The 112025-nt window shown below is 46.1% G+C and overlaps 1 protein-coding gene and 1 long non-coding RNA gene across 10 annotated transcripts; both read right to left on the bottom strand.

Annotated features, from left to right (window-relative positions):
* Positions 1-35693: 35693 nt before the first annotated feature.
* Positions 35694-102029, bottom strand: KLHL13 (kelch like family member 13). 9 transcript variants are annotated; one of them, XM_030498717.1, is made up of 12 exons: positions 101958-101984; positions 91040-91104; positions 85035-85093; positions 66338-66452; positions 65648-65692; positions 65045-65157; positions 52494-52635; positions 51593-51725; positions 51166-51362; positions 44447-45242; positions 37943-38056; positions 35694-37234 (listed from the first exon to the last, which is right to left on the bottom strand). In XM_030498717.1, the coding sequence occupies exons 6-12, from the start codon at positions 65140-65142 to the stop codon at positions 36747-36749; spliced, it is 1968 nt and encodes a 655-aa protein (XP_030354577.1). In that variant the 5' UTR covers positions 65143-65157; positions 65648-65692; positions 66338-66452; positions 85035-85093; positions 91040-91104; positions 101958-101984; the 3' UTR covers positions 35694-36746. The 9 variants fall into 9 exon arrangements, with proteins under 9 accessions (XP_030354577.1, XP_030354584.1, XP_030354578.1 ...); XM_030498724.1 differs by lacking the exons at positions 65045-65157; positions 65648-65692; positions 66338-66452 and having other exon boundaries at positions 101958-102029; XM_030498723.1 differs by lacking the exons at positions 65045-65157; positions 65648-65692; positions 66338-66452; positions 101958-101984 and adding an exon at positions 90402-90508 and having other exon boundaries at positions 36182-37234; positions 91040-91106.
* Positions 53431-57579, bottom strand: LOC115613357. Its single transcript, XR_003993367.1, has 3 exons — positions 57568-57579; positions 54772-54778; positions 53431-54561 (listed from the first exon to the last, which is right to left on the bottom strand). It is a non-coding gene; the product is annotated as an uncharacterized LOC115613357 (long non-coding RNA).
* Positions 102030-112025: the final 9996 nt, after the last annotated feature.

Here is a 112025-nt window from a genome sequence, read left to right as displayed (position 1 = left end):
CCCAGGCGTCTGCAAATAATCTGGAGTCTGTGCCTGCAATTCCAACTAGTTCTTCCTATGCAGCACCTTGGTATTGTCAGCATTGACTTTCAAAGCTTGCAGTGCAGCGTTAACCAGGAGCTGCTCTTTCCAAGGGATTTCTGCTGGCTGTTTTCCTTCTCCTCTTTATTTCTCGCCTCAGACAGACCTTTGGGAGAGAATGCCTCTGCACAGAAATACTTTGTTTGGGTGCCAAATCCTCATCACAGCAGCGTGTAGCCAGAAGGCTCGCATCCCTCTGCCAGAAAAACTCTTTGCTTTTCAGTAGCTCTCAAGCTCCAACATCCCTCTGGCAGCAAAAGGCAGGAAAGAGCAACCTCGCTCCCACCCCAAAGCACTTCATTTTCCCCCTCCACTGCAGGCTTCAATTCCACAAGACACATCTCAGCTCAGAGGCATTACTCTGGTCCAGGTCTCTCCCCACAGTGTCTCCGCACAACCTGCCTCCAATTTGCTGCTCTGGCTCCAAATGTAGCTTTTAAAATCAAGAGGAAAGCCAAGGCACAGGGGGAGAACGAGCAACCCAGCTCCTGCAGCACAGCCAGCGTGCCCGGCCCTCAGCATCCACCGGGGGACAGACTCCCCCATGCCTGCTGGCTCACTGCCCCTTCAGAGCAGATCTGGTATCCAGAAGCAGAAGAGACTTTCTATTTGCACCTCCTCTGGAGAGCTCTCGAGCTGCTCTCGAAGCAGCACTCATTTAAGAGCTGGCAGGGCAGCCATGCCATAGTTTTTTAAGCAATCAGCAGTGGAGGTGATGCTAGAACAGGAATATAACTGTTGTAAGAACAGTTTCTGCCTGGGCAAATGCTGCTGTCAGCAGTGGCACAGAGAAAACCAGGACAAGAAACTTCTGCCTCCTGGGAGGGGTGGGAAGAGCAGGGCCTGCACCCGCACACTGTGCCCCATGGGCATCCCTGAGACGTGGAGCTGGCATCTCACCCAGCAAACCCCCCCGAACATCCCGCAGGTTCTTCCCCTCTCAGACAGAAAGCAGACTATTTGCCTTTCTTTTCTGCTTTTTTTCATTGCTGTTTCTTTCCTGGTTTGCTTTCCCCAGAGAGGAAGCTAAACCTTCACAGCACTGCGTCAGGTGGGAGGGTAAAACCTGATTGCACCATGGACCATTTTCAATCATGCCCCTCTCCAGGTTTCTTGTCAGCCCCTTTAGGCTCTGGGAGCTGCTCTAAGGTCTCTTGCCAAACAAGCCCAGCTCTATAGTTATCCATTTTACTCATTCTTTCACATTATTTTTAATGAACACCTACACACATGTTGAAAGACAAGGAAAGTAGAGGAAAAAACCAAGTTAAAGCTGCAGGAAAAGCCGGGTGTGGTGTTGATGAGCCAAGAAGGGACCAAGGGGAGAACCTGAACCCCAGCAGTCTCCTCTACTGGGGTCTCACGGCCCCCCCATGCCAAAAGCCACCACAGCAACTACCTGCCGAGCTGGAGCCAGCGCTGTAGCCTCCTGAGAGATTGTAATCAAACTGATGCAGCTATTTTCTCCTAGAAACAATGCAAAGAGGCTTTTAACGAACACATCCTCCCTGGGAAGGGGCAGGGCAGGAAGGAGAAATTGCCCCTGCAGAATAGACATGAATCCCCCACGGGCATGGGGACTGGCCAGGCCTTCTTGCACTTGCCAGACACTCACTAAGTAACCTCGTGCCATTTTTCTTTGCTTTCCTTGGTTTCTGCTTTCATGACAAAAATCCCTAAAGGAAGAATGGAGGGGAGTTTGGAGCTGGCAGAATACTGATGTGCAGCAGCTTCATCATGTTCCTTCCTCAAGTTTGTTCCTATCCTTTCCTCACTTGACAGCTTCTAGCTATTATTCATTTCATCAGATCCAAGAGGACAGAGCATCCCTCCCCCTGTCCAAAAGCCTCACTTCTGAAAATCTGCCTAGCAAGCTGAGAAAATAAACGTCAACACATCACACACAACCCTGATCTGGGCTATGCTGGAAGAGAGCTCTGCAAATGGCAGTGTTTCTCCTAATAAAGTTTTGCAGTGATGCATTTGCAGCAAAAATATATCAGGCCCCAGGAAAGCACTAAAACTGCTTCAGTCACTGAGGCTCAAACATCCACATTTTCAGGGCTAATAGCGCTGAGAAATGGAGCATGCTACACCATATTGCAGGCAAAAATGCCCAGCTCTGAAGCCCAGCAATGAAAACCAGATTGCAATTTGACTTTCTAAAGAGATCTGGAAATCGCACTCAGCAGAAAAACCAGTGGGCAGAAATCACCTGAAGACCCTTTATTTCCTCTTGCAACACATGGCACTGGGGAGTCTGATGGCACCGGATCTGTGCAGCAACACGTGTTGCCACTTGGGGGTTTGTGAACCTGATGGAGACACAAGCATTGCCCAGCTGCAGCCCACCAAGCTCTGGACCCCGTTTGGCATGTTTTGGTTCTGGAGATCTGCCTCCCATTCCCAGGACCCCCACATTTAGCAGATATACCCTAAAACCTCAATGGGGAATTAGGGTTTGCACAGTGTTTCTTCTCTCAAATGCCTCTGGAAACCAGGAATCCCTTGGCAGGGAGTTTAAGAGGGGCTTTGCCTCTGCTTAATGCCCACTTTGAGCTTATCAGCGAGTCCAGGAAAGATCTGGTGCTTGCTTCAGTCCTTTCCTTAGCACTCTGCAGGCTGAGGGAACCTCATGCCAGGTTTGCACCAGGCTCTGCCAGCAGCTACTAGTGGTGGACATTGTAAAAAACACACTTTCTTCTCTCAGCCCCATTTCTCTGCTGGCAAAATACGAAGCAGGGATGTGCAGCACCAGCAGGAACTGCATTTGCAAACAGAGCTTATTTTGCTCCCTAAACCAGCTTTGAAACTGTGCTTGTGTTTTGCTGCAGTGTCCAAATTCCTGAGCACAGCCCAAGGTGAATTCCCAGGCCCTGGCTCTGCAGACTCCAGAGGTCCCGGCCCTGCAGACCCCGGAGGCCCCCCTGCACCACCCCTTGCATGGTTCCTCCGTGCTTCCTTACTCGTGCTGATGGGGAGAACTGGCCTCAGGTGGCTGATTTTTCACAACACCCACTCCACCTGACAGCCTGTGCCAGCTAAAAGCTGCACTCCCTGTAGGTTTGAGAGTGACAGGATTACTCAGCAAACCCCAAACAGGACACTGTTAATACAATCCCAAACACATTATCTTTTCTAAGGAAAGCTCCAACATAGAGATGTATTTTAGTTATAGTAGCAAGGACAATTTTAATCAGTGTTGAACAATTCGGTTTCTCCCCTAACCCTTGATTAATGAGCATGAAATACCATCTACCTTATAACTACTCCCACACACCTAAGTATGTTAAACAGCCTTTTGATTCTCTCCAGCTTTTTGAGTGTGTGTCAAGCTTCAGTTGAATCCAATTTGTGCCATCAGCAACTGGATTTATCCTGCATTTGTCACTGTTGGCATTACATTTCTCTTAACCGTAATGAGGTGACACTGAATTATAGAGCTCTTGATACTGTTTTAACGCTGTGATTGTCCTGGTGTTATGGCTCTGCAGGAATGTTAAGGCAGTGAAGCTGTACATCTGCCCAGATGAAAAGGCAGTCCTGCTTCCAAGGAATTTCTGACCAGGTAAATTTCATCACAATTTAAGCCAGAAATGGCTCTCTTGCACTTCCCCTGCAGGCAGGCAGGTGTCTTCTGAGGGACTTGCTAAAACCCAAATAAATCTCAGCTATCAGCAGGGGCAAGACAGGTCTATGGGAAACAGCTTTTGTCCAGAGACACTCAGGTCTAGTGAAGCCATGCACTCTGAAGGTGGCTACAGACACCTCCCCAACAAACTGAGGGTCCAGTGGCTTGCTGAAGGTGTAGGGTGAAGCCTTGCTAAACCCCATAGATGGATAACCCTAACCCCAATGGGAACTGATTCCTCCCACCCACCTCTTCCCACCTTGTAGCAGCCTTGGCATGCTCATCCCTTCTCCGGTCTTCAGCTTGTGCCCCTCCTTTTCCTGGCACACATGAAGGGCCAGGCACCTGGCTTGGACCATGCAGCCAAAACATCCTATCTACCAAAACAAATGCAAGATGTCTCCAGTGTGATTACAGTCTGGGCTTACCATGGTGTGCCCACAAAAGGGCTCTGGGCAAATTCCCATCCTCTCCTGTGCTGTCCTGCAGAGGTGGTAACGTGCAGCACACCACGTGCACGTGAGCCAAGAAGATCATGAGCACCGTATTTTGGCATCCACATGTAGACATGTTCCAGGGTAGAGGCAGAATGGAACATTCTGGGGGCACCTCTGGCCACAAGCACAGCACGTGCTGCACACCAAACATGCATGCAGATTGGTGGGGCTGTTATTAAACTTTGTGCCAAGAAGGAAACCTGTTCTGTCTTCTTACCTAGAGGAGAAGGCAAATATTCATGATAGAGCATGAGCAAAACCCCTACTAAATATTTTAATCAACTCAGTCATCATATGAAACAGAAGTAATTTTCCCCTCTCAGGGCCGCATGGATGGGTGCACACCGGCTGCTTGATGTAGCAGTGATCATCTGTTTAGGCTGCTTTAGCTTAACAGCTAAAATTCAGCACTTAGACTTCCTGTGCTTAGGAAAGAAATTGATATACATTTTTTAAACCTTGAAATAGAGAGAAGCTGGTAATAGCCACAAAGAAGGGGAAAAAAAAAAAAAAGAGCATTTAGTGGAAAACACAGCCTAGGGTAATCCAGAGTAAGTTTGTTTCCCCTCATATTGCCCATTTCCTTCATTCATTTAAAATCTCTCTTTGAAAATCCTCACAGTCCTTCCTAAACCTTTGTATTGTCTACATGATGGCTGTATTATTCCCTATCCAGATCATTAAAGCAGGCGCTGAGCAGTGTGGTACCTAGGGCAGTAGGTCCTGACTGCCAACCTTTGCCATGAAGAAAACCAGCTATTTCACCCCAACCTTTGCTCCTTTGCTTGCCATTGCCTTCTGAATTTTTGATGTGCATCTCTTACCCTGTGGGATCCTCATTTCTCCAGCGCTCCCTTGGCCAAAACAACAACCTCTGCCAAGGGCCTTATCCAACAGCAAAGCAGGGAATGCTGGTCGCTATCACCCCAGATAGATTCCTTTATAAATAAACACACTTAAGCATTTTTACTGCTCTCATCTATTTTTGTTTAAACTGTGTATGTATTTTTTAACATATACCATGTGCTCAAGAACAGTGTCAACTCTTCCTTAAAAGCTTTAATCTTTCTGTTAATGTAACTCGAGGGGGGTTTGTTCTCATCTGCCGTCCTACTTCCCTTCCATTGCCAAGCGAACAAAAAGAGTGAGCAGGAACCTGCCACCCATTAAATGATTTCGACAGCAGAGAGCCTGGAAACAGACAGTCAATCTAAATACAACCTACAGGACGCTTCATTTTCATCATCTTTCAGGTAAATCCCATTTGATTCTTCCTGGTAAATTTTGACTATTCAATCCGTGAAACCAGTTGAGCAATAGTGATAAACAAGAGAGGGAATGAAGAAATAACAGGGAAAATGTATTTTCACATAGGATACAAAGAAGACATGAAATATCCCATAGCTCCAGGCTGCTTTCAGAGGTGCTGGGAACAGTGAACCCATCTCAGCCTGATCCCTGTCTGTATCAGAGCTGAGACTCCTGAAATGCTGCAGAAATAGTTGGTATCCCTATTCCCCAGTGCAGGGCACCAACTTGTGCATTTATCTTGGCTGTTCCCAGTGGAAAGGCCAACATGGAAAATGAGCTACTTACCTAAGGAGAGGGTTTCCCTTTCATCTGAAAGAAACACGTCAGCCTTTATGTTTTACTTACCAGGATGGTGAAAAATTCCCCTGCAAAATCACAGCTGCCGACAGCTTGAAATGAGCTTTGACAGCCACGGGCAATTAGCAATCTTCATGTTCATTACCAGGTTCATCATTTGTCACTTGACCTGGGTTTTAATTCTCTCTTTATTAGTGAATTCAAGTACAGATAAAAAATGCAATGAAAACTAAAAGGAAACCCAAACACAACAACAACAGGACGCTATAGGCCGCATTGAGAATAACCAGAAACTGGATTTTTAGACCTCCATTTCTTTGTCTACAAAGAGCTCACCAACTTTCATCATCTTGCTTTGCTGAGGTTAGGAAGAATGAGGATGTCACAGGGTATATTCCAACTACATTCACCCAGAGCTCATGTTTGTCTTACCATTAATACTAATTCAAATTTGCACTATTATAAAATATATATTGTAATAATAACTTACCCTGGAAAGGATTTCTAGAGTTCTCTAGTCCATCCCCTGCTCAAAGCAGGGCAAAATTCAGAGCTGGATAAAGTTTCTCAGGGTTGCAAATGCAGAAAGAACATTCCCATTAGAAACTCTGTTCTGGGCTATATTCGGACAACCATGGACAGGTTTCAGGTCTGCACATGTATTACCAGTCCAAGCAGATCTTACACCTCACTGCTATGATCTTAGCAAATTTCAGTACAGGTTGGCTAATAGATCAGGGAGAAATACATGACTGTCACCAGCTGAGATGCTTTTGGCAGAGATGGGAAAAATACACACCTGAAATGCGTCTTGACACAGAGCCTTTGCAAAGCAGTCCAAAAGAGCCTTAGATCCCAGCTGGGGCTCAGGCCTAATGCCCATCCTCATGATGGTCAGGTATAGGTAATAAACTTCCATGTAAATGAGACATAACTGGGGCAAATCTTGGCTCAATCTGCCTATGCCTGAGATCAGTCAGCGCTTTGCCATCAGCTTCACTGGCAACAGGACCCAGTTCTTGGTTCAATGTGAAGCTCAGTTTAATCCCCCAAACCAGGCTGGGTCAAAGACAGGGTGCCCTGTAACAGCCCCACACACCCGGGCTCTAATGCTGTGCCCAGGGTAGGCTGAAGATGGTGCCACAGGTAAATGTGGGTGTCACAGCCATTGGTCCTTGGTGCTCACCATTGCCTGGACCAGTTCAGCTCCCTCCCTGGGATCTCCTAGGGATGGAGACATAGAATCATAGAATCATAAAATGGTTTGTGTTGAAGGGGCCTTAAGGCTCATCCAGCTCCAACCCCTGCCATGGGCAGGGACACCTTCCACTAGAGCAGGTTGCTCCAAGCCCCTGTGTCCAACCTGGCCTTGAACACTGCCAGGGATGGGGCAGCCACAGCTTCTCTGGGCACCCTGTGCCAGCGCCTCAGCACCCTCACAGGGAAGAGCTTCTGCCTCAGAGCTCATCTCAATCTCTTCTGTTTAAGTTTTAACTCATGACCCCTTATCCTATCACTAAAGTCCCTAACGAAGAGTCCCTGCAATCCCCTACCTGGAAAAGCACCATTTTTGACACCTGCATGGCAAATCCCAAAATGTACAAATACCAAAATACCCAAAGCAAAACCAAGGCCTCAGTTTCCTTCAGATGGAAAAAAAGCCAAAAAAAAAATATTTTTTTTTCCTTATTTCTTTCCCATTTCCTTTGTACGTTTCATCTCCACCGATGTCCCCAAAGTCAGTTTTCCTCTTGGATTTTGCAGCAGTCCCAATCCCCACCACCAGCAGCCAGCCTGGCAATCCATGAGGGAGGTGAGACTGAGCAAACTGAGCAAAAAAGCACATTTAGGGCTGTGCCTAAATCTGGATGTTTCCCTGGCAACATGGAGAACTTGGTACATCTCATGACTTGTGCACAGATTTCCTTGCTGCAGCATCAGCCCAGGGACCTGCAGGGAACTGGCTGGAAACAGTAATTCCTCCAGGCACTGGACAGCATTTGGGGGGACACAGCCCCCTGCAATGGCTTGTGTCCTACAGAAGGACAACACAAAACCCATTACGCTTGTCATGCTCCTCATCCCAGCACACATCCCAGCAATGCCATAAAGTGAAGAAAACAAAGCAGCAAAGCACAGCTTAAATTCATTTCCACTTGAAAGAAAATAACACATCGTTTTCTTTCAAGGACTTGGAAAGCACCGAGAAATTGGGCTTTTAGCAGAGCAGAGCCTATGAGAAACACGAACCCCAAATCCTAAAATTACACAAATGGAAAACTCCAGCATGTCCTCAGTAGGAAATTTTCCCAAATTCCCACAGCACAGCTGGAAGTGCAACAACATCTCCTGACCCCTGCATCTCTGTGTAAGACAAATTACACAGAGGCCTCGACCTTTAGTAGTGAGTCCTGGCTTCCCAAGCTATAGTGTCACAGGCAGTGGCAGTAAATGGGTATTTGGAGTCAGTGTTTGCAAGGGAAAATGCATGCACTGAAACCAAATTAATTAGAAAACAGAAGAATTGACATGATGATGTACAAGAAATTAACAAAAAGGAATCCAAAATAATCTCCTTGGCTGCTTCTCACCGAAGATGTTTTAACATATTGTTCTTCAATACAATTCACATTATCAGCTGGTAGAACAATTATCTAACTAAAAGACTTAACCATGATTAAAGCCTAAACAATCTGCTGAACAAACACCTCCTCAGCCTTGCTTGAACAGAATTTCAATTCCCCACATGCTTAGTGCTTCACTCATGGATTTTTCTGGTGCTCAGGGTAGCAGGGTACACAGCAGCACCTCTTACCCTCTCACACATTCCATTTTCAGATGAAGCAAGAGCAGAGGCAGAGGGAAAACTGGCAAAAGCTGTGTTCACTGTGCTGGGAGAGGCAGCGCTCTGGGCACCCTGTGCCAGCGCCTCAGCACCCTCACACGGAAGAGCTTCTGCCTCAGAGCTCATCTCAATCTCCCCTCTGGCAGGTTAAAGCCATTCCCCTTGGCCTGTCCCTACAGGCCCTTGTCCAAAGCCCCTCTCCAGGTTTCTTGTAGGCCCCCTTCAGGTACAGGGAGACTGGCCATTCCACAAGCCTTTCATCAAATGTCTCTTTGCAGAACCATCATGAGAACTTTAGATGGAAACTTACTCAGAGAGCAACAGAACTTGAATCTGACAGTGCCAGAACAGCCTCGTGCCCCAGAAAACCCTGTCAGTGCCATGCAGGGCACCCAGCTTGGTCGTCACAGCTGAAACAATGCAAGGATGTCACCGCAGCCGAGGTGACATTATTCTTCCCATGGAGAGGCTGCAACATCCCCTGTGCCCCAGTGAAAAGCCTGCACAGCAGCCGTCTCTGGAGCTCTGCGGATCGGCTTGGAAAGGACTGACGCATTTGAATGGGAGACGTTTTCCTGCCCAGCCAACCCCTGGAGCAGAAGAGAGTTTTATAACCCTGTGTAATAAAAAGCATGCTAACGAGTGATGGCAGAAGGAGACGAGAGCCAGTGCTCCTCCTCGCCACACACCAGCCTTCCCTGGTGAGGCAAATGCGGCTGACCTTTGGGTGGACAACGGAAGAATGAACCCATCCATTTGTCTGCCATAGATGATAGAATGCATGAAATGAAGAGTTTTATAGCAGTGAAATGTCAATATGCCAATAGGCACTGGTGGCTTTCATACTACTAAACACCACTTTTACAGCCAGAAAATACCACTGTCTTGTGGCAAGAGCCGCAGGCGTTCAAATTATGTTCATTAAGGGACCCGTGCAGCCACCCATCACCATGCTCATCGTCACCTTACCTGGTGCCACACACGGATCAGAAAAAAGCAAGGATAATCCATTGCTGAGGGCAATGAGAACTACAAACACAACCTGGACTTACTACAGCTAACTTGGAAACAGCTTAAAAAATGCTAAAATCTTCATTACTGACCCAATGTTGTGCCATGGGTGCAGCAGCTGAAAACAGAGAAGATTAAACTGACAATCTGTATTCTGATTTATGACATAAAAATGGCAGGATCTTTGCTCATTGGGCTTGATAAATAGTTATGCCGCTTGACTTTGTAATTAAATTGTGAAGACTATTTATTATATGACTATAAATTGTTTGTGTAACCAGTTATGGTATTGAGGGATCTGAGAGCAAAGGCCAAGCAAAATAAAAACTAATAAAAATGTGGGGGCTTTTACCAGAAAATCAATAGTAATTTCGGCATGCCAGGGGTCACAATTCTATCTGGGAAGGATTGATCATCTCACGGGAACATTTGGCTGGTTTCTTCCATTTTCCTGGAATCACCTTCTTTTGGAGAACTGACAGCAAAACGTTAATACATGTTGATTTTTAAACGTCGGGCTTGGAAAATCCCCCATATTTGTGCAGATCAGGCAAGTGATGGGGAATATACATCTAAACAAACCTGTCCATAAGCTTGCTGGGAGAGGTGAAACACCCCACCACGACATACCACATATCCACATGCGGCAATCAAACCAACCTGTAATACCTGTTTCCCCACGTGGGAATTCAATCCCAGGTAATAAAAATCAATACATCATAGAGGAGGATCTGCAGGGCAACTATAGACCTGGTTTTGTACCACTGGTATAAGAAATAATCTGTTAATTTACAGTAATATGAGGAGATTTTGATGCCCATTGGATGACAGAAAACTGCAAAGAAAAACTACAGCTGAACGAAGCTAATTATGGAAAATCCTGTATAACGTAATGTTGGATGCAGAATTGAGGATAGCTCCCACACTTTTCTGCATTACAGAAGTACATATTCATTTAGCTAGATATCCCAGAACAGCAAAGAGAAATCTGAGCATAAAAAGATTACATTTCCATAAAGAAAAGAAGAAACAGGTTAGGAATTCCTCTGGTTCCTTCAGCACAACTGCACACATACGCAGGGATCTTCCCCATGAGGACTATGTCTTGACAGATACAACAGGTTCAGTGTAATCTCTTATTTATGTCCAAAAGTAAAGAGAAAGCTGGGAAAACATTACCTCTTACACAATATTAGATATGCAAGTCTAGGGAGTGAAGTTTACATGGTCTCAGCTCGTTTAGTGTTTGCCAGGAACGCCGAAATCATCGCCACACCTAGAGCCTGGAAGCTGTTATTTATGGGAAGTCTTTTGAAAGCAAACCAGCTCAGAGCACTCACCTTTCCCTGGAATCCACTTCTTGAGTTTTTCTGATATTTTTCTATTAGAAATGCTGCCTGCCACCTGCTTGAGAAGTCTCACACCTCTGCCCTTTGTTGCCAGCCACTGAAATTCAGCAGAGAGGAGCCCCCAGCTAGACGAGGGCTTTTTCTGGGGTTCATTCTGTCTGGAGCTGCTCATGTTCCTTCTGCTTCTGGTGCCAATAGCAATATCTTTTTGAGGCTTGACAAAACAGTGATTAAATCCAAGACTGCAATCTGAAGTCAGCCCTCAGCAGCCCCAGCCAGGGCCTGCCTGCACCAAGGGTTTCAGCAGGCAGCACGCATGGGGAGGGAGGGGGAGGATGCAGGCACCAAGCCCAGCAACACATCCCACCCCCCTGGTGGGATTAATGTGCTCCTGTACCAAACCCATCAGAGGGCCTCACTCCCCATGGGCACTGAACCAGCAACACTTTGCACCACAGCCTCACCTGGATGGCCCAACATGTTGCATTGCTTTTGACAGAGTCCTGCCTGGTCTGTATTGCAGCAGAGGGGCTCCGGCCATGCCCAAGCCGTTTTTCCAGCTCACCCTCGGCAGGGAGGTGTTGAAGATTTGAAGGGGTTGGCAACAAGGCAGCATCCCCTATAGGGTGTGAAGGAAGGAATACTTTTGCCAGCTGAACCTTTTCAGAGATGGGTAGAGGATGCGGCACAAGACGACAGATGCAGAGATAGAAGTACTCAGAGGAATGTTAATTTACTAGCAGGCAGAGGCAAAACCTGCTACTGTGGAGACAGCGATTATCTCTGCATGAAAAGGAAGGTCTGGAGCTTGCGAATGTCTCGAACACACCTTAGCAGCCTCTCCAGACATGCCACCCATGGCAAATGATCTGCCAAGAACCCCAGTGCATGTCGTCGCCCAGCCCTGGGTGCTGAGCACGCCCTGACCCCTCAGGTGCTCTCTGCACCACTACTGGTCTTTCACCGAGATGTACATGAAAGCAAATCCATCTGGAGCAAATACCTTTCCCAGGCCACAACGCTCAAAACCCCAGACCTGCTGCTCACCATCTCTCCGAAGTGTTATTGCAATAACAAAATTAAGCAGTAATTTGCTTTTGAGGGAGTAGGGAGCTGTATTTTATTGCACCATCAGAAAGCATTGATTTGTGCAAAGATGAAAAAGCACCAGCAAAACAGAACGTGATGCTGTAACTTCTCTAATGGTTGTGATTCCTCTGGCAGAACCTTGAGAGACAGCAAAGATTTTGCGTTATGCAGGCCAGATTCTTTCACTAATATGTCACATTCAAAGGCAGGTTTATGTACTTCTAAATATTTTGAAGAGATTTCTACATCCACACTTGCAGTATTGTGTATCCTTCCCCTCCTTACAAACTTAATAGTGCGAATTAAGTTTAAAAAGCTGGATCCGTGAGGCTTCAAAGTGTTTTGTGTGGTCAGGTTTGGAAAGATGCCTTGCTTTAAACATATTTTCCTTGTCCCTGTGCACAGAGCTGAAGGTGGCTCCGTTTTGCAGCATATTCCGGCTGCTGATACAAAAGGAGCTCCTGGAGAAGATGTGCATGCAGGTACTGCAGAGCTTGCTTTCCTCCCAGCCCGTTTCACACTGCTGACACATGCCAAGTCACGTTTGTACATGCCTGAAGTCCCACGGAGGGACTTTTCAGCACAAGGTTTGCAAGATTTGCCCTTCACCGCTGGCTGCAGGGGTTTGAAAGGATACCTGCAGCCAGGATTCCAAGGAAAGTGGGTGCAGAAACCCAGGGCTCTCAGCATGCCAACTGGCAAAGCAATGAGGAAGGGTCATACATCTTGGCAAGAGTTCTGTGAAACACTTCATTTTCGATGAATTGGCATTTTCAGAGGAGAGAGTGCTTCATCAGAACATCCCCTTTAGCTCTAATGTGAAGATACCAACAACAGCCCCGTTTGCAACAAATTCCTCACTGAAACGTGCTCAGCTAGCAGAACTGTCTGCCTGAAAGGTTATAGGAGGATCTGTATAAACACCAGCAAAGATGAAATGACATGTCAACCTCTGGATTAGAACTAATCCTCTGGAAATAATAATTTATTCAATCAACAAAACAAGATCAGTTACATTAACCTCAAAAGATCTACTAACAGCTACTCGCCAAGCTTCACATACACACACGATGAGGTTTAGCACCAGCAGTTCCGAGAATCTGTTTCCTCACTCTATTTTTACCATGAATCAGTGAAAAATATCCTCAGGCCTTTTTACTGTTTGGCTTCCTTGGAATGAAATAAATGGAAGCTAATTTTCATCTCATGCTCAACTTCAGCAAAGTGGCTATACTTTATGTCAACACAAGTGGGACAGCACTAGGGATTGAGATACGTATATCCCAGGTTTTCAGGTATCCAGGAGACCTTCCAAAACTTAGGAACCACCAGGTATCTCTGCGCAGAAACCAGCACAGGTTTTGAACACCTTATGCCCCCAAAAACACCCTGGACACCGGACTCACTGTGTTTTCAACATGTGCTTTTCCACACTGCACCAAATGCCTGCAAGACGACAGGCTTTGCAGCAACCCCAAGCTCAGCAAGGCCATTCCTGGAGTGTGGCCATTCCTGGCACTGGAGGTCTCCATGACCACCAAATGGATAAGCGCTGAGATCTTGGATATAATCCATCTTCATGTGAGCAGGATACACAGGGCAGGAATCTGCCAGTGGGAAAGGCCAGGACATTCCGTCAGACATCTGCTTCTGAGGCCCTGTTTTTTCTCAGAGGGGAGATTTAGAAAAAATAAAAAAGAAAAGGTGATTCAGATCCTCTGGCAGGTAAAAACTGCAGGAACAGTGTAGAATCCCAGGGTGGTTTGTGTTGGAAGGGACCTTAAAGTTCATCCAGTTCCAACCCCCTGCCACGGGCAGGGACACCTTCCACTAGAGCAGGTTGCTCCAAGCCCCTGTGTCCAACCTGGCCTTGAACACTGCCAGGGATGGGGCAGCCACAGCTTCTCTGGGCACCCTGTGCCAGCGCCTCAGCACCCTCACAGGGAAGAGCTTCTGCCTCAGAGCTCATCTCAATCTCCCCTCTGGCAGGTTAAAGCCATTCCCCTTGTCCTGTCCCTACAGGCCCTTGTCCAAAGCCCCTCTCCAGGTTTCCTGGAGCCCCTTTAGTCACTGGAGCTGCTCTAAGGTCTCCCCTTCAGGAGCCTTCTCTTCTCCAGGCTGCCCCAGCCCAGCTCTCTCAGCCTGGCTCCAGAGCAGAGCTGCTCCAGCCCTCAGAGGAATACACTGACAACAGAAATTGGCAAGAAAGAATGGTTCGCGCAGAGCCAGCGACCAAGTGGAAGGCAGCACCAGCTGTGGTGTGCTGCAGCCACCCTTCAGCCACACTCACAAAACTGGAAGAAGTCACCTTTGCTCAGTATTCCTGTAAGGCAATGGCAGTTAGCTACCACCTATGAAGAGGCACTGGAATGATAAGGTTTCCTGTAGAGCTGGAATTACTTGGGAAATAGTCATCAAAGTCCAGATGCAGAAATGTGTTTGAGTGCTGTACCTGGTACCTGCGGAGAGCAGGTTCCCAAACGGTGGTTTCCACAACTGCTGCATGCTTATACACAGGAGCTGCCTGCAATGACATGGAAGAAAAGCAGATACGTTGGCCAACACTTGGCCATGGTGCTCACATGTCCAGGTGCAAACTGAATACTAAGACATGTTTCCACAGAGTGGCAGGAGCTGAGCAGAGCTGAATTTCAGAACTGAAGTCCAAGTCCAGAGGCTCAGCTCTTGGATGCTCAATCCAGCTCTGGCTGAAGTAAAAAGGAAGGTTCATTCTGATGTGCTAAGGAGCAAAGGCTCCTGCTGTTTGTATTTATAAATATATCACTAATATTTCTGAAAGATTCATTCTGGGAGCTCCGGAGAACATCAACAGCAGAAGAAAGAAGAGCTGAGAAGAGAAAGGAGAGATTGAGTCAATATCAGAATGTCTTTATCATCCACGTATTTAACAACTGCATCTTTCTGTGCCATTTCTAAAAGAAATCATCCTGATTTGCTATCTCTGCAGTTGTGAAACACCTTTACTCTGAAATCCTCTAGGAAAATAATTAAACTTAATAGAATCCACCCACGTTCTAAAGCTGAAATGGAAAGTGCTTATATTTAATAGAAACTACAGCTTCTAAATGATTATGGTGTTTAATTTGCACTCTCTTTGCTATTTCAACTGGGGCTTTATTAGAACAGCATTGTTGGCTGCGGTGTTTATCTTTTACCACCATTGTCATGATAAGAAAAACATGGAAAGCAGATGAAAACCAGGGAAAATATAAAAAGACAGAGCACAGGCAGAGTAGGCTGAACATTTGTGTTTAGGGAAAAAACACCTCAGATCTCTGCAAAGGTCAAATCCCCATTCACCCTCCCTGTGAGCTTCCAGGAAGAGACAAGAAGATGTAAGGATGTTGCTGGCTCATTTCCATACCAATTAAACATCCTTTTGCTTCATCAAAGAGGAGCAGGCAGCCAGCAGGTGAAACCTCAGCCCTCCAGTGAGCTGTGCCCATTGGCACTGGTGGAAGAAGCTGCTCTCAGCCCGCCTGTTTCCTCCATCCTCAGACAGAGGGACCAAAGATTCCCATTTCTTCCTCTGCTCTCTCCCTCTCAGGACTCGCTGAGCTCTGTGGTTTGGACCCGGTGCCAGATGTCTGTGTTTCTCCAGTTCAAATCCCCAGCCAGCAGATTACACACATCTGCACCCAGAGCATCATCCTGGATCTGCGTTAATGAAATCATCACAGACGTCTAGAGGTTGTAACGCTGCACCCAGCGCACCCAGAGCATCTGCAGAGGTGGATTGGAGCGGGTGACAGGAGACGTGCTCAATGGGGTGGGTGAGCCAGGCCCAGGCGTGTGCCCAGAGCCCCCCCTGAACCCACAGCCCTACTCCAGCCCCTCCAGGCTCAGCCATGGGGAGCCAGAGGATAAACTGCAGCGGCGGGGAAAGGTGAACAGAAAAGGCAACTTGGTCACAACCCCAGTAACCACTCTGAGCTGGCACCAAAAGGGGTGAATACTTACACAGGGTGACAATGATGTTCTGCAAACTGAGCTGCAGCCTCAGCATCCACATTCCCCTTTGCTACCAGCTCAGTACCATTCCCCAGATGTTTCTGGAGAAGCTCCCCAGCATGTTCCTCCTCCCTGCCCCAGGGCAGAGGCACCTCTGCCTGCTTTTGGCAGTGCAGCAGCAGCCCTGTGCAATGCCTGTGGAGCTGATCTGTGAGGGATATGGAGGAGGCAACTTGCCTAGAAATCAGCACAATTTCAGTGCTACAGTGAACTCTGTTTCTGATGAATAACAGACTTACCGGGAGAATAACATGTCTGCTGATGAGATTTTAGGAAAAGGGAGATGTTTGGTTTGGTGAACTGATGCTTTTGAAAACATCAACCTTTTGTTCACTGCAGTCATGAGTTCAGACAGATCCTACCAAAGAGCAAACTTTGATCCAGCAGAACACTCACCAGACCTGGAGCAGAGCCAAGGATGCCTGCAGCTACGAGAGAGCCAAATGCCTCTGTCCTGTGGTTCCTGCACTGCAACACACACAAACCATTGCAGACAGCATAATTCAGATAATAATTCAGATAGCATCATGAATAGCAATTGCTTTAATTAACCCTTGTGAAACAACACTGAAGAAAGCACTGTAATAACCACACACCAAGGTTCATGCAGGTGTTTTTAAGATTTGCTCAAGCAGGTTGCCATCATCCTGGCAGGTCATTCAGAGAGAAGAGGGTAACTGGAACATTTACGCAGACACACATGAGCTTGCAACTATTAAATGCAAACCTAGCAAAGAGCTTACTAGAAGGGAAAAGAGGTTCAAACCAGAATTACTGCCAACTGAGAACAGCTCCTCAATGGTTTCTCTGTGCCTTCCAAATGTCAGACTTCAGCCCTTCTCGAAATATATTCCATGTCATCTCAGCAGAAATAGTAGAAAGAAGAAATGAGCTTCAGTACTTGTACTCTTCCTTGTGCAGGAGCTGCTCCTCCACCCCCTTTTAGATCTGCTACAAAAAGCGGGTCTGCTGAGGGGCTTTGCAAAGCAAAACTTCTTCAGATGCTGATGCACACCCCAGCCTGTACCTGGTACCAAGGGGAAACAAGGTGACTTCCCCCTTTGAAGTCTTCCTTTAAGCAGGGCGGTTCATCTGACCGGAGGCAGGCTGGCTACTTGGGCGCATGTTTTGTAGGAGATTATAATGGCAGAGAAAATTCAAGTACCCCATCTCAATGTGTTTAATTGACTTGCAATTATCCAGTGTAATTCATCCCCAGGATGGGAAGGAGCATAGAGACACGTGTGGAGTGCCCACACTGGCCCCAGCAACTGAACTGGGACCCCACTGCTGTCAGAACACAAACCTTGGAGAAATGCAAAAGGGTTCAGCTCCTCATTGTGGCTCCTTTCCAGCATTCCAGCATGCAATTGGAACACCACAGGCAGTCCACAGGGTGTGCATGGCCAGGTCAGGTCCTGCAGCCCATCTCTGACCTCTGGCAAAGCACCAAATCACTGGCATGGATGAATGAGTTGAGCCAGGGGTTGCCACATGTGAAGATGATGTCTGGTAGGTACCTTTGATGCAGAGAAGGTGTTACAATGCAAAAAGACCATGTCCCATTGCACACCATTGCCCCAGTCCCTCACCAAGTCCTTGGATCATGGTTGCATCTACCAGGCTTCAGCTGTACTTTGCTCAGTAGTTCGTGTTCCCTTCAAGGTGAGCTCTTCCTTCAGTTTTAATGTGACCACGTGGGCCTGTTTTTGTGCTCAGAGTCAAGTGAAGCTGATTTCCCGTGGCAGTGTGCCAGCCCAGGAAACCAGTACGCAAGCTCATCATTATTCATGCATAATGCAGAAATTATTTGCATACAGTAAACAGGCCATCACCCTGATGAAGTGTCAAATGAGATAAAGTGCTAATGAAGGGAGAATAGGCAAGAAGAGATCATGAGACCAAGAGAAAGTGGGGGTGGAAAAAACATATCCTCTAATGAACTTTCCAAAGTCTCTCCAGACTCTTGTGCGTGGCAAGACACACCCAAAGCACCTTTAAGCGCAGCCCAAGGAGCCATCCCCTCTCCCACACTGGTGTCCAGGACAGTATGAATATTCCCAGGAGCAAAGATCTATTTCCAGTCCAGTCCAGGGTTCACCTGGGTATAAATCAGCTCTTTCCAATCAAACCAGAAATTATGTCTTCCAAGAGCTGGTAATTCAAGAGACCCATCACTGTTAGAGGTGAAGGGTTTCGTTATGAAAGGGTTCCCCACTGTCTCGGGGAGTGCTGAACCTCTTATTATGTATTATGTATGGTGAGATTATTTTAATCATTTCACTTCACCCACATCATTTCACTTCCCAGCTTCGTTCAAGTCTCTCTTTTGCTCTTATCCTCTGTCTGTGAGAGAGACAGAGTCCCCACCTCCAGCAACTGCAGAAATAATACCCTGTATTACCAAGAGTGCTTGTTAGCAACATGCTATTCACTGCGGAATAAAGGGAGAAAAGGATTCACACACTGATACCCCAGCACTGGATTCATTCATGTTGCTTTACAGGGAGTGTCACATCCAGTGGAGAAATGCTGCTCTTGCTGAAAGCACTCTATTGGCAAGCAGAAACAATCGAAGGTTTTCAGTGACAGGAAATTCTTCCTTTTTCAGTGCACGGGTTCATCATTATTACCTTAAAATGTAAATAGTTCAAAAAAGGGCTTTTAGCTTTCAAGATTCAGAAGAAATGTGCCTCATTTTTAATGTGGTTTTATGTAGATGAATATTTCTACCAAAGCCTAGGTCTAAGTAGTTTCAGTATTCATGTTAAGATAAGCCTCAGGGAAAAACATTGACAATTTTTGTGAGAATGATGCTTTTTAAAGCAATTTTTCAATGTTTCCTTTTAAAACCTTATTTTTTTAATCATTATTGCTAACGAACCATTTGACACAGCAAAGAACAACGCAAAACCAAATTAGACAGCACAACTCCTGTCCTGATTCACAGTGTATGACCCTATTGCTCTGTACACATTACAACTGGCATAAAATTAAATACGAGTGAGAAGGTATTACACCTAGTAGCAACTCCTGCTAGACTGAACAAAGTCCGAGCAGACTGTTCCAGGCTCACAGGGTCTATTGGAGTGGTTTATTATTGATTAGGTGTCATAAAAGGCCTGACTTTGCTATCTGCTTCCATTGAAGTGGAAATCAGTGGTATCTGCCCGGACTTGCAATAGATTTATGATACTCCCACTGAACTGAAAACACAGCTATTAGTAACGGCAGGGCGGACGACATCGTCACTAAATACAGGTACCAAAACATTCATTATCTTTTGATTATATTAGGGTTTGCTCATTTCTACTCTCACATCAAGAGCAGCAAGGCTGCATTCAGACGACAAAGAGAGCGCCAGGCTCTTGCTTTGTGTGCATTCCTGTCCCTTTGCTTGCTTTTTAAGCAGATAATATTGCCTCACCACAAAACCTGTTTACAGTCAAGGCTTCAGCCTCGCTTTCTCCTTGGTTTGGTTTTGGGGGGGGTATTCTTTCCCCATGAATGGACTGCCAGGGGGAGCTGAGGTTGGGAGATAAATGCCTCGACTGCAGTAGCATCGGCTGTAACAGAGGAGAGCTGGCGATCGGCACGGCTCGCTCCTTCCCGCTGCTTTATGCATGATAAAAAGGATCCTTTCTGCTGAAGATGGTCTAGGAGAAAACATTCCCAGTGTGGTGCACAGCAGAGAGAGGAGGAGGGAGACAAAGTCTGGAGAAGAAGGCAGGAGCACTTTGTGCCATAAGAAAAGATGTAAGCGTGTCAGAATGAAAGACAGGCGTTTTCCAAGTGCATAATTTCCAGAGAATTACATGGGATGTGGGTGGCTTCAAGGCTACAGCTCCCGCTCTGCCACAGACAGGTTTCAAGGTCAGAGTCTAATTTTATCCTGTGATATAACTGTGTGTGTTGCGAAGCTGCTGAGGCATGCCTGAACGCCTGCTTCCCAGAGGGATTCATGCCTCCCTTTCCTTCTTTCCTTGTTTCTCTGAAGCTGCTGGTAGTACGGGAACGTGGCAATTTGGGATCACACCAGGACCGTCACACATCATCCTTGTGAAATGTATGTGGAACATGGTCACAGCCACAACCACCACTGCTGGCTGTTGAGATGGGGTGAAGGGGGAGGAATGAAAGCAGAAATCCCTGTGGTGGACACAAGCTATGGAAGATGCCATTTCTTATTCACAGTTGCCCCACAGAAGCCTCGGCTTGAAACTTAACCACTTCAGTGCAGGAACTAGAAGTGCAAGGCAAGGAGATAGCATTAGCAGTGATTTTGTGCTCACAAATTCAAGAGTTAATCTCCAACAAGATTGGCATCACCTCGGGAGAAGCACTGAGATGAAATCTGATTTCAAGCAAACTTAACCAAAAAAAAGAAAGCAAAGAAAAAGCAAATTAAACGCCAACAAGACAGACCTTGAGGAAGCTGACACAGATGAAAGCTGTTTGATGTCTGTTCCTCATATTGGAAAATGGGGTTTGACAGGACCACAGGGCTGGGTGGTTGTGACCTCTGAAAACTCATCCATCAGGGTTACTGGGGTGAGCTCCCCGAGAGCAGGGCAGGCAGAGATCTTCACATACGGGGTTCCTGCCTTGGAGCAGGCACATGAGAAAACAACTTTCTGCATTCCCTGCCAGCCCTGCTATTCAATCATTTCTTAATATTCACCCATTCCCTCTAATTTCCCGACTGGCATCTGCAAAGCATCCCAAAGAGACGCAAGGAGCCCTGTGAAAGAAACTCAGGTAATGTTTTGTGGTGCTTAGAAGGCTTTGTCTGATTCTCTGGAGCATCTCCTGAAATAAATCCTGTTGTTGTTAGCGTGGTTTCTAACAATGCTTTGACAATTCCTTGGGAGATACTGGTCCTGTCAGCCCTCAGAACTAGAACAAACAAAAAAACCCCAACCAAACACAGCGATATCTTGATTCTGGGAGACTTAGTGAAGAGCAGCAGAGAGATCAGCAAGGGGCTTGTGTTCACACACATTATGGATAGACCTAGCTGAAAAGAAACAATCGATAATCCCCTTTGCTCACACAGGAATGACTGCTATCAGCTGGGAGAGCTGTGTGGAGCAATTAGAAAACGAAAAAGGAAGAAAAGGAAATAACTTCTCCCTTTGTTACTTCTCCTATAAATAACAGAGACACATGCCAATAATGAACACAGTTCGGTTTTCCTTCTTCCCCAAAACAAACCTACAGATCAGAGCTGTGCAGAAGATGCTGAAGAGCTGAACACATCCCTACAGCCCAGGGCCGCTGCTCTGTGAGCATCAGACAGACCATGTCAGGGTTTGCTGTCACCACCACGATCCAAGGCCAGCTCAGAATAAGGGCTTAACAGAGAGATGAACTCTGGAAGGCTGGTCCCTCCCCAGTGAAAGGCAATGAGCATCCTCTGAGCTCCCACAGCTCCCCGTGCTCAGAGCCTGCAGACAGGTGGGTTTTTCCATACACTGCCAGCCCTGTCCCTCCTGTGAGCTTATGCACAGCAATATTCAAGTGATCTCCTAATGACAAGCTCAGAGACAGGTTTTTTCCCTGCCTAAGCAAGATCAGTGCCAGTTCCACCCACCACAAGTATCGACCAGCACTGTGATGGGGTCGCGCCTGGAGCGGGGAGGCAACAGAGAGCTGCAAATTGTAAAAGACAAATTAAGTCTCCATCGACAGCTCTGAGCACAGGCACAAAGGGAGCTTTTCCTCCTGCACAGGGCTTTGTGAGGCTTTGCTGGATTGAAAAGAAAAACAACACATGGCAACAAGGACCTCTGGGCAAAGGCAGAGCCAGGGATGAAGCTGTTGCCTCTGCAGTGGGCTGGAGGAGGAGCAGGGTTTGCTGTGGGAGCAGCCACCTCTCCCTTCAGCAGCATGGACCACACTGATCAGCTCAGGGTTTCGGCTCTAATGAAGCCACCAGCCCCCCAAGTCAGAGACCCACTGAGAACACTAAAGCATCTTGGCAACTAGAAACCATAAATTTTCCTCTGAAACATTCTGTTAAAGCAAACCCTTCACTATCTTTCCATCTTTCTATTTATCTGTACCTAATCTTGTATTTAGCTGCATGAAAATCAGCTTACACCACACCAGTCCAATGCTGACTATAAATTATGCTGCTGATGATTATAAATTCTTCAGGAAAGATTCACAGAGGAGTCTGTGGGAGAGTCTCTCCTACAAATCCTTTCACCTTAATCAACCAATCTTGTAAACTTACTATACAGACAACAATCAGAAAACCAGTATCAGGTTTGTCTGACAAGGTTGTCTTGTCCTCCTTTAGTATTTTACTGATTATGAAGTAGGATTTAAACTAAAGATGCCTTCCAGGTCCCTTCACCCTTAGCAGATGGCAGAAGGCAAGAGCTGTAACTGAAAAATCGATAACAGGCTCATCATTTACTGCCTCAGTGCTGCAAGGAAAAAGCAGGGTGTCTGTGTCTGACGCTGAGGCTGCCTGTTTTCCAGGGGGACATTCCTTGCCCATGGATGGCCACATCCCACCTTGCATTGCTCAGGAGATCTCCAAACTGCTCAGCTGTTTCCAGGAGCAAAGCCAGCGGATATATGTCAGATATATGTCACTTTGCCTGCTAATAAGTCCCCAATCACGTTTCTTTAATGCCTTTGGAGCTGATTCATGAGGATTAGCAGGGGAAGGGCACTTACACTGAGATGGTGCCTTTTGCATCCCCCTGGCAAGTGATCAGGCTCAGACCAGGATTTCCCTAACACCAAAGTGAGCGCATGCAGAAAACCTGTGCTCCCAGAAGCGCTCCATGTGGATATGGGTTAGATCCATTTAAATTACATTCTTTCACACTCTTTTCCTCCCCTAGATTCCCAGACTCATGCAGGACCAGCAGGACATGCTGCAGGGCAGGCTTATGATCCATGTGTTTAGAAGGAGCTGTATTTGTAAACCATAAGCATAAGGTCAGACCTGCATCCTCCAGCATCAAGTCCTCAGCAGCAACATGGAAAGCTAAAGAATGAGTAGCACCTTGCCAAGCCTTACGAGAGACCCGCTGGCCTGGCTTAGAAGGGACACAGAAGCACCCGAAGCAGAGGCTGGGCTTTGGCTGCAGCGCTGCTCCCAGCCACAGGCTCCTGCATCTCTGCTTTTTGCAACCAAATCCGACCCACACACTGCACAGCAGGAGGGAGGGTGGGAAGCCAGCCCCAGCAAAGGGGCACCATGTGGAAGGTAACGGGGGACAGGCAGTATTCACCCAGGAGCAATTCCAGAAACATCCCACAGAGTAGATAAATGCCAGGGGAGAGCATTTCCATTTAATGGCCCCTTCATTTCTCCTTTATTGCATCTGAAGTATGCAATAAAAGGAAAAACATTTGAAGCCATAAACATCCACAAAGAAACAGCTTGGCATCTCGTGAAGCGCTGTGCAGGGCTGGACCCATGCAACTTCAGGAGGGAACAGAGTGTTGGTAAAAAGGAATAGTATTGATGGGCCTGTGCTAGGGGAAACCTCATCATCCCTCAGGATGAATGAAAACCCCGCAATGGCTACTCCTCATCACTTGTTCTGCTCCAGAACACTTGCCTACATGATCCATGGTCATCAGCAGGGACCACAACACTACCTGGGGAAGTGGAGCTGGTGGAGAGGCACAGGGGTGCCTGCAGTGGGACGGCTCCCAGGGATGTGCCAAGAGGAGATGATCCATGAGGAATCAAACCAGTGAAATTCCACCTCCATGAACAGTTATAATGCAATTATGTCAGAGCATCCCTAACTGAGCTGCACCTCACTGGCAGAATCTTGGCCTTATATCTGAAATAGCAAGGAATCCAGCACTGTGTGGGATGCTACAGAGCCCATTGAGGGCGTTAGGATACCTGCCCCAAGCAGTGCCTGGAGCAGAGCTGCAGGATGGGAGCGCTCTGTGCTGCAGATACCACAACACAGCACTGCTAAAGCTCAGTGGGACCAGAAAACTCCACAAGGGAAAGGTTTCAGACGAGGTTCTCACTTTCAGACGGGGCCCATGCTGAGCTCACTGGCTACTTGCAAGAACCTCATTTATAGGAAAGACGTAATAAGCAATTTCTCTGCCTGTACATGTGGGACACGGCTGTGTGTAGGGCATACCTGTTCTCTCCAGCTCAAGCAGATACACCTTCTGCACAGATCATACACGCTGCAGAGCTATAAAAGACTTTTGATTTGGGGGAAAAAAACATCCTGGCTGTGCTGTGCTAATGAGCAGTCACTATTTGAAGATGCTGGCATCAAAGTCAAGAGAGAGAGATCCTGGAGCAGGGTGAAAACACAAAGGGGTGTCAGAGAGAAGCATGATTGACTTCCCTTTGGAAGGATCGTGCTCTCACAGTATGTGCTGAAAAGCAGATAAAATGAAAGACGTTACCAGATAAGGTAATGAGCTGGAGATGGAGCAGCTCCAACCCAGCGGTTCTGATCCCTTGGCTCAGCTCTGCCTCCAGCACAGAAGGTGTTCACCACCTGCATCCAGCTTCACTGAGGACAGGGCTTGGATCGGGGTAGCTCTGGTGTGGTCAGGTTTGATCTTCTCCCTGCTTTTAGCTCCTCATCTGGTCTGTGCAGGCTCTTGCTGTCACGTCTTCCTCTTCCAGCAACAGGCAGGTATCTGTTACCCAAAGCTCCTTCTCCCTCCTACCCTTTACAGCAGCAGCCAGGGAAACCTGCAGCAAGCCAAAGTGGAGCTGCAATCCCTGGTGAGGGGCAGGGGCTCTGCTCAGGTGCTCGGGTGGGATAAGCTCCAGCTCCCACCCAAGCGAAGCAGGCAAGGAGGGAAGGCAGGAGCAGGAGAGCCCTGCCTGGGGTCATGGAGGCAGCAGAAGCAGTGGGAAGGGGCTGGGGAGGAGGTGGGCACCTCCAGCAGGATGCCCACGGAGAGGGCAGGTTACAAACAGGGCTTTCTGGGAGAGCACATCCACCCAGGTTAGCCAGTCCTACTGAGTTTTGTTGTTAAGAGAGCTGCAAAAACCAAGAAGGGAGCAAACAACATAATTAGCAAGAAAATTCCCCACTGCAACAAGGAGAGTGAATAGGGGAGAGGTAACTCATTGAGATGCATCTGCAGGGAAGTCTCCTGTTGGAGAAGGCAACATGAACAGTTTCTCAGCAACTTATTACGTCTGCATGAGTCAGAGTGGGCTTGAAAGCAGGGAAAAAAGGTAAAAGTTCACTAAATCCTAATTGGCAACAAACATCTGATCAGCCTCGGGACTAGTGTCATGACTACAGTGACATAAACAACGCTGGCTTTCCTGTGAAGTGTATAGAAAGATGTTAAATACCATCTACTGCTGGTTTTATTTAGCTGGATGCTGAAAAATAATGCCAAAGTAGAGAAAAAAGAAACAAAACAAAACCCAAAACAACCCAAAAGACCCATTTCCAGTCTCCAAGTGTCAGTAACCAAGGACACGACGGAGTTTAACAATGCTATTTAGTGTAGATGTGCATTGTGCTATTGGTTGTCCAGGCAGCAACACCTAATTGAACCAAAACGATTCACTCTACATATCTAATTAGGAGGCACAATCTCAAGGCTGTGATATAACCACTCACTTGATGTCAGGCTTTTATATGACACAGCGCTGATGACACTCACTTGTGCATGGCAAGAGGAAATGCCAGGGCTGGAATTGCAGCTTTCCTTTCCAGCAGATATTAGTATTTACGACAGCCTTGATCTTTCCGTCATAAATTCACAGATCCCACTGCTGCACACAGATATCCCACACTAAACCTATCTGAAAACATTACCTAGGATAGCTCTTGGCAGCACCAACTCAGCGATGCCGACCAGCCAAAACAGAACAACTTGGATCATATGTTTTGCTAATTATACCCCAGAAGAAGATGTAAACAGGCTCTATTAGGATTATTATGCATGAGTTCATGTTTTTGCACAATTCACAGATTACCTGTAACTGTTCTTCTCAGATAAATAATGTTGGAACTATAAAGCTGACATATTGTGCCGAAGACTATGACTTCATTGTGGCTTTCAGAGAAATTACCCTTAGATTTATGGTCTTATTAACCCATGACCCTGAAAAATGGCTGATGAGACTTGATTATCATCCTGATCTGGTGGCTGAAAACAGTCCTTGATCCAGATGACTCAGTGCAGAAGCAGTATGGCTCTGAACTGAATCCTTAACAAAGTGGTCTGGAAAAACCAGCCCCAACTGTTACATATAAGCACGAATGTCCCTATTTTGCACAGGAGAAAAGCTGTCTCCAGAAGATGAACATGTAGGATATCTTTCCTTTTCTGATTCAAATCAATCTTAGGCAAAATGGGAATGCTGAAAGAGACAGAACTTCCAGAAGGTGTTTGTCCAGCAGTATTCCCAGCTCACCCCGAGCTCACGATGTTCCTGCGGAGCCATGCAGGGAGGACAAAGAAACAGGGCTCCTGCAAGCAGCATCTCCATGTCCTGGACAAACCCAGCTCTGAATGCATAAAGCTGTGCCCTCTCCCTGGGGCTTCACCCATGGTGAGCATGTTGCTTTGCAATGTCATTCCCTTTCCAAAGCCCTCCATCCCCAGCATTCCTGGCTTCCTGCATGCTTGTTTGGCCTTTTGTGTTGCAAAATGTCAGGAAGTGACTGCACTCAATTTCCCAGTGTCTTTGTATTTCTTTAACAGTGCATAATCAGATCAGGACAGACTTCTGGCTTTGTTAATTAACCATATTATTATTTGGCTACTATTTTCTTCTGGGTTGTTAGATAACAGGAACGCCTTTCTAACCCCATGTTACACTGCAAATTGCTTTAATTTGTACCTACCAAGCACCAGCCCACTGTTTGACACTAGAAAGACTAAATCTGCTCTGAAGGGGTTGCTGGTTTTCTGCAGTCTCTTCTGGCAGAGCTAGAAGGAAGCAAGAACCTCCCTGAGATGAGAGTAACACAGCACAAGTTCGCCACTTCAGCTCACACTGCAGAGGGCTTTGTTGGAGCAGAGCAGTGGTCACCAGGCTCCTTCCCTCAACTGGCTTTGAACATGTGCAGAAAGCCTTAACTGACAGTCATTAGATTTGTAAATCCCTAAATAACCTCTACATGTCTCCTTACAACAGTTCTGAAGCACTGCCAGGTTCACCAACCTTGTGGCATTTCCTAATGATTCTGAGAGTCTTTGCTCAGTGGTGGGGTAAGAGCACCTTGTCCCAGCTTCTCCCTTCACACCTGAATGGCTTTAAAGAGACAATTGGACGATTTCTTCTGCAGATACCTCATCTATCTTCCAAAAGTGGCCATCACAAGTGGCCAAACAAGACCTGGGTGTTCACCCAAACCTAACCCACACCTCCATGAGCTGCCGCTGCCACCGGCTCAGAACAAGCACGTGCTCTCCTACAGATGGGGTCAGCTTTCAAATCCAGCTGCTGAGGGGCTCCTGCTCTGCACAAAACTGCACCCAGACCCTAAACATGATGTTTGCTAATGGCAATGGCATCCATGGTCTCCTTGACTGTGACATTCACAGCCTTTAACTACAGGTAGTTTAGAATTAAATTAATGTCTCCTATATTATGTAAGGCAAATTAGAGTTCATTTAATCTTGCTCATCCATCATTTATTTAACTTTGCACATTGTCATTCAAAGCAAGTATTTGAAAATCAAAGCTCCATTAAACCTATTCAATTACCTGTTGTTCTGGGTAACTGTTATCACTGGGTGCATTAGCTTTTAATAACTGAAATAGAAGACTATGAAAATAAAAATGATTGTTAACCTTGGAGCGTCCCCAGATCCTCATTTTTAAGCAGCTCAAGCCTTAATCCTACAACTTATAAATAAATGATTATTAAAAAAGACTAGGAAAACCTGTAGAAACAGGCAACTAAGCAATGTCTTCCATCACTCACTTGGCTTTTTTAAGCAGGTAGGTCTTTCTTCCATGCAGCACACAGAATGGCTTTGATGTTTTATGTAATGCTGTCACTCACCGAAAGGCAGCTTGGAGTTCAGCACAACATTCAGCCCGCATGGAGGGTCCAACCTCACAGCTTCTGCACTCCCAGTTAGGAAATGTTTTATAGTTAAGAGTATTAATCCAGCTTGAAAAGTATGTTCAGAAGAGACGCAACTGCGGTGACTCCGTCTTAATCACTTTGTAATTAGATGTGGGTTTAGTAACTTCAAAGTAAGGGGAAATATTGATCTATTTCCGTACTATTGTTACTCTATGTCATGCTTGTAAAAACTTCAAAGTGTTTAAAAAACCAGTCTGATTTCATACATAATTAGTTATGGAACTGATATTTCCAAACAGGAGCCTAAGACAATAGAACCCACTGCCTAGCATTTGGCAAGGAACAAAACAAGGCAAAGACAACAGCAAGAATCAGCTGATAACCAGAAATCACCTCCCTGCTTTCCAGAGTGGGAAAAAACCTTGGGATGAGACAAACCACATGGGCTGCACATCTTTAGACTTCTTGTTTGTGCCAGGAAGTTAGAAAGGAAATCTGATGGACTGAAACATATGAAATGGTCAGAGATAGGTGGTGAGATTCGGAAACACATTTGAAACGTGGAGGTGTTCCTCTTCTAAGAGGGGATGCTCTCAGCCCAGGTCTCTGGAGGCCAAGGGTGCCTGGTACAGCATCGCACAAAGTGAGTAATAACAAGGCAAAATTGTAAGACTGTGAAATTTTATGGTGCTTAAACAGAGTCATCAGCTTAATCCAGGCAGAAGTGTTAACCCAGGCCTCCTCCTTAACATAGAATGATAGAGTCACAGACTGGTTTGCGTTGGAAGGGAGCTTAAAGCTCATCCATTTCCAACCCCCCTTCCACTAGAGCAGCTTGCTCCAAGCCCTGTCCAACCTGGCTAGTTAGGAATTATCCTTCCTTTTCCTACCACTGGCCGACACCGCAACACCCAAATAGCCCCAACCACTCTCCCATGGTCAGCAGTGGCTGCACAGCACAGCCGGCCACCACCTCAGCAGGTCTCTGGCGCAAAATCAATGCAAACTCCTATTAAGGTCTATTTTTTTCTATTGCTCCTCCATCACAATGCAGTGAACGAAAAAATACCTTGAAAAAATGCACGGGTGGGATCAGATGAATTACAGGCAATATGAACAAGAGATAGGTGCATATTGACTAACCTTCTTGCTCAAAGTAATTACTGCAGGCCGCAGCAAGGAGCTGCAGTGTCCCAAATTCCTTCAGTCATATCTCATTGGCCTCCAGCCTGCAAGAACCCTTTCAATCACACGATCCAATAAAGGACTATTTGGTTTCATGATGGTGATGAATCTGTCCTCTGACAAACGTTATTTGCTTGCTTGCTATGAGAAGACCCAGCTCAGACAGCTCCAGCTTTATCCATACATTTTTCAGTGGTGTGTTAATCACTCTATTGCTTTATCGATGTTCCCATATTAGACAATTACCTCCATCTGAAAAACACTTGCTAATTGTCACTGCTTGGGAGGCTGGGCATTTGTGATAAATCTCATTAGGAGAACAGCATTTCAGTGGTTCTATCAGAATGTAATAATCAGCTGTAAGACAACAGGAGAAAACCAGAATAAAATGCTGTGTTCTCAAGCGTGGGAAATCATGTCAGGCCAACAGCACATCATTCCTTGTAAGAAAACTACCTGTTGAATGGGAGAAACACGCTTGCCCTCAATTATCCAGAGTGCAGCAGTCGGTGAAACCTCCCTGCTCGGAGGTGGAGCCGCTGGGAATTAGCCGCAGGAAGCAGCTCCCTGGGGATTGCCAGCAGGCCGTGCTGAAATGGGGCTTCTCAGAGCAAGGATGTCTGTAATGACAATGCTTTTCATGGAGGCCATTAAGGATCCTGGTCCAGAAAGCAGCTGTGATGTTCACAAAACATGTCAGGCTCCCGATCAAGGCAATAGCTGTCTTACAGAGGAGACATAACATCAAACCTGTGTGAAACTGCACTAGGCTTTTATTCTTTTTATTTTCCTTTCCTTTTCTCTTTTATTTTCCTTCCCTTTCCTTCCCCTTCCTCTTTCCCTTTCCTTCCCTTTCCTTCCCTTTCTTCTCCTTTCTTTTCCCTTTCCTTTCCTCTCTTTTCCTTTTCCCCTTCCCTTTCCTTCCCTCTCCTCTCCTCTTCATTTCCTTCCCCTTTCCCTTCCTCTCCTCTCTGTTTTATAACCTCACCACACTTAGCCTGGCAGTCAGACAGGGGTGGTGATACCCGAGGTCCTCGTCCAGCTGAGAAGCAGAGAGCTCTGCAAAGGGACATGTCTTGCTCTGCTCTGCCCCAGGCCTCTGGGGGGGGGAAGCCAGGAAGAACGTGCTTCATCTCCTGAAGAGTCGAGACCTGGGGAAAACGAATGTAATCAACAGTGCAATTTGCTTCTAATTCAGAAACTTTTGAGCTCTGCTGCTGTGAAATTGGTTATAATGAAGCAATTTCTACCCCTGCGCTGAAGAGGACGGACGTGTGGGCCAGGAGCAAATCGAAAGCCACTCCAACAGAATCAACCCCTTGAAGAGCCATCAGCACCGCTGCTCAAGTGTCTTCAGGGCATGTGAGGTATCATCCATCCATCCCTGCTGTGCTGAGCCAGGAGACCCAGATGGCATTTGAGCTCCTCTCATGCAGGACACAGAGCGTGAGACGCTCCCGTTTGCCTCCCAGGAAAAAAAATCACATCTCAGTGATTAAGCAGTGGAGGGAAAAGGGGGTTTATAAACCTTTAAGAGGCTGAAGCTCTGCCTGCGAGGCCTCTGCCCCACAGGGAGCACCAGCAAGGGCTCAGCTGGTGCAAAGGGTTTAGTCCACACAGGGGCAACAGCAACTCCCGCACCAAGCTCAGCACTCACCTAATGAGCTACCAATTACATCAACAAACTGCATTCATTTTCATGCTCTCTCATTTATGCCACAGTCATTATGCTTTCACACTCCATTTACCTGACGGTAGCCACTGAGACAAACAGTGGCTTAGTATTAAAGCAGTAGTACCTCTGCACCCCCATGAACCCCAGACTGGAGGAGCAAAGCTCAAACTGGAGCTCACTGAGGCCCAGGTGCAGCACAGGGGATGCAGGGGAGGGTGGACGGGCTCCTTGCTCACTGCTGGGTTTCCCCAAGAAAGGACCAGTGCTTGGTTTTGCATCTGAAAACATAGACCCACAGACTGGTTTGGGTTGGAAGGGACCTTAAAGCTCATCCAGTGGTGAGGCACTGGCACAGGGTGCCCAGAGAAGCTGTGGCTGCCCCATCCCTGGCAGTGTTCAAGGCCAGGTTGGACACAGGGGCTTGGAGCAACCTGCTCTAGTGGAAGGTGTCCCTGCCCGTGGCAGGGGGTTGGGACTGGATGAGCTTTAAGCTCCCTCCAACACAAACCAGGCTGGGATTCTGATGCTCAGTCCAGGACATGCCTTGAACCCACCTATTCCTGCCAGCAGCTTCAGCTGCTCCCAGCCCGAGTCGTTCTGGGAATATCAAGGAGGAGGCAAAGTAAAATCTTCACATTTATAATAACACTAATTATACTATATAATATTAATTATAATAAAACAAATATGAAATAATACTAATAATGACATTATAAGGACCAGCACACTTCTGTCCCACTGGGTGGGGGCAGTGCCTCAGCACTTTGCCAGACACTTTGACACCATTTTGTTTTATTACTGCAGAGAATTACTGAGGAGGCCGGCTGGAGCACTCAGAAAGCCTTTCTATGGGTTGATATTTAATTTAAGAATCTAATCTAATTCCTTCGTAGCCTTTCCCTTCTGTTAAATTAACACTTAATTCCTTCCTTGCCATTTGAATGAATCCATATCTGTGGTCAGTCAGAGAAGATGAAATTGGAAATTACCATTCTGGGGGTGTCATCCTGGATACCAGTAATGAGCACTACGGGGTTTTACATGCATTTTGAACTTATTAATTTCCTTTAATACCACTTCTTGTTGTGTATGACAACCTCATTGCAACCTAGGGGTCGAGATTCACAATCACAGCATGTGCAGAGACAAGAGGCAACCAGAGTGCTCAGCTCCGCTCGCAGTTCCACCCTGGGAGCCGCAGCCTGTCCGCTGTGTGCCCTCCTGAGCATCACCAGCACATGGAGTGCTATCCCAGGCCATCCACACCCTCCAAAACGTGATCTGGGAGCTGGTGCCATGCCAGAGGGGCAGCATCCGAAGGCAGATGTGCCCTAGGAATGATACAAAAGAACCTTTTCTTCTGCACATCTTCCCCTCTTGCTGAGTGCTCCCTCACTCCTCTCACTAGATTCCTTGTTCCTTTCTCTTCTTTAGAGCTCTCACACATTCTGTATTTCCAGCCAGACCCGACTTTCCCCACCAGTGCTGAGCCGGGTCCTCTCCCCACCACAGGCAGTGCTGCCCCTGCTCGCACCATCCCTCACCAGCTCCAGTCTCCCCACCTTCCAAGCCAAACCCTACGAGGTGATGGATGACTGACCACTGCGCTGCTCCCCTGGAGACCCCAGAGGCATCGTCTGAGCTGGTGGCTTGCTGGGATGTACTTGTTTTAATGTGCACCCATTCCAACCCAAACCCATCCTATGAACTCTCTTGCTCACTCATAGGTGTTATTCCCTGAGTGATGACAGTTGGAAAGCCCCCCTGCTCTGTGCACCAGCTTTCATTGCAGCACCTTCCCCAGGACAGGGGCCTCAGAGGGTAAAGCTTTTCCCCCCCAGGCTCCAGCTGTGATCCTGAGCTCTCACCCTCTGGGTACCGTGCTCCAGGGCTCCAGTGGTCCTTCTGCCGCAGGTGGGTGGCACTTGTCACTGCTCCACATTTGCAAGCAGCCCTCAGGGACCATCCCGATGAAGGAGGGTGAGATGTGATCAGTTTGCTCACCAAGCCAGTGAGCTCTGCTCCTGCACTCCCTAAATGAAAAAGGCAGCTTTAATTTGGGGAAGGCAGCTTTAATCCTGCTGGAGGAGAAAACCCATCAGGAGTTCATTTAGCGCAGTTGGGCAGAGCCCTGTATGTCAGCTCCCACGCCATCAGATACTTAGTGAGAGGCGACTCCAACTGGGAATTAACCCATTTCGCAGTTACTGCTAAACCTCTGGGTGTAATTATTTTAAAGCAAGTATTTGAATCCTCATTCCTGGTCTTGCTGAGAGATCTCTCGGCCTCAAAACAGGTTCCTTTCTACAATGGCAACTTCAGACCTTCTCTAAGGTAGGATGGATCTAGAGCTCCAGGGGACCCAGGCCATCAGCCTCATCCAGGTATCCCAGGACCATCAGCCTCAAGGGCTTTTCTACACATAGAAACATGCTTTCTGTTCTATTTCCCTCCCTCCACTGGTACAGCTAAAGCTCATTTTCCCTTATTGCAAGCCTTTATTCCTGAACAACACTGTCCTGAGAGAGCATGGAGAAGGACTGTGGAGAGATTTGTGTATCGTAAAGTCACAGCAGGCTTTCCCTGACATAAGCCACCAGTAGCGTGGCCAGACACAGTAAAGGACATGAAAGTCTAGAGTGGTCCATTAAATATCATTTCAAAGTGATACTCACCCTGCTTGGGAAGAGGACTGGATTTACAATGGCTAATCCTTTGCAAAATGCCTGCATATTAAACAGCAATATTTAATGCAACCACATATCCTCTTGGTGACCTCGTTAGTCTATCCCCTTGCTAAAAATACTCTCGGCTTGTCTCTGGGAATACAGTAACTCTCATTAGCAAATCGTGGTTAGTCATATCTAATACAACAGCACAGACTAATAGACATGGAAAATACATCAAAGAAACTAAACGGTGGCTTTGTGCCTTTCTGAGTAGTAAAAATAGTCAAAGCAATGAGATGTTTTCTGGTGAGAATATAACAGGAAAACCTCAAACCACCGCATGCAAAAGGTACCAGTTGGACGGGGCTTGGAGCAACCTGCTCCAGTGGAAGGTGTCCCTGCTTGTGGCAGGGGTTGGAGCTGGATGAGCTTTAAGCTCCCTTCCAGCCCAAACTAGTCTGGGATTCTATGATTCTACGCAGCTTTCTAAGGGAAGGGGAACCACAGAACACCAGACATCTGCAGCTGACCAGCTCTTCAGTAGGAACAAGGAACTTCATGTCACCTGGGTTTTCCCAGGCTTTCTTCCCCGTCGTTCCTATCCTGCTTCAAAACACAGCAAAGGGGAAATGTTGTCGCAGGTGTCTCGAGTCACTCAGTGCTGGTTTCTTTGCACGGATACTGGCCTGGCCCTTGAATGGGTGGTTTATGGAAACGAGCACTTTTGGCAACTGCTGCTTTTTATCCAGATGCTTTTCTCATCCAGGTGCCATCACTGCAAAATGAAAGAATTCAGGAAAAAGAGGCGGCTGCTTTTCATCCTGACACTGCTGGCTCCAGGTACTACGATGGGTTTACTCTTCAGAGAACAGCCTCAAAATGGAGATGGAATATCTGCTATAGCATATCTATGGCTGTGGATGCAGAGATGGAAAGGGTTTCTTACGCTGTGGTTAAGAAAGATGTTAATGAGCATCAAGTCACTTTACATTGCATCACAGGAGAGAACAGTTTGCAGGTTTTGGACACTCTCTGATGTTTTCTTTTCAGTCCTGGTGGGGAGGTGTTAACTAATGAGACTATGAACACTTCAATCCAGGGGAAGACAAAACCTCAAAGATTAATTTGATTGAAGCACTATATTTAATCCACTCTGCTGTGTCCAACACTAATGACAAAAAGGCATTCCAAAATCATTCTTCCACTTTTAAGTATAACACTTAACCACTAACAGGAATCTGCATTGTGGCCATATGCCACCTCCTGGGCTATTCTCAAAGCTCAGACACAGAACTCTGACATAGAATCATAGAACGGTTTGGGTTGGAAGGGACACCTTAAAACTCATCCAGTTCCAACCTTCCACTAGAGCAGATTGCTCCAAGCCCCTGTGTCCAACCTGGCCTTGAACACTGCCAGGGATGGGGCATCCATAACTTCCTTGGGCAACATCCTGACTTCTAACCATCTCATATTGGTTAGAACCACCCCAAGCTGCTTCTCAATGGAGAACACCAGTGAAGGCACCCACTATTCCATAGGGAACAGGGGAGCTCCTCTTCCCCAGCACACAAACAGCAGGTTATATTTACATTATCCAACAGGAGTTGCAACTACTTCAACTACTTTTTGGTGTAATTAATACACCAGGAATGGCATATGGATTTCAGGGGATTTAAACTCAAGCAGGCTCCAAAATCTTACCTCTGAGCTGGAAAAAAAGTATTAGTAGCACATGCCGCTTAAATGACTGAGACATTGTGAAACGACAGAGCAACATCTTCCCATCTGGGGCTTTGCTCAGCATCAGAAGAGCATTCTTAAGGTGACGATTCATAGCGCCTGGCTGCTTTCCAGGACTATCCCTGTGACCACCTCTGCAGTGGATCCCCAGCAAACCAACCTCCCCACCCAGACACACAATGCACATCCTGGGGACAGAGAGGCAGAGGAATCGAACCCAGTGCATTAATGATGTGGCTCAGACTGAATAGCTGCAGTTAAAAGTTTTATTGAACAAAAGAAGGTAAAACGTGGTAGTCCAAGTCCACTGAGCAAAAGCAGCTCCTGCTGAAGCTGCACCTTGTGCTAAATAACCTTATTAACGGAGACTATACAGAGGACACGTTATGCAAGTTACCTCAACAGCAAAGGAGAAAAGGTAGATTCAATTCAATCGAATGGAAAGATTTGGTCAAATTCAGTGGCTTAAGTTAATGTTTCTAGCCCTTATCTACCTGAATTCAGTACAGGCATACAGCAGAATATACAACTGCACTGAATTCCCATTAGTTAATAGTGTGCTCCCATGCAAGAGGAAGCCAAGTCCTGAAGAAAAATCCAAATTAAGAACCCCAAACGTTTTAAATCTTTTGTTTGAAGCATCATTCAACCAACTCAGGAAAAACACTTGATATATGCTACAAAAAACTCCTGGCCTCTGCAAGATCTGCCTCCTGTGTAGTGCTGATAGTTTAAAATCACTTTATTTCTCCCCTCTGCCTAAGAAACTTCATACGCTGAAAGCACCCACAGCTCATGTGGGCAAACAGATATGTCAAGATGACTCCGTGAAGAAAGGGAGGTAGCTCAGGCCCCTTGGCAACCCCCTGTCATAGTTCACATTGATGTGGGTCTACCTCCCCTTACCACCTGCGGTCAAAACGGGAAGGAAAAAGGATTTCAACTCTGAAATTTGGTGAAAGAACGTGGTCAGAACAAATTTCACTCGTTGGGCTTCCAAATGTCAGCTAGAAGGTACCTCACACCCAATACACAACATTAATAACGTACCTAGTTCATACATTTTATAGACAATATCTTCTCATTTGTTAAACATTTGGCTCGGGTAAGTACATGGGGGTTTGGAACCACTTGACAAACATTCTAGGCCAAACAAACAGCACAAATAATCTCAAAGTCTTTTTGTTTTCCAGTAATCGTACGAAACGCTGTAGGCTAAGCCTAACAGAAACTACTGAAGAAAAAGAACAGACTCCATGATGCAGTGCAGAGGTGTTACTACAACATCGTAAGTCAAGGGATGTTCTAAGGTGCTGAAAGAGGAGACTCTCTGGATGGTGACCCTGTATTGTCCTCCGGGGGGAAAACGGTGAGCGTGCAGGCTCGGATGCCACCGAGTGATTCCGGAAGGTCAAACACTTTATGCCACTCATCTTTTTCTGGATCATATTTCTGAACTATTTCCACCATACACCGATTATTCCAAGAATATCCTCCAACAACATAGATTTTATTTTCAAAGACAGCAACCCCAACATCACTTTGCCCACGCAACATGGCAGCAATTGGAGTCCACTGGTCTAGAGTTGGTGAGTAATATTCACAGCTTAGAACATCATCATAATCACTGGTGCCTCGAAAGTGATTCCCACCAATAACGTACAGCTTGTCTCCTACAGTACACATGCAGTGCAGACCTCTGACTGTGGTCATCGGCGCTTTCTGAGTCCATTTGTCTGTGTCAGGGTCAAAACACATAAGTTCCTTTTGGAAAGTATCGTGGGTAATTCCCCCTGGAGAAATAAAACACATGTTAGAGCAGAGCTCACCCTAATAAGCTCAGTTCTTAGAGGACATCCCTTAACATGGGATGAACACACACAGTTCTGGATCTCTGCAGAGATCACTGACAGACAGGTTGCACCTTCGTTCAAAATTGAGCAGACACCAGCTTTTCAGAACACCTACTGCTCCAGTCTGGGAAAGACTGGAAGGAAACTATAACCCCAGTGACACTGGGACTGAGCCTATTACAAATGCAAGACCAGTGCAAGTACAGACATCATTCATATATTGAGACTAACACGAGAACTCATCCCTTTCCATTAGCTCAATGAGAGCAGATTTTCTTCTTTAAAGTATTAATATTTCCAATGCTTCCCAAAACATATCAAAGCGGATGTGTTTAATGGTTATCACTACATGAATGTACATGTGCGGTGTTGCCACACAAAAATGTATTCTGACAGTTAAAGGGAATAACTGCTTTGTAATCCAGAGCTGTCATTTACTATGTAAATGCATAATATTATCTAAAATAACTTCCTCTGACTCTGCAGTCTATCCGCTGGTGGACTGGCTTCACATGAAATTGCAGCACTGCTTGTACCACAGCAAACCTACTGCAACCAGAATCTAATTTTCAGTGTCTCCCACTGAAATAGGAGGAGTCAGGTAAGTACTTGTTCCAGAGAGATAATGTGATGATAGGAATTATTTACCTGAAATATACATTAATCCCCCATACACGGTTCCAGCATGTCCGTAGTGGGGTTCGTTCATCTTCGCGACGTAGCTCCATTCATTCATTCTGGGATTGTAACATTCCACAGTGGCTGTTTAAAACAGATGAGAATAGAATGCTGTTGAAGCTAGCCTGGCAGTTTGGATTCGAGTGCAGTGGCACTAATATATTCATAGACACAGGAAGCATCAATGAGAAACACTGTTCAGCGCCAAGGGAATTATTGAGCGTAATGTCAAGACATGATACAGAGAAAGCTCGAGCTTCGTCCCAGAGGAGCAAAAAGGAAGACAAAACCCTCTTGCATCCTTGCCTTCCACTTGTCTCATTCCCATTCCCACTTGGCACAGGACCTGCCCTGTGAGACAGCAGCGGGAACGTCAGCGGAGCCAGGGGAGTTCAGCTTTTGAACCCTTCCCTCGGGTACAAGCAGCGTCTGCTGCAGAGAGAGGGAACAAATGTCAAACCTATTGCCAAGAGGATCAGTTCATCTGGTAACCAGAACAAACCCGGGTCCTCAGCAACATCGCACCCATGCCAGGTTTCCTCCTTGGTATCTCACACTAGAATGCCCTCAAAGGGGGCAGCCACCATCGACCAATTCTCTCTTATCCTGCACTCCCACAGCAACATACAGCTCAGCATATGCAAGTCACCAATTCGAGCACTTCATAAAAGCCAGGCTTTAACAAAATACAAAATGAAACATCCCGGAATCTTGCATGGAGAGCAGTAGTGCCTGTGTCCATACACAACTCCCTTTGTGAACCGGAAAGTTAAAACGATTAAAGGAGTTCTCAAATTAGGACTACGTTGAAAAAGAAACCCAGAGCCCAGGTGCCCCTGCAGAAAGCATTTCTGAGAAGGAATCCTCTCTTCAAAGTGGGACGGAAGAGATGCAGGGCTGCAGGAAAAGGGCTATGCAAAAAGCACAGAGTAACCAGATTTAACAATGGATCAGAGTAAGCTGTAGAGATTGACACCTTGAGCAGTACAGTATGACCAGAGGGGTGAGACACCCTGAAAACCCTGTAATATGGTGACCTTATGATGCAGAAACCAATTACCAATAATTGTGTTATTTTAAAGACAAATTAAGTCTCATTTTAAATAATTAAGAATCAGGTTCTAATGCCTGTTATACAATACTTGATCTTCAAAGAGAGATATTTATGAGGTACACAGACAAAACTGAATCCCTCTTTGAAAGAGGCATTTTACCTGCTCTAGAACAAGCTTTTTATTCAACCAAGGGTAGAAAATCTGAGCCAGCTCTACAGATTCAGTGATGGCAACTTACAGTCCAGGATCACCCATCAACAGAGACAAAAAAAGAATTAGAAGCTGAGAAACTTGCCATTTGAAAGGCAGAACCTAGTTAGTGTTGGTCTCAGCCTGCAGAATGAGGAGTGCTGGCCAGGCCAGTGAAGTCCCTCAGTCAGTAACACTCATACAGTGACTATAAGGTACCTCACTCTAATGCCAAAGCTGTCTTTCAGAATACTGTTTGATGACAGTTCAGCATCAATGGTTAAAATAGATTAAAAAATAACCTATATTTCAGAGAACAGCTAAATTCTTACAGCACCCTGGACTGCATTCAGCTTTTACTCACCCAGGAGCTGAAATTTAAATGTAAGAAACACAGAGGAGTGCTGGTCCAGACCACTGAGTTCATGATATAAGGCAAAAGATACAAAATTCTTGTTTCTTTCAAAACAAATGACATACATTGATTAGCAGGTAGGAAACAGTAACTTCCTATTCTTGAAACTTTTTTAAAATAGTATTGAATCATAGAACCCAGCCTGGTTTGTGTTGGAAAGGAGCTTAAAGCTCATCCAGTTCCAACCCCTGCCACGGGCAGGGACACCTTCCACTAGAGCAGGTTGCTCCAAGCCCCTGTGTCCAACCTGGCCTTGAACACTGCCAGGGATGGGGAATGGAAGCCTGAGGCACGCCTGGTTTTGTGCAAGTGTTTGCCCGTGGACCCTGGCCATGCTTGGCACCGCAGGGCTTCGGAAGATGGACACATCACAAAGCCTGGGTACAGATGGAGTCCAGGGTGTCCACACGCTGTCGACAGGCCTGATTTGTGATCATTAAAACCTGCCCAAGAGGGGCAACTTCTCACATTTACTTGAGGAGATCAGTCCTTCACCAAACACTTCTCCTGGAATCCAGCCTCCTTGTCACTGCGTTCCCCACCTCAGCTATTCGAAATGAGCCTGGAGCTGGCCTTTGCCTTACACACACCTACAGGGAGATGCAAGTCTGCACAAGGGAAGGTATGAAAAGGCATTCAAGCATTCGTCTAGAATGAAGATTTTTAAAGTAAGGCTTGACTTGGAATATTTCAGTGGTTTCTCACTGGATAACCTGCAGACTTTGTATGTCCACCAAGGACTTGCACAGCCACAAAGCCAGAGAATGCTGGGGACGGCCTCTTGCCCAAATAAAGGTATAGGCACAAAGAACTGATTCCATAAATGACACCTAAAACTAAATCCACGAGCTGTATTTCTGTGTGCTGCCATTCCGACACTACATCTGCCCAAAATAAACCTTTTTCTTGTACAAATTACTCACCCATTGCAATATTATTTTCTGGAAAGGAAAGCTCCTTTCTACTCTGCTCTATTTAGCAAGCAGAAGAAAACAAAGGTGGGCAGAAATTTCAAGGACAGAGAAAAACAGATTTGATGTGCAAGTAATCATAGGTGTCCCAGCTCTCCCCTGGGAGCACACCCTGCCAACCTGCTGCTTGCTGCACCAAAATCATCATTCTGCTTGCTTACACCAAAACAAAGGCATCCTCTTGCCCACAGTGCTTCCACTCGGTGCTGAAGCGAGGAGCTTCCATGTCTAATACACTGTAAGTACGGGAAGAGCAGATTATACGCACAGCAATGTCAAAGACAGCCACAACCAGATCAACGGGACGTTAATACTGGACAACCACTCTGCACTACAGATTGCATTTAAGAGAGAAACCCCAGCCAAAGATCACTTTAGCAAGAGAAGATTAACACATGCAGGCATTGGTACACACTGCTGCCATCACTATCACCACATCATAAAGATTTCAGTTGTCTGAGAGAGGATGACGTTGAGTCCAAGATCCCTCACTTTCTGATATGGCTTCAAAACTCTCTTGAACATTGCCAGTACACCTGAAGCACAGTTTGACACGATACTGTTTGACAGTATTTCAGACAAACCACCCCAACTCCAATCTCCAATCTACGCCACAACACAACACTGGTCACTCAAGCTGATAAAAACCTCCTGTTCCCTTTGGTTCCATGGAGTCATTTCCCTGTTCCCTTGCAAGGTCATTCCATTGCTTTTTTAACAAGATCTCCCTCTGCACTGAAAAGGAAACAAACATTTCAAATTCCAGCTGTTAAAGGTGCCCATCAACTGAAGAGAGGCATAAGGAAGGTCTATACATCATCTGCAGACAGAGCACAGCCCACAGGCACAAAGGAACTGCCACTTGACTGAACCTAAGTGTACATCCTGTATGGCATGAGACTGCTGGATTCATCCTCTCAACAAGCATGAATGACTCAAATCAGCTTTACTTATGTTTGACAGTGGAATACCTCATTTGTTCATTACCATAAGCCAGGGAGGACAGGCCTCATCTTAACAGGATAAAGCAACCTCAAAAAGACACAAAGCTTTGGCAGTCCCAAGGGATGCTCAGCCTGCACTCATTTTATAGTACCAGCTGTGATGCTATTCGAGGAGAACAAAGATATTTAGCACTTCTCTGTCAGTAGTTTCTAATGTGTCTTGAGGTTTCTTACAGCAGCACTTAGCAACTATGTGTGACATCCCAAACCCGGGGTCTTCATTTTGGTCTATTCTTTCTATAATACAGCTTGCTTCTGTAGAACTCAAAGCTGACTTGGTTAAATTAGAGTCCTGAGTAATTCTGTTCCTAGCATAGCAAGGAGCCACTTCAAAATAATGGATAATCTAGTTCCAACCCCCTGCCCCAGGCAGGGACACCTTCCACTAGACCAGGTTGCTCCAAGCCCCACCACAACTCAGTTCGTCTCCAAGATCCATGCACCACACGTGTGCATGTTCACTCCTCTTTACCTACGAGCCCAAAGCTCCCCAGTGGCAAATGCTGTCCAAACAGCAGCCGTTACTGCCACCAAAGCACATCCTACTGAGGTGGAAAGGGGTATTTACAAAGTTCTCAGAAGTTTAAAGATATGAACACTCTTTTGGGAAGGATTTAGAGAGAGTCTCAAAAAACTATAACTGTCATTCCAGAAAATGTCAGGAGAAGAAAAAAAAAAAACCCCAAGGAATTCATTTTAGTAACTTTAACCCTTTGTCCCTTTTCCATAACAGCTGATCTTCCGGAAAGCTGAATTCAGGTTTGGGGAATTTTTTCTTCTCTAACAAGAGATTGAAATTAGTTTGAACCCAAGGTCAACTTCTTTAATACCTGTCCAACACATATTTGACCTTCTCTTCTCTGCAAAGCTTGAGTTTTTCTCACCTGAAAAGAATGGGAAGTTGAAGCTGGATTTCATCCTTCGGCTGTCAAGCTTTATGAAAGAAACATGAAAATGCAAAGTGACTTGCTTCACAATTAACAGGAAAACAGAAGCAGCCCCAAATCAAAGCATCAGACAGCTACAACATACAGCATTTATAGAGTGCTCTTCCTGCAGAATGATCCACTGACGTTTCTCAGGGCTGTGGAAAGCACTGCAGCACTTTAATGGTATCTTTACAGCAGAGTTTTAGACAGGTGATAGATTTTGTATGTTAATTAAAGCTGCAGAAGAGCTGAGGTCAGCAGAATGACACTGCTTCATCTAATTTAAGAAGAGCACTGCACGTAGAGCCTGCTGCACACACAGCACTGCCCCAGGGACACTGTTATTTCATAGTGATTTGGTCAGACTTGAAACTTTCTCACAGACATTCTAATAACCCTGCTCTAATTTGATGGTACAGGACACGAGGGCAGCAATCTGGTTATCTGCTATCAATTCATACCATTAGGAAATAGCTCGATGAAGGGCAGGTTTTCTGATACTCAAGATAAAGATCAAGACACATCGGTTTGTACATTTGGTATCCCGCTTCCAGTGAGAACATGTTTTCAGGTAGATAAAGTGACATGTAAGAAAACCTCAGGATCTGCATCAGAACACGGCTGTGTAGAGAAAACAAGTTGCTGCAACAGTTTCCCTTGGTTTTTGGAAACAGGAGGCATTTTTAAACATCCCATTTCATCTAACATTAGAATGGATTTTCAACTCCTAGCAAACCCAGCCCAGTTTGTGTAGTGGAAGCAATGCACTATGTTTCCTAAGACAGACTGCAACATGATCGTGAAACAAAGTGCATGTGTGAATGACTGAGATGGATTAATTAAAAAAGCCACAGATGCTGCAGCACAAATTAGGTTCTGTGTCGTTTCCATTAAACACGTTTCTCACTGCACTTGAAGATCTCTGTGTTTCTAACAAGTACATCTCGGCAGCAAGAGCTGCTGCCACAAAGACTTGATAAGACACAGTGAAGTATTGGGCTGAAAGCAGCAAACAAAATAAGGAAATGTTACGTCTGCTTTAGATATAATATTATGCTAAAATTCAAAGCAGGATGACTGTAACATTTCCATTTTAAAGCACAAATTTACAACTGAGTGTACACTCCCAGAGCTGACTGCAAATGCTGCCCACTATGGCTCTGGAAAATGCAGCGCATTAATATAGGCCATCCTCCACAGAAATCTGTTATATTACAAGTTACCATCTATTTATTCTTTGTTTCCAACCATCTTATTTCCCTGAAATCAATGTTTTGGGGGTATTTTTGGTCAAGTAAAACGAATCATCATTTGCAAGGGGGGAGAGGAGACAGCAGGACAGGTTCAGTCCCATCAACAACTACATAACCTCAAAATCACAGGGAAGATATTTTTAGTAATTAAAAAGTGCAGAATCTCAGGAGAGCTGAATCTCAGGGATCTGTGAGTGAAACAAATCACCCAGTCACCAGCAATCCGAAATGACTACCCCAGAAAAGCTGCGTCTTTCCAAACACACCCTTCACCCAACAGTGAGTTTCAGTCAGGAAAGTCAGGATTCACTCAGGACTGAAACGAGTGGGTTTGGTTTCTTAGCTGAAGTCATGATGGGGTTTGTATGCATTTGCTCTACACACACTTACACAGGCAGACACAGAAGATGCTAAAGGTGAAGACACTGGATATTATGCATCAAGGTACATGTATTTGGAATTTTTGTTGTGGAAGCTCTTCTGAAATTAACTGCTAATAGGATCCAGACACATTTCTCTCTGCATTTGCAGTGTTTCCAGAAGGAAGCTGCTCGCCAACACCTTTCACTCGTGTCCTCTCCACCCATTCTCAGGGCAGCATGGTATTGCCATGCAGAAGAAGCAAGGCCAGAAGCCACGCTTCAGAAGCAGCACTCACCTAGCTCACCCGCTGCGTTTCGACCACCGACTGCATACAAATGTCCTTTGAGGGCACTTAGGTGGAAGAAGGTGCGCTTCTCATTTAAAGATGCAACTTGCATCCACTTGTTGTAGCGAGGATCAAACCTGAAGACCGTGTCGACCGCCGTCTTCCCTTTCGTGTCGTAATTGCTCTGTCCCCCAACCACGTAAAGGAAGTTTCCGATCACGGCGATGCCGTGCTGGTACCTTGGTGCATCCATGGGAGCCAAGGATTTCCACTCGTGGGCCTTCTCGTCATACATCCGGAGCTCCTTGCTGACAACCAGCTGCTGCCTCAGCACCCCCCCCAAGGTCACCAGGTGAGTGCTGTCTGACCGAATGGCAGTTCTTTCTGACTGCATCACCGGCTGCATGTACGGCATCATTTGGTAATTGCTGGCTTCCAAAAGCAAGTTTACACAGGTATTGTCAGTCCTCATGAAGTCCACTGTCTGAACATAGTTAATAAGATCCTGGGGAGTCATCAGAGGAAACCTGATGTTCTTCATCAGCTTCGCAGCATACTCCATCCGGGGCTCCTCGTACCGCAGCCAGCGACAAGCTGCCTTGAAGAGCTCGAGTTCAGTGCAGTGCTTAAGGCTATTACTTGAAAGCACAAAGGCAAGACGTTCAAAGGGGAGTTTCACAAATTCACCAGTACTTAATAACGCAGGGAAGTTCTTCAGGATGAAGTTATTAACGTATTTATCCACTTCTGTGAGATTGTATGTGTTGGCAATGCGCCCAACCTCCACACAGTTTTCCAAGGAAACCTATCAAGTAAACAGACAGAGGAATCAAAACACTTCCTTAATTTGGTGTCTAAATGACAATGTAGAATGTAATGAATACGATAGAATTAGCAGTATTTCATCACTTCCCAGCGCTCAAGGTGACTTACACATGAGCAAATAAATATTCAATGTGATGTATATTCATGGCTGCAAGGGGAGACCCAACCTACTCCTTCTTTTGAAGGAAGAAATGAGGCAAGTAAAAAGTAGCTGATACATATTGTGTCAAATACATTATACAATGCTGATATAAAGCAATTATACAGCACTTCATCTTTGAAAAGCTCTGCAAACATCTTTGAGACAGACATGTGGAAAATACAGTTAAGGGGAGGTGATCAGCCCAAGGTTACACAGAATAAGGCAAAAGTAGGTCTTGCCATGAGGCATTTTCTAACATTATTAAAAATGTATTATCATAATGCAGCCAAAGACGTATTTCAGACAACCTATTTACAGCGTTTAATCCCATGAATACATTCCTTAGAAATGAACAAAACTGGATCTTTAGTAAATCAAGCTAGTGCTCTCACAGAATATATTCTAAATTCAATATATGTCAAAGTTAAGACAAAGGCAGTGATTTTATAGAGCAGTTTTAAATAGCATTGTTATTTTTAAATACTGAACCTAGGAAGATTTTCCTCTAGAAACACCCAGCACATGGAACACTTCAGCTGTATGGCTCACCCCTAATCTAATTCAATACTTGGGTGACCATGTCTTGGTGACCATCTCTCTCACACTGTTGCTGCATCTACCTTTCTTACGTCTTCGGCTCCTAAACTTCTAAGGTCACTTGGGACCCAAGGCAGAGGGAGGAAATAGATGGCAGGGATGGGACATAACTTTAAGCAGGTCTCCAGAGAACCCAGCCAAGCAATCTCAGCCAGCTTGATGGTACATACGCAGGGCAAGTCCACTTTCAAACGCTTCTTGCTGATTATTGCAGCCTTTTGGCATTCAATCCTTATTCTAATCCAAGCCCCATTTATAGATGTGCTTTCTAGCCTCTGTGCATGTCAATCCTCCTCAAGGTCAATGACTTCCACAACTTTGTGATTCTCATTACATTTGCAATGCCCAAAGAATTTAAGCTTCCAAATCTCATGGTTATTTTTAAAAAGATTATAATGATTGAGGACTATGACCTGATTGCAGCCTAAGAATGCACAAACCTTCAAATGACCTTCTGGGCATGACAGAGATTACAAGATTTGAATACTGTATAACTCAATCTGATCATTGCCCTTTAATACTACATAACTCCAAGGTCTAAGGAGTATGGAAACAGGAGATTTTCTTTAATTCAGTAGAAACTGATCTGCCTTGCCTTAGAGTTTACATCTGCATTAAGCCATCCAAAGTCTTCATTCACACATCCTGAAATGCCTTCATACAGTCTAAGGTTCCAAACCTTATTCTTCATTTTCAGGAACAGCAATCCTGTAATCAGGTCCTATCTATAATGAACGTGTGGCAGACTGTCAGGAGCTCTTACTATAAAAATATCTGTGCAAGATACAGATGGAAATAATTTTTGTATTGCAAGACAGACCATATTGTTTATATCAAAATATAATCACATCAGCCAGCAATGACCTACAAAACATTCGCTGATGCTGGAGAAGCTTTTTTTCTTTAACTGTTTGAGTCTGTATCAAACTCATTTCTGTACATTTCATTTTAAGATTTTTAATTTAGAGTCATAGAATGGTCCGGGTTGGAAGGGACCTTAAAGCTCATCCAGCTCCAACCCCCTGCCACGGGCAGGGACACCTTCCACTAGAGCAGGTTGCTCCAAGCCCCGTTCAACCTGGCCTTGGTCCATGGGGTATTCAGGTTGAAGTGAGGCATTTAGATCTACTGCAGGACACATGCCAGTTATCAAGAGCCCAACACTCACCTAGCTGATGTATTATCCTCATTATGCTACACTGTAAATCTATGCAATGGAATGTATTCCTGGAATGCTTACATTTGAGAAATGTATTGACACTTTACACACTGTCAATGACTGAAGAACACAGTATCAGCAGTTTCCAGTCACCCCCTAATTCTTAGAAAATTCACTTTGTATTGCCTTAATTAAGCCACTGGAATTGTACCACACTCAGGGTTGTTATTTCCACACTATGACTGCAAGTACTCCCCAAGATGCTTATGAAATTGTACACTTTGGCTCAGTAACAAACGCCAGCACTCACCTCCAATCAAGGTACCATATTAAGTATCTTCTTAAATGTTACTTTCCTTGGCAAAAGTACTAATACTAATTTCACTGTGCTTTAACATAACAATCAACGTACCAGGCTAAATTATATTGCAAAGATTTCACAGTCATAACAACATATACTCTAGAGATTCGAGTCCTCAGCCAAGAAATCATCTTTCAGAATGAAATGCGATAGTTACTTCGCCTTAAATATTCAAAATTGAGCAGCATTCAAGTACAATAACGCTATTTAAACACTTAAATAGTTCAGTTACTCAAGTGTCAATTTAAAAACCAATAAACAAAAAACCCAACAGTTTGACTTATGCTTTGGTACTTGTGAGAGGCACAGAATGGTTCTCTATGGAAATAAGTCAATCCAGAGCCCATCGACAACCAGAAGGAACTGCTGCTTCTGGAAATCCCACTGAAGTAAACGGGAGGAGTGGAAATGTAAGACTGGCTGTAGAGTGAATCCAGGAACTACAGATCCTCACACAGATCCTCTATAAAAGCTGTAACTGGTCAAACAGCTCAGCAGCTTCAGCAGAAACGAAGAGTTTTACATGAACTTGATTTGATTTGGGCTTTGTTGAGCAGAGCTGCTCAGTCACACTGCTCATGGGAACTGCTCACTGGAACTGCTCAATAGAAAGCAAAGGTTAAAGTTCCAGATAACACTAAGAAGCTTTTCAAAAGGAAAGGTCAAGCCCGGCACAGCGTTACTACAGCTTGAGAAACCAAGTGCAAAACCCAAAGGATTTCCTTGAGAAAGCAGTTGACTTCATTCTTTGCAATTCGAAGCAATCAATTCCCAAGCTCTGGTAAAACTTAACTGACTACAACATACTACATACTACAAAACTGGCCACAGAGCAAAATGACTGTAACATTCAAGTTCTCCAAGGTTCTCATAAATGACAGGCACAGAAAATCAAGCCCTCAGGAACACTGAGGTGTCTAACCTTCTTCTGTTTCAATGACTGTTAGACACTGAAGCACTTCAGATGGTGTTTCAAAGGGTCTAAGTTTAAAAAAACTCGCATTCCCTTGAAATCCTCAATTCTTCTGTGGGCTCCCATAAAGGAAGTCCAGGAATAACACCACAGAAACTTGACCAGCTCCAGAAACAGACTCAATCGTACCCTCACATCAGAAAAGGTGAGTTGCTGGTGGCTGGCAGAGCCCTGGTGCTGCATCCCACACTCCCACAAAACCAAGACCATCTTGCTCCATCCTCATTCAAGTTCTAGTGACAAGACAGGACTTCCAAATATTGACACCTGAATATTTGACAATTTGCCAGTTATCACAGAAAGGTTTTTGGGTTGGGAGGGACCTCAAAGCTCAGCCAGTTCCAACCTCCTGCCACGGGCAGGGACACCTTCCACTAGAGCAGGTTGCTCCAAGCCCCATTCCATGATCAGAGCAATGAACTATTTGACAGGAAAGGTGAAAATGTAGAACAAATGAAAAAACACTTACAAGTCAGCTACAACATGCACCCTTCTCTGAAGGTCTCACTGTGGTTTACACAAATTAAGCTGTTACCTTAAGCTTATGTTTTCCTTTGTAAATATTTCCAATATCCTCTTCTGAAGTAACACAATTACATGACGTTTGACATAAACTGACTTCTATAATCTCTTTAATAATGGACTCCCAAGACAACTAAGCACGTGTCTGGGAATGGTCACGTCAGCTCTCAGATGCTATTGTCAGCAGAAATAAGCTCAAGACTCGCTCAGAAAACTCATTTAAATTACAGAAATGCTTCAAAAATGGCATGAAACCAGTAGAACAGGGAGTAATCTTTGTCAAACTCAGACATGGTAATTAAAATGACAAAGACCCAACCATTTGCTCACCAACTCTTGTTCCTGTTCCAACAAATTCAAAAGCTCGGTCAAACATTCTTTATCCGAGGATGGTGAGAACACAACCAGGCTCACAGCACAAACTTCACTTTGTACTTCTTCTACAGTTATACAGTGGATGAGATTATGTCCCCTTAGACAACAGGTATAAATCAAAGTATTTCAGAAAAGAGAATCCATAAAATTAAGAGAATGGATAAAGTCTTAGTGATCCTTCCAATACGTAGTGTCAAACCAGACATTTCTTACTTGAACCAAACCAGTGACTGAGTCAGCATCGGAAGTGAAAGAAACTTCAGAAAACAAGGAGTTTTTTAAGCAATGAAAAAAATTATCCCAAATCACATCATTTAAGAGGAAAGAAGCTCTTTCCCTAAGAAAGCAAAATCAAGAACGAGCTGCCCTACCCAGAAAGGGTAAGGGGCAACGCTGTGTCCCTGGGGCTCACTCACCCCAGGAGGAGGCTGCTTCAAACTCCTGGTTCAAAACACCACTGAGACCTTACTCCAAGTTGGCATTTATGGCACCGGCATCCCACCAACACAGAAGCAGCAATGGGAATACCTGCTGCTTTATTTCTCTTTACAGACTAGCAGAAAGCTGAATTCCAAATAATATTCTAATTCACGTGGAACACACCAGTTTCCCTGTTCCAGGGAAGGTAAGATTCCTCGTGAGGTATATAAGCAATTAACATCTAAAAACCGTCGGGATGCATCAGCAATAATGTCAAAGTGTTTCTCTAGGCAGAACTGCTTTGACAGCACAGCTCTTATATAGAGTCATACAACCACTTGGGTTGGAAAAGACCCTTCAGATCAGCAAGTCCAACCGTTCCCCAGCACTGCCAAGGACACCACTAACCCATGTCACTGAGGGCCTCATCTACACGGTGTGTGAACACTTCCCGGGATGGTGATTCCGTGTCCCACAAGAGCAGGGTCAGGACCTAAGATTTTAATCCCTATAATAAATAAAAATGAACAGGGCAACTCTAAACCACAGAATGTACCTACAGGAAACAGCTTTGCAGGGCAAGCTTTTTATTTGCTCTTATTGCACAAAAGCAACCACGCTATGTAAGTATTATTCCTTTAACTACCCATTATTGGTAGAGGGAAGAGGAGAAGATTGCTACTTTGGGGCTATCCCCTGCTTACAAAAGCATTTATTTTGGTGATTGTGAAACAGTATTTCTCAGTAGGCATTCAAAGGCATTTTAAGTTCTAGCAAAATATGGCAATCAACATAAAATCCTTGCAGATCCTTCCCTCATATAACCAATGTTTCTGTAACATCCCTGGAGAGGATATATCATTCTAAAGGACTGTGAGCAAGTTCACTGGTTTACAAAGAAGATGTAAAGATCATCACAGAGACCATCACAATTGAGGGCTTCATTCCCCAAAGCAAAAAGGTTTCAAGAAGTGCATTAACAGAGAGCAACAGCACCTTACTCTCCTATTATTTTTATTGTTGTTTAGTTTAACTCACTGAGTAGCTTTTTTATGGAAGGATATGAAGTGTGAGGGCATCTAGTAATGAATCTGGGAACTATGAGGATCATCACTGCTATCACCACTGCAATCACACTTAGGAATTAGAAGAATTTTAATGTGATATAATTTATATCAAACTCAAACTGTACATGAGACTCAGAAGAAAAACTACTTTCAAGAAAACTACAAAGCAACCTTTTCTCTGTGAATCCAAACGGTGAATTACAGCAAGTTTTAGATTTCACCTGAACTGTAAAAAACCATACTGAGGCTTCAATCATTGTAAATGTGAAACAAGTTGTAAGTCTTACCCCAGAGATAAGAAACACTTTACAGAAGTCCAAAACGGGTAAAATCTGCAAAAAACTGGCAGCTTCCAGAGTGTCCTGAAGGTTGTCCATGTTAAGGGAAAGTTTTGCAGTATAAATGAAATCAATGATCTTCTTTAGGCCTATTTTGTTCACACCATGAAGCTTAATGCACATTAAATCCTGTTCCTTCATTCCTCCTGAAAAAGACATGGAGGTAGTAGGTTGATCTGATCATTTTGATTGAGTTCATCAACTTAGATAAAATTAAAATAGAACTTTAAAGCTCAGTTTAGCAGCCCATATGCCACCCAACCACACAGAGCTGCCTGCCGTCCTGGGCTGATTCACACAACCCTGAACATGTCTCAGTGCCACTGCTCGGACAATCTGGGGATAGCAGCATGTGATACCTCAATGAAAACCCCACCTGTGAACATGGCCTTGAAGTAGTCACTGGCAGAAGCCATCATTGCTCTGTGGACAGGGAACACTTCATCACCATCCCCTGGGACAAGTGTCACATCACAAAGCAAACCTTCCACCCGCAGCTGGTCAAAACCCTGCAAGAAGAGCACAGTGCAAGATCCATTTGATCTGGGAGGAGAGTAGCAATCTCCTTTGTCTCTCTTATGGAAATACTTACTTACTTTTATGTACAGATGTTCCGTATTTCCAAAAAGTGACTTAGGAAATACCTTCTCACCTTACAACCATAATCTCCAATATATTCAATAATTAATTATTCATTGGAAAACAAGCATAGAATCATACAATTACAGACTGGTTTGTATTGGAAGGGAGCTTAAAGCTCGTCCAGCTCCAGCCTCCAGCCACGGGCAGGGACACCTTCCACTAGAGCAGGTTGCTCCAAGCCCCTGTGTCCAACCTGGCCTTGAACACTGCCAGGGATGGGGCAGTCACAGCTTCTCTGGGAAAAGTCTGTGCCAGCGCCTCAGCACCCTCACAGGGAAGAGCTTCTTCTATATCTAACCTGAACTTCCCCTGTTACAGTTTAAACCCATCACCCCTTGTCCTAGATAAAAAAATAAAGTAGAATAATTGTTGTTATTTTCCAGAAATGGTTGGGGAACGCAAAGCACACCGGGCCTTGGGAAGCAGCTTCATTCTCCAAGCTATGATAAAAGTCAAACCTTTAACTCCAGGAGGAGAAGCTCCAAGCCATGCCTGCTTATGGGCACTGCTGGCACAGCCTAATGAGCGTTTTTTGTGAGGCTTTTTAGGAATTACCGGTCTACTGAGTAGAGGCTTTGTTTAGAGCAGCCCAAATTCTGCTGCAGATCCACAGCAATACAAGAATGTTTACGTACCTGTAATACCACAGAACTGTGAGTGTTGCTGGTGAAAAACCGCGTGGTCCCTGTCTTCGAAGACTGTAGATGGGCAGAGACGCCCATATCGCTGCTGCCAAGAGACACTTTCATATGAGGATCCTCCTCTTCCACCAGAGATCTAAGGAGATCAGAACAAAGAAACCTTAAGCCCAAACTCATTTTCATTCAGTGCTCTTGTGTACTAAACCCACAGTCTTCTGGGATCGGACTTGATGATCTTACAGGTCTTTTCCAACCTAGCTGATTCTCTGAAGCATAACAGCGTAGGGGCAATAGGGCAAACATCAGCAGATGACAGAATCAGCCCATAGTGGTCCCCCCTTCAGCTGCTCTAGGAAAGTGAAGCATTAACAGCATCTAATCTTCAAAAAACTTCATTTTCAGTCAATATTTTTTCCCTCCAGCCTGTGCACATCATTTCATTTCTATGTGTGCTTCCACTATTGGAGGATGCTTGCAGGGCTTTCATCCAGAAAAATCCCAGACTGCCGAGGAAAGCTAAAAGATTGAAACTCTCAGTGTAATATTAGAGTTCAGTAATTTCACTTATAATGGCTTGTGTTATCTTGCTCAAGTATGAACATAATACACATAGTGGAGTTTCAAGCTGTAACTTTCGGCTAACCCACAACTACAACTCCTTCCTTAGGACATCCAGTATCCTGGTACTGCAGGCAACCACTTCAGCATTTTTAAGTTAAAATGTGTTAGTGTGAAGTCAACACTTCTGGTTTTTATGCCAAGCAATTCCTGTCCCAATCTAGATGGGAAGGGCTAATTTTAGGTAGAACTGTTCTGGGATTGCTGCACTACTATTAGCCTTCCATTCTAATCTTGAGATGGAAATGAGGTTTGAATAAAGAGCTCTGCATATGAGAGTCTAACTCCCCTAAGCTGTCATTATTATAAAGTGTAAATAAAGATCATCTCCAGAAATATTAACAATAACCACTTCCTGCCATTGCTGTGATCTAACGCACTACCTGTTAGCATTGCCTCGTGGTATGATGCACATATACACAAACATTAGCAAACAGAAGCTGTTCATCCGCAGATGAGGGCAGCTTCATTATTCAGAAAGCCTCCACATTTCACAAACGATTCACAGCACTTGGATATAACTGCTGCAAATCTCAGATTGTCAAGTTTGCCAATATTCAAATGTGCAGGTTCAGACATTGGCCTCCAAGCCAGTTTCAGAGATTACTTTCAGTAAGTGCCAAGAATGTGCTAAAACTCCCCCCAAGCCCAATTTATTTAAGGAGAAATTGGAAATTTGAGGATGAAAAGTAGATTTCATATTTCCAAGCCCCAAATAGGTTCTGTTTCTACAGAAAACACGTGCCCCCCCCTTTCTTTGGGAACATGGACTAGAGCAGCTTCTGAAACCCACATTCCCCCTGACAGCACTGATGTGCCTTGTTCAAACCCACAAGGACATAAGGTCGGCTACGAAACGTGTTCAGAACAAATTCAACCATCCAACAGCGCACACGAATTTGAAGCAGGGAGATTTTATGCACACAGACATAACAACAGACTGCAGGAACGAGGGAACATCCAAAGAGCTCTGACTTTGAACGTAGCAACCCCGTGCTCAGACATCTGAAAGGAATTCATAAATGTGGGTGTACTGCAGCATGCAAGAACTGTGCCCTTTTGGAAACAGAATTATCAATTTCAGAAAGCAAATCCATAGTGTAATTGAAATACCGTTTTACAGGCTGCACCTTAGCTCCCCAAACTACCTTTGGCATCCAACGAATGCAGACAAGGATGGAGCCCCACAGCAAAGCAGTCGCTGGCTCGTGACGCAGAGTATTTCTGTTCACTTTGTTCTAGGGTGGTTTGGGGATTTTTGTTGTTTATTTGTTTCAGTTTTAATCCAATCACATCAAGGAAAGAGCCTGATATAACTTCAAAGGACACCCAGGCTCTGAATTCATACATGTCTTTCTGAGAAGAAATATAAGATAACATGGGGAGACTTGTGAGTGTGGGTGGAAGGAACCGCAGCTCCAACTAGCCTGGACCTGACTGCGTGCTCCCGAAACGTCAGGTCAGATCACCATTACACCGAGGGGCTTTTCAAACACTATTTCCAAACTCAGAAGGAAGTAGAAGATGTACACACAGGTTAAAATCATTAGGAAAAGAATCATACAAGTAAACCAACCCCCTCGCTGCTTGGAGTGGGGTTTTTACCATGCTTGCCCATGTCCCATGCTACTTCAGCTCCTGACAGCCAGCAGACCTCCTAACTTGTACAAATGAAGGCAAAGCCCTTCACCAGGATTCATCTGTTCCAAGGACAGCAGTGAGAATGGAAGTGTTGTACTGAACAGGCCACATTGCACAAAACCTGCCAAGCTTTGTCCTCCGAGGTCTCCTACAGCACAACACAACAGAGAGGGTACCACAGATCTCAAAGCACTCACAGTACTTGTAAGTACTTGTAAGTACCTCGACACGCTAGGTGTGGGACAATTTACTACTTCCCTGCCTGATTTTCAATCCTTCCGAGGCAGTTGTCTAATGCCCACAGCACACATGTGAGCTCAGCAGCTCACAACTTGATGCTCTTCTGCAGAAGAGATTGTCATAGAATCCCAGACAGGATTGGGTTGGGAGGGACCTTAAAGCTCATCCAGTTCTAACCCCCTGCCACGGGCAGGGATGCCTTGCACTAGAGCAGGCCGATCAGAGCCTTACAGCTTCCCCAATTGGGAAGGCTGAGCACCCTCTTCCATCAGGGGCAGAATTCACACCAAGAGCTGGCGAGAGTGCACTGATCCTGGGATCCAGCCTGGGGACACTCATCAGGAGTGACCAGCAATGACCAGTTTGTCACTGGCTTTGCACCTCTTTCAGCATTTATCTTCACACGAGCAGAGAACCCACCTTTGTGAGGCACAGTGAAAACACGGCAGCTCCTCCACACCGTGTTGATACCACACGCAAAGCAAAGGCAACACCTGAGCACTGCATCACACAGGAGTAACCCAGAGCTCGCTATTCCAGCAGAATGCCAGTGAGCAACGTGAAAACACACAGACTGACTCAAGTATTTACAGGACTTGTGCCCATCACTGCTCCCAGTTCTGCAACAACCTCTGCAGATTGCCTGCAGTGATGTATGGAAACTGTGAACTGACTTTAAAGGAGAAGCTGCAACATGGACCCAGCAGAAGAGCCACTAACCCAGCGACTGGGAGGGGACATGAGACCCTGAGGTCAGACCTCGGATGTGAATCTTCCTCCCTTTACCCTTCACTGAAGGCTTCCCACGTCTCTTGTGGAACTGCTATTTGTACTTTCCTGCAAAAGCTGTTGTAAGGACTGGAACTTTCCAGCAAATACTGACAAATATTTGTTAACTGGCTGGAGTTACAACGTGATTCAGAGGCAAACTGCTTGCTAAAGCACTAAGCAAATACTAACCTGTTACAACAGCCCACAGGCACCCAGGTGACCCATGGGGAGCAGGGGTCTCTGGAAACTGAGATAAATTTTCCCCTCAACTAGAAGATTCAAATTATGTGGTTGCCATTTTGGATGGAGTTCAGTGGATGAATGGAATAAAACGATGTTTTCTTCAGAAGTAGCTGAACTCATTCTGATGCAACAGAAACAAGGTGACTGTGAATATTATTAGGAGTTGGTTCATTTACATGGGGAAAGCATTGATCTGTTTGTCAGAGCATAATGCAGTCTTTGAAAGCAAAGGAAGGAGATCAGCCTACAGCTAGGGCTATTTCAGAGTGCATGTTCTCTGATTTATTTAAAACCCACAGACTTTACGTAACTCAGTAAAAGCTTGCCAAAGCCATATTGGCTACACAGTGAATTCTTCATTTGTGAAGCTCAATAGCTTGTTTCTGAAAGGATTATAACCTTATTTTCTCTGTCAAATTACTGCTCAATGAACCATGACTGCAAGTGTTCTGGTCACTGGTAAACAGCATCTTCAGCAATCACTCCTGGCATGTGCCACTAGTCTGGAATTTATCAGCAAAGAACCACATTTCAAGTTCATATTAAGATATTCTTACTACAAGACAAATCTCTCCTATTTTAGGATCTATCTCATGTATTAGAGGGCTTTCCTACACATGCAGCTATGCATGAATTTTGCTAATGAACCTACTAATGAAAAGGCCCATGAAATACAATGAAACTTTCATTTACTATTAGAGCAATTCCTTACTTTGGATGCATAATCTGCAAAAAAGTGCTGTAGTATGCTTAGCGTGCCAAAAAAATAATGCAAGTATTGATTATTTTACTGCCTTCCCTTTATGAACAGATGTTAAGCTTGGTGAGTAATGAATTTAGGAATTCCCCAACAAATTACATGGCCACCCAGGAAGTCAATAAGCATAACTGATGTAACAGCATTGTATAAAGGAAGGTTTCATGAGGCTTATATTAAGAAATTCAGATATTAATATAATGTAGATGAACAAATTACACAATCACTGTATTTCACATTGCTTCCATTCCAAAGCTTCTATCCATACTATTGGAGGAAATCCTTTACTATTCTATGACAGAGTCACAGAATCCCAGCCTGGTTTGGGTTGGAGGGACCTTAAAGCTCATCCAGCTCCAACCCCCTGCCACGGGCAGGGACACCTTCCACTAGAGCAGGTTGCTCCAAGCCCCTGTGTCCAACCTGGCCTTGAACACTGCCAGGGATGGGGCAGCCACAGCTTCTCTGGGCACCCTGTGCCAGCGCCTCAGCACCCTCTGACAAAGAAGTTACCTTGTTTAATGGGAGTTTGTAACTTAATTCCCTTCTGACAACAGTAGCCAGGAAAACTAGCCAGATCTGTAATTTGTTAATGGCTCCTTATAACAAAATTACAGGAAAAGTTTCTATAGGGAATGCAAGTTCACATTTTAAAATAGATGCATGGCTCCAGCTAAAAGAGAACACAACGGCAACAGATCATCATCATTCTGATCAAGTCAACTCCTCCCTAAACAGACCAAGCAACTTGTTCAGCCAACTTAAGTCCTTGCTTTGGGGACATCCAGGTCCTGGCACAAGCTGCTACTGGAGACCTCAAAGTAGGATGTAGGCAAGAGCATCACTAGAAGGCAGGAGCTGAATCACTGTGGGATACACACAAAGCATCAGGAGGAGGAATCATGCCTTTCTTTCTTATTATGACCACTAGTGCCATGCGAGTAGCTTCGGGTGTCACTGGGTTTACTCAAGAGCTTAAAGGCTGTTTTTTATTGATAAACCAGAGGCTGAAAATGCAAACAGAAACACTTTTTACAAGGTCCTGTAGGGACAGGCCAAGGGGAATGGCTTTAACCTGCCAGAGGGGAGATTGAGATGAGCTCTGAGGCAGAAGCTCTTCCCTGTGAGGGTGCTGAGGCGCTGGCACAGGGTGCCCAGAGAAGCTGTGGCTGCCCCATCCCTGGCAGTGTTCAAGGCCAGGTTGGACACAGGGGCTTGGAGCAACCTGCTCTAGTGGAAGGTGTCCCTGCCCGTGGCAGGGGGTTGGAACTGGATGAGCTTTAAGGTCCCTTCCAACACAAACCAGTCTGTGGTTCTGTGACACAGAACCTTGTTCAACCAGAGTCAGGCTCAAGGTAACCTACTTAAGCTGGTCTAGAAGCAAAGTTTTCATGACTAGTGCAGAACTGTCAAGCTTTAAACCTTTCTTTTTACTCTTTTTTAAGTGCACTCAAGTCTCTTTGCACTTCAGCCACAACCACCTTGACAAAACATCTCTGCCCAAGCATGCAAGCCCACGATGCCAACAGAAATCATGAAGGCAACTAGAAACACCCAGATGATTGAAGGTACGATTGCTGTTCCACACACCAACAGAGCTGGGTGGAAAGGAGTACAACACAGAAATGAGCCTATTCCCAGCATCACTTGAACCTTTTTGTACTGCTCCCCAACAAGGCCACCCTGTGACCAAAGTCAGCACAAAACCCAAGTCCCACAAAGCCAGCAGAAGAGACTGAGCAACATCACTGACTGTTTTGGTAGGATTTCCCAAGGGTGAGCACACAGAAAACACTCTCCTCAAAATTCCTTCTTAAACAACTAAACTATCAGAGGTCTCAAGCTGTTTGCAGCATAATTACAGCCTGCTGGTTAATTCAAATTTGTTTTCCACAGAAACAAAGCAATATTTGGCTCAGTCATTGCTATAAAGCTTTTGTTCCTAACAGTATTTGGTCTCTCTGGGAGCCTTAGTCTCACATCCACATTTATCTGGTTGACAAAGGGTTTACATTCATTGAGCCATTTGTAGCTTGAATTTGCAGACTCAGATTGTTTAATAATGCTAAATTAGAAACAGCTCTCTAATGACTTGTTGCCAAAGTTAGTGTTAGTCTATTGATTCCTACGATCCAAACCAGGAAAAGCAAAGCCAAGCCACACACTTTGTAGCTGTTCTACAAAAGAAGCAGAGCTACTTCATTTCCTTGACGTTCAAAAAGGTAAAGCCCAACAGTCACTGAGAGGTTCCCCAGGTCAGGCTGGACTGACACTGCACATCCCACTCTCTGCCCTTTATAGTCAGTTTTTGGTGTTCAAAAGGCAAGTCATCATTTTAGCTTTAATACTGCCCGTGCCTTACAAACCAGTTCAGAACACTCCGAATGCACCAGTGCATCACATTCTACCTGATGGATCTTTACAGTTAGTTTCTGTACACATAAAGTGTTATGTTTGCAGAATGGTTCCTCAGAGACCAAACCCTGTATGTGTCTATAAGGGCATCTGCATTCGGGATTTGAGCACAGAATATACATCCTGTATTCTTGTAACAGATTTGGGAACTTCTTTCTGGAGTGTTGGGGTTTGTTGGTTTTTCTCTCCTATATATTGTACAGAATAATTTTGACAGCTTAAAAGCCAGCAAAAAAGTGAACAAGGTTCTGAGGTTAGAGTTTGGTCATTAACCCCCGCTCTGCTCTTCTGCTGCCTGGGGCTCCTCCTGCCTCTCTCCTGCTTCGTCATCTCTCAGCAGTGTTTTAGCATCCCTAAACACGGGGGGGGGGCATTAATTACTTTAAATATTTTCCCCTCCATGATAAAGAGTTGAAACACAGGCATTGCCAGATAAGAGCTGTGCATGACTTGTCCATCCCATGAAAAAACAATCACTTTTTTGCAACTTAGATATTGCAAGTCACTGCTAGACAACAAACTACAGCAGCAATATAGCTGTGTATAACACTTCAGTGTTAGAGGTGCACATTATCACACTACAATTCCCACCATTACCATTTAAACAAGCGACTATTGTTTTGAATAGCCCAATATTCACCAAGTATGTTATGAAAATCCATAGGTACCCGCCTCTAAACTTCAACAGGAAATGCTGCGTGACACTAGAAATGCCAGTGAGTAGGAGGTGACCAAACGAGAGTTTCCCACAAGGAAACAAGGAAATTATGCCAAAAATGACAAACTGGCAAAGCTGACACTGACAGAACATGCTGAGGAACTTATTCAAAACAGCTCAATGAAGTTGTTTTAGCATGTCATGACATAAAGTCAATATTACAACATTGTGCATGTAAGAGAAGGTAACTGTGAGAAGCTGTGAGCCCCAGCATCCCCTCTGAAAGGCTGCCCAGAGAAACCATCAGCACTGGGAAGCTTCATGATTATGGGTTTGGGTCTTCCCTTGGTTTTGCCAGTTTATTACTGCAGTAATAAATAATAAATAATTCAAAGTTTATTACTTTGAATAATCTACTGAAATACCTATTATTTAAAAAGCAAAAGTCAGATCAACAGGCACAAATAAGAATTACATATACAAAATCACTTGAATTTAAAGCATTCTTATATTTATAAGATATAAGCCCCTTCTACTCCCCACCCACCCCTTGATCTGGCTTTGTGCATTGTCAGATTAGTTGACAGAATAGCAGGGATGACCTGCACATTGATTTGAACATGCTGAAATCTGAAATATGTAGGAAGTAACTGCTTAAAACGGAAATGCTGCTGAAGACAGGAGAGCCTGAGCTGGGGTTGAATGCCTGAGAGACCAGCAACAGGGGTGATTTACTAAAAAGGACCAGTGAAGACAGCAGAAACAGAGGGTGGTCTCACAGAAAAGCACTAATAGGGCTGGTCTGATGAATTCTGCATACACACCTCCTCCCATTTAAGTACATATCATTGTACAGCATAAATTCAAAGAGCTCGTTGTAGAGCAAATCAGAGATTTGAAAGAAGACACAAAAGCGTTAACCTATATAACCTATCTAAGCAGCTAATGCTAACACTGATTACACCAGAGTATTAAGAATTTCTGCAACTGATTTCCATTACTGCCAAGCATTTCCCATTAGATAAATTTCACAGACACAGTTCAGGACAGACAGTGTTACAAACCTTTTGATAGCAGTATTTGGAATATTGCATTTGTCTCCTAATGTTAGTCAGTTACTTATGAAAACACATGCAAAGGATAGTTGCCAGCGACAATATCGACACACTATTCCATGTCAAAGGAGAGAAGTCACTGACTTTACAGACAGATTATTCTGCATTAAGAATTTTGCTCTTTTTAACAGTGGCACATTGGAGGCTGAAGCCACTTCACGTTCTAGAACAAGCCTATGTCAGAGGATGTTTGAAAATAGTGTTTTTGCAAACAGTGTTTTTGCACTAGTGAATTCTTTGCAGATGTCCATCGCTGCACTTTAATCTCCAGTTTCCACAAACATTGTTGCCATCCTTGTCAATGGAAGATGTGCACAAGTTTGGAAAACCATACAGCAGACATGGAAAACCATACAGCAGACATTGCCGCTGTGAATAACAGAATTCTCTTTGGTCTTAAGAGTATGAGATGATGTGACCCATGAACAGTAATTGAGATGCCTGAACAATAACTGGGACCCACACACAGTAATGGAGAAGGATGCGTTCCTTAACACCTCCAAGCTGTGTTATTACAGCCAAGTGCTGAGCTGTTCCTCACGCTCTCTCAAGCAGGGTGTCTGTTCTCAGCCTCTGCTCACGTCAGGCACCAGGGTTTTTTGTTTTAAACATGTGGCTCTCAATACACGGCTATGATGCCAAGGAATAGCACTTCTGCAGCTCGGTATTATTCCTTTTGTCCTTTCTTCCGATTCACTTGCTGAAACTGCTCACCAGCTCACACAATATATTATTATAGCCCTGGCTTTATTATTATCACAGTCCTAGTTTTGAGCAACCTGCTCTAGTGGAAGGTGTCCCTGCCTGTGGCAGGGGGTTGGAACTGAATGAGCTTTAAGAGCCCTTCAAACCCAAACCACTCTGTGATTCTATGATTCTGTCACCTAAGTCTGTCCCCACATAGCTGACACAACCACAAATACGATTTCACTAGCAGAGCAAAAACTTGCTGTAACAGCTTTCACATTCATTTTGACAACAGGAATATAAAGTCTAAACCCCAACACTGCAAGCGTCATGAAAGGAACTGGAAAGCAGCTTGACAAAGGCACGTACAGCACATTCCTAACTTGTGCACTGAGCCAGGCTGCATTACACCTACACATGCTGGTCACACGCCAGTGCTTCAGTCCTAAAATGATCTCATTTTCCCTATGCAATGTCACAATCTCCCATCAACTTGAAGGAAAGCTCAGGCTGCTCTGGATCAGTTCTCCCAGAAGCCAGGGCCCATCTGTTCCATTGGGGGAACCCTCTGCCCTCCGTATAATGTGAAGAGTTACCTCTTGCAGTCAGGATATCCCAAAGTTATCTCTAACAAACAACTGGAGGTGAACAAAACCACCAGCCAAGAGGCAGCGATTCACTGCTGCTCCTTCCTGCTGCCAGGAAAGCAAAACCAGACCCAGCAACACCAGCACTAGCAGAACCATGTCCTCGCTGCAAAGTCATCAGCTCAGCTGCAGCAGGTCCTTCCTTTCACATCCTACCCAGCCACGAGTTTGCTGCAGCAGAGAACTCTCTAGGACCAGCTCTTTGAATTCCTTCCCCACCTCAGGAACTACCACAAACCCCCTCCCAGCTGCACAGCCTGAGGACAGTTACCTGCTTTCCAGTGGTACTTTGGACCTGCTTCATCCCAGCAGCCAAACGTGCCTGGAACCACCAGTCTCGGCCTTTCCATGTGGGGAAACTAAGGCAGAGCTCAGGTACTGGCTACATGCACCAAATCAAACACTAATAAAACCTGTGTGTCCTGACAATCAGTTTAACCTCAAGTAAGGTACTCGTAAATCATAAGCAGGATGAAGGTTGTAAAGTTAAGCGGAACTTTACTAGAAAAACCTGGAAAATTGGAATTTCATTTTAGGTACCTCCCAAACCCCCCCCAATCCTTTAAGACCTCCCTACTTTACATTTAAAATTACACTACAAACCTATTTTACAAGATTAAGATGTCAATTATTAAAGGGATCGAAAGCTCGATTCTACTTTTCTATACCCGAGCTCCAACATAGCAAGTACAGAGGTGTTCATCTGTGAATTCAGGAGTTTTAGGGTCATTTATTTTACATCAATACACATCCTGTTTCACACACCACTTATTCCTGAATCTTTCACCTAAAACATAAGCCTCTTGCCAGTGTGCAGAGTACTACTTAGGAAAGAAAAGTTATGAATATGAATGTGGAAAACATCGGATCACATAAAACAGTAGCAAATTTACTGTGATCTCTGCAATGAAGATCATTAATTCCATCACCTGCTTTATTGGTCACCCTAAATTAGATGGGGGGGTTATTAGTCGATATATATATACTGCCTAATCAAATAGGTGCCATTTTGTAATGCTTCTCATTCTTTATAATAAAGTGTATGAATGATTTTCATGTTAAGTTTTAGAGTCCTGCTAATGTCAGACTTGCATGCCAGGGAAGAAATGTCTCCATAAACGCTGGGATACATGGACTCGTTATAAAAAGGTTCTTAGGGCTGCTGATCACATATTTCTGATGCTCCGGATAAGCTCAGCATCATATAGTTCAGCATGATCACTAAACCCGTCCCCACACTTTGAACACACTGAGATAATCAGCTACACGATCCCAATCAGAAAAGCCGGAGCACACACGGTGCTGGATGAGCAATTTAAAGCGACACAAAGGCAATGCTCAGTGTCAGCAGCAGACAGAGCAGACCGGGCTCCTTCTGACCTTTCTTGCATTTAATAAGTACTATAGTTTAAAAGCCAAAAGCGTAATGTACAACACTGAAGACACTGCTTCCCTGAAATAGGTCCAAAAGCCCCACAACTCTCATCACGACGCTTCATGTTTAGCCAGTATTTTTTAAGAACTCAGAGTAAGTAGCAATTTACTGGAAATAGCTCATCTTCTGGTAGCCTTAAGCACACACGAGGCATCCAGTGAGCGGAAAGGCTGAAATGAAGACTCGTCTCAAATAGGTTAGCTGTTAAAGCCCAGACTTTCCCAGCGAGGACAAGAGGGACCCCGCAGCTGTGCCAAGCTGTTCTGGCCCCGCTGCTTATCCAGGCGATGCACGGCAGCAGCCGAACACCACGACATGCAGAGGACCCCTAAAACCCCCTTTTTACAGCCATGTCCTCACAGGAGCTGAACCAAAAACCTATCTGCAAAACGGCAATACAAGCTTAAAAGTACTAATATTGTAGGTATTGGGGTGGAATACTATTGGAAAGTAATAGTCTTTATAGTCATTTCCAGATAGGGAAATCATCTACATAGCTACTTGTGCATTTTAGAGCAACTCTTCCTCATTTGGAAAGAGCTGCTTTTTTAGAGAAAGGCAGAAACAATTCAACACCCTATGCTCAGTTCGATTGCACAGAAGGAAAAAGCCACCTGTATGTGCTAACCCAGAGCTGGCAGCAGCAAAAGGTGAACAAAAGCTCCGCCAAGATTTGGCAAGACAAAGGCACATTGTTTCTGGGTGTATTAAAATGCTCTTTTCTATGAAGCTACTTTACATGGACAAACTGCATCACTAGAAGTACTTAGATCTGAATGACTGATATTTGCGGTTTAAGCTTTTATTGTAACTTTGTCAAAAGACATTCAATGTGTATTAAGGCTAAGACTTTCCAGAATAAAAGGAGACGAAGGCAGGTGATTTCTTCCATACAGGATCTGACATGAACAGAAGTGCAGTACAATACAGCAGGTGATTTCATGTTTAATTTCCAAGTGCAGTAGTCAGGAGGAGGAAATGTTAGCATATACACTAGAACGAAAGCCTGCCTCGGAGCTTTCCTTGTCAATTCAAGATCTACAGATTAACAGCAACATGAACTTTTCAAATGAACATAGATAATATTATTACAAATATAGCTTCATCTGCACAATTTCTCTCTGTTTCAACAAAGAGGGAAAGACTTAACACAACATCCACCATGAAACATCCAGGATAAAGTCTGGGGGGGGGGTCTACACAGAAAACAAGGTAAAATTCTGAGTGCCAATGTCATTTAACACATAACAGGGTATTTTGCCACAGGGTAGTCTCACAAAAGCAATCCCACCTTATTATCCTCATTTCTCTCACTTACATGTATGCTGGAGAAAGTGGCGATGACCTGGATGTTTTAAGCACAGGAACTGGGAATTTCCAGATAGCAGGAGAGCTCGTTTTCCATTTCAATGGCATGTTGTCACCACGGTACTACAATAACAGCAAACAGCGTTTCCATAACAGGCTACCAACTAGGACTTCCATTCCACACACACCACTGACACAGCAGTGCCTGCTGCTAGGAACAAGGAGCTGCTTCTGCCAATGCCCTTAAACCGGTGCTCCCGAGCTGTAAAGCAAGGCTGCCAGCCATCTCCTTTTAAATCCTGCTGTCCCCTAAAGCGATGTGATGATTCTATCCTTCAACTCCACAATAGTGCCACCTCGTCAGGGAAGCGCTGACTGCAGTAGATGCTTAAAAAACCCCCCCAGACAGACAGACTGCACTGTGCACACCAGCACAATGCAGCTTTGGATCAGAAAAGCAGCTAATTTTTACGGAGCTGTGTCGGATGCTATTGTTCTACCTGAACAGGGACACTGCAGCACTGCACTCTATTCTCTTCCTATTAACCTCCTTTCTGACCAATGGAAGCAGGAAAACAAAAAATGGGTTTCATATGAAAATGAAACAACATACCTACTCAGAATACACTTGTCATCCTCTGAACATTCTTCTTTTGAGCTGCAACAATACAAATGGGATATAAATCTCAGCATAGCCTTAGGCCACGGCTAAGAGAGATCAGTGACTAAATTCAGCAGCCTGTTTTCCTCCTGTGCAAGCTCTGACCAAACAATACGAGAATGCCATTATGGAAAAAGCCCATTGCAAAAATCAGTCCTTCTAATCCATAGCTAGGAAGACAAAATAAAGCCCAAATCACTGCAGGTTTCTGCATGCTCTTCTAACAGCTTCTGCTTCAGGATGCTCTCATTTTCCTATTCTCACTTCCAAGCAGGATGAGCAAAATCTCATGCATTTTACAACACGCTATGGGAACACGAATACCACCGTCTCCTGCAGCAGAGAAGCAGAGAGGAGCACGCTGTTATCGCAGGCTTTGGAGGGATGCTATCAACAGCCTCATGCTCAACACCCCCCCCAGCAGCTCAGACATCGCCTGGAGAACTGACGAAGCAGATGGTCGCACCGGTGGCCATCAGGGACCACCCCACACCTCCGGGCTCTGCCTGGGGACCTCCCGGGGCTGGTGACTGCAGGGAGCATGGGAGGGAACACTGTGCATAAGCAAAGCAGGATTTTAGGGAGAAGGCAGCAGAGCTTCAACTGCGCTGACTCCCTTACGGGGGAAAAAATGAAACAAACCACTTTTAATGTATTGCCACCGAAGACAACTCAACACGAAGATGTTTAATCTTGAGATGTCAGAACAGTCTCTGTACAGCTCGATGATTCTTCTGTTCATCAGGACAGCTTAATCCTGTCACAGAAAAGCCAACACCCTGTCACACCGCTCTGCAATAAAGAACAGAACTAGGAGCAGAATTCCTCTAAACTGAAACATTTAATAGCATTTAATAGCACTCCGATAGGGTTTTGTAATGGTGAAACCTATGCTGTTCAGTTTATTTTCAGGATGAAATCACCAGGGAATAATTGCTGCTTCTGATCATTATTATTGCAAACGTTTGCCCAAAATAGTTCTGGGCATTTGAAGCTGTTACCATAACCACAGGCGAGGAGCTGCAGTAACGCAGGGTGGTGGGAGCTGAGGACTAATTCAAACCCAGATGCACTCTGACAAACAGCTCAGGAGCACTCTCCCACTCTGCTGAAGTTCCAAATTACACATGAGCGGCATTAACGCAGGCAACAAATTCCATAGAAACTGCTCCGGGAAGGCTGAGCAGACCTTTGCTGTGCAGGACAACAGAGTTTACATGCTATAAACACCACCCTACAGAGAGCAAGTACATGGGTTTAGGCTAAAGAAGTCTTACTTTAAGTAAAAGAATTCATGCGTTCACATGCCAACAGCCATGCCTGTCTGCACGCCCTCATAAACATTACCTGCAACAGTCTCATACATACATATATATATAAAACACCAGACTGCTAGACCATGCCTTCTCTGCACTGAAGGAAGTGCAGGATTTAACAGATTTAACCAAAAGTGAAATCTGAAAGAGATGTCAGACAGCAACTACTATAACCACAAAGAAAACCATCACGGTTTTAAATTCATACATTCAATCTTGCTGTTGCGTTTGCCATCATACAGAAGCTGTCTTAAAATCCAAACAGCAAATGCTGTTACTGGCTTCCTCACATCCAGTACAACCAAATGGGAACTGCTCTTACAGTCTGCAACTCCTGCTCTGCTGACCCCAAGGAGCTGATGACGCAGTTCTTTTATTAACAGCAGCATTACCAATATAAAAGAATGAGGCTGAGGACAACCAATGGGCCACTTTTCCAAAAGTAGCTCTTGACCAGTAAACTAAAAACCAGCTGGAGCCACACAGCCATTCCCAAGCACTGACTGGTATTGAAGTCAATCACTGCACACCCAGGAATCAGTTACTTCTCACTTCTGACCCCAACAAGATCATTCACCCCATGGGGCAACATCAGTCCTCAAACATCTGTTCTCCTTTGGGGGCTACTGTTCTCATTCATTTTTCCATTTAGTTCACAAGCAACCTAACCAAAACCTTTACAGGAAACACAGGAACAATAAACAGCTGAAATCTATGAATCCCAAGCCCAGCCCAGCTTCACCTCCTCCTCCTGTCCCACACACACTGCTTGATAAAAGAGCCATTGTACAAGATGCAGAACTGAAGGAAGCAGCAATGCCAGGTACTCTAGAAATGCTTTTCACTTGCAGAAGAACCACCACATGAGCAGTGAGTCACCTATCTTGTACGTAAGGAGGAAAACAAGAAATCAAATTCCATTTTCTTCCTGACAGCCACAAGTGGGTTGTGTATTCCCAGGGAAAACACTACTGAAATGTATTCTACGCTTTCCATAAACTATTCCTAAAACAACAGAAAATCACAGTGTATTATTCTGGTATTTTAATTAAGACTCCAAAATAACAGTTTAATTACACATTTTAACACACGGGGAAAAAATGAGCTGATCTCGAGCGCGCTGCACCCACTCCACAGACAGTTCTGTTCTCGGATCACATTCCTTTGCCACTCATCCCCAGATCAACTGAGTTTAACTTGTGGTCTCAGTCCTTACACTGGTAAAAAACAAAGCTGAAAAGTAATTGCTCAGTGAAGTGATCTGCTGTGGTTAAAAGATTTGCTGTTCAGCTCTACCCAGCTGCTCACCTCTCTGCTTTTATCCATCTACCGAGGATCAGAGGAACCAAAACACTAGGTGGAAACAGGGTTATGCCGTATGGAAACATTCTCAAGTCTTTCAAATGCTTTCTAGCGTGACCCAAAAAGTCTCCTACGCTTCCAGAACCTCAGGCATCCCTGAGCTTTACAGGAAGAAACACGTTCAAAGTTACAGTGACAGTGTGAGTTACACCTCCCGTTTCACCCAGAAATATAGACAACAGAAAGTCTAAACCATAGAATCCCAAACTGGTTTGGGTTGAAGGGAGCTTAAAGCTTCTCCAGTTCCAACCCCCTGCCACGGGCAGGGACACCTTCCACTAGAGCAGGTTGCTCCAAGCCCCGTCCAATCTGGCCTTGAACACTAAGTATTTGTCACCAATGGTTTGCTTTCTAACACTAGACTATTTCCTACTGATAAAGACATTTGTTCGTGTAAGAAAAGATGCCAGACTCATTAACACAGAAAACCAGGTTTTCTCTGTAAAGGGACGAGTCTAGACAGTGAAAAGGAGCAAATACAGATGTGCAACCTTTCTCTTCAGGATCCCTAAAAACCTGACTGTGTGACCGGCTTCCTTCCTCAGCGCTACCCCCTTCACATGGATGCTTCTCTTGCCTCTACCTCTGGCTTTTCAAGCCATTAAACTGCAGCTGTTCCAACTACTGGAAGAGAATAATTAAAAGCTGGTGTTGACAGAACTGCCCTAAACATGAGTCAGTTCATTAATACCATTTCTTTGACCATGTATCATGAAAATCTTCATACCAAAATTCCTATGAAGGGAAAGCGAGTCTCTGCCTAAAGAGGGATCCAGAGGAAACCAGTGCAGCCGTTTGCAGTCCCCTCACAGCAACAACCCCCAAATACTGAAGTGCACGAAAAACCTGGCAATATGCACCTGGGAATCCTCTTATTGAAACCACAGCTTCTAGAAACCTCCAAGGTCGGATCCTACAAAGAAACAGGCTTTCAGTTAAATACAAGTCAATTATGAAATCAGCCAAAGACAGCTCTGAGAATTACACCTGCACTTTGACTATTTGCTGTGTTGTCTCAAAGGAATATATATATATATATATTTTAATATATAACTGGAGTGGCAGGGAAAGCCCTCAGACACCAGAGAGCAGTTACAGCAGCTTTTGGAAGCAATTGCACTGCAGACAGCACACGTGGCCTCAGACACGGAATAAGAACAGTTACTATTAAATATATTTCATTCTTTTCAATTGGCCTGACTGCACGAGGAACAAGGAATAACCATAAACTGCAAAGCATGAAGAAGTGAGATAACCAAGGTTTGCAGCCAACCCCCCTGCTACCAGGAGGCTGAAGCAGTGCAGGTTCCTGTCTCTATAGTGATATGTGTATATGATAGAAATATAGGGCTATTTCTAAAACAGGAGAAAAAAAAAATATCCCTAAACCTTTAAATATTGAGAAGTGAAGCATTCGGGGCATGTTCCACATGTTTGAGGAGAAGCACTGCAGTTTGCAGCCACCTACTCAGCAGCTTTGTCCTGTAGAAGTGTAGAAATTGCTGCAGGAACACTTTAGGATGTATCATTTCAACAAAAATTATGTTTTATACAGAAATATATATATGCACACTCTATAGGTGTGTGTTCTTCTATCTGGCATGTGCATATATGCACATCACTATATAGATGCACTATATACACACAATTTACATATATACGTGACAAATACATATTATCTTGCATCTGATACAGCCATTTTCCCTTCCCTCCCAGCCACCTCAGTGAGGAAAGATTCGAGTTCTCACGTGATTTTGGGACTACCACAATGTATGTTCAACAACCCAAAGAGTCCGCAGCTGCCTGAGAAGTAGTTGTGTTGAGAAATGAGCTTCCTCATTTCATCCATTTCAAACCCCTCAACCCTGGTCCTCACAAGCGCTGTCATCGTTCGTTGACAGTCCAAGCACGACCTCCAACTACCTGTGCCCAAAAGGAAAGAAAAATGAAGGAACAGTGTCTCTCCTTTTGATGCTCTTCCATTCCCAACAGCGAAAACTGGCAAAAACGATAGTTTTCACAGGTTTTTCCACGTGGGAGGGGGCCAGGAGCAAAGACACTGAAGATGTTCGCGGCTCAAGTAAGACTCACACCTCGGCGATGCCTTTAACCAGCCTTGTGGTCCTCAGTGCACAGAGCAGCTTTAGCAGCAGGACTTCCTCAGGCTTGGACACCACCTCTTCAGAAGATACCCAGTCATCTTCTACAGCAAGAAGAGGCTTTCTGTAAATTCCCACTGCTGAGTGGTGCTGTACAAAGGACCCAAAAGGCAGAGCCTTTAACACTCAGCTGAACGGGGAGTAGGGAAAGCGTACAAAGGATGAGCATGTTCATGCCACGGAACTAGCACAATCTTAGCGGTTATTAAAAATTAAACCATAAATACATGAGACTTCCAAAACGCAAACCTTGCTTACATTTACATTGTTACAGAAGAGCGATCACCAAAACGACGCTTCATTAAGCAGTTCTGTTTCTCTGAAATACAGTTCTGTTCTAATACACCAAACATCTAAATTCCTGCATAATAATTAACTATAGAAAGGAGATTACAAACAGCTTTCTTCTACAGCATCTAGGAGAATAGAAATTTCAAGAAAGCTGCACATTTCCTTGGCAAGTTTCAAAAGCTGCCAGTTCTTTCCTTCACTCGAGTTTGGTTTGGTGGGCAAACAGACAAGCTATGAATTCATTTTCGAAAGCAGATTTAAAGTGACAGGTTTAAGATAGTCACTCAGCAGACTGGAACAACTTTGGAATTACAACATCCTTATTTAGTGACAACTCTCCAGATAATTCAGGATCAAGTCAGGACATTCTGCTTTGCATAAAATAATTGTACATAGCGAGAAAAATCTAAGCTGAAGCTGGTTTTACAAAGGCCCAGAGAAGAATGCAAATGGTGTTCAGATTTTTAAAACTATGAAATATTCAAATCAAATAAAGTCTCCTGATCACAGGATCCCAGACTGGTTTGGGTTGGAAGGGACCTTAAAGTTCATCCAGTTCCAACCCCTGCCACGGGCAGGGACACCTTCCACTAGAGCAGGTTGCTCCAAGCCCCTGTGTCCAACCTGGCCTTGAACACTGCCAGGGATGGGGCAGCCACAGCTTCTCTGGGAAAAGTCTGTGCCAGCGCCTCAGCACCCTCACAGGGAAGAGCTTCTGCCTCAGAGCTCATCTCAATCTCCCCTCTGGCAGGTTAAAGCCATTCCCCTTGGCCTGTCCTGCAGGCCCTTGTCCAAAGCCCCTCTCCAGGTTTCCTGGAGCCCCTTTAGGCACTGGAGCTGCTCTAAGGTCTCCCCTTCAGGAGCCTTCTCTTCTCCAGGCTGCCCCAGCCCAGCTCTCTCAGCCTGGCTCCAGAGCAGAGCTGCTCCAGCCTGCGCAGCAGCTCTGTGGCCCTTTGTTATAAACCTTTATTTCATAAAGGTTCAAACATCTCACTCACAACGAAAACTGAAGTTCGGTGCTGTCAGAAATGTCCATGTAGCATCTTCTCCAGGCCCCACTGCTGAGCCCTTTTACCAGCACTACTGCATACTCAAGGGAGTTTTCAACATTTTTATGGCGTTGTACACACTGTTGTATGCAGGCATCACTTCACCATGGAAAACCATCCTTTGGGAATACAGAACTAAGGAAAGAATAACACTGGGCAAAGCTCTGAGAAGAGGAGGACCCGCGGAGGTGGGATGAGGGGCTCAGCCCAGGGACAGCAGCAGGGAAGGCAGCAAAGAACTAAAAGGGTCTAATGATTCTGCAAATAGCGCTGGACTGCTCTGCAAGCCAGCCCCATCACTCATCTGTGCTGCTCTAGTGAATCCCAGCAGGCCTGGGATACAACACCAATGGTCATAAGGGCTTGCCCCAGCACAAAGTCCTCTGAAACAGCTCAAAATCAAAGTTGTAATTCGGGTCTTTGCCTGCCAGAGGGAGCTGAAGGAAAGACAAAAATCCCCTCTCTCTCATTGCTTCAGGAGTTTGGGGTTTGTTCTACACCAACACATTTAACTATTCAAACGAGATAAGGGTTTGATGCAAGATCAGCCCCGGCTGTGTCTGGCACAGGGCACCACCACCTCACCCCACACAGGGCAGCCCTGCCCCAGCACCCCGCTAAGACCTGCCCAGTCATGCCCAATATACTGGCTCTTATGAACACCCCTAGAAATGGAAACAAACCTACTTTTAAGGTATATTTAAGTACTTTTTGATCTACACCATCGTGGAGATGACTGCCCCACAGACAGGCTTCTCTAAGAAGGAAAGCATCCCATGAGATGGTATCTATAACCTTATTACATCAACTTGTCATTAAATACTTGGCAACACTGCACAAAGATCAAGCTTCCAGATTGCCAGAACGAAACAGATCTTATGCTGAAAACAGCATTTAAATGCTTATTGCTGGGTTTTGCACACTCTTTCCATTGACTGCTTCTAACCCTTAACACTGGCACACCTATAAATGGTTAGAACTACAAAACCATACATTACCATGTTGATAACTTATACTTGCATAGCACTAGCTAACCTGAAGAGCTCGTATCAGACAGACACTGGTCTCATTTTGCAAACTGGTAAAGCAAAATACATGTTCACGGGAAACTGGGATGATGTGAAGCAGCTCAGGGAACAATTCCACTGCACACATGATGGACGACCCCTTCCTTCCATCCTGCACTTCAGTTAAACTACTTCCAACTTCATAAACTTTATAGATACAAAAGCCAGCATAAAAAAAAAAAAAGAAAGAGTTTTCACATTTTGATATATAACAATGAGTATATCTTTAAATAGGTCTGTTAAATGGTAAGGACTAAAGTGAGCCAACATTCCTTAGATCAAAATGGGACCAACAGCTTTAAAATAAGCTTAGCAGCATCCTGTGTAGTTCTCGCAATCAAAACGCTCTTAGGAAAATCAGTGATGCCACCTTCTGGCATTCATCAGAACTGCTTCACAAGACTCTGGTTTTCCTAAATTCCCTTTTTAAATTGGGGGGGTGGGGGGGAGAGGGGGGCGAAAGAGCACAACCAGAAAACTCAATTTCTATCAGACACTGATGCAAAATATGACTTTTTTTAAGCTTTGATATAAAACCATGTCTAGATGTCAAATTTGCACCGTCAATTTCTCAAGCAGAAAAAGATCATCAGTGAAGGAAGAAAGAAGGCACAGATGAAACAACACTAATGAACTATGACGATAACTGACTCCAGATGTGCAAACTCTGATGCTCCACTGTTCCTCACAAGACAAACATTTAGTGACTCTCCAACTTTCACCCACAAATTTGATATTTCTGGTTATAATTTTCCACTTTGAACTATACAAGTTTAATGACATGAATTTAAAATATAATTAGTGAGTTTGGTGGGTGTAGGTATCAGACAAGCCCAACACCCTGCTCAGGTACTTGTACATAAACAGCAGAACCAACGTAAGGCACAGCTGAAGCATCAGGACATCTATGTGCATCCCCACTTGTCCATCACACCTTCCCCACAAGCCTCTGCATATTCTTTCAGCTCCTGGCAGTGTATGTTCCACTGTATAATCACTTTCTGCCTCTGCAAACAAAGCAGTACTTCTGTTAAGCAAAGCTTTGCTCTAACGTGTTGGTACAATTAAGGTTTTTTTACTCATCTTTGGGTTCAGCAGTTTGGTTTCGGAGCTGCTGTGATTATCATTTTGCCCACACAAGGCACAGTGATCATACACAGAAGGGTGCACATGCATTACGAGAAGTACAAAGCATGACTTTCAGCACAACCACCACCAGCAGACATGCAGCAGCACCACTTCATTTGCCTGAACCCCAGAAATAACCAATATAGCACCAAAGTTGCACAACAGTACTTCAGAAGAGTCACGATGGCAACTCAGACCAGGCCTAACGTGACTGTGGCCACTGACCTAAGTCTTGCTGCATATTGCACCAAGTGTGGTCTGGAAAATGCAGTGCTATAATCCCACATAATGAAGGGTTAAAGTAACCAAACGTACAAAAAAAAAAAGTCAAGCACTGACATCAGTCATGCCTGAGCTGTTCCTGTATTTATAGCCATTTATAATTGCCACTGAAGAGACTTTTGCAGTTTAAGCAAAGCATTTCTTCACTCACTTGGAACACTGATTCTGCATTTCGACCCTTAAACCGAAAGCAGTGTTGGGGTCTAGTGATTCAGAGGCAGTCTCGGATCAACCCAATACATTCATAACACTGAAATCCTTGAAAGCTGAAGCTTCTGAGGCCTTTGAATAGCATGTACTAGAAACATGGAAATGGAACAAAATTAATTGTGGGGGCACCCATGAAATCTCTGCTGAGCCAATCACAACATGGCAAATCCATCAGCACAGGATACAGGAGCGGGGTTGGGAAGGGAGGGAAGCAGGGCAATAAGACAGACATTTATGGCAATGGGATGAGTACTGAACTTGAAGCAAAATGCATCTGGTAGCTCAAGATCATAGAATCACAGCATAGTTTGAGTTGTGTTGGAAGGGACCTTAAAGCTCATCCAGCTCCAACCCTCTGCCATGGGCAGGGACACCTTCCACTAGAGCAGGTTGCTCCAAGCCCCTGTGTCCAACCTGGCCTTGAACACTGCCAGGGATGGGGCAGCCACAGCTTCTCTGGGAAAAGTCTGTGCCAGCGCCTCAGCACCCTCACAGGGAAGAGCTTCTGCCTCAGAGCTCGTCTCAATCTCCCCTCTGGCAGGTTAAAGCCATTCCCCCCTGTGTGCATTCAACCCCCGAACACAATACAGTGCTTGAAGGCATTCCCCCTTGAGTGCACGTCGTGTATTCAACAGCAGAGAGCTGAGGCTCAGTATTTTTAATTGGACTCGTGCCCTTTGCATTCTGTCTGCTTTCATCAGATTACAGCTCTGAAGGAAAAGCTTAGTTACACTGTGCCTTGGGCATTGCTCTGCATTGTTGATAACAGATAATCAGAAATAGGCTCCTTGTCCGCAAATACTAGATGTGGGTATTTTACATTGAGATGTTTGCTATGATGGCTGAAGATCCTGAATGACTTCCTACCTGTTTGAATGTAAGTATTTATAACATGCCCAGTTGTCTTCAAAGAGATCTTTTCAATAGATGAGCATTTTGGGCTGAAATCAAGCATTGCCACTGGCCCCCCCCTACATCCCTGAAACTACATGTCAGGACCCAGCCAATTTTGTCTCGTTTAAAGAAAGAATCTCCCCAGCAGCTGCTTTCTGCATGCAGGAAGGTGTCTGGAGTCTGCTGGGGTCTGTAGTTCAGGGAAAGAATCAAACAGAAAAGGTATGTTTGTGCATGTTGTGGCTTGATTCAGGATAGGAGCCAGAACATAAGTTTGAAGAAATTTGATGGGAAGCACTAAAGAGCAAACACTCTTCTGTTACAGTGTTTATGGAAACGCCTGTGGTCCAGGCCTTGTGGTTTCCCTGCATCAGCTTATTATTCACTGGACAGTTTTTATATCAGTGTTTATAGAGACTCTTGTGGCAAATGTTCATCTTCCAGTGCCTAAAGGGGCTCCAGGAAACCTGGAGCGGGACTTTGGACAAGGGCCTGTAGGGACAGGACAAGGGGAATGGCTTTAACCTGCCAGAGGGGAGATTGAGATGAGCTCTGAGGCAGAAGCTCTTCCCTGTGAGGGTGCTGAGGCGCTGGCACAGGGTGCCCAGAGAAGCTGTGGCTGCCCCATCCCTGGCAGTGTTCAAGGCCAGGTTGGACACAGGGGCTTGGAGCAACCTGCTCGAGTGGAAGGTGTCCCTGCCCGTGGCAGGGGGTTGGAATTGGATGAGCTTTAAGGTCCCTTCCAACACAAACCAGCCTGGGATTCTCTAAATTCTTTGTAATAGCAAATTCCAGTAATATGATTCAGTTCATTTACCCTCTTTCTCCCTCCCTTTGCTCTCAAGTTCTGCATTGTAAATGGTCTTACAACCCAGTACATTAACTGCCCAGAGAACAAGGCCTTTCCTGTTCTTAAGCAGCACTCCTCATTCCTCCTAAGCCATGCATAGCAGAGAGGTGGCTTATGCTGCCTTCAGCTCCAGCCACAGCACGTAATTACTTCTCACCCACCAATGTCTGTGTCAGTGTGGAAGAGCAGCAATGACAAGGATTTCCGGCTGACAATGACAGCCCTGTGACGTCCTGGCAAAGCCCCCGAGCAAAACCCCGCACGGATACTCTGTACTTTATGGGCCCAGCGCTAATTATGTGAGAACAGAACTGAACACAGTCACATTGGTGCTCTAATTACTGGGGAGACAGAACCAGAGAGCAAAGAGGAGCCCAGGCAACAGCCAAAGATGCTGCTCTAGCCAGGAGAGAACAGCTTTGCAAACTCCTCTGCTTCAGTTCTCGTGTGCCGCTTTCCTCCCACAGTGCTCTGACTCACTCAAGTCATGTCAATCCACATCTAAGGAACTGCAGCTTCAGCTCTGCTATCCTCGTCCAGCCGGGGTCCTACACAACCTGCTGACTTGCTGATACATGACCTCTGTGCTCTTTGGGACAGCAGAAGCAAACCGAGACCATATGAAAATTCAACAGATTCACTTCAAATGAAGTCTCCTTTCAGATCCTTGGCTGATCCACCTCCACCTCCCTGGCTGTCAGCTTTGATTCAACTCACCTCCACCAGGTGAGCTGGAGCAGCGGAATGAAACTAGAAGTCTGGAATTTGGAACAGGGCAGTTCCATGCTGAAAACGTTTGGAATCCAATGTGATGGAGCTGGATGCGATAACACAGCTTGGGAAGATGCAAGGAGATTAGCAAGATGCTCAGGTTTCAGGAATGTCACGGGAAGGTCAGGCATAAATATACACAGAGCATCGTCACAAGGCAGAGCAGCAGCAGCTATAGCTGAAGGGTTTCTGTGACAGACATGCTTCTAGTGCAAATATAACCCAGCAGTTCTCATTCTCACAGCACAAGCAGCAAGCCTGAAGTGCAGCCCATAAACCAAATCAGTTCTAGATGCAAAACCTACTGATCTCCCCACACAGTGAAACCAGCAAACTGGGTGTCCTGTTTTTCCAGCACAGTCTCCACCACTGCACAATTATGTCCTAAGACAAGCTTGATTTTGCATCCAGGTGAACTGAAACCTGACAGACGGACACATCCCAGCTGTCCAAGGACAAGGGAACCATCAAAAATGTGTTCCCAAGCTGCACACATGAACACACACCTCCAGCAAAGAAAAACGTACAAGTGGGGTTTTGGCTTGGTTGGGTTTTATAACACAAGGTTTTTTGGTGTTCAGGTGTGGTGTTTTTTTCCCCTTCAAGTAAGGCACAAATATATGCATCCTTCAGTTGTTTGGGGGTTTTTTGTTTGTTGGTTTTCAACGGTCGGACATACCAAACTACTTCACACCCACAAAGGTACACTTCCCTTTTCACAACTCACTGACTTCTTTTCTTTGCAGCAAAATGAAGTAAAACCAATCAGATGCACCACAGAAAAGTTTTATGGGTTTTCTCCTTCCCTTTGTGAATAAAGAACAACATGATTCTTCCCCAGTTGACTGTATGGGAGGACACTCATTACACATGAACACTAGCACCACAAGCATTGTCTTGGAGTAAGGGATTTCAAGACAGCAAGATGACAACTTGTACTTCAGAAGTGTTTATTTAGATGCTCGGCTGCTGACTAAGGCAGATTCAACTGCCTGTTATAGTGATTCCTTTTTGGAACAGTAGGAGTAAAGTTTTGGAATGTTCTGTACATTCCCAATTTCAGAACCATGCCAGTCTGTACCCAAAGGGATAAGCCCAATTTAAATACAGGATCACAACAGATAAATTATGTGCAGAAAAACAAATCCCATACTCCCTCAAAGGAAGAATGCTGTACATACGCAGTAGATTAGTTTAGATTTAGGACTCTAAAGCACCTTACCATAAGCATAAAGTCGCTTTGGATAAAGCCCGTCTTTAACTTAATGCACTGAAGCAAACCCCAAAGTGAGCAGGGCAACAGGCACTGGTGACACTGCAGCCACCACTGACACCAAGGGCACAGCTACAGCCAACACAGGAGACAGATACGGAACGGAAAGGGAACGTGACCCTCAGCATGAGATGATGTTGCCAACAACATGGCACCGGCGGGAGAACATTCCAGGGTCAAACCTTCCCAACAACTGCTCACCAGGGAGCTGTGCAGGGGGTTGGAACTGGATGAGCTTTAAGGTCCCTTCCAACCCAAACCAGTCTGGGATTCCATGATTATGTTTTGGTTTACCTCTGCACACCAGTATTGCTTGCCAGGTGAGTATTTAACAACGTTATCTAAGGAGAGTTTCTGCCAACCTGACACTGAGCTTACTTCTCCCAGCATTTTCACATACACACAAAACTAAATAAGAGCAGGGCATCTCTAAATTCCAAAGAATAAAAGATCTAAACCTGTCACAGAGTCAGTCGTTCACATGGATAAAGTAACAAAGAGGTCTGCTTCATAAGGAAGTTCATCAATTTCTTCAATATGTTGTTTTGGTTTTGATTTCATTTTATTTAACACACAGCCCTCTCCCTGCAGAAGGCAGTGCCCAGAGCCCCTCAGCTGACAGAGCCAGGAGCTGACAGAGCCCAGGTCAGAGCTACAAGCACAAGGAAGTAGAAGTTGTTAAGGCAACACGTTGCTCTTGCAATCCCAGTACAAACAGTTGATTCTCTCTGATCAAAAGGCACCAAAACTAAACATGACAAGAACTGAGACTCTGCCAGCACCATCACAGCAGAGGCTCAGGCCTGTCTCATTCAGCTGCAGACACCCTGTGCAGCATCTGCTGAGCCAGGGCTGCTTAGGAGCAAGCATTAAAGAGGGTATCATAGAATCAGAGAAATATTGCCCACAGAGTTTTCTCTTTTAATTGAAAAGACTACAACAATGTTCCTCACTACATCAAAAAAATCAACATACTCTCTGCAAAGCTGCTCAGTTCTGGGTCCTTGAAGGAAAAGCAGCAGTCACCATCAAAAACAGAAAGCTGTGTGAAACTGTCCAAAGTCTAACATTTCAGGAAGCTTTGTTCCCAAAAACCCAACACCCCTCATGCTGTGCCCAGGAGCTGGTTAACAGTCAGCAGCAGGTACATGCAGGATCACTCCAGAGCTCCTGCAATGCCCTTTACCAGCACTGTAATTCCAGGTGAGCCGCATACACTGAAACGAATGGGACTGTAACAGAACAGGATCCACTACACTGGTCGCTGTAACACTAACCCATATTTAAACTCAGTACAAGTCATTCTTGTTTTACGTTAACCACTCAACAGCAGCACTAGCTTGTGCAACAGAGAGCACTATCAACATGAAGCAAACACCTGGCTTGGGAAAAACACACTCTAACATGCAGGATGCAGCTGGCAATGGAAGCATTCCTAACGTGTGGAGTGTAAAGCTCCAAGAGATCAAGCGCTTTGCCCTCATCACAGAATCCCAGACTGGTTTGTGGTGGAAGGGACCTTAAAGCTCACCCAGTCCCAACCCCCTGCCACGGGCAGGGACACCTTCCACTAGAGCAGGTTGCTCCAAGCCCCTGTGTCCAACCTGGCCTTGAACACTGCCAGGGATGGGGCAGCCACAGCTTCTCTGGGCACCCTGTGCCAGCACCTCAGCACCCTCATCATTCTAAAACATACCCCACAATGGTCCAGGACACCTGCACCAAATCAGAACACAAAGTGTTTCACTGCAGAGCTAACAGCAACCTTTAGTAAGACAATGTGCAGAGGGCAGAATAAACCTCTAGAGCTGTCAAAGGGGGAGAGAACTGCCTTTATACAGTCTGAATGCAATCAAACCTATAATCTCAAAACCATTCAGCAATTTTAACCTCTGCATAACATTTGCAGGAACGCAATCATGCTTCTGTGCTCCAGAGCTAAACCAGGATTATTTCATGGCCTAAGTATCCCAGCATCTGTGCCTGATGGAGCTCGGCTCCTGAGTCAATCCTTGCTTTGGCAGTTTCAGGCTTCCCAACCGAACTCCAAGAGCCACAGGTCTGACAACACCAGAGTCACTGTTGCATTTCAAAGCAAACATACATAAAACTTGATGTAACTAACATTTAAAACCAGCCCTGTCTGCTAATACACCAAGCGACATGTAGGACAATACCTCATCCACAAGCGGACACATGTGGCACCAGGGCAAGGCACTGGGCAAGGCCAGCTTCAATCCACTGCCCCGAGAGAGCCAAGCAGCAGAAAGCAGAGTTACTGCAATAGTGAGATGTGTGTACCAAAACATTGCTGTAAATGAAATATTACTTTGAACTGCAAGTCAGCTGATCAATGCCTGGATTTGCACAATGAACCAAATGTGAATTCTCACACATTTACAGCAAGATGGATCAAAATATGAAGAAGGTTATTAGTTGGCCAAAAAAACCTCATCAATTTGATGTGTTCTTAAAGCGTTCGAGTCCTTACAGAATTACCCCATCTTCAGTGTTCCAAGGACTTCCATGGCACCTGGATGGACCACCCCTCATCAAGCCTTTCTCCAGCGTAAGTCACCTGTGGCTACAACTTCAGCATATTTCAGCTCATTCATCACCATCTATACTAAATAAATCCACACTGGTGAAATAGACTCCACTAAGACTGATTAGATAAGCACTGCATGTAAAAAACCACCACACAGAAGCAATCCAGCAGTAAAAGACCTGTATTGTCTCCAGGAACGCAACAGGACTCGCGACATTTGGATCCCACCTTCTCTTCACTAGCTGAGACAAAGCCCCAGTAAGAAATCAGCTGCTGACTGACAGTTCTTTTCAGAGGACCAAGCTTTACGTGGGTACTAAGATCAAGGAAAGCCAACAGAACATATCAGTCCATTCAGAAGGAAACTGAATAGCTGAGATACAGCGTGTCCCTTCAGTGTCCAACTTGTCACGTACACCCCTCATGTGCTGATTACCCGGGGCACAGCTCAAGTGCCCATTGCTATGGTACAAATGAGACTCACTCAGACTTGGGCAGATGTCAGGCAGAACAAGGCACCCTCATTCAGCCTGTCTGGAAGAAAACAGCACAGGGGATGGGTGTGCAATCCCTGCTTTGGGTCAAGTACTTTATTTCCACAATTCTAAGTTCAATATTACCCAACATACTTAGGAATTCATGTTGTTTGAAGTTTATGAATGCAGGAGTCAATACTACTAAATGGGGAAAGTTTTATTGTACATTCTCACTTTATTGGCAAAGCCACTTTTTAACTTCATAGCCTAAGGTGCAGTACGCATTTCAAGCCCTTTAAATCTTCTGCATGAGCATTCAAAAGGTAAGCCATTTTTCCACTTTTATCCAAAAACACCACACATGCAGAAGTGCACAGTAATAACCATGATAAGAACAGCAACAAGTAAATAACAATTTCCATTATACATCCCACAAACTGTATATAACTGTATAAATACCCCTCACAGAAACAGATATTACAACACAGAGATTAAAACCAAGGTTATGATCATGTAGAAATGTGAAAAGAAACCAGTTCCTGCACCTCCGCTGTGTAACAAGGAGTAAACTCTATTGAATTCCCAAACTACCCATGGTCACCCTTGCAATAGTCCCAAAAGAACTCATGAAACCAGGCAGACAGACATTACCTGTTACTGCAGCTACTAATGCTGACACAGAGGAGCCTTAATGTAGGCAAATCCAGAAGTACTCTTCAGGGGGTGTCACTGGCCATAAGCCTTATCCGCTCCCTTAAGCATCAGAGCACAACCTGCCCCAGCCATATGCTGAAGCCTGCGAAGAGCTGACTGCTGTGCAACTGAAAGGTCCTTAGCAGCAGCCATCTGTACAGCTCCAATGCCAGCCCCACAAAATGAGGGGGGGTCTATTTTTCAGAGCCTTTTCTGAAAATTACCACATAGAGTTAACATCTGTAAATACACTCAAAGAAATCTGTTCTGTCTGATCAGTAACTGTGGCATCACTATGGAAATATTCCAAGTATGTAGAGTGATGTTTGGAAGATTTATACCTAAGCTGCATTTCTTGTTAAAAAATAAATAAATAATTAAGGAGATCAATCAAGTTCCAATTTTATGAAGCTGATAATCACAGAATTATGGAATAGTTTGTGGTGGAATGGACCTCATCCAGTTCCAGCCCCCTGCCACGGGCAGGGACACCTACCACTAGAGCAGGTTGCTCCAAGCCCCCTCCAGCCTGGCCTTGAACACTGCCAGGGACAATAACATCGATACCTTATACATAAAAGGAAGTTATTTCCCACTTGCAAGTTTTTCCAAGCTCTGTAGAGTGATACCCATATCCAGCATGTACACACGTACCCATCTAACACACTGTAGCTGTCTAAAGTACATCAAACTTCTGCAAGCCTGCACAGATCAGGCCACACAACTTCTACTTACTCCCTCCCCACTTGTACCCTCTAGAAAGCTACAGCAAGAGTTTGAAGAACCTTTTTTTTGGCTATGAAAAAGCTCTTTTGTCCTAAGGAAGCAGCTTAGGAAGTTGAAACAAAAGCATCTGAAACAAACGAAGCCTTTGGTCCCCTCGCTGCTAACTGCAGACATCTCTGCTGCTGAGTTTGGAGAATTCAAACACAAACGCTTTTAAGAACAGTGTCATCCATGAAGGAAGCAGCAGACCCCTGAGCAAGTCCAACTTGACTTACTGCCAAAACAGGCCTGTCTCAGGGGCAGACCTGAGCAGTTCGAGGAGCTGCAGAAGGAAGCTCTGCCCACGAGTTCATGCAGGGACTCTGCTTGAGCCCTGACCAGAACCTGAAACCAAGGAGAACAACGTTTGCCATGACCAAGGAATCAACTAATGCACTGCTCTGGTTACTCACAAAAGGCACCACAGAACATAATTTTATTACAAATATGAATCCTTATTCCTAGAAGTTACATTATTAAATAATATTCCCTATTATCACTGTTACTCAGCCAAAGGTGGCAAAGTCTTCCTGTGCTTTGGCCACCAGAGAGTGATCTCCAGGTCAGAGTAAATCAAATGGACACTGTCTCCTGGGTAAGTCAGCTGGATCAGCACAAGGATTTCTCCTGCTGCTTCATAAAGAACCCAGCACCTGGCCAGGACACAGCTAGGAAGAAATCCTCCCACAGCCTTCCTGAACTGGCAAGCAGAGCCCGGAGGGAGCCAAGGGAAAGATGAGTACAAGCCAATATTGTCTGGAAGCAGATTTGTCTCTTGACTGAAAGGAAGACAAACTACCAGCCCCTATTTGCACATGCAGAACCTCATCCCAGAATGAGGAAATTCATCATTATGGACATTTTTTTTAAGTACTTACTAAATCACAAAACCAAATCTCTATGCAAAGGGATCCAGGATGAGGGAAGCCTAAAAACCACTTAAACCCCTTCTCCTTAGATCTAGGTCACAAAAAAGGCAAATTCCATGTTAAAAACCCAAACTGGTTCCTACCTAGGAGTTTAAGCAATTATTAACTGAGCAATTAGTAGTCTATTATAAAAAAGTCTATTTTTCAATTAAAAACCCCATAATTTTCATGGTGTAGGATTAATACTACAAATGCAAACTCAAATCAGAAGTGGAGGAGCCTGAGGTAACAGCAGTTCTTTAACTCGAGCTCTTGAGTGCCAAGAAAAGCACTTTGAAAAGCTGTCCACAAAGGCACCATTCTCCTGGATAATTACTAGAACAAAGCAGTAGCTCCAGAGTATCAAAGCTTATGGTTTAAAAGGAAGCACTTGAGACTGTATTACTTGTATTATACTTAAAAAACGAAATAAGCATGAAGACTACCATGGAAAATCCTAAAATAACAGACTGCTTTAATTCCCAACTGTTCCTGCTCTGGGCACTGGGACTAACTGCCCCAGAGGAAAGAGCTGGCTGATGATGAGGCTGCAGCACTAGAACCAGCCTATTTGTGGAGTCCATCTGACAAGTAACACATTGCATCACCTAATTGTGATCATAAAAATGACCTTGTTTCCACAGAAGTAAATCCTTTAAGTACTTCTTTAGCTACAGTTATGTTCCGCCATAGAGGTTCTTCCTTTCCTGCAGTATTTTGGGAGTGCAGTTTTAGTGCGTGCTCCCAGAATAACTTTGTGTTCCAGCAGACAGGAATCGAAAGCTTTCAGGAAAGCTGCTACTGAGTGTTATTTCCATCTCTTTTAGAGCAAATGTATCAGACTTCCAATCAAAATTAAACAAGGACAAGAAAGTGACAATAACCTGCTACGCAGAACAGGCAGGACCTGTAAGCTTGACAGAGGAGCTTCTGTAAGTAGCAAGTTAACCCTAGTACAGGTTCCCCATGTACCCAGTGTCAGGGGGTTTACTGTGTCTAGAACACATTGAGCAGTCAACAGCAAAAGCCTCTGGAGGACGGATCACTCCAGCCAAGTTCAGCATCACGGTTTATCAGTTCTGAAACCAGCCACATTCTAGTGCTCTGCCTTCCAGCTCTTCCTGGAAACCACAGACAAAGCTGACTGTCGAAATAAAGGACTTCGTATTCACAGCTTTCTAGACACAAATGAAACTGTTGGGCAAATTGCACAGTTATTCTGAGTTAGGGGAGAAAAGAATGGTCATTCCCACATAGGCATTTTGGGCTTTTTCGAAAGCCCCCATCGGATACTCACAAAGTGTCTCTCCACATCATCTCTGGTACGTGGAAATACCTCCTCTGCTCCTCATGCACCTGCGGTCAAACAGAAAAGAACTGAGGCAGAGTCACAGCCAGCCCGACACAGCCTCTGCCTCTCAGCCCCTACGGATCCTCACAAAAGGAACCAAGATCCATTCTAAGCATTCACACACAACACGGCTTTTCCCCCTCTTCACTTTGGCCAGTAAAATGACAGAGATAAAGGAGCACAAAAGAAAGGAAACTGCTTCTTTGCATGTATCCCACTGCTCCCGCCGCAGGATCAAGGCTGAGTTATGAAAAGCAATCAAGGGAACAGGAAGCACATGCCCTAGATTTTTCAAATAATCTCCTGGTTTAACCCAGTTGTTCCTGAGCCTGCCTATCCCATGGACAGTTCCCTGAAATGGAAGCTCCGACTCATTCGAGCCACCTTCGCAGCTCATTATTTATGTGCAAGATGTAACCACGTTCATTTGTGCAGAAGAGACCAAAATGTTAATGAGTTCCAGTTTTAAGATCTAATGGAGTTGATAAAAAAACGCCTTGTTCCATTTTTTTGTGCCTCAAGAGTGTGATATCCCACAGCCATTAACCAAAACAAACGACTACAGACTATATCCCAGTTTGTGAACTCGTACTTCCACTTGATGGGACAGTGAGAAAGTTGTCATCGAATTGAAATGTTACATCATTAACAGCAAGTGTTGCAAGACATAAAACCACAGAACCCCAGCCTGGTTTGTGCTGAAGGGACCTCAAAGCTCATCCAGTTCCAACCCCCTGCCACGGGCAGGGACACCTTCCACTAGAGCAGGTTGCTCCAAGCCCCTGTGTCCAACCTGGCCTTGAACACTGCCAGGGATGGGGCAGCCACAGCTTCTCTGGGAAAAGTCTGTGCCAGCGCCTCAGCACCCTCACAGGGAAGAGCTTCTGCCTCAGAGCTCATCTCAGTCTCCCCTCTGGCAGGTTAATGCTGTTCCCCCTCATCCTATCACTAAGTGTTAGTAGCTCACAGTAATTTGTGCTGTACCCAAGGAAACCAGACCTGAATTCCCAAATACATCAGTTTCACCTTCTTCCAGAGACTGCTGAACACATCAGAGAGGCCAAACTATTCACATACAGTCAGGACTACCTCTAACAACTTTAATCCTGCTGCCTAGTTTCAAAACAAAAGCTGATACACTGAAATCCCTTCTATCTGTGTATGTCCTCCCTCCCCTGAAGGTTGCTCCGGGATGAGGTCTTAGCAGAACAGCTTATGTTACCTGCTCACATTACTCTGCTTGGGAGAGAAAGCTGAGCCAGATACACTGCAGGGTGAAAGCTGAACATGTCTTCTTTTAAGATTTGGGGCATTGGTTTAAAACCCACTGCTGGTGGGGCAAAGGAACGGCCTCTCTGGAGCCACGTGGCCGGGCTGCAGTACAAAACCATGAGAAATGCTACAGGTATGTTTGCTTTCTCCTGCCCACAGGAGACCAAAGATTACAAAAACACATAGGACAGGATGAACAAGCTGATACACACAAGTTCTACAACTGGCAACGGATGGATCTTCTTCCAATAAAGTACAAAATTCAGCAAGTGCATGAGGAATATTTACCAGGTCTCATTACCACTGAAATCCAGAGAGTTCAAGTTCCATGGTAGACATCAAACTTCTCATCCTCTGAAAAGCTGTAGTTAACTTTCACCTTTAACATCCTCCCCACTGATTCTACATGTCCAGCACCCAGATAGGAGACATTCACATGTCCCCTTACAACTGTACAGCTACTCACCACATCCACAGACACGACACATCTGATCACCAGCACTGACCTGCCTCCTTCTGCCAGGAGCTGGGAGATGAATTTCTCACTGCTCTGCAGGTTCCTCAGGTCCCTGGTTTGTGGTGTTGCTGCTGCTGTTATGACACTGGCACAGACTTTTCCCAGAGAAGCTGTGGCTGCCCCATCCCTGGCAGTGTTCAAGGCCAGGTTGGACACAGGGGCTTGGAGCAACCTGCTCTAGTGGAAGGTGTCCCTGCCCGGGGCAGGGGGCTGGGACTGGATGAGCTTTAGGGTCCCTTCCAACCCAAACCACTCTATTATTCTAGGATAATCTGTCTCTAAATACAGAGAAGTATATGCCTAAGAAGGCATTTTTATCTTACAAGTAGGGTGTAGAATAGCCTGATGTATACGGTCGCCAGCATGAACTTTGGACGTGTTTCTGGATGTTAGCATGGCCTCAAGGCTTTTATAACAGGCAGAGTTGTATTGCACAAGAACAGCATTAACATATATCAAGTATCACCTGATAATCAATAATTAACAAGTAAAACCATTACTATTCTCCACCCTCAAACTAGAAGTATATATTTAAACATTTTCAATAAACATCAAGTCCACAAACACACAAACCAAACCCCATGCCTTAGACTGCAGAAGATCCAGTTGAAGCTACCGCTTTGCTTCAGTCAACCAAGGTACTGCACTGTGAAAAGCTCAGTGTCATAAAGGAAGTCAATAAACTGTGGAAATACAACTCCAGGTAGCAGAACAGATCTTATCCTAATGGAGATGTAGTGACTGTATTAAGTGAAGAAGTTTCCCCTGTGAAAAAGCAATGCTCCCCTGCTCGCGAACTGCAATTACACCATGGCCTTTGTTAATGTACTTCCAAAATATGTTCAATAAAAATTACTCAACCTATTTTAGGAACACAATAAAAATGCTTCAGCGTGTTCATACAAGCTTAGGAGTCTTCAGTAATACTTTATGTATAAAACACAAGCTCCTCAGTATAGTATTTCACTCACAGAGGAAATACTTCCCTGGGGAAAAGCAAAGCATTATTACACTGCTTATACATCACACCAAGGAAAACACCTGCAGTTTGAAAGGGACCACAGGCAGCAGGGAAAGGTTGTGCCATACTGGGTGCCCCTAGATGATGCTCTCAACATTGGGAGCTTCCACAGTGACGGTACAGCAAAACCCAGCCTCAGGGGAAGAACAAAGAGCAGCTCCACACACAGCAATCCCAACCTAGAGCAAAGAAGAGGGGGACAGGAGGAGGCACGCTGAAGTTGGGTCATGGGGAGCTTCTTCTCACCCAACACCCCAAGTCCTTCTCCTCAGGATGGCTCCATCCAGTCTCTCCCAGCCTGCATCTGTGCTGAGGATTGCCCTGACCTGCTGCAGGACCTGGCACTTGGCTTTGTTGAACTCCATGAGGTTCACACGGTCCCTCCTCTCCAGCCTGTCCATGTCCAGACTATAACACAAGCATCCTCCATGCCACTCCTCTATCAAAGGCAATTGTTGGCTTCTGTCTCTGTGGTTATGACCAGATAAAGGTTTTTAATCGTGATCTCTCAAGAGCCCTGACAGTACAGAGTTACAACTCGTAGCCTACATGGATTGCTCCTGGGGAGTATATGCCACAGATTTAGAGGCATCGACTAAACACTGCTCTGGAGGGGTTAATGAAAAGCCTGAAAACAAGTGATCACAGCAGGAGGTGAAATCCTGTGAAGCTTCCTAATAAAATAACATGCTCATCAGTAAACTGAAACCTTCCAGTGTTAAGAAGTGACTTTTGGGTAGCCAGCATACACTACCTAACGATAACAGCAAAGCAGCTCACAACATTAAAGCCCACTTTCCCATTTTCTGCTGTAAAACCTTCTGGTGCCCCTCTCCTATATCACACACCAGAGCATCACCACTTCACTGAGAAACTAAATCCATGGTATTTCCTTAAGCTACCATTCAAGCATCCATGTGACAAGGCACCTTGGAACCACTCTCCACTAAACTCTGAGCCTTCCCATCTGCTGTTACTTCCATCAGCCATATCCTTTACCTGCAGGCTTCATCTGAACCACTTCCTTGAAAAAAAAAGAGATCTCCATATGCAAATAGAGGCCTGGGAAAAATGCTTCTGGATCAGGTTAGTCAGCATGATTCCAAACACCCATCACTGTCAGCAAGTTATTAGCTCTGGAGTGCTGTTAGTGGGTGAAGGTGGAAGCTCAGGGAACACCAGGCTGCAGATCAACTTAAAAGGTATCACTTCTCCTTTGCTTTCTAACAGCTATTTTGAGCATACCTTAAGAAGACACAGCCACTGAACTGATAATGCAGAAACACCAGGTCATGAGGCTATCCAGAGCCCAGCACCGCACACACTGCTCCCTGCCTTACAATGACATGAGAGCTGGGTAAGATGGATTTCACATGTTGGTGATTTAGCTTACTACTTAGTAGCATGTGGACATGTTCTAACACTACAGGATTAAGAGCCAAGATGAGATTTGGATTTCTAATGCTACTTGTCCTAGAAATGGACATTAAGAACCTCCCAAACACGAGGACCTTGAACACCAGTACAACAACAGCCCAGCTCCTTTGGCTCCAATAACCACCTCAAAAGAGAAGCCAAAAGCTACACAACTTTTAGATAACTGACTGGCAAGAAACAAAAACCCAAGATCATTCTGGATGTCACAACTTGCACCAAGAATCATTTCCATCCTTAAAATCCCTCTTAACCGCACTGCACATGCACGATTATTCTCTGATGTTACGTTTGTTCTTGACTCCACAAGAATCAGGAGGTTTTGTCAGAGCAAACCTGTGAGCAGCCAAGTTCCCTCCTTACCTTTCAAAGGGTGAAGGTTGCTAAACAGGACATTTTTAAAGGAATGAATGTTTAACCTCCAAGCAGCAGAGTCTGAATTGTTGGCTCAGTCTATCTGGGCTCAGGAAAAGTCAACTGAAGCTTTAGCTGCATCCTGGTAAGATTTCAAAGCCACTCAATAATCTACAAATACATGTATTTACCTTATTAGCTAAGCTGGACAAGCTTCTCAAGAAGCTGAAAGCAATCAGCCTTACAGGATCTCCCTGTGTTCCATACACTAGTGTGTACAAAGAACTGAACAGCTTCCTGGGTCTTTATCAATTGTTCTAACAACTGACCTAAGGCTACACAATTTGCTCCCCAGCAATTTAACAATTACAGTATTTCATCAAAGGAGAGGGCTGAGATTTTCAAGCCATGGACACTGCAAGTCGGTCAGGCAGCCCGGGGTGAAACACTGCTCCCATGGAGGAATTCAACACGACACGGTCAAAGAGCTCTACAAAAGAAAATGCAATCTTTTTCATCTGACCATTTGCATGTTAAGCACTTCAACTGCTGTGTAGATACAAGAGTTCCCAAGAGCTGGCCATTTCCAATTGCCTATTTCCAAATCATGATATTTAACAATACAAAAGCCGCCTCATTTCTGTCCTAGCCAAGGCTGACAAATAGCATTAACAGCATCCGCTGAACATTTGCACTTTACCAGCACACTACTCACCCACACAGTCTCTCTTAAGTCATCTATTTTGTACAGGGAAAATTCATCAGAATAATTTTCAATGCATCAATTGATGTAAAGATGCCTCCTGCAACATCTGCAAAGGGCTATATAAAGAATACAGAGCATGCACATACAGAAATATTTATGTATCCTTCAAATTAGAAAGTTTCAGGCTACCAACAAGACAAAAATATCAGAGTATTTTGATCAACACTTGAGAATATTGCTAAAGGTGGCTGCTTTCTTGGGTACATGAACCATTTAATCAACATCTATTGAATGCGAAGTTTCATAGAAAGAAGTCAGATACGAAAGGTCAGACAAAGACCTACTCAGTCAGGATTGCTACCAAACAGCCGCTGATCCAGGAGCAGCCAGAGTAGGACAACACTGCATCAGAGCAGCCTTCCCTCCTCCAAAGCCTTCCCAATATTGTTTCCCAAAGAGCGCTCCCTCCTGAGCCACCCCTGCACTGATGCGCTGCCTCTTTCCTGCATGGAAAGCTGGGATCACATCCACATTCAGCTGCACAACGTGCTGCCTAGTTATGTTCATGGAACCCGAACAGTTTCACCAGGGTTTAGCCATTAGAAAACATTATTATTTGCATACACAAAGCATCTCAACTTTCTTACTGTTCATGGCAGGATCCCAGGGCTATGTTTCGCCATTCCCAAGTGGTCCAGGTTAATTTTGACATCTAGAACAAGGTTTGGGAAAAGAAAAAACATTGTCACACACATTTGCACACTGTTATTCACTGTAGATGTTATTGTAAAGAACTGCAGGGTACAGCATCTCCCACAGAGTTAACTATTGGCTTCTGCAGCTCTTTGAGCTCCATCTCCGCTGTGAGTGGAAAATTGGATAGCCCCACTTCTTGCCTGGAGGGAAAGTTCACATAACTCGCTGCAGATCTGTGGCACCCTGCTCTTTTCCATGTATACAGAGTGTTTCAGACCCAATTCTGCAAGACCACAGCTTCGAATAAAAATCAGTTTTAACAGTAGTGCAACAGAAACTCAGAGCTCAGTTCTGCTTTCAGGCTACTCACTCTGTGTATCTCCCAAGTAAAGCCACCATTTCATGTAAGTCACCAAATGCACACGAGTCACAGGAGGGACACAAGTCCTAACAGAAGTAACATCTTCATCATGATGAAGCCAAGCTTTTGGATGGCTGGAAGCCATCGGCTGAGCTTGCGGAAGAGCACCAGGCACAACGGGCTTGGAACGGCACCGAGCTGCAGGATCTGGGAGGAGACACTGCCTTGCTTTTTAACGCCAGGAAGACAGCATGTCCCATGGACAAGGGAAAAAGCAGGCAGTTACCCCAACACGCAGGGAGCGAGTAACAGCACTGTTACCTGCCATGGCTGTCAGGCGTTCAACCGTTCTAACGTAAAGCAGAGTGAGGAAACACTGGTGATAACACCACTGCTTCTGCTTCCTCTGCACTTCCGCTCTGAAAAGAAGGAAGTTGTTTAGCCTGGAGAAGAGAAGGCTCAGGGGGGACCCTATCGCACTCCACAACTACCCAAAAGGAGGTTGTAGTGAGGTGGGGTCAGTCTCTTCTCCCAAGGAACAAGGGATGGGACAAGAGGAAATGGCCTCAAGCTGCCCCAGGGGAGGTTTAGATGGAGCTGAGGAACAATTCCTTCCCCAGAGGGTGCTCAGGCATTGGAACAGGCTGCCCAGGGCAGGGCTGGAGTCGCCGTCCCTGCAAGTGTTCACACCCCGCGTAGCCGAGGCCTCAGCGCCACGGGTTAGTGGTGGCCTTGGCAGTGCTGGGGAGCGGTTGGACTGGATGAGCTTAAAGGTCTTTTCCAACCTGGTTGATTCTACGATTCTACAGTTGAAGCAATCCACCTGCTCCCATTCAGGCAGCACCAGCAAACGAGGGTCACTGCTGGAATAACCCAATGAACAAACCATTTTCTCAATGTCAAGCCCTTGCCAAACAATAAAACAACAGTAACAACAACATCACACAGGAAACCACAGGTTAACCAACAGTAACAGATAAAAAGCACTATGGGACGTTCAAGCTTCTGAACCAAAACCAAAAGGAGTTACCTTAAGATTTGTGAGGCTATTGCAGCCTATTTCATGAAGTTTTCTTCCTTTTATGCTCCTCCTTGAAATGTGTCAGATTATTTGGCTGTTTACACATGCACATCTATGCATGGAGCCATCAGAAAGGCCCATGTTCCAGAATTCAAATATCAAGGGGTCAGGAATGACACACACAGTTCATCAGGAACCCTCTTACTCAGATCATTGTGGCAAAGCAAACCAGAGAGGTAAGTTGTTAGGGATGGCAAGAAGCCCTCTAAAGCCAGGAGGAGGACCCAGGCTTCCCCCCATCCCCTGGCAGGGCACTCTCCAGAACCTGCCTCCCCGCAGTGCCGGGCAGGCTGCTCAGTGACGCACACAGCACCACACTGGAGGGCTTGTGAGCGGCTCTGGGTGATGGAAACCTCGCACAATGTCAGGCTTGTTCCACACATCTGGGATGGCCCTGACACACTGAACTCAACACAAAGACAGCGTTTTTTCCTCCAGCCCACTCTTTTTTCCTCCCCCCATTTCTTTTTCCACCATTATTTATCCCTGACTCCCCGTTCGGAACTGTGAAGTGTTGCCATGCAACCTCTGCTCCAGCACATTCACGCTTCCCAGCCAAACCCCCTCCTACTGTTAATTTTCCTAATGAATAAACAATCTGAACTAATAATGGGAGCTGGTGATAACCACAGCACAGACTTCTCTGTGGGGAAGACAGGACACCTCCCCAGCAACCCACAGCATGTCCCACAGCACCCGCCAGCACTGCTGGAAGAGAGCACAACTGCCATCCCCATAAACCAAGCCTATATCTAACCACTTCTTCTTTCACTCCTCGCCAGCAGCTCACTACAGCCTAACCAGGAAATACACTCATTCCCTAGGAGGATCATGAACTGGGATGCTCTGACTTCCCCCATCATCACAGAAGCCACATTTCTGCTTTTGAGCAGCCTTTTAGCCTGTGACCCTCTGCCCTGGGTTTGGATCTCCTCCTCTAGGAATATCTGTGCCATGGAGAGCTCAGCACCCCCAGCTACTTGTCCCTGCTCCATGGCACAAGGCTAGCAGCAGACCTGCTCCCAAGGACTTTCTAACCTAGTTACACAGGATCAACTGATACAAAGAATGATTCTTTAGGCTGTTTAAACCACTCCAGCTTATTTGGGTTGGCATTCTGCAGAAGAGCTCACATAACTCTCTAAGCTGCTTGAGGCAAAGTTTACAGCCCCCCTACTGAAACATTTCCTCCTTCTACACACCAGGAAGGACGGCCAACAGCAGAACCAGACAAGAAGCCCCTGCCAGCATCCCGAAAGAAACAAGGGCTGTTGGCACAATGACTGTCATCACCCAAGGAATGAATTCTAAGAGGAGGACAAGTCTTGCCTACATCTGCTCAGCCCTTTCCAGGGCAGTCACTTCAGCCAGCTCTCAGAGGAGGCCTCACTCAGAGCTCCTCGTGCTGGGACAGCGACATGAGCACCTATGGTCACACTGCGTGCAAGCCTCTGCCCTGTAGGAAGGCAAGAGATGCTGGTGAAATCCATCACGTTGCCCTAAGGCTACAAGTTCTGCAAGAGAAAAATGCCACCACCACAGGCTGGAGTCAGACTATGTGCTTACTGAGCTGGGTTTTATTACTGCACCCACCCCACCCACAAACCCCAGAGCAACAAAACGTGGAAGAAAGGCTGCAGCAGTGTAATGAGATTTAGGAACAGAAACTAGCCTCTTCTTCTATGCATGTGAAGCAGCATCACACCAAGGTCTCAGTCCATGACTGTGGCTCTTAAATGCCATCAGGTGCACAGATCAGCAAGAGGATTAAGGACAAAAATGAAACTTAAGGAAAACAAAACCTCAGGGTCTCTATCTCCAGGGTCCATTTAGAGCCTCACAGCAAACTCCTCCACAGAGTCAACCTTCCATAAAGATAAGCCCCTAAGCCAGTCCGGAAAAGGATTAGCCGACTTGCAGAGGCAGGAGCAGGCTCTGTCAGCACACGATACCACCACCAAGGTAACTGGTGGAGTTAATGCCACCTCCACCGACACCAGGGTAGCTGATAACATGGTTCTCTCATTACTGCTCCCCTCTAAAGTCCCTGTTCAGGCATTAAGGGCAAAGTTGTCAGACTCAGGGGGCAAATGTGGTGCCAGGTCTCTGAGGTGCAGAGCCACTGAGGGAGCAGTGTACAGCAACTGAGTAAATCCAGATTCAATATTGCTGCATTATATAGATGTACCCTTTGACTCTTTTGCAGCTCAAGTGTTTAATTTCTAATTTCCAGTTTGAATGTGTGAGTTTGCAAAGTCTTTAATTTATATAAAATATCTCATAGGGCACATACCCTGATGGCAATATTTTCATTCCACTGTATAACAAGCAGCTTAGAACAGCAAACACAAGAGCCCCGCTTTAATTTCTAGATATAACATCACTGCTAAATTACAAATTCAGCATGAAAGAGAACAAAACTGGTTACATTCTGTTCCTGTTAAAAGCCTCCCACATAAACAGGCAATAAAATATGGCTGTTAAGAGGCAGCAATACAACCACGTATGTATTTTTTAACTTCTAGTTGCTACTACTTCAAACGTTACTCACATGCAGTGAGCAGAAAGATGATCAGGGAGGGGGATAAGCTATTAATACGAGTCTTCTACAACTCTGGCACCACGGTGGATAATCAGCTTCTAAAAAAACATATAGCTAAAGAATAGATGCCAAGGTCTGTAGGATTTCAGTGTCACTCGTGGCTTTAAATAACAGATGTGCTACTCACTTCCTCTGCTCTATTCCAAACCTGTGGGCAGCCATGGACTTGCCCAGAACCATGCCTGTTCCCTAACACTGAAGCTACTCAAGTCAGGCACTGAGCAGCCAAAAGTAGGCAAGGCAGCAGAGCAACCCATTCCTCCTGCACAGCTTCCTTCAAGAGCCAGGCAGCATCCACAACGTTTCGACTCCCCCAGAGCTGAGACAAAAAGCTTTGCCCCCACCTTCCTGTAGTGCATAAGTCGTGCTTTCATGCAAAGATATTACTGAAAGCACGAATTTACATGGATCATTCGGCTTCTGCACAAGTGAAAAGCCAGCTGGAGAACAGGAGCATCTCTAAAGGCATCTGGAAACCTGGGAGCCTGCCCTGGTCCTGCTGCACTGCGTTCAATGCATCATAGAATCATAGTTTGAGTTGGGTTGGAAAGGAACTTAAAGCTCATCCAATTCCAACCCCCTGCCACGGGCAGGGACACCTTCCACTAGAGCAGGTTGCTCCAAGCCCCTGTGTCCAACCTGGCCTTGAACACTGCCAGGGATGGGGCAGCCACAGCTTCTCTGGGAAAAGTCTGTGCCAGCGCCTCATAGGGAAGAACTTCTGCCTAAGAGCTCATCTCAATCTCCTCTGTTTAAGTTTAAATCCATCATCCCTTGTCCTCTCACTAGAGTCCCATCCTCGGCCTGCTGGGAGAAGCAGTCCTGCTTTCCCTCCACTCACCTCCAGCCACAGCATTCCTGCTTCTACCTGTGCGAGCAACAGCCAAGGTGTAGCCATGGGGCGAGTTCGCAGCCTGATCCGAACGTTACTGAGTGGGTTAGTTTCCCATGAGATAAGAGCATGAAAGAAATCACCCTGCAACCACAGCAGCTCTGCCAAGGGAGCTCAGCAGGAGATCAGGGACCAGGCAGGACCACCCAGAGATGCACCACAGGAGGTACCTGCAGCACCGAACCACCTCCAGAGCCTCTGCCATCAGATTCTGCCCTCCAAGTAGGAATCTTCTGCTTCATTTTCAATCCACACCAGGTTATGAAGAAGTTTCAAATTTAAAAGAAATGCTTTGCATTTATTTCTTACAGAATTATTTGAACACACAGAAAATGTGCTACAACAATGTGTAACAGAAATAGAGCTTCAGAGAGCCGGGGTTTGTGCCAGTCCAGTAACAACCTGCTGGGTATTTCAGATCATCATCTTAACACACTGCTGGGTATTTCACATTAGCATTATCAGATAAGGTCAGTATTCAAAAGAATCAAAGTTCCCACGATGGTAAATGAAATGCACGTGGAACAGATTCAACTTGAAACTAGCACAGACCACTCGCATGGAGATCCCAAAAGCAGGAAGGAAGCAGGAACTGGGTCAAAACTCACGTGTTTATACCTTCTTCAACCTACAGGAGTCTCTAATATTTAATCACCACCACTCATACACCTCAAATTCTGATTTATTCTTTCCAGGACATGGACCCTCACCTTCCTCATAACAGTTTGCACAGGACCAGATGCAGGTGTAACCAAGTTGGTTCACAACATATCACAGTTCTCATGTGCCGTGTTGCTAAAACCTGGTCTGCAATTTCTGAACGATACAGATTGTTAAATCTGCCCCTTTCCATCTATTTTCCTCACCAAGAATAAAGGAACAAAGTTCTTCCTCGCTTCCCTGCAAAGATGGAAATTTACATTCAGAACACATGGAGATGTCGAGCACTGCAATACCTGTTAAAGCAGTTAAAGTCCTCGGAGCCAGGACAGGCACTCAAACCATCCCCTCCCTGCTTTAACCATGAGACCTCCACAACACATTCCCACGTGCTTAGCGCCGACTGGTTTTCCTCTCACAAGGTGGAACAGCTTAGGCAGGACCTCCGTCCTAAAGCAGCTTATGCCTCCCACCTCCAGGCAAGCAGAGTCCCGAGAGGCAGGACAAGCGGGTACACAACCGGCGGGCAGGAGGAGCTGAAGGTGTCTGACACGGTGGGTAAATAGTCCTGCTGCTGACAGCCGGTTCCATTGCTGGGCCCAGCCACATGCGCAAAACATCCACGGTTTAGGGATGGGATCCAGAGGGACCTGGACAGGCTGGAGAGGTGGGACTGTGTGTGCTTGAGCCCAGAACCCCCCCATGTGCTGGGTTGCACCCCCAGAGCATGAGCAGCAGGTCAGGGAGGGGATCCTGCCCCTCTGCTACACTCTGGGGAGACCCCCCCTGCAGTCCTGATCCAGCTCTGGGGCAACAGCACAAGAGGGACGTGGAGCTGCTGGAGCGAGGCCAGAGGAGGCCGTGGAGCTGCTGCGAGGGCTGGAGCAGCTCTGCTCTGGAGCCAGGCTGAGAGAGCTGGGCTGGGGCAGCCTGGAGAAGAGAAGGCTCCTGAAGGGGACACCTTAGAGCAGCTCCAGTGCCTAAAGGGGCTCCAGGAAACCTGGAGAGGGGCTTTGGACAAGGGCCTGTAGGGACAGGACAAGGGGAATGGCTTTAACCTGCCAGAGGGGAGACTGAGATGAGCTCTTAGGCAGAAGCTCTTCCCTGTGAGGGTGCTGAGGCGCTGGCACAGACTTTTCCCAGAGAAGCTGTGGCTGCCCCATCCCTGGCAGTGTTCAAGGCCAGGTTGGACACAGGGGCTTGGAGCAACCTGCTCTAGTGGAAGGTGTCCCTGCCCGTGGCAGGGGTTGGAACTGGATGAGCTTTAAGGTCCCTTCCAAAACAAACCAGGCTGGGATTCCATGTGCATCACTGGCTGGGCACCCTCAGAGCAGGGGCCCAGGGAAAGGAACAGCACAATGCATGACCTGACAGGTCCAGTCAGCACAGGGCACTGGGTAATGCTGATGCTCTTGAAGATTGAAATGGCAAAAGGATTTAAGTTTTCCCCCAAATTTCAGCAACTACACTTTGGGGCAAAAGCTCCAAGAACTTCTTTGAAAGCAAAACTCCTGTTCGCAATCTATTTTCATTTCTACTTTCACCTGTACCAGCAGATACTTCATATGAAAGAAACTAAGCAGAACAGTGTTGGCATTGCCAAACATCTCTCCCATTTCACAAGTATAACACGCCACCAAGCAGCTGCATCAGTCACAAAGACGAGGATAGAACAAAAGCCTCAAGAAATCATATGACCAGAGCCATTAGTATTTACAAGGAAGCACTGTTCCCACAAAGGAAACAAAATGACTGATTCCCCACAGCAAGTTGAAAGCAAAACCATTGAGAACACGCACCAGTGGCTCGTGCTCTCTTCTAAAGATGAGTACACCTGATTCACTCCAAAAGAGCTGCTCGAAACACACATGCAAGACATCAAATTCATTGTAGGACATGGGAAATCTTTTGAATTTCCTTACTGTTAGTATTCTGAAACACACAGGCTGATTAAAGGAGTCAGACTTACACTTGCAAGCTCCTCTTGGGTTCCAACAAATCCCTTCCCACCTCAGCAGCCAAAAGGTATCTTCAAGAAACCCCCTTCTGAAACACTCCTGTCACCAGTGCCAACTCACACTGCAATTCCCTACATCTCAGAGCACTTACAGCTCGGTTTCCTCCTCACATCCTGCACACACAGGACTCAGGCTATCCGCACTATGGGTCTTTCACCTGAAACCAGCAAGTTCCTCAGTCATCCTGAATGCCCTCTGAATGCACGCCTTGTCTTCCAGAGACTACAACCCAACACGGCTTCATTGCTTCCTAGTTTTTCCAAGACATTTTGCTTCAGGAGAGCAAATACACTAAGAGAAGTTTCCTCCACACTAATGTTTTTGATTTATCCATAAAGCTCTAATTTCCCAATTTTATGAAACCTTTTGCATCACAAAGAGTTAAAGACATAAAAATGTTTCCCTCCAGTGCTCTGACAACGCAAGACAGCTGTGGGAATACAAAATCCCGAGGGCAGAGAACCTGGAAAGGAAAGCAGAACGCATGTTGCCCCATACAGTAATGCTTTTACCTCCCACTCACACTGGCATCCACACACACTGCACCAGATCTGTGATAAAGGCATCCATCCCTGTGAACCCAGCCCCGGGCCACCAAAGTCAACTTGCACAAGCTATTAAGAGCCACTAGAAAAGTATTTTACTATTGGTAGTGAAACAGCCAAACAGTGAGTACTCTGAGGCTGACAGCTCTTAAATCCCAGCCTGGTTTGGGTTGGAAGGGACCTTAAAGCTCACCCAGCTCCAACCCCCTGCCACGGGCAGGGACACCTTCCACTAGAGCAGGTTGCTCCAAGCCCCTGTGTCCAACCTGGCCTTGAACACTGCCAGGGATGGGGCAGCCACAGCTTCTCTGGGAAAAGTCTGTGCCAGCGCCTCAGCACCCTCACAGGGAAGAGCTTCTGCCTCAGAGCTCATCTCAACCTCCCCTCTGGCAGGTTAAAGCCATTCCCCTTGGCCTGTCCCTACAGGCCCTTGTCCAAAGCCCCTCTCCAGGGTTCCTGTAGCCCCTTTAGGCACCGGAAGGTTGCAGTAAAACGCTTCACTCTCGGTCATTTTTTGCCCCAGTGCAGTTCCTCAGTAAGTTTTGCCAGCAGAGACAGATCAACTAAAAGAGTAAAGACACAAAAGCAGGTATTACACATCACAGCTACCTCAGCAATGAGACAACCATGCAAAAGCAGAACATTTTTGACAGCTTTGCTTGTGGTGCTTGTGGAGGTGGTACAGTAGAGCTCACAGAAACTCTCCCTGCAGTGCACATTGCACATTCATTGAGTCTCAACCAACACGTTTCTTTGTAGTGTGGACTAATTAACCCTTCCTAATAGCTGGACCACACTATGAACACACAGCCCTCGAGGTAACATCATTGGAACTTTGAATTCAGACAGCAGAGGTGATGCCTTTAGATCCAGACATCCCGGGCTTCATCACCACTGCCAAGGAAACAGACAAGTACCGTGTTATACTGAGATACACCCAACCGCTTTGTTGACTTTGGGGTTATTTTAAGGGGCTCCAACATTTTTCTCAGCTTCTTGCAAAGCAAAAGAAAGAAAACCCACACATTTGGGGTTACTAGAATTCCAGGGGGAAGCGAGGCTTCACTTTGTATGCTCAACCCCATGTGCTTCTCAGCAGCTCACGTGCCAGCACGAGAGCCCTGTTTGCGGCAGCTTCATCTCACTTCCCCTCCGAGCACCCTTAGAGCTCACTGAAGGATCCATCACCAACCTCACACGCTGTCTCTGCAGCGGTATCAGCTGAACACGCTCCCTTCCCTGCTTCAGCCCTGCTTTGAGCGAGCCAAATCCTCACAGGCTGCTTGAGATGATCCCAGTGCCCACCATCTCCCTCTGCTCTCATTGTGGGCACACACTGGGTCGGGGAGCCTGCGCGTGACCCTGTTTTCTGGCTGGGCAGGTTCACTGATCTGCTTCACTCCTGGCACCACCAGAACATGTGCCAGTGATACCACAAAGCACACAAGTCCCCGAGCCACTATCACTGCTATAAAGCAGGTACAGGTGAGCTACAGCCGCAGGTGACTTTCAGTTCAGTGAATCTTTCACAGAAGGGCAGAAGAAGCTTTTTCAAATGATAATAAATAACTAAACACTGACTGGGGCAAAGCCATTTGAATTCACATCCGAGCCCTGGTGCCAAGCCACGGCTCACTCGAACTCTCGCTGCTTTGGAGCAGAGCAGTGTGCTGATTCGTGCTGGGAGCTCACTGCGATGGGTTTGAACTTCGGATGGGAAGTGTTCAGAAGCACGAAGCCAGCATCACAGGGATCACGGAGGTGCATTCAGGGCGGCACTTCACCCGAGCTACTACCCACACTTCTGTCAGTTTTTCACTATCACCTCTCTGCAGTGTGTTCTGGTATTAAAGGCGACTGCAGAACAGGCTTTGCATGGAAGCAGAGAAGTGGGGAGAGTGCCCTGAAGGTTCTTCATTAGCATTATCTCTGTCTGTAGCTCACTGAGGAAAGAGTAAGCTCCGTGGCGTTCTATTCAAATGTATGAGCCATAGTTAAAGGAGAGACATTTCTAACGCAGACTTCAGAGCAGGGCCAAGCCAGCACCAGTTTCATTAACACTCAGAACACCCGAGCTAAAGAGCCCTTTGCCAGACAGCTCTGGAAGCGATGTGCTCCCGCACCTCCCGAAGGGCGGCCAGGACCCGAGCCTCGGCTCCCGGTGCTCCCGCCTTCACACCGCACTTCTCCCAGGCGCAAAGTCCTGAGCAGCAAGTCCCGAGTAAAACACAGCCTGGCCTAAACCTGATGCGAACAGGGAGGCGAGGACACCACCGAGTTAACGACACCCTGCAGATACGTCCCTATTCCGAATGGCTGCATCTCGGAACTAAGCCCCAAAACTCCAGACCTCGACCGGCCAAACAGCGACCGCGGAACAATGACCACGGGCAGCGGACGGGGGCAGGACAAACGCGGCTACAGCGCTCCGGGACAATGCCTGGAAGAGGGGAGCTGGAGCCGCTTCTCCCGCGGCACAAAGCCCGCTCCGGAGCACGCCGGGACCCGCGGCCCTGCCCGCGCTCAGCCCCCTCCCCGGCGGCGCGGCTCGGCTCGGCGCGGCTCGGCTCACCCCCCTTCCCTCCCTCACTAACCGGGCGCTCCACGGCAGCGAGCTCACCCGGACCGGCGCGCTCCCCGTGCCCGCCCGGCCCCGCGGGACACCCCGCTGGCAGCGGCACGGCCGCGGTGCCCCCCGCGCCGCTCTCACCTGCGGGCCGCGGGCCCCGCTCCCCAGCGTCCCCACAGCCCCGAGCGCGGCCCCGCGCCCGGCACCGCCCCCCGGCTCCGCGCGTCACACACCGCGCCAACATGGCGGGCGGGCAGGCGCTGCGCATGCGCCCCGGGCGGGGCAACGAGAGGAGAGGAGGGGAGGGGCGGGTGGGCGGGGAGTGGGCGGGGTTAAGGGGGAAAGGGGTGGGGCTACGGAGGGGGCGGGGTCTGTGAGCGCGGGGCGGGGCGGGGCGAGGGGTGGATGGAGGGATGATGGATGGATGGATGGGTGCACGGATGGATGAATGGATGGATGGATGGATGGATGGATGTGTGGATGTGTGGATGATGGATGGGTGCATGGATGGATGGATGCATGGATGATGGATGGATGGATGGATGAATGGGTGTGTGGATGTGTGGATGATGGATGGGTGCATGGATGGATGGATGAATAGATGCGTGGATGATTGATGAGTGCATGGATGGATGGATGGATGCATGCATGCACGATAGATGGATGGATGGATGGATGGAAGGATGGATGGATGGATTAAGTACCTCTCTAACCCCAGTTTGATTCCAGCCATAGGCAGGGCACTTCCAAAGCCCACTGACTACCCTGGTCCCCACTAATGCACAACAAATCCTACAGAGCTGGTTTTTCCAAGTCATTGTATTAACTTGGAGTAAAAAGTAACACCTGCTGAGCGCAGGCAGCCTGTTCATGGCTGTTCCTACAGGCTGGCATCCCATCCTGAAGGCCAGGATGTGTCAACGGAAGCTGCTCGCCCGCCAACCATCTGGAGAGGCTCTGTGAGAATTACTCCAGCCTCCAGGAGGGAGGAAGGGATCTGAGCAGCAATAAATCATGTTTGCTGAGGCTGGTGAAGCCTCGTAAAAAGTCTCCTATGAGCAGAACACGCCCGGGTCCTCTTCTTACTGTTTGCCCATGGTGTGAATTGGAAACGTTCCCAAGGAGGTGACTGAAATAAAAATCCCTAGAGGGAAATTTGGCCTGGACACTGGAACAGAGAAGCTGTGGCTGCCCCATCCCTGGCAGTGTTCAAGGCCAGGTTGGACACAGGGGCTTGGAGCAACCTGCTCTAGTGGAAGGTGTCCCTGCCCGTGGCAGGGGGTTGGAACTGGATGAGCTTTAAGCTCCCTTCCAACACAAACCAGGCTGGGATTCTGTGGTTCTATGAAATTCACTGTCCCAGCAGTGCTCTGCCACATTGTCCCACTGCATCTCCTCATGCTTTAGGTCAGAGAGATCGGCACCATCCTTCTTCCCAGCCCAGCACCCGCAGGATCAGCCCAGCTGAAGTTCACCGAGCCCCGGCTGTGGCTGCCTGGGCAGAAAACAGCACTGAAACAGGTATTCAAGCTTCATGAAAGGGGTATTTGAAAAGCCTCTCCTCGTAGAGTCAGCGCCTTTACATCACTAAACTATGAGATATCAGAGCTCTTCCCTGTGCTTGGGATAGGAAATAACTGCCTGGCATGTGCTGGCACACATGAGCATTTACATTACAACTATAACACAGATAGGCCCTATGTGTGCATCCTGGATTTCCACCTTTTTCGCCATCCACAGTCATTTCCACAAATGTAAAACGCCAACCTAAAGGCTAATTTTTGTTGACACCACTTTTAATGTCTCTTTGCCCTCCGTACAGTTTCCCACCATGCAAATGATAATTATTGGAGCAGCAGAGAATCACAGGCTGTTTGCCCTTCCCTGCCAGGCAAAATCACAGCAGAAGAGGGAACAAATCAGCTGAAACATCATCTCTCTTCACAGAGAAATATTTCCAATGGAAACGGAGCGTCCCACTGGAAAGGTGCAGTCAAAAGATTCAAATATGTAGGAAGAGGGAATTATAGTGGCCACTGAGCATTAAAATTCATCATGTGTGGGGGGAAAAAAAGGCAGAAGGTACAATTGATCCGAGCCTTAGGAGCTGAGAAAGATAAATGAAATGTGAAAGGAGTGAAAGGAAAGATGGGAAATCAGGGAAGGTTCCTGAGGGAGTACAGCCCGTAACTAACGTTGCGGCAGAAAGGAGGCCATCCACTGCAAGCAGAGCGGGAAGTGCCTCAGGGGCCTGGAGTGGCTGCAAAATTAAACAGAATGACTACAAAGACAGTATCTGACCTAAATAAGCCATTTACATCCTTACATTGTCCATAGTTTTATAGAGAGTATTATAATCAAATACCACCAGGAAAGGGTCAGAGAGTGCTTCTCTGGGCACCTCGTGCCAGCGCCTCAGCACCCTCACAAGGAAGAACTTCTGCCTAAGAGCTCAGCTCAATCTCCTCTATTTCAGTTTTAATCCATTGCCCCTTGTCCTATCCTATCGCTACAGAGGCTCCTCCTGCAAGCCCCCGCTGTGGTTCTAGTTTGGGCAGTAACTGCAGCACCATTTTTGTACAGGATTACTGGTGGCTGCAGATAAACTACTTCCACCTCTGCAGGCTGTGTATTCTCCCGGCTCAACAATTTATCATTGCATGCTTATATGCTTTTCTTCCCCGCTGGCAAATGGTACTAACTCCTCTCTCTTCCAAGTGCAGGTCAGCTTTAGGAACATAGCAAGAATTAAAGACGAATTCCCAAACTTCAGTAAAATCACCTTGCTTTTGACTCCTAAAACTGGTGGTGCAGGTCTTGCTTATCAGAAAGAGGAAACAGGGAGCTCAACACTTCTCATCCTGTCAGGAAGGCAGCAGGATAAAGAAGATCACTTTCATTTTCCTTCCCATTCCCACAGGTGGGGATGGACAAGGAACAAATGCCAGTGGAGGAAACGGCTCCAGCCAACACAGTTCAACCAGGATGCAGAATGGCCTGTGCCAGATGGAGGGCTTATGTACGTAATTCCCACTGGAGCAACAGGGAGAGCAGTGGCTTTTGATGAGGCGATAGAGCAGTGCAAGATACATCCATATGCCAGCTTGGTACCTGGGAATTTCTTTCCATGTAGAAGAAAGCAATGCACCTTTGTTTCCTTAAAAGCAGCAGGAAGGATAACCACCCCTGTCTGTCTTAATAAACTACCAGTTTTCACTATGATGCCAACACAGGTATAAACTTCTGCCCTACACTGTTTTTAGTATCATGAGAAAAAGCACTGCAAAGCCAGATTTTGCCTGCCCTGTGCAAACACTCCCACTGATCTCTGGAGCATCTCTCACGGGAGGGTCCTAAGGTCTGAGCAAAGCTGGTTCTGATACAGCTCAGCTACATCCTGGCAGAAGAGCTGCCTCTTACCTCACCCAGCATCACACAACTGGTGCAAGCAGCTGTGCGCTCTCGTTCCCCATAATGTGAGCTGATAACTGGGCTTTCTGCAGCAATCAATAGTTCCTATATCCAAGCAATCCATCTTTAGGTTCACTCCCAATCAAAGGTCACAAAGAATATAAAATAAATTATTGATTGCTGCCAGGAAAAACATTAATAAATCTGTCCCTGAGAAAGAACAGCTCAATGGTTCCAAAGGGAGCAAATCTAGTAACTGTCAGTGATGTGCAAGTGCTCCATTCATCAGCCAAGCTCACTCAGGAGTAAAGCATCTTAGTGCCATCCAAGCTACTCCTAAGCCTGGTCAGGGGAACAACACAGGATTATCCAGTGGATGTTTCCAAAGGCAATCTTCAGAAAGAAGTTCCAAGTTTCCATAGGGTAAAATGTGGTGGTATCATTGTAGTATTCCTGGCAGCAAGGGAGAACAGGTCAGACTCTCATGCTCTCTTGCCCTGCAGCAGATAGAGGCACATCTACTGAGGCTGAAGAGCACTGCAGGAGCACAGTGAAGGGTTTCTTTGCAAAGTTTTTTCTTCAGAGATAAAGAGATCATCGTGCAATGTGTTTGCACCCTGAGATGCTGCAGCAGAACCCAGTGAAACCCTCTGTCTTGTTCAGGGTGTTTTCCTGCAGATGATTTATGGGTACAGCTCCTCAGTTCTGAGTTGTGACTGCACCAAAAGCCCGTGCCCTTCTCTTTCTGTCCAGCACAAGGATACTGACTGTGGAGGGAAAACAAAGCAGCTGCTCAGACCAGTACTTTAGCGCCAGGGGAACACTTCAGCTGCTTGCATACCGAATGGGGAACACCAAGATGTGTAAGACCAGAGAGGACAGAGGCGAATTTTACAGACTCCACTGAGCAAAGGGCACAGGGAAGGTAAAATTCCCAAACAAAAATACAACGCATGAGAAGAGACACAGCCTGAGCTCTGTGCAAGCCCAGCCAGGTCCAGAACAGATGAACTGCTGTGCACGGTCTGCCCAGGGATGTCTGTTCTCATCACAAGGATCTACTCTCTCCGTGAGGTTTCTAACATGAGTTTAATCACAGGATCCCAGACTGGTTTGCGTAGGAAGGACCTTAAGGCTTATCCAGTTAGGTCACGCATTGTGCTGTTCCTTTCCATGGGCTCCTGCCCTGGGGTGCCCAGCCAGCGATGCGCATGGAATCCCAGCCTAGTTTGTGTTGTAAGCAACCTTAAAGCTCATCCAGTTCCAACCCCCTGCCATGGGCTCTCCCTGCCTGGGGTGTCTGCCTGGAGGACAGGGCACCACAGGGAACACAGTGCCTCTGCAGCCCATCAGCCCTGGGCTGAGGTTCACGTGAAGGTACACACACCGCCACAGAATGTAACTGGGTTTACAAGCATCAGCAAAACTCATTTAGTTTTGCTTATTATTTCAAGGGATTCTTGCTTGCTTAATGCTCCACAGTTATCATCTGTGCTATAGCATAGACAAAGCTATAGCTCTGTTCTCAGTCATAGCTATTTATATCTTGTAATAACACTCCTCAGGCTATAAGGAATGAAACCAATAGTGTAAAATTAGGACAAAGACACAACCTCTGGGGCCTTTCTGCTCAAAAGCTGTCACTAACATCACCACCTTGCTTTGTTTCCCTGCTGGATTGCTCCCCTGCAATCTCTCAGGTAGATGTTCTTTAATTCTGTTGATTTAAGCTTAATTCAAAGAGGAGCCTGTGTCTTTGGGGAGATCAGTCCCACATCCAGCACAAGACATGCTGACACGTCCAAGTGACAATAAACCTTTTAAGAGCCTCTAAGTGCTGGGAAATCAGGGGCAGGTTTTGCCACACTGGTCAGGTAACACCTGGCTCTGCCTTTGGGTTGGACTGTCTGAGCCCCCTGGTCTGTGTTAAGGCTCTTGCTGGGGAGAAATTCCCAGGGGAGGAAAGGGAAAACAGGCCCGTGGAAGCCCAGCCCCATCTGAGCACTTGGCACGCACTGATTGTGCCTTTTCGAACGCTTCCTCTAAGTTGAAAATCACAGCTTGTCTTTCCAGGAGTTTGTTGAGATTCTGCTTGGCTCCCCCAGGATGTTTTTCCTTTAACGATTCCCTAAGGAGAAACTGGCTGACAAAAATAAGTACTTAGTGAGTCTTTGGAAGTCAGATGTGGATGCTATTCCCTTGAATCTCCACTGCCAAAATAGATGTATTTGTAGCGTATAGAGAGCTCCTCGTGCCAACTTGTATTCAGATGATTTTCGAGTTGTTTCCCCTGCTATTAAGCCCATCTGCAAAAGTTTCACAAACAACATCAGAGGTCCTGCTCCTTCAAAATCATTTCTGTGCTTAAAAGTGACTCATGTACCCAGATGTCCCCCAGTGTGTTACAGCATTCAGGGCTATTTTTATCCCTCCCTGTTTTCTACAATGATTAAAGCTTTTATCATGTAACCCAGCACTTTGAAACTGCTGCTAGAGCAGGACAAGGCAGCTCAGTGCTCATCCCACATTAACCTCTCCCTGCCTGCAGGGAGATGCTGCTCCAACCCCTCTGGGCAGATGGGGACGTGCTCTGAGCACAGCCACAGTGCCACTGTCTCTGGGGTTTCTGTCGAGAGGTGTCTCCTCAGAACAGGGACAAGCTGTCTGGGTGTCCTGACAGGTCTTCTTGGGCCTGAAGGAAGCCATGGATGTTCCCACCTGCCCTTGTGTTGTGCCTGCTGGAAGCTTGTGCCCAACATCACTGACCAGCCAATGGCTCTGCAGCTGCTGGACAGGAAAGTGACCCTCAACTCCTCCCCTTCCTCCTTTTCCTGTGGTTTTTTCTTTCAGAACATGGAATCCCAGCCTGGCTTGTGTTGGAGGGACCTTAAAGCTCCTCCAGTTCCAACCCCCTGCCACGGGCAGGGACACCTTCCACTAGAGCAGGTTGCTCCAAGCCCCTGTGTCCAACCTGGCCTTGAACACTGCCAGGGATGGGGCAGCCACAGCTTCTCTGGGAAAAGTCTGTGCCAGCGCCTCAGCACCCTCACAGGGAAGAGCTTCTGCCTCAGAGCTCATCTCAGTCTCCCCTCTGGCAGGTTAAAGCCATTCGCCTTGTCCTGTCCCTACAGGCCCTTGTCCAAAGCCCCTCTCCAGGTTTCCTGGAGCCCCTTTAGGCACTGGAGCTGCTCTAAGGTGTCCCCTTCAGGAGCCTTCTCTTCTCCAGGCTGCCCCAGCCCAGCTCTCTCAGCCTGGCTCCAGAGCAGAGCTGCTCCAGCCCTCGCAGCAGCTCCGGGGCCTCCTCTGGACTCTCTCTAACAGAGGTCACTCTAACTCGCACTAACCCAAACCATTCCATGCTTCTCTGCTGCTTCCCAGCACACAGTGGCAGGACAGCCCGCCCCACTGCAGCGCTGAATAGTTCCGACGTTTCCCAGTTTGCTCTTTTGTTTTTTTCCCTTTATTTTCCCATTTAACAAAGGCACGATAAGTGCACAGTGACCTCATCGGGGGCACAACCACGTATCAAGCTGCTGGCATCTCCCCAGGCCTCCCCCCATCACTGCTGGCCTTTGCTCAACAAAGAGCTGCTGGAGCATCGTGCCCTGATACAGCTCTTGGCTGAAGGCACAAACTGGGGCTTGAGCTTTGCTGGCAGACAGTGCAGCCCAGGGTCTGGTGGCAGCAGGGACAGGCTGGTGCTGGCTCTCCAGGACATTTGGAAGGACATTTGGGAGAGGGTACAGGTATATTTGTACACTGTTAAGTTACAGGGATGTCCTGCTCCATGATCCCTGAAGCAACTCTGCAGAGCTGCCGTTGTCTTTTCTACAGCCAGGTATAATTTGTGGTTTCTTGTTCCTAGCGTTGGCCCACAGCAAATGAGCAGCAAAAGTCACATTAGCATTTTCCCACAGTAGTCTCCTTGTGAGCCAGGGCTGTGGTGTCACCTGCACCAGGGCAACAGCCAGTCCCTGAGCCACAGCCTGGTATTCCCTTTGATTAGGGAATATTGGGACCATGATACTGGAACAGGAGTGCCCACTGCATTGCACACCATCCGGGCATGGTTCAGTCCCACAGTACTTCAGGTTAGTGAGCTCAAAGCCATAGTTTCACATTCCTGACCCGTGCTGTGCCAGTGTACAGCAGCATAAAAACCTGGGTTAGTCCTCAGATTGAAGCAATATGGTTATTCTTTAGATGGAGCTACAATAGGCAGAAATACAGAAATCACAGTAAGTGAAATGCAAGTGGCTGGGATGACACTGGAGTCTGAATTTCAACATGCTGAGGGCCACATGCATCCAATGAGAGTCCAAACGTGCTTCCAAACAAGCTGCTCTCCCCAGTACCCGCTTGGAAACACAGACTGAACTGGGCTTTGTGCTGCATCCCTGCGGCCGCGGCTCTGCCACCACCACCCCCTGTGGAAGTCTCTTACCATCACCTACACACGTGAGTGTGAGCAGCTCGTGTGCAGGGCCTTGCACGGGCTTTAAGCCTCACTGAGCTTGCTTTGTTCAGCCCTTGATTAATGGGAAGTGATTTGAGCACTGGCCTGACCCTCATTAGCAGGAATAAGGACAGTCATGGTTGCCATCAGAAGTCCCTGCCTGGCCCTGCTGCTGCAGCCCAGAGGTTTCCATCCTGTGGAAATAACAAGCGCAATAAGCCAGGCTTGAATTTTCCCCTTGAAGGCCAGACAAAGCTCTGTTCAAACGAGTTAGATTTGCTTGCTCTCTTTCGGTGATGAACTTGAGGTTGGAAGCGAACTAATTTTAGCACAAGCTGGAGGCACAAGCGAGTGGATGGCAAAGCTGGGAGCGTGTTTCCAGGCTGGAAAAGCTGGGAGCGTGTTTCCCTGCCTGGGCATCCAGCATTGCCCAGGCACGGAGGATGCTCCAAGCTTGAAGCTGTTACACAGCCGTGCTCATCCTTGTCCCTTTCCATTTGGAGTGTGTCTTGCAGTGCCTGTTTCATAGGGAAGCTCAGACCCCTCAGGGAGGTGGGTCTGTCTGGCTGTGTTCAGCATTGGGGTGCTGGTGTGTGAGCCCCACAGCTCTTTCCCAGGGGAAACTCTGCTCTTCTGCCCAGAACAGCTCAGTGGGACCCCGGTGCTGTGAAGCAGCACATTGCTGACACTCCATGCACTGCAGAAGGAGGAGGAATCATCTGCTGTTGGTTCAGGATCATCCTCAGTAGCATAAGCTGGAAAGTGGCTTCTGCAGCAGGTCCTGCACATTGTGTTATGATGGGGGACGCTGGTGCTGCAGCTCTGCAGAAGCAGCTTCTATTTCCTCCTAGCGCTCTGAGGGCTGCTGACGATTTCAGCTTTACTTATTGTAATGTGTCCTTTACTGTGGCCATTTGCCCTGTTCTTTAAAGGCTCCGCTCTGACATTTGGTCTTTGCTGGATTTGCATTGCTTGTGAGTGGAAAGGTTCTGTCTGCTTAAACAAAGCTTTATCCCAGACACTATTTACAAGTCTCTCTTCCCTCCTCTCCAAGATGTCAATATTTGCTCTCGCTGCAGGCTGGCAGGGCACCTCACACTGCTGAATGGTCCTGCAGAATGCATGTGCTCAGTGCCAGTGCGCTCCTCCAGGAAGAGCCTGGCTCTTCACATCAAAGTTCATATGAGTAGTTACTCATTGGGCTCTTTATACACAGATATTAGCTCTTAAAGTGTTTTCTGCTGGTCCTTGACATATTTCTTTGTGCTATGTGCATGGGCTTTATCTGCCTGGGGGTGTAACCTCAGTCCCAGAAACGGCAACGTTTCCTTTATGGGCTTGGTAGAAATAGCTGCTCATTTTGCTGTTGTAAAAGCAGGGAGGGGTGGGGGGGTAAAATCCGTAGGGCATGAAGATCCTGCCTGGTGTTTGCAAGCACCACGTGGGGCACGAGAGCCTGTGTTGAAAGAGCAGGACTGCACTGAGGTCCCTGCCTGCAGCAGCGGCTGGTCCAGGCAGAGCTGGCACATGGCACGGATGGAGCTTTGCTCCATGAGCTTCCATCCATCCTGCTCCCACTGTAGGTTTTACATCTAAAGCAGTGACGGCTGCACCGCCTGTGAAATGGATGTCAGTGCTAAGGCCTTCCGTCCCACAGCCTGTGCTCAGGGCAGACAGTGGGTGGCTTTACCACTGACTCTTGCCTGCAGCATGCCATGGATGGGCGTCTGTGGCGTTCTGCAACAGTACTTGGGAGATCCAGATGCTGGGATGGCTGCGAGGGTGTTTGCTGGGATTTAACTAACATTAATGACAGCCGTGGATAAAAACATGGTTATTAACTAAGGCAGCAGCAAGCCCTCGCCATGTCCCTGTGGTGCAGCCTCCTGCCCTTGCCTGGCATTCCTCACAGGATTAGTGCACTGCAGCAGAGCCCATTCTCCTGATGCCAGCATTGTGCTGCGAGCACCGTGCCAGGAGGAGCCACCCTCCCTCCACGGATTCACAAGCTGCTTCCAGAGCAGGATTCAGGCTAAGCTCCAGCAGCTGGTGTGCTGAGTGCTTGGGCTCTGCTGCTGCTCGGGCTCCAGAGGCAGAATGACCATGGGGGTCTGGCAGCAGACACCCCCCTGCCCGCAGCGTGACTGCTGCATCCACACAGACAGACACTGGTCTGCACTTGGTGCGATGAGTCAGTGTCCTTCCCACAGACCTTATGAAATGAGATTTCCTTAATTCCATGGTGTTCAGGATGCAGAGCTAAACTCGCAGGAGTTAATCTATTTAAATGAGCCTGTGATAGATAGTCAAGAAAACAGCGGTACATTCATAAGAGTTAATCT

This window comes from Strigops habroptila, chromosome 9, assembly GCF_004027225.2.
Source record: "Strigops habroptila isolate Jane chromosome 9, bStrHab1.2.pri, whole genome shotgun sequence".
Lineage (NCBI taxonomy): Eukaryota > Metazoa > Chordata > Aves > Psittaciformes > Psittacidae > Strigops > Strigops habroptila.
The sequence above is the reverse complement of the archived record's forward strand: the minus strand, read 5'-3'. Positions and strand labels throughout refer to the sequence as shown.

Excerpts from the sequence above, each read along its gene's own strand:
- KLHL13 (XM_030498717.1), bottom strand. The coding sequence starts at position 65,142 with ATGCCATTGAAATGGAAAACGAGCTCTCCTGCTATCTGGAAATTCCCA. Across the intron at positions 45,243-51,165 it reads AAGTGTTTCTTATCTCTGGG|GTTTCCTTGGAAAACTGTGT; the intron begins GTAAGACTTACA and ends TTTACTTGATAG. Across the intron at positions 38,057-44,446 it reads AAACGCAGCGGGTGAGCTAG|CCACTGTGGAATGTTACAAT; the intron begins GTGAGTGCTGCT and ends TGTTTTAAACAG.